Source organism: Sorex araneus, chromosome 3, assembly GCF_027595985.1.
Source record: "Sorex araneus isolate mSorAra2 chromosome 3, mSorAra2.pri, whole genome shotgun sequence".
NCBI classification, from domain to species: Eukaryota; Metazoa; Chordata; class Mammalia; order Eulipotyphla; family Soricidae; genus Sorex; species Sorex araneus.
The window spans coordinates 30779609-30923787 of NC_073304.1; the positions used below are offsets into that span (position 1 = coordinate 30779609).

The 144179-nt window shown below is 48.8% G+C and overlaps 2 protein-coding genes and 1 long non-coding RNA gene across 3 annotated transcripts in view; 1 reads left to right on the forward strand and 2 right to left on the reverse strand.

Moving 5' to 3' along the window:
• Positions 1–302: 302 nt before the first annotated feature.
• On the reverse strand, positions 303–96546 carry SUSD6 (sushi domain containing 6). Its single transcript, XM_055131452.1, has 6 exons — positions 96333–96546; positions 47758–47969; positions 9407–9604; positions 8125–8263; positions 5588–6015; positions 303–3897 (listed from the first exon to the last, which is right to left on the reverse strand). The coding sequence occupies exons 2-6, from the start codon at positions 47876–47878 to the stop codon at positions 3872–3874; spliced, it is 912 nt and encodes a 303-aa protein (XP_054987427.1). The 5' UTR covers positions 47879–47969; positions 96333–96546; the 3' UTR covers positions 303–3871.
• Positions 96547–137937: 41391 nt separating this feature from the next.
• Positions 137938–144179, reverse strand: part of LOC129403617 (uncharacterized) — a 6531-nt gene continuing 289 nt past the window's right edge. The window contains exons 2-3 of the long non-coding RNA XR_008629338.1: positions 139231–139317; positions 137938–138011 (exon numbers count right to left, since the gene is read on the reverse strand). This is a non-coding gene — a long non-coding RNA (uncharacterized LOC129403617). The remainder of the gene's footprint in view (positions 138012–139230; positions 139318–144179) is intronic.
• Positions 143340–144179, forward strand: part of CCDC177 (coiled-coil domain containing 177) — a 5357-nt gene continuing 4517 nt past the window's right edge. Inside the window, exon 1 of the mRNA XM_004612324.2 lies at positions 143340–143675. The gene's annotated coding sequence lies outside the window, so the exon portion shown is untranslated. The remainder of the gene's footprint in view (positions 143676–144179) is intronic.

A 144179-nucleotide genomic window follows, 5' to 3' on the forward strand; every position in this document is an offset into this window, starting at 1 on the left:
CACTGCAGTCGTAAGCATGCACCCCCCCCCGCCCCCAGCGAACACCATGATCCAGGCTCCCCTCTCCCCAGAACAAGGGTTTCACCCCTTCCTAGTTTGTTGTGACGTCATACCCTGGCCAGTGCTGGGGAGTCACTCTTGGCGACTTGATGCTTGAGGGGGCGGGGGGGGGGCCAGTAGGGGGCTGTGGGACCCAGGGTGGAGTAGGGTCTCCTGCCTGCAAACACGACTCGAGCCCACTGAGCTTTTCTCCCTGGCCCCTCTTCCACACCGGCTCATGAAGGGCTTCTGCAGAGACCTTATGGAACGATCACGGATCATTTACTGCCTTCGTAAGAATTTTTTTTTTATTATTTAGAAATGCAGTTATATACATAGAACAATTAAAATTAAATTAAACTTTGTACAAATATTAAAATACTATCTTCACACCCACTGCAATGTACAGGATACCAAAAAAAATACATATATAAAATAAAATAAAGCAAACCCAAACTGATCGAGTGACAATCCTGCACAGTCGAGGCCGCATGTGTCGTTTCCATTACTCGAGTACCATTCCGCCAAAGATTCCAAGGTGGCGGGGAAGCAGCCAGGGCAGGGTGGGGTGTGCTGCCACGCAAAACCTCGTCCATCGATCCCTCCTGCCTCCTTGGCAAACTAAGCGTTTTGCCGCCGCATCCCCTCCAGCAGCTGTGCTGCCTGGCGGGGGGTTGGGGGGTGACCTTGGCGTTTTCCCTTTACATTCTGACTTGATTTTCAACTGGACACGTAGAGCAAAGCCAAGCCCGCTGATATTCTCTGGGAAACCAGCTGTCTCTTGTCCGCCTGAACCTCTGTCCACCCCACCAGACAAAACCCTCTCTCAGCTCTCCCCCTCTGGCCCCCCCAACCTCCCCACACTGGGTACCAGCTACTCTGCCAAGGGCCGGGGGCCCCAGCAGGGCAGCTCTCAGCCTCAGCACCCTGGCATCGTCACATCTGCTGGAACCAAGCGGCAAGGCCTGTCCACGCAACCACCTCCCTTCCACGCCCGTCATTCTTTCTGAGGAGGAAATCAAAGGCAAGGATGGAGACGTGTTGGCAGCATTTTCCATTCTCTTGGTTAAGAACGTTCCCTGGGAATGGAAGCGGCATGGTTATGTGGGAAGCAAGTGGTCTGAGAGCTCAGCTGGGTGTGGTGGGAGGGCAAGCGCGGAGGGTTATCCGTCTGTGACTAACGAAGCAGGAAGAGTATACCTTTGTCTGTCTTGCCACGGGCTTTGCCACAGAATTTTAAAGCTGGGGCTGGGAGAGAGGGGGAGGGCGCGATGTATGGGAGAAGACATTAGTTTTCGGTCGGCTGCAAATGGAGTGTAAGTAGGATGTGAGCTGAAACGCCTTATAAAACAGAGGACGCTAAGTGCCAGCACTCGGTCCATTTCACGGTCCACACCCGGTGAAATGGGAATGTAACACACAACACTCGAGAGGGAGCAGAAGCGAGAGCCTAAACAAAGTAAGGCATTGAAAGGGACGGAGAGTCTAAGTGATTTTCACCACAGGCTGGCCCTTGGAAGTTGCTGGAACGGGAGTCCAAGTGGCCAGGACAGAACACGTCGCTGGGTCGGCTCCTGTGTGCAAATACCTTGCCAGTCCTCCGGTGCCGGCCAGGATGAGCTGATCGCGGGGCTGTGCAGTGAGCCTGGCCCCACCTGCCACTACACTGTTCCTCCACCAGGCCGGACCTCAAGGCGGCTGTGCAGCTCCTAATCCCTTGCCAGGGAAGCCGGAGCCCTAGAGACAGCAGCACACGGCCAGTGGCTGAGAAACTGCCTCAGAGCAAAGGGCTGTGCAGAGCCTGCCGAGCCGCCAACCATCACGGGAGGCTGGGGGGACCCGGGGGTGTGTGTGTGGTGGGGCAGGGACCTCATCAAAGCCAGTGAGGGGCGGGGTGCAGAGGCTCTGCCACTCTTCCCTTCCTACCAAGCAGGCGAGACTGGGCCTGTGCCCCAGGGGGCAGGGAACTGGTGGGAAGGAGGGATGGCTTCTGAAGGAAGATCTTTTTTTTTTAATATTTATTTCTTCCAGGGCCAAGCCTATGTGGCTGAGGGAGCCCAAAGCAAAAAGTGCAATCTCTTAAGGGGAAAAAAAAAATAAACAAATCAAACCCAAACCAAACGAACAACAAAATCCAGAGTAGTAAAGGGAAACAAAGGCAGGCGCTTCCCAAATGAAAAGTACTCTAGAATGGACCGGGACACGGGAGATCGATCGAGCGATCGGAAGCCGAAAGCCGCAGGGGGTCGGCGGTGGGACACGCTGGACTGCCTTCTCCCCGGCTTGTCCCACTTTCTCGGTTCAGAAAAACCAACCAGGGCCTCCGTGGTGGGGGACAGGAGCCCATGTCCGGGGGCCAGCGACTGCAGGGACGTCTCAGAAAACGGCCTCCCCGAGGTCAAGGGCAGGGCCCCCCTCTCGGCGGGGCCCCCACCGACCTGATCCATGTGGAAGTACACTGCTCTGGTCTTTGGGCACAGCACGTGAGGGCCCCCGGGGGCACTGGCCCTACTTACCCTGAGAGGAAGACCACGCGCGCGGCAGCAAGAGGCCTGGGACGGCGGGGAGTAAAGTGCGAGAGATTCGAGGCGAGGAGCTGGGGGGCAGGGAAGCTGCCCTCGCCGGGGGGCCCACACTCCAGCACACCCCGTGCTTGGGAGATCCTGGCTGGGCTGTGCCTCAGTCCCGGGGAGCTCTCTGCGGGGGCAGAAGCCTGGGGGGCGCCAAGCCTACTCCTCCACCCCCCTGGGTGCCTGCCGCTCAGGGGTGGGCAGGGAGACTCAGGAGTCACGGACTGGCAGCAGCGCCATGCACAGCGGGGCGGGACGAGCAGAGGTGGCGGCGGCGGCGGCAGCAGAAGCAGCAGCAGCTGGGCAAGCAGGCGCTTCCTGGGCACGGGGACTAAGGCACAGACTGTGGGGCGGGGGCCCTCGTGGGGTGGCTGGAGCTGCCTGCAGCTGTCTGGGGCCTTGGGGTGTGCCTCTCGGGTCCCCACCCTCCCCACCCAAGCCACCTGCCCTGACTGCCAGGGCACCCCAGGCATTCTGTGGCATCTCAGCAGCTCCCCCGCTCCACGGGCAGCCTTACGCAAAGACCCCCTCATGGTGCAGGGAAGCAGGAAATAACCCAGGCTGGAAGAAGTGAGGAAGACAGTCGTGGTCAGCATCGGCCGCGGGGCCACTTTTGTCCCCTCCCTCAGGAGTTTCTATTTGTCTCGGAAATTGAACTGAGCCAGGAGCGGGTGCCTGCGGGCTCTGATGGAACCCGTCACAGATGCCCCCCTTGGCCGAGGCAGGGCCCCAGGCCCCGTGCACGTGAGCCCCGGTGCCGGACACTCCTGGACCCCCTCCTGTCGCCTGGCAGGCACCAGACCTCCAGGGAACACGGCCCGACCGAGGGGGCAGGGGGCGGCGAGGCAGCCACAAGCCTGCGTGATGGGGACATGGGGCGGGGCTGGGGGGAAAGGCACAAGTAAACACAGCGGCTCTCAGGCCCGCGCGGGCTGGTGGGGGCCGCTGCTGAGAGCTGGCTGGAGGGGACCCGGAGGGCTCGGGGAGAGGGAGGCTTCAATCCAGCACATTCAAGCAGATCCCCGACACAGATGGGAAGGCTGGGCCAGGCAGAGAGCCAGCTCCTCCAGCTGTCCGGCGGGCAGATGGCGAGAATCTTCCTTGAGTTTCCAGCGAGGTGGGCCTGCAGGCCCTCTGCGATACACAGATAGACAGATACGGAGGCGGCAGCTCGGGTATCCAGAGAAGGTGGCCAGAGTACGGGGCGCTCAAACCCGCAGGGAGAGGGAGGAGGGGCGGAGCGGAGGGGCCCGCCACCGCCCTCATGCTTCTTTCAACAGCGGGATGTCTGCAGGGGAGAAAGGAGAGAGCAGGCCGTTAGGTCCAGGGGGGCACTGTCCGCCCCACCGTGGGCTTCGGCGAACAACGCCCTACTCTGACCGGTCTACCCAGCCTCGTGTTGCGCCTGTCTGCTAATGCCTTCCCCGACCCTCTCGGCTTCGGTCTCAGCTCAGTCCGAGAGCAGACACTTCCCAGTCCGGCCAACCCACACCAGCCTCTCGGCCCCGATGCGGTGGGTGCTCTGGCTCTCTTTCCAGGACTCCCACCACCCGACACAGCTGCGGGGGCTGCTGGGTCCTGGATACTCTCTCTCCTCCTCCGGACAGCCACCCTCCAGCTATGTCACACTGGGGATCACTTCTTGCTCTGGATCTGAGTCTCCCCAAGTGTCGGCGGGGGGAGCCGATGCGTGCAAGGTTCTGAATTCCACTGCCATGCCGGAGAGCTCGGGCACGGCCGGCAACACACTTGCTGGCCTGTTTCAGAGTTGGAAGCCCTGTTCTGACAGGGACCCTACAACTGGACATGCGTCAGTGTGTGGACAGTGCTCGACCACTGGCACCCCTCTGAAAACTGTTAACTGCTTAACACCTCCTTTCAGCTCTATTTCCCACCAAGAAAGAAGACAGCCTGTGGCGGGCAATCAGAAACTCCTTAAACACGATCTGAATCAAGGATTCAAACCTGAAGGTGTTCACTCTTCCTGGGCTTCCCAGGAGGCAATTCGCTGGAAGGTTCCTTTAAGGGGGGCAGGTTAACCGTGTTAAGCCCTCACTATTGAAAATGAAACACTGAGGTTCCGTTTGCAATCTGAACTACCCTGGCATTTCATATTGTTATTTTTGGTTTGGGGCAACACCTGACAATACTTAAATAATTAAAAAATTATTCCCACCCCGCTCCATGCTTATGGGGTGTGTGGGGTCACTCCCTGGCGATGTTCAGGGGACCGTGACAAAGGTGTGTGTGCTTTGGCTTTTGGGGCCAGATCCAGAGGTCCTCAGGGCTACTCCCCACTCAGTGCTTGGGGAGCACGTGGAGCCAGGGATTGACCCCTGGCCCCCCACACGCCAAGCCTGGAAACTGGCCCTAAAGACTTTTTCAAGTGAGCACGTCTGACCCAAGCTTCACCTCTCTGGGCTCTGGCACAGGTAGGAGCCAGGGGACATCAGATTCATTTGATGCTTTTTTTTTTTTTTTTTTTTGACACAAAGGACTACCAGTGCCCAGGGAGGCTGCATGGCCCCAGTTCTGGAGCCAGTCCCGGCTCTGCTGCTTACAGATGGGCCTGGTCTGTGAGGACATACACAACACCGACCTCGGGGGCCCTGAGACGGTGAGAGAAAACCAACCAGGCCAGGGACCAGCCTCCCCGAGTGCGCGGCAAGAGGAACAGCTCTCCCTTCCCTGTGACACGGTTCCGTGACCCCCTGGTCACTCCTGTCCCTGGCAGAACACAGGGACTGTGGTGAGAGGGCAAGCCCACCTGCTCTCTGAGAAGCCCAGCCCCGGAGACTAACGAGTGAGGAAGCCTCCCAGTAACACAGGCACTCGGCCCAGTCCTGAAGTCTGAATGGGGAATCTCCCTTACAGGCTAGCAGCCCCGGGACCCTCCCCCACCCAACACAGCCCTCAGTAGGGAGACCTTCCTCCCTCCCGGAGCTGCTAGTGATTCACGACCAGCCCAGACCACCTACCATCTGTGTAGTCCTCTGACGTGAGGGATAAAAGGCTTTGTATGTCGCTATTCTCTGAATCTGGGACTTCTTTGTGTGCCGGTCGGCTGTTCCCTGAGCCGGCCACCCAGGAAGAGGTGGCCGCCTGGTGCACCATCACAGTCTCTGAGCCCCGCGAGCCCCAGGCTTCACAGAGTCCGGACTGGCCCGGGGCCTCCTCCTCGCCGCCCGCCGAGGAACAGGCCCCCGGCTCCTGCGGGGGCTGCTCCCTGGGCACATGCCTCCCGCTGGGCCCAGACCCTTCCGACAGCACGATCTGCACGCGGGGGTCAGCAGGCGGCACGCAGTGGCCCGAGCTGCCGTACACGGCTTCCTCGTAGGATGGCAGTGCGACCTGGACTCCGTCCACCATGATTGAGACCTGGTCTCCGGACACTCCCTGGTCACGCCTGCGTCGGGGGGAGGAAAAACAGAGATGTGTTCAACAGAGACGAGCAAATAGCGTCGCATCAACAAGCTGCCGTTTCTGACCGCTTACTTGGGGCCAGGCAGAGCACCCAGAGCTTTGGACACTTGACCCCACTGACTCCTCCCTCACCTGAGCCTTGTCACATCCTGACTGACCAGAACTAGGGACAAGACTCAGAGAAGGTCTGGACGCACAGCTGCAGGAAGCGGAGGCTGGGCGTGAATGCAGCCCTGCCCGCTCCCAGAGATCCTGGAAGCCAACCACTGCCCTGTGGGAACAGGGAGCCTAAGCCTTCGGGCCTCTGCAGAAGAGAGGAACCAAGAGCCTTGGAGACAAAGTAGCAAGAGGACAATGGTTGCACACAGCAGTCAATGCGCTAGGACTGCTGATGGAACATTTTGGGGAGGTATACTCTAAGGTGCATGGAGTTCTAGAAAGCTGCTTCACAGGAAGGTGAAGGGGGCATGGAGCGACAGAACAGGTGGCTGGGCGTCTGCCTTGTGCGAGGTCGAACCAGATTCTATCCCTGGCACCCCAGATGGTCCCTCAGCACCTGCAGGAGCGATCCCTAAGTGCAGAGCCAGGACTAAGTCCTGAATATCACCGGGTGTGCCCCCACCCCAACCACCCCAGCCAAAGAAGGTGAGGAGCTGGAGAGATGGCCGAGTGGGTAGGGCTCTTGCCTTGCTCCTGCCCAACCTGGAGCCCTGCTAGGAGTGGTCCCTGTGCACACAGTCAGGAGTAAGCCCCGAGCACTGCCAGGCGTGGCCCTCAATCCAAAAACATTAAAATAAGAACACTCAAAGAAGGTGAAGGGAAAAGAAGCACTATAGTCTTGAAATTGGAAGGAGCAAAAAAAATTTTGTTAATTTTTACGTAGCTAGAAAGGGGAGAAAACTCTAATAAATAGCGTGGCTCTATGTGAAAACAGCTATTCGCTATTGATTTATTACTTTATTTTTACCATGCTCACACCTGATGGTGCTCCAGAGCTTGGTGCTCTGGGTTCACAGGTGGCAGAGCTCAGGGGACCGTATGTAAATAGTCATCTCCCTCCCCCAGCACTTTCAAATCCTTTTTATTCAACAAAGTATTTAACAGTCTAAAACATGCTGCTATTCCTTCTCCAAACAAAAAAGAAAAGGGATTTCACATATGATACGGTGTGACTAAGTGTGGCTGATATGGTGTGACTAAGTGTGGCCGGATCCTTATAAATGCCAAGGCAGGAGTGTGCTTCATTAGCTTTTTTGTGTCCATGAAAACAGAGATGATGAAGGGTCCTGGATGCATGTAGACTTTTATCCTCCAAGCTACTAAGACAACCTGGTCAGCTGTAGAAACCAGGAGAGACAGCCTGGAGAGAACATTCCGGGGATCCTCGCAGGGCCTCCCTCCTCCCCAAGTTCACCCACCAAGTCTGAGACGAACGGCTGTTGTTTTGTTCTAAAGTGATGATCTGTTATTGCTGCACTCGGCTGGAAAGAGGAAAGCGAACCCCGGCCGTCTCTGGTGTGGTGCAGAGAGCCCCGCGGCGGCCACGCCTGGCTGCACATGAGAGGCATCTGGGAAGCCTTGCCCCAAACGCCAACGCCAGGGTCCCACTTCAAAGCAAAGACACCAGAGTGTCTCGGGCTGAAGGGCCGAGTGCTGGTATTTAATGTTCCACAGATGTCAACTCAAAGCCGGGACGGGGAGCCAGGGGAAGAGGCAGCAGACCCCACACCTGAATCTGTGTTAGAACCACCTACCCACAGCCCCTCTCCAGTGGGTGGGAAATTCGGCCCAGGATTCCCAGGCGGTGTGGCAACTGCCACTGAAACGACACTCCGAGAACCACCAAGCAGGGGAAAGGACACAGGCCTGCAGTGGGGCAGAGTCAGAGTCGACTCGCAGCACTCTGTCACCACCGTGTGAGATTCCCTTGAGGGCTGTAATCTCTGAGCCCCGGCTCCCTGCAACTATTCAGATAAAGTAAACAAAGCAACAAGTGCCAGGAACGACCTGAAGCATGCCAAGTGCCGGGGGTGGGGGCGGGAACCGTTCCCTTGGGCCCTCGGAGAGGCCAGTCCCCCGTCACTGGACTCACCTGCTGTGATGAAAGGACTTCAGCTTGGGCTGCAGCAGCACGAAGAGCACCACGAGCAGGAGAATGAGCGCCACGGAGCTGGCGGTGGAAGCCACGATGGACAGTGTGGGGACCCCGAGAGACGTATGTGCATCTTTGGCTGCAGGACAAGTCAGCATCAGGAATGTTTTTGTGCCCAGACCCGTGAAACACGAACCCCACAGCAGGTTCTGCCCAAGGTCCCCTGCCTGCGGCCACACACCGTGGCCCTGACCCTTTCGGGAGTGAACATGCAGGAGTGACCGTGGTTGTTAGGCAGAGCCAAGAGCCATTTCCTGTTCTTGCTCCTGAACCAACAACCCCCACCCCCGCCTTGCTGAGGGCCGTACAAGACCATCTGGTGTTTATACTGGAGATCTTACCTTTTGAAATCCCTCCCGACCCTGTTCTTAGTAACAGGTTGGGAGACAACCATTTAAATGAACACACCATTCTTGCACCATCTTAAGTCCCACTCATGTGTTTCTCATGTGGCAGGGAAAAACAAATTGAGGGGGGTTGGGGGAGGCATGCCCAGTGGTGCTTAGGGCTTACTCCTGGCTCTGTGCTCAGGAATCACTCCTGACGGGCTTGGGGCACGTATGGGGTCCCGGGACTAAATCTGGGTTGGTCACATGCACGGCAAGTACCCTACCTGCTGTGCTGTAGCTCTAGCCCCCATGGCACCAAAATTTATAAGAACAGGACTAACCCCAGTTGCTTTGATGGGAAACCTCAGGCTAGTCCCCACACTCATCTGGGGTGTCACACATAAAGCTCTAGTGCGTGGCACAAAGACGGTTGTATGACACGTATGTTCCTGCAGGCAGCTGGATTTTCCTATCATATGCGACAGGAAGGAGGCATGAGGCGGAGACGCAGCTGCTGGCTGGCCTCTAGCTCCTTAACAGCGGGTTTCCACTCAAGGAGAAAGAACAGAGCTACTAGGGAAGGTGTTGGCATTGCTCTCCTGTGTTAGGAGAACAATGTCAAAGGTCAACAGCATCTGCCCACGCAGAGGGACGTTACACAACAGAACAGATGCCTAAGTGAAGCTTCCCAGCCCCTTGTGGCCCTGGACACGCATCAGGACCTTTGAATGTCATTCACAATGATGTGACATCCTGAAGAAAGGGAGGCTTCAGGGCAGTCACAGGGGCTCCAGTGACCCCGCCAGGGGGTGGGTGGGGGGAGTGGCCCCTTGAGTTCAAAGCGAGCGGAAACCCCACCCGCGCCCCGCCCCTTTCTCATCGGCCAGACTGACCCTCATTGAGTCGGCAGCTGATCTCCATGGCCGGTTTCCATTCACCATTCTTACAGGTCAGGTACTTGTAGTCGCCCTTCAACATGTAGCCTTCGGCACACAGGTACTCGATGACGCTGCCTGAGTTCAGGGGGTCTCGGCACGGCCGGGGGTGGCAGATGTACCCGCCATTCTCCGGCTCCGGGGGCAGGGAACACACTGCAGAGACAGAAAGCCGGGAGGGAGGTGAGGGTCTGCAGGAGGAGTCCTTTCAGCGACACACAGGACCGGGCGGGAGGCCTCAGCAGGAAACGAGGGACGAGCCAGGCCCCAGGAAAGGCTGCTGGCCAAACCTGGGGAACTCCGGCTGTCAGTGACAGAAAGGGAAGCGGGTGTCGAGAGCAGAAGTGTGGTGCTTGTGACACTTCCCCCTTCCCTTCCTGAGGAGCCCGAGGAGAGCTCCATCTATGACTGAGCAGTAGCTCTGACAAAGTCCTAACTAAACACAGGCGATCTCACACATAAGAGGGCCTTCATGAAACTGACGGAAGTACACCATGAACCAGAGAGAAAGGCACAAGGAGGCGCTCAGGGGCAATGTCAGCCGCCTTTCCCGAATCAATAACCAAAAGGACGACATCCATGACAACAACAAACCACCCGGGCCTCTGGATTTCTGCTGGGTTTCCTGAGGCTTCCTGAGACGCTGTGCATCCAGTGAGCCCTACAGCAGTGAGAGACCAGGGGAACTCCCGTGCTTCTCATTCAGGTACAACTGAATGAGAAGTTGTATCTAGCTTGTTTGTTCGTTCGAGGTCACACCCAGTGATGTTCAGGGGTTATTCCTGGCTCTTCATTCAGGGACCAGTCCTGGTGCTGCTCGGGGGGTCACATGGGGTGCTGGGGATCGAACCCAGGTCAGAAGCGTGCAAGGCAAGTGTCCTACCCGCAGTACAATCTCTCCTGCCCTGTGACTACCTAGTCTGACTTTCTCACCGAAAGGGCGGCAGCCCTGAGAGCAGTCAGGGCTTTTGATTCGAAACCCGCCCTCCTGTCCCAGTCGCCCCCACTTCTCCTCCGGCAGCGGGATGAGACAGAGTCTGAGCTCCCACGGCTTTTTCGCTTCCCCTAACAAACGAGGAATGCCTGGGAGTCTGACCAAAGTTCTGACTGCCACGGAGAGGGTGCTGTCCTGCGTGCGAGAGACCCACCTCGCTCTCAACGCAGACGTGCCTCACACCCAATACAAACACTGTCCCGATCAACCTCTGAAGTGCTATTAGTCAGAGGAGGGCCAGCTAGGGTGCTGGGTGGAGACCAGATCTAAGAAAGAGGTGATGGTCAGTGCCCTCCTGCTGGACTCGGTCTCTAAGTCTAATAAATGGGCGAGAAGATGGCATTTTCAAAGGGCCTTAATGAAACCAGGCTGGAGTAGGTCCCATTGTGATGCAAAGGCTGGGCCAGCTCTCCCGACGGGCTCCTCAGCACCCTCAAAGACACATCTTCTCCACACTGTGCTCAAAGTCAAGTGCTCAAAGACACGTTTTACAAGTGCTCAAAGACACATCTTCTCCACACTGCCTCCAAGCCCCCAGCAGGCTAAAGACTTGAACCGGGGGCCGGGGTGGGATGCACCACACACACACACTTCAAGCTCTTGCTTTGGTTTGCAAGAAACCTCCACAAGTGCTTCAGCCCTTACACTCTCTCTGTTCTGTTCAGGCGAACAAGCGTGCAACAACAGACCCCGTGGGCTCCGGGACCTGGTTCATCATTCCCTACGTGTAAACCATGCGGAAGCTGGGGCTGGAGCGATGGCACAGCGGGTAGCCTCCCTGAGAGTTCTGGGGATTTTTTTGGGCAGAAAGTCTGGGAAGCCATGCACAGAAGCAGCCTTTAGGTTCTCTCTTGAGTAATCCATCTCATCCTGCCCTTCTCCCCACCCCTTGCACGTGGTGTCTGCCTTGCATGTGGCCAACCCGGGTTCGATTTCCACCATCCCATAGGGTCCTGAGTACTACTGCCAGGAGTAATTCCTAAGTGCAGAGCCAGGAGTAACCCCTGTGCACCGTGCTGGGTGTGACCCCCACCCCAAAAAACAGACATTAAAAAAAAAAAAACCAGAAGCCCCTAAGGCAGGAACAAAGTAGGGACAAGGAGGCTGCACCTGCTCACGGGGACATAAATACAGCAAAAGATGGTCCTGGGGGAAAGCTGCTAATTCTAAACCCATTTCAGTTTGTCTGCGTATTTCTGCTCAGGAAGCCCATCTCTTCTTTGCCGAAGCACAGGACCAGGGAGGTGACCCAGCACCCACTTCATATGTGAGAAATGCTGAGGCCTGACAAAATCTGACACTACCCCAGATCCCGATGATGACGAGTGGATACACAGTGGAGAAGTGTTCACCTCTAAGAAATGAAATCTTGCCTTTCGCCACAGCGTGGTACAACTAGAAAATGTCAAGTAAACGAAGTCAGTCAGGAGAAGAAGGACAAGTGTTGGGTGATCTCATTTGCAGTATAAAAAGAAATAAGAGGAACAAGGACCAAGAGGATTGGTCCACAGTTTGAAGCTTGCCTCAAAAGCTGGGGGAGAAGGCAGTTGGGATAGAGAAAGGGTCATTATGACAAAGATGGTTGGAAATGATCACTCTGGATAAGAACTGTGAGCTGAAAGTAGGTAAAGGAACAAACATGATAACCTCTCAGTACCTGTATTACAAACCATAGTGCCAGGAGGGAGAGGAAGAGGGAGAGAGGGAGGGAGGGAGATAGAGATAGAGACAGAGAGAGAGAGAGAGGGGAGGAGAGAGAGAGAGAGAGAGAGAGAGAGAGAGAGAGAGAGAGAGAGAGAGAGAGAGAGAGAGAGAGAGCGCCATAGAGACAGGCTGGGTGTGGGGGGAGACTGGAGGGACACTGGGGTCAGTGGTGGTGGGAAATGCCCACTGGTGGAAAGCGGGTGTTGGAACACTGTCTGACTGGAAGCCCACCATGAACAGCTTTGTAACTGTGTTATCTCATGGTGATTCAATTTGAGAAAAGAAAGAGGAAGGAAGAGTGGCCAATGTAAAGAAACTCTTGGACTCTGACAGCAGAAGGGTGACACTAAGGGGCAGGGGGTCCAGGGAAGAGGCTATGACTTTATTTTTGAATTAAATACTGTATTACAACATTAAATTCCAAGTGGACCAAGTGGACACCACCAAAAATCAACAGATGTGTCATCTTATCACCTTATCGTGACTTAACACACTTTTTTTTTTTTTGCTTTTTGGGTCACACCCAGCAATGCACAGGGGTCACTCCTGGCTCATGCACTCAGGAATCACCCCTGGCAGTGCTCAGGGGACCATATGGGATGCTGGGATTTGAACCCGGGTCGGCCGCGTGCAAGGCAAACGCCCTACCCGCTGTGCTATCACTCCAGCCCCATTAACACACTTTTTAAATTAAGGAGTTTTTTGGGGCACACCCAGCTATGCTCAGAGATCACTCCTGAGAGGCTCAGTGGACCATGTGGGGTGCTGGGAATCGAACCTGGGCTGGCCCCATGCAAGGCAAGCACCCTACATGCTGTACTATGGCTGTCTCCTTAACACATATCATTCAAAACTTGCTTCCTTATGTATTCTAAGGATGTTCCCTTATGACTCAGCAGTTAAAAAATACACTCTCCAATGTTTTCCCTCTACTCTTTCACTGAAAGAGACTAACACTTTTACAGGGAAAAACAGCCCTGAGAAATAACGCTGCCTAACACTCAAGAGTGGTACACAGTGACAAGCTCTTCTCCCAACTCCTGGTCACCAAGTTCCTCCTCTCAGTGGCACTGCACTACCTTGCACTCTTCCAAAGACAGTCTACCCCCGTGTCAATGCTAACACATGTGAAAAAGTGTCAAGGTGGCCCGAGAGAGGGAGCCAAGGCGGGAGAGACTGCGTGCTATGCGGTGAGACTCTCCTCAAAGCAGGCCCTGACTACAACAGGTGCTTCTTTAGGGTGGGGGTAGGAGCTCTTAAGTGTTGCTTAGGCAGCCCAGGGGCGACTCGGAGGTTCCTGGCCGAGCAGGCGGGCGGTCCACTGTGAAAACCCAAGGATGCTATGCTGCCTGGGCCAGGGCGAGCCGGGAATCAGCCAGTCGTGCTGGTAGTGCTGAGGGGCCTGCAGGGCTAGCCCTGGGCATGCTGAAGCACCACGGGGAGCCAGGGATGCGACTGGGGCAGGTGCATGCAAGGCAAGTGCCTAACTTCTACCACCTCTCTATTCCCAGGGGCACTTAAAGCATCTTCAAGGGGGCGAGGCTGAGGTGCAGAGAAGCAGTCCAAGGGTTAAGAGACTCACCCCACCCAGTTCAATCTCCAGCATATTTGGTCCGGAGAACACCACCAGGAGCAGCCCCTGAGCTGTGTGGCCCCAAACCAAGCAAACACACCCATCTATATTCAAAGGAACAAAGGCGCCTTTGGAGGGTGTTTTCAAGGGGACCAGCGGTAGAGAGCCTCTGGGGCCTAGCTTCCTCTCCTGGGGTGTGGGGGCCCAGGCGGGCAGGTGGAGGCGTACTCGGGGATCACTTCTGGCGGTGCCTGAGGGGGATCCCATATGGGGAGCCAGGGATCAAATCTGGGTGGGCTGTGCTCAAGGCCAGTGCCCCACCTGCTGTACTATTTCTCAGGCCCCAGTCTGGCTTCTTCAACTGTGGTTTCCAAGTCCATGTGGAGTCACTTAAAAGAATGGGGGGGGGGGGGGGCGGAGGGTCATGAAAAACTTGCTTTTGAATTTCTAAAGAGGGGTCACAAATAGAAAAGTTTAAGAAGCCCTGCATTAAGAATATGTCAAAATATTCTATTTTAGGGCCGGAGAGTGTACAGGGGGCACCACATATACAGTCCCCCAAAGCCCTGTCCCAAGTAAGCCCCAAGAACCACTGGGTGTGGTTCCAAAACAAAACGAATCGAAACAAAATACAGAACAAGGGACCTGAGACTCGCCTGCCTTCCAGCGGGGGAGTCCTGGGTTTAATCCCCAGCACTGGGCCTCCCCATCCCCACACCACTGCAACAACCCTCCAGCAGAGATTTGGGAATAGCCCCTCCCCTGCCCCCCCACCAGTCGGGTGTGGCTCAGAAACAAGCAAAAAATATAGCAACCCCACCGCAGTGACATAAGCTGTACAAAAGCGCTTTTATCTCTAGCCAGGAAGGTCACACAAAGGAAACAAGCCGGAGAACACTGGTGTAACAGCAGTGAGACAGCTCCAGGTCCTAAGAAGGAAGTAAGGTCAGGAGAAGAGGGGAACGGAGAGGGGAGGGGACTGAGAGGGGGAGACAAAATGGAGAGGAGGAAAGGGAGGGGTTGAGGGGGAGGGGCAAAGGAAGAGGGGGGTGTGGAGAGAGGAGAGAGGAAAAGGGGTTCACTCTTAAAGACCAAGAACATTAGAATGAAGTACAGCCCTCCCGCCCAAGGGGCAGACTCTTGGCCAAGGGCAGGGACCCTCTTGGTGAGGCCTCAGATTAACAGGAAAGGGAAGAACGTCAGGAAAGTCTAATAAATTATTCAGGGTCTTCCTGAAGCCACTGTTCCGGGCAAGAGGCTGCCTGAATGTGCTGCAGGCTCTGACAACCCCAGGCCCGCAGAGGGAGTTTCAAGCTCTGTTCTCAGCCCCTAGAAGACAATGAACTCATCTGATTTGGCAAAGCTGCTTAATTTTTTAAATTTTTTTAGAAGACAAACAAAAGCCAGAAGATAGAAATTTCGCAGGAAAAAAAAAATTAACTCTCTGGCGTTTCCTTTCTCTGCTTTTCATTATCTCTCCCAGCCAATTAGGTGTGGGGGAGCACAGGAAGCAGAGAGGCCCTTCCGAAGGGGGAGGCGGGAGGCGGGCACACCCAGTTAGTGAAAGGTCAGGCACGCAGCTGGGGACAGAGTAAAAAGCCCCGGGATGCCGGCAGCTCCACCTTCAAGTCAGGACAGAGCTGGGACACTCCAGTGCAGACCCCATCCTGCCGTGGACACAGAGGGCAGCTGCTAGTACAGTGCTACGACTTGTGAGCCCTGATCTCTGGGAGGGGCTGAGTTTTAGTCCCCCAAGGCACAACTTCCGAGGCCTCATCTGACAGCTGCAAATCCCTCTGAAGCGGGCTGGGGGCTGGCCTCACAGCCTCCACAGTCCAGGGCCCTGGGTGACGGTTTGAACCGAGCCCAGGGTGTGCAATCCTGTTGGTGCAGATGCTACAGAGGCTGGGAGGTAGGGGTGGGGAGAAGGGCAGGACGGGATGAATTACTCAAGAGAGAACCTAAAGGCTGCTTCTGTGCATGGCTTCCCAGACTTTCTGCCCAAAAAAAAAAAAAAATCCCCAAAACTCTCAGGGAGGCTGCAGGGAGAGGGGAAGAGATGCTTTCTCATGCCACCCGCAACCTTCCTCTCCGCTAAGAGAACCTTCCCAGCAGTCAGACAGGAAGCCCATTGTCCAGGCAGGATCCCTTTTCTCATGAGAACTTCCCACGCACTGGAGGAGGGCCAGGCGGCAGCAGCTCAGGCCTTTCCCAGGGTGTGGCCCTGGAGGAGGGCTGGAGCTGAGAGTAGCCACCCTGGGCTTAGGCTCGCCCCTACGGTTCCTCTCTCCTCTCAGCGGCTCCCGGGGGCCACAGTCCCCAGGACCAAGCCAAGCCCAAACCAGCACCACTGTGCAGGTGACTCTGGCTTCTGAACCTGATGGGCTTGCTTTCGGGTCTGAGTAGCTCGCTCCCTTCACTGCCTGGGAGGGGACGCGCCAGCAAGCGAGCGGTCTCGGGGCCAACTATAAACATCTTCTCTACTGTGCCCTTCCCAGACATGAAAACTCCAGTCACTGGAAGAAGCCAACCAAGTTCTTAGTCATTCAGAAAGAAGAACTGCGGTTTCCCTCGGCTGCCTGGAAACCCTGACCTGAAAGCCCCAGTGGTCAGCGGGAACCCCACCCACCTTTCAAGATACATCCCAAGCCTGTCTGCTCCAGGAAAAGGGCCAGGGGCAGCTGTCAGAGGAAATGAGGTCAAGCTGGCTTGCTTAGTGAGGGGCCTAAAGTCTGACCCACCAAGTGGGTCTGGAGGGGTCTTCCTACTTTCTTCGTTGATGGAGGATTCAGAGGGTCGTGGTGCAGATGAATGACAATTATGCAGGTAAAGTACCTAGTCACAGTAGTTCTATAATTCCTCTGGGTTCTCATTGCATTGGCACCCTTCCCTCCCTCTCTTCAGTCACCCTTCTGTTGGCTCTGAGATTACTTTTTTTTTCTTTTTGGGTAACACCCAGCGATGCACAGGGGTCACTCCTGGCTCTGCACTCAGGAACTACCCCTGGCGGTGCTCAGGGAACCATATGGGATGCTGGGAATCGAACCTGGGTCGGCCGCGTGCAAGGCAAATGCCCTACCCACTGTGCTATCACTCCAGCCCCCTGAGGTTACTTTTTCACAGATCAGTCCTTCCCCAATCTCCACTCAAGTCAGCCATCCCATAACCCCCGATGCCCATTCACTCAAGCTGCTGGGCAAACATTTGTCCTGCTCACTTTTGTATTCTAGTTCTTGGCTTGCAACCTGGCAGACAGTAGGCACTTTGTTGAAAACTGACTACAAAAATTGGCCTGTATTCCAAGGCACTGTCTTGCTTTACATTGCAAAAAAAAAAAAGGGTCAGGGGCTGGAGCGTTAGTACAATGGGTTCGATCCCCAGCATCCCAGATGGTCCCCAGAGCACCGCCAGGAGTAATTCCTGAGTGCAGAGCCAGGATTAAGGCCTGAGCATTGCCATGTGTGGCCCCACACCCAAAATAAATAAAAATCAGTAAATGATATTGCGAAAGGTGACACGGTTTCTGATTTCAGCTGAGCCAAGAACAGGTATTCCTCCGTGTGTTCTCAAAACTGGTATCTAACCATGGCCCTCGCAGGAGAAGAGTCCGCTTTGCAACCCTGTCCCGTCTGACTTCCTGTGAGTCCTGCTCCTCCACAGTCACACCCACCTCCACGGTGTCTGAGAGGGCAAAGACCGCTGAGTCGAAGGTGCCTTGCATCATTCCTGGCACATGTCAGAAACCGATAAACTCTTCACATAGCAAACTACACCCTTACTCTGGTGTTTGGAATGGGGCATGGCAAATTACCTCACTGACAAGGAGGTCTGGCAAGTAAAGAAAATAAACTATTTCAGAAATGTCCAGGTATCTGCAGCGGGGCTCCGGTAGGTCACTAAGAGAGCAAGTACTAGGGACCATCTTGCCCAGGTTCAGAAGCATGCCAAGCCCTTCCCCGTCGCAGGACCGCACGAGCCATTCTTGGCTGACAAATGGCCTCCATATGTCCTGTTGCCCTTTCACTTCCTCTTGCTCCACTCAGAGCCCCAGGACACCAGACTGCCGGTGCCGCCTTCTGCCCCCGCTCCCCCACGTACTGTTATGTCTACTAAAACACGGGTGGGCAGGAGGATCCAGTTTACTACAACCTACTGCTCCAGTCCTGGGCTACTGAATCCCAAGGTGCCCTCTACCTAGGCCACTGGCCGACAGCACTTGGCAGCCGGGCTATTCCATGCTCCGTAATACATAGTGGCTAATGTTACAGGGATGTGGCTCAACTGGTGGAGCACATGTGTGAGCCCCAGAGTTGCGTTCCTGTGCCAGAGTCTCTAGCAACACCTGATGTGGAAACGGTGGTCCCAAGCATCACCACATGTCCTGTAGAAAATAAATAGGAGCCCAGAGGATGGCTTGTTGGCCTCAACTGCACGCCTGGTGGCTACGTCAAACCACAGCACCACGGGTAAGAAAGGAAGCGAAGCAGACAGCTCCGCAGTGTGGGGTGGTATTGTTTGCCTGCCTGCTGGCGTGGGTTTGGGGGGCCACACCTGGTGGTACTTAGAGCTTACTCCTGGCTCTTCTGCTCAGGGATCACTCTGAGCCAAGAGGGCTCAGGGAATCACATGGGGTACCAGGGATTGAACCACCTATACCAGATGGGATACAGGTCGGCCCCCTGCAAAGCCAACACCCTACCCACTGTACTATCACAGCCCCAGCTCTGCAGTTTGGAACTCCCAGTGCGAAAGAACTCAGAGGATTGTGCAGCTGAGGGCAAGGCCGTGAGGTAAATCCCTGGGGCTAGTTGGTGCAGCATGAATCTGAGGAGAGCCATACACAGACAGACAGACACAGACATACAGACACACACACGTTAGAAGGTTGAAAGAGTTAAGAAAAAGATGTTTAATTTTTTTCTTCTCAGCTACTGCTACATCTTGGCCTCATGTCCCCCACCCTATCCGCCAAGTAGGGTACACATGGGTTTTTTCACCCCGCTCTAGAATTCCCCAGTTCAAGCAGGACGCAGGCTGGTCCTCCGGAGGAGGCCCCGGTGCACTTCAGCAGGTAATAATTAACAGAGAAGTCTGACTTGGAAGTCTGAACCAGGATTAGACCCTTGGGTACAAAGATCAGGGCTCTAGCTCAATTCCAGTGAGACTGTCTAACGATAAGGCCTAATGCCAAGTCTAGTGCCATGCAAACAATAGACCTTCAAGAAACACGGAAATCAAATTAATGATCTCTATTGTCCAAAGGCTTTAAGTGAAAAAGAGAATTAACATGAATTACCAGGTACCACATAGACATGAAACATTGTCTTCGTCTTGCCACTATGAGGTAGGTGGCAAACTATACAGTTTGTCCAGATGAAAGAACCTGACTTCTGAAAATGTCTAGTACAGCCTGTGGTGACACAGCTAGTAAAGACACTGAGTTGCATTCAAGCGCTAGCTTGCCCTATTTTAGGGAAGTTCTTTGATTATAGATGTCACTGGAAAAATTTGCCCTAAAAACAAAACCAAAAAAAGGATAACACGGGGTGGGGGTTATATCTGAACAAAAGCTGCAGTAATTCCACTTTGGAGAAGAATGTGGACTGGTGAGTTTATTTGTGCCTGAGGATTCTGCTCCTATCTCAAGTGGGGCCACATTTTTTCCAAAGAAGTGGGGGAAAAGGCAAGACAGAAAGTTCCCTTCACTAATCTTTGAGCGCTACAAACAATGAGGCTATTTAAGGCTCAGAGACACCAATTCTGCAAGCAGGGGAAAGTTAGGAGGTAAGGAGGGAGAGAGGGAGGGGTGTGTGTGTGTGTGTAAGCAGGGGAAAGTTAGGGGGTAAGGAGGGAGAGAGGGAGAGGTGTGTGTGTGTGTGTGTGTGTGTGTAAGCAGGGGGAAAGTTAGGGGGTAAGGAGGGAGAGAGGGAGGGGGGTGTGTGTGTGTAAGCAGGGGAAAGTTAGGGGGTAAGGAGGGAGAGAGGGAGGGGTGTGTGTGTGTGTAAGCAGGGGAAAGTTAGGGGGTAAGGAGGGAGGTGTGTGTGTGTGTGTATTTTATTTTCAGCTAAGAAGTCAGGTCTTCCTGCCGCGAGATACAGAACGGGGCTGAGGTGACGGAATGACAGGGCTGACAACGCTGCCAGCTACCACCCTAGAGTGCTGCAGGCTCTTTTCTGGGGGCTCAGGGGGTTACAGCCACTCACCAAGGCATGCAAAGCCATGAAGAGCGCAAGAAAAGGGGCTGGCAGAGATATCGCACAGCGGGTAGGGCATTTGCCTTGAGTGGAGCCAACCTGGGTTCGATCCCCAGCACCACAGACGGTCCCCCAAGCCCTGTCTGGAACAGTCCATGAGCAGAGGAGAGCCTCTCACCTCCAGGAACCCTGTCTACAGGCATCTCTCAAGACCACCAACTTGAGGCTTGCTAGGGATATCTATTTATTAGTGAAACAAGATGGTTTTTGTTGAAAACTTACTTAGAAAGAAGGGATGGGAGAGAAAGAGAGGAAGTGGGTTCAAGCAAGAACAGGGAACTCTCCAGAGTGGAAATAAGCAAAGGAGAATGGATGCGAGCAAGGGAGCCCCGTGTTCTGAAGGTGCCGAAGAGCAAGCCTTTTGAGGGACATTTCAAACCACAGAGATCCTCTCAGAACCTGCTGGGAGGTCCAAACAAAGACACCAGGTCCTCAGGGTACTTCGCCACACACCTGGGACACACCATTACTTTGACTATGGCCTGTAAATGGACCAGCCTGGTTTGAATCCAGGGTCTGACACATGCAAAGCTAATATCTACCACCAAGCCACGTTCACGGCTCCTCACTCTCCCACTGATTATTAAACAATACAGATTCATGAGGATTGACCTGGACAGGTCAGGATGCCGGGAAGACACTCATGCATGCTTTGGTTTACCTCTGCTCCTGCTGTCTCCCGGCTGTTCTTGGTCTTCTGACCTTTGACTCTGAAAAGAGTTTTTGCTGATCAGAGCCTGACATTCCTGTTGTAGCCTTGCTCATTCTGTGGGTTACTAGATAACCATGTCCAAATATCACAAGTGTAAACAGAAAATGCCCTTTACTCTTTCTTGAAGACTGGATTTATTTCTTCTACTTTCTGGGTCTCCTTTTTCTTTTCTTTTCTTTTTTTGTGGTGGTGGTGGTGCGTTGTGTGTGGGGGGTGAGGTGGGGGGTGGGAGGATGTTGGGTCACTCCTACCTCTGCACTCAGGAATTACTCCTGGCAGTGCCCGGGGACTGAATGGGATGCCGGAAGTCTGATCTTGGTCTGCCTTGTGCAAGGCAAGCACTCAACCACCACTGTACTATTTCCCCAACCCTGGGATTCTCAAATTTTGTAATCCAGGGCAAAGGGCTTTTATCACTTGATCCTACCTATCCCCTTGCTTTGCTTCTCTATATACCACAAATGAGTGGGATCATCTGGTATTTGTCCTTCTCCCTCTGATTTATTTCACTTAAAATGATACCCTCTAGTTTCAGCCAAGTCGCAGCAAACTGCAAGATGCCATCTTTCCTTTGGCTGCACAGTATTCCTTTGGGTACATATACCACAACTTCTTTATCCATTCATCCGTCTTGGACATTTGAGCTGCTTCCATATCCTGGGTAGTGTACAACTTTGGGGGTATTATATGTGTATAATAGAAAGGAAGCTGTACTGTTTCTTCTTATTTTTCTCCTGTATAACCTCTGCCTTAAGAAAGTCATGTTTAAGGAAGTCATTTCAACATTGGGATGTCTGACTTCAGGAAAAGTAATGAACATAACTGGATACCTATGTTTCTTTCTTATTTGTGTAAAGAGGGAGCTTTCCTACAACCTAGAGCAAAGGACCATTATCAACTGTGCTCTCCAATATGTGTGTGTGTGTGTGTGTGTCTGTTTTCTGTATAGAAAGTCTCTGTCACTACATCAGTCTCGAGTTTGTCTTTAGTGGGGACGATGCAGTAATGCTAACAATCCATGAATAATCCATGATTCTGAAACAGCAATACCACATCCATGTGACCTGACACTAAAAAGAATCTAGCAAAACACTTGTTTCCTACCACTGTTTTATCTGATTTTAAGACAAAAATGGTTTTGAGATGCACCTGGCGATACTGAGGGGTTACTCCTGGCTCTGCATGCAAGAGTTACTCCTTGCAGTGCTTGGAGAGGGGGGGCATTTGGGATGCTGGGATTGAACATGGGTTTGCTTCGTTCGAGAAAAGTGCCCTACCCACTATACTACCACTCTGGCATCAGAGAAAAAAAAATGTTTTAATTACTTAAACACAAACTTAACCCTACTCTACATATTTTGTTTGTTTTGGGATGTACCTGGTGGTGCCCAGGGATTACTCCTGGCACCATATGGGATGCTGGAGATTGAACATGGGTTGACTACATGTAGACAAGTCTGCTACCTACTGTACTGTCTCTCCAGCCCCAGTAGCCTGTGTCAGAAAAGGAACAAACATTTCCAGGTTTAGCAGCAGATAGTAAAAAAAAAAAAAAAAAAGAAGAAGAAAAAAACAGGCTGGCTATCAGTTAAGGGGGGCTCTGAATAGAATACAAAGAAGGAGAACACTTGGCCTCCTCTTCCATAAACTGGAATTTTACGGATTCTCCCAGCCATAAAATGAAAAACTGGGTTATTCATGACAAAGCAAATGCTGCTCTCTAATCCTCATTCAGTTAAAAAAGCAAGCTACAAAAAGATCTGCCTGCTTACTCTGGAAACTATTTTCCAGTGGAACTCGGTGTGCTGATGTGGCGGAGGGACAAGGGGGGGGGGACGGGGGACACAGAGGGAAAGAGCCATGCACATTTTCCAGAGCACAGCAATCACACTTCGGAAGTCTGCCTGCATAAAAGACCCAAGAAAACAATGGAAGGACCGGGGCTGAGAAAAGGTACACAAAACGTGTGTTTGTGTGTGTGTGTGTGTGTGTGTGTGTGTGAGAGAGAGAGAGAGAGAGAGAGAATTTCTTTCACAGAGCGGTCTCATATGGCAGCAGATGGCCTGGCCCCGGGGGACTGGGTCTCCAGAGAGCAGCTGCTCCAGGTTCTGTTCTTACAGCCGGGGTCACAGGACCTTTCTGCACAAACCGAGAGCCAGAAATCAATGCATTCCATTGTGCCTGCATGTTCGAGTCCCCGTGTCCAGGCTCACACTCCCTGCCAGAAAAGGACAGACTGGGGGGGTGGGAAATAGTATCTCACAGTTTGTAAGATTGTACTTGCAAACTGCTGCAGAGACACAGTACTATACAGTGCAATTTTATTTAAATTACCTTGACTCAGGTTAAGAAACAATCGAGAAGTTAATTATTTGCAAGATAAAACAGAGCCAAGCCAGGAAAGGGGCTCAGGGGTAGCGTAGGGACCCCAGGAAAATCACCCTCTGGTGTTATGCTTCCTGTCCAATGCCTGGGGGAGTCTGGCTCCAGAACAGTATCTGGGAAGCTGCAGAACTGTTTCGTGTATTAGAAAAAAGGGGCTAAAAACCCATAAAATGATGTGTGTGTACACAGAGGAGTTTAAGTGTATGATTACATAATTAGGCACATTAAAGTATTTATACTGCTGAGACTAAAAGCCCCTACTCAAAGGCATTCCACCAAAGTTGAAAGGGGGAAAAGAAAATAGAAAATAAAGCATCTAATTGCAATCTTTCACAAAGCCAGACATCCCCAGCTGGTGCCACAGCTGAATTCTCATAATTAACATGTTGTAATGGCAAGTATGAGAGACACTTTATGCTTAACTCCGGGCCGTGTCCAGCCAGGCATGGGAGAAGCCTGCAAGGCTGCTATAATTAGAGGTTTATCTCTATTATCCTGGTACCCTATTGTGGGAGGCCAGTTATTTTTTTCTTTTAAATTCATTGCTTAAAGTACATACACAGAAAAATTCCTAACCCACGGGAAAAAAAACCCCAAGATTGGAGAATAGGAAAAAGTTCAGTCTAAAAGTGTTTGGGTTCTTGTTTGTCTTGTTTGTTTTGGGGCCATGCCTGACAGTGCTCAGGAGATCATATGGAGCGCTGGGGATCAAACGCAGACCAGCCACATGCAAGGCAAGTGCCCTGCCCACTGGACTAGCTCTCCAGGCCATTATTTTTTCTTTTGATTACTTTTCTCTGACCTCCCCAAACGTTACCAGTTACAAAAAGCTAGCGATGCACCCAGAGGCCCTGGCAGCAGCTTGCTCCCGCAATCCAGAACTGCCGCCGTGCCCCAGCCGGGTTCTACCATTTTGGGATGGTAGAATCCTCACCAAAATAATCTTAATCTGCTGGAAATCTGGGTGTGAGGGTTTTGTGACTGAAATCTTTAAGCTCTCTGGGGGTCGGGATGGGCTACCTCCCCCCACCTCCCTGCACCTCCAGAAGCCCTGGAAGTAACATTCACAACCAAAAATCGCCATCCAGTTGCAGCCATAATGCACGAGAGAGAGAGAGTGAGTGAGAGAGAGAGAGAGAGAGCGCAAGAAGAAAGATGCTAGAGTATTTAATAGACACTAATGATTTCCCATTTCTTGTACATGTACTGAATTTCAAAATATTTTTCTCAATGACGGCAACTTCAGAAGAACTATCCTTCTTAAAATTGCGATCAGAAATGTAATTTTTTATTTTCAGCCCATCCTTACAAAATGAAGGTCAAGAAATTCCAGTTACTGGGGCTAGAGCAATAGCACATGTGGGTAGGGCATTTGCCAACCCAGGTTCGAATCCCAGCATCCCATATGGTCCCATGAGCACCACCAGGGGTGATTCCTGAGGGCAGAATCAGGAGTAACGCCTGTGTATCGCCAGGTGTGACCCAAAAAGAAAAAAAAAAAATTCCATTTACTGAGGCCTGAGAGGAGAGATTGTACAGGAATAAATGTGCTGGCCTTGTATGCAGCTAACCCTGGTCTGATCCTGGCAATGCACGGTCCCCTCAGTCCCACGAGAAGTGGCCCCCAATAGAGCCAGGAGGGAGAAGCCCCTGGGCACCTCTAGCTATGATCAACCTTCCTCCAACAAGAAGAGGAAGGGGGGAAAAAAAGAGGCAGAAAAAAAAAAAAAAGATATTCAAGTTACTGCTACAGTTCCTGGTCACACAGACGGAGCCAGCAATGTGACCCCAGAGTGCACTGCAGGCTGGTGGCAGCCACACATCACAACCACCTGAGATTTCTTCTCATCTACCACACAAAAGTCCAAGGTGCTTCGAGTGCTGATTCACACTTTGCCAGAGACAGGTTGCTCCTAAGACAAACGCTTAGAATCTGACCACTCAGCCTTGCTTCAGAACTACCTCACAAAGCAGCGAATGTGCATTCTCCTTCCAAGCCCAAAGGCCCACAATTATCTGGCGAACCCAGAGAGAAATAGTCTTAGCTGAGTCCAGAAACAAATAAGGAACACGTCCAGAACCAAGGATCCCTGGCACCCGGCACCAGACACCCACCTGCATTTTGTAAAGAAGTCAGGCCTGCAGCCAGAGCGCAGGTATCTGCACTGTTCGGAAAGTCAAACCAGTCGGCACCTGCCACTGGCCTGTTACTCGGGATGACAAGTCATTCTGGGTTTCCCCAGCCTCTAAGCCGTGTGGATGGAAAAGGCTCGTCACACACACACTTAGGATCAAGCTCTCTCGGAGGTCTTTGGCCAGCCCTTACTGGAATGGAATCATGTTAGATTCGCTCAGATGGGCAGTGTCGACCGGAGTTACGTCGATTTGTACCCGAGGCCCTTCTGCAAAGCTAGACAAAACCACAAACCTCTGAAACTAAAGAAGGAACTGATTGTGAGCTCAGGCCTGCTGCTCTCCCCAGACCGGCCCCTGGGCCTTCCCACACAGGCTCAGCTTCCCAAGGGCAGAGCCACTGCAAAGGGAGCCCCGCTCCGGGCACCATTCTATCACTCAACTAGAACAATGTTGATCACTCAGAACAGTTTTAGAAGCTGAGCTAGCAGTATTCCGGATCAGAGTTATCTGAGGCCTCAGAGCTTTCCAGAAATAGGGAAGAAAGCTTTGCTACCTAAAGGCAGTAACATCAATCAAAAGCTAACGGCTCCAAGCTCCAAGCTTCGGTGCTCTCTCTTGCACCTCTCCTGCAGCCTTCACACCACATCCTTCTGTGATCAGACAAGGTGAGTGATGAAACATCTGCCGGGCCTACGCTACCTCCGACATCACAAAGAGAAACTGCTCCCTTCTCAAGCCTGCAAATCCCACCTTTCCACTCTCCTTATGTCTTGGTACTGTGCCAGGGAGCTTGGGATGGGTCAGCTGAGAGTGGCAGACCGGCTGAAACACAGCAGCTGCTATTAAAACTGCCACCAGGGCTGGAGAGAGAGAATACAGGGGTTACAGCATTTGCCATGTACATGGCTGACCCTGATTTGATGGATATGGTGCCCCACGCTCCACCAGGAGTAACCCCTGGGCACTGCTGTGCTCAAACCTCCCATAACTCTCCCCGCACCCTCCCAAAAAGGAACTGTCACTCATTTTCTGCTTTAAGAGAACTGAGTATCACTGTATCATTGTCATCCCGTTGCTCATCGATTTGCTCGAGCAGGTACCAGTAACGTCTCCATTGCGAGACTTATTGTTACTATTTTTGGCACCTTGAATTCGCCACGGGTAGCTTGCCAGGCCCTGCCGTGTGGGCGGGATACTCTCGGTAGCTTGCCGGGCTCTCCGAGAGGGACGGAGGTATTGAATCTGGGTCAGCCGCATGCAAGGCAAATGCCCTACCCACTGTGCTACCGCTCAGGGGAGATGCCATGATCACGAACAGAACTGAGCACCTTCCTTAATCATTGACTCTTCCCTCCTCCAGAAAATTGATGGCACTTGTAACAGGCATAACCTGTTTATGTCTGTTTGTTTTCACTGACAAAATATCAACAAGTTTATCTTAAGAGAATCTACTATGAGTTGGAGACACAGTAGACAGGCTAAGACACTTGCCTTGCATGCAGTTGTGGTGGCGATAGTGGTTCAAATTCTGGTGCTGCTCAAGCTCTCCCCGCACAGCCACGGCATGGCTCCTGTCCACAGAGCCAGGAGGACCAGCCTGGAGCCAGGCGTCTCCCCCACCCAGCCCCCAGGAAGTAAAAGAGAGAGAGAATCTATAAAGAGCACTTGTTGACAGGTTCTCCTTAATTTTATTTACGATCCAAAGATCTCTTTGTGTCCCTGCTAAAGGGGTACAGCGCAAGGCAGGATCACTGGGCACCGACAGGAGTTTGGTAAACAGCCATCTCTTACTGATGATCTGGCGAGGACGGTCTCTCTGGGCTCCACGCAATACTCCTTGGCCATTCACATTCGAAAATACCCTACCAGAGGAGGTCTGGAGCATCCCACACATTGGGCCCCCCAGGGGCCACCTGGGGAGCTCATCTCCAGAGAGCAGGGCCTGCAGCTGCTCGATGGCACCAGTTGCTGTCAGGCTGCAGGAGACCACGGCCACAGGCGCCACGGCCCTACGTGCACAGACAGAGCAGCCTTCTTCTCTTCACTCCCCACACGTACAGCACGACTTTCTCCCAAGAATATGGATGAACGTGGGCTCCCTCCTATTACTGACCTCAAGGCACATGTCCTACTTACTCTGGTGAGCTAATCTCCCCACCCAGTCCCACGCTTTCCCTAAAGATACGCTCCTTTAAGAATTTTCTAACGGACTGCCAGTATCTTTCAACAAGTCTGTTTCTGCTGAGCATGCAAGACTCCACAACTTGGCTTGTCCCATTTCTCCAACGTCAAATCCCACTGGCCTTCCTCAGCCCTAATCATGGCCTCAGAACCAGCCTGCTGGCCCCTGACTCCTGTGACTTCCCCGTTCCTTAACCCTTCACTTCCTCCATTAACTCAAACCCAACTCCTAACGCACAGCCAGAATCGACACTCCTCCTGCATACAGTAACATGTTTTTCCCCACTCCTCCATCCCTGCAAGCAGCTGCGTGAGCTCAAGTGGGAAAGCCACCTTTTTGACAGGGAACGCCACATTTGTGACAGGAGCCTCACTTGAGTCACTGGACTCAGGCTTTGGAACCTGCCTCTGAAAGGCGAACACTCCTCACAACGTGGACTGACTAGGGGCCTAAAAAAGATCCCGGTTCTCGCTTCCCAGCGAGTCTCTCCTCCCTCCTACACTCTCCCCTCCTGGATCCAGTCCTGGCAAACTCAGACTTCTGCCTGGAGACAGAGAGCATTTCAGCTTGCATCAAAGCATGAAGGGAAGGATTTCACAATACCCACACCCCTCCTTCAGGCTCCAGAGCCCTTCCAGGGCACTCTGTTTAAACAAGAGATGTATATTTTTGGGAAACGATGAAGCAACTTCCCATAAGAGAAAAGTAAAAATTCCCCCAAGTACAGAAAGGCTTCTTGGAAAACAAAGCTGCTTCCCTGCCAGGGAAGAAAAGATTTAATATCCCGACTCTTCACTCTTGGCAAAGCAGGCGGGGACGAGGAGACCAGAGCGGCAGGGGGAAGGAACGTGTGACCGAACAGTCAGATCAGAACTCTGTATTCTGCAGAGCTGGAGTTCCAACCTCACGCTTCATTTCGCACTGCCCCAGTGCTTCTAGGCACCCTGCAGCCTCCTTCTCTTACGTGCCCTAAGCCAGTGGCTTTTCACCCCATCTTGCGCCTGCAAACCAGCACCAGTTCATATTCTGGTCTGAGAACTGGTAGCTGGAGAACATTGGCTTAAACAACAGATGTGATCCTAAAAAAGCCAAGCCGAGAATGTGCTCATATTTCACATATACCAGCAACAGATACAACACATACATTGTGCTATTTAAAAAGAAGTGCACAACGCAACTCCATTAGTGAATGTAAAAAAAAAAAAAAAAACCTTATGCAAAACTGACACCAAAAAATTGGTGGTGGTGGTGATTCTGTATTCATATATTTGGTCTGACTAGAGGAATTCTTTTTCTAAGATACTCCAGAATTCTGAGTTTCAGAGGAGAGACTATGCAGACAAACTAGGGTAGGAAGAAAATTTCTATCATTTAGCTTCATCTGCAAGACTTCTTTTCACGACTTTTTCATTTTTTAAAATAAAACTACTAATCAAATAATGACAACATCAGCTGTATTCTCAAAATGAAATAAAAAATGTACTATACATAAAAGGACACCCCTCCTACCCATGCCCACCAGGTTTGATGCTTTCACAGCGAATACCAATGGCACTGATCGGTGTTCAATCTCACTTCTCTGGCGTGAGCCTCTTCTCCCGCATGAGAGGATCTGTCTCCCCTTGCCAGTTGACACAAATTAGGATGAAGATCTGCAACAGATCTGCAACAACAAATCCTAGTTTTGCTCACACCTGTGACAGGAGCGTCTTCCTTTTTCATCCCCCAGTTTCTGGGCCGCACTCGGGGATGATCAGGGGCCACTCCAGACTTTGCACTCAAGAAACTATTCCTGGAGGTGCTCTGGGGGCCCTCTGTAGTGCCAGGAATTAAACCTGGGCCAGCTGCGTGCAAGGCAAGTACCCTACTTGCTGAACTATAACTCTGGTGCCCAGAGCTTCTTCCCTTACTGCTGTTTTACTCTTCTCGCCCCACCTCTCTGCCTTCTGGTGACCGTTCTCAAGATCTAATAAAAAGGATAGAGACCAGCTGCCAAAGAAAGGGAACTCTTGCTTGGGCTGGAGCAACGGCAGCACAGGGGAGGGCGCTTGTCTTACACTTAGACAATCCTAGCACTCCATGTGGCACCCTGAGCCCTGCCAGGGGTGACCCCGAAGAGGGAGGGCAGCAGGAGGGGAAGGAGGGACGTAGGAAGAGAAGGAGGAAAAAACAGGGAAGAATAGGAAGAGGGTGGGAGGGAGGGAGAGAGGGAGGGAAGGAGGGAGGGAAGGAGGGAGAAAGGGAGAGAGAGAGAGAGAGAGAGAGAGAGAAAACTAGGCTGTCACACGATATGCAGAATGTCCCTGTGGTCTCACTGCCATCTGCCCCCCTCCCCGGCTCTCTGTCCCAGCTCTCTCACTGTACCCCTCAGTGTACCATTTCACAAGCAGGGGTCCTTTTCCTCAGCACCTATTTGAGTTCCTGATAATATCATTCTTTCCAGGGGGGAAATAAATTAATCTACTTAATTTGCCTCTCTTAACAGACTCCTCTGGTTCTTATAATTTTTTTTTTTAGGCCGCAGGAGGGGAGGGCAGGAGAGTATGACTAAATGGGAAAAACAGCCCCATCCGCCAGGCAGAATTCTTAGTCCAAGTCAGACCTTACTGCTGGAAGCACTGACGTGTAAATGTAATTCATGCCCACTATTAAAATGCGTCAATTAAAACTAAATGTCAATTTATTGTTTTTCAAAGTGAGCAATAAATGGATTGGTGGTGGGGAAATGAACCACTAGGTTTTTCCATCTGTTGGTTCGGTGTATTCCTTCTGTAGGGAAGGTATGAAGACAATTTGTTACGGTGTCCACATCAATCCTTAAAGGAAAAAAAAAAAAACCCAGATATTCTCTTCTTTGGAGCTACTAGAGAACTTGCTGTAACACCACAGAGGCCAACCCTGTAAATATACTTTATGAGGGAGGATCCTGTGGCCAAAGGGTGGAGACAGCAGCTGTCCCTGAAAACCACAAGTAGAACAAAGACTAGTAGAAATGAATGCTGAGTCTTCACTTTTCATTTTTGTAGGCCACACCAGTGAGTGCTCAGGGCTGACTCTTGACTCTGCCCAGAGCTCACTGCTGGCAGGCTCAGGGGACCATATGGGGTCAGCAGCGTGCAAGCCAAAAGCCCTACCTGCTGCACCAGTCACTCCGGCACAGCCCTCCCTTTGGAAAGGCTGAGGCATTGGGGAGAGTAAACGCCTCCTCTGAGAATTCATACTTGAGTTTCATGGGGGTTGAGAATAAACACACTTTCCAACGAATGAAGAACAACATCTGAGACGGAAAGGGCTGCATAAGCAAGGCCGGAAAAACTATTAGAAGGACAGATGTGGAATATTCCATTCAGGATATATATATATATATATATATATATATATATATATATATATATGTTTGGCTGGGCTTTTTTTTTTTTTGAGGGGGGCGGGAGATGTAGCTACACTTGATGGTACTCAAAAGTTTACTACTGAGCTTCAGGGAACCAAAAGCAGTGATGGGATCAAACCAGAACAGCAGTGTGCAAGGTAAGCAACTTAACCCCTGTACTATCTCTTCAGTCTCTATATACATGGTTTTTAGAAGCTACAAAATTTGGAAAAGTGACTTTTAATGGCTCAAAAGTTCCAGCAAACGAAACATACAGAAATGCATTTGAAAACTTCTAGAAGGAAATATAAATGCCCGTTTTATATAAACTATAAACGCCAGAAGGTAGTTTAAGGGCTACTGTACATGCTTCACATGTTGGAGGCCTTGGTTCAGCCCCCAGCACCGCCTGGTCCCGAGCACTGGGGGGAGTAACTCATACATACCAAATCAGGAGTAGCTCCCAGCACCACCCCCGAAACTCTTAGAAACAAACAAAACACCCATCTTTCATAAGTTACCCAGGAAAGAATTCAAGAAAAATAAAACTTCCTTCAGAAAGATAAATCTTGATGAACGTGATACCGGAAAATAGCAGTGCTTATTACTGTTCTTATTTGCAGGAGCAAATTTACTAATCTACATCTCACAGGATCAGTATTTACCAGTGTCGGCTTGGAAGAGAGAACACAGCAGGTAGGGCAGTTGCCTTGCACACAGCTTTCCTGGGTTTGATCCCCAGTCCCCCAAATGGTCCCCACCTCATCCCAAGCCCTGCCAGGAGTGATCACTGAGCACAGAGCTGGGAGTAAGCCCTGAACACAGTCAGATGTGACTCATGTTTCCCAAAACGGTTGACATTCAACTGCCCTTGTCCACCCCCAGCACCAAAGAAGGCAGGAGGTGGCAGTAGCCTCAGATCTAACTTTGTTTCTGGTTGTTCCATTAAAGAAGATCATTCCCAGGGAACACAGTGATGATTATTTTTTCTTCCTGACAAGGGGAGTGAGCCAAATGAATTTGCGGACTCTGACTTCAAGGAACTCAGGCGCAACAGCCCCATCACCTGTCTTCATCAAGGTACTGCCAGAACGAACTACCTGCGACCAATCACCATTCGCAGTGTGTAATCGCTCCTCTCATTCCTCTCCAGTTTCTCCTAAACACTAAATAAATGTGCAGGACAGGGGCCTCTAGTGGGCCCTGGGGTCTAGTGGTTCCTTGCAAAACGGAGGGACCAGCCTTCTCTAGTCAAGAGTGCTTCTCAAATTGTGGGTGATGCTTACCTCCCGCAGATGCTGGCCAACAGCTTCAGTCCCAAAAGAAAACAACTGAAACCGCTCCCCTTGTTCTCATTCCTTGTTACGTTGTTCTCTTTGGGAAGGAGAACAAACTTTCAAAGAATGCAGGTTTGGGGGCTGTCCCCAGGCTGACTGAATGGGTCTTTGTGGGCCCACGGTATATAAATCTCATTTTAAAAGCTTGGGAAAGGTGGGGCAGCATCACCCCCCCACCACCACCAGGCTGCCTTCCGAGTCGGGAGAAGGAACCAAACCTCAACACATCTTCCGCCTCTCCCCAGAGCCGCAGGCCAATGGCAAATACTGACCAGAGAGTCCCTTCCCAGTTCTCCCTGGGCTGGGACTCAGCCCCGTGTAAAACTGACACTTCACCCCAAGGGTCGGCTCCTCTGGAAGGCTTCCTGGATGATGTCAGGATTGATTATCTTCTAAGAGCATTCAGAATCGAACTGCTCTAAGAGAACAAAGATGTCCTCTGTCTTGTTTTATAAACCCCAAGAAAACTATGAGGACCCCAGCATCTGGCAGAGGGCCCAGTGCATACATAAGGGCTTAACAGGTAAGTAGCTGAAATAAAGTGAAACACAATGACAGGGGAAGTCAGGAGTTCACACACACACACATACACACACACACACACACACACACACACACACACACACACACACACACACAGCTGGAGAGACAGTTGCAGTTGGCTGCCCTGGGCTGAAGACCTGGCATCCCATACAGTCTTGCACGGCTACGAGTATCTCCTGAGTGCAGAGCTAGAAGTCATCCCCAAGCATCACGGAGTGTAGCCAAAACAAACAAACAAAAAACAAAAGCAACACACAAACAGCCTCAGTTTCTGAAAGCACTGTCCAAGTGTCATTAAAATCTCCTTCAATAGGCACTTCCAGTAAAGGAAAAAGAATACAATACCCAGTTGCTTCAGACTGAAACCACGCAGTGTGTGTGTGTGTGTGTGTGTGTTGGGGGGGGGGAGCTGTGAGGATTTCCAATTATTGCTAAGAGAAGGATATTCAGAAGGGAGGAAATTAATAAAATCATCAAAAGTCTGGTGATTTCACTTGAAAGTGAATTTTATCAAACTTAATCTCTCCCTGTTTCAGTGAACACCTTAGGCTAGTCTGTGCTAAGCTGCCTGACAGCAGCCCAGGCAGGATGAGAAGGGGTAAGTAACAATTAACCGGACAGGGAAATCTTCTGTTGGCCCCTCCAGACAGGTTGGAGACAGGGCCAGACATAGGTTCCGAGGCAGGAAGTGCTAAGGCAGAACTTGCTAATTCTCTCCAAGCCAGGAGATCTTGTGCCTGCCAGTACAAACAGCAGGAAATAAAAGATGAAAACAGGGTCATATTCAATCTGAAGAACAGCAGACTCCTCCTCTACGTCAGTGAAAACATTCTGTAACTCACAGTTACCCTAAACAAAGTGGGCAGAAGAGGAAAAGAACTGAAGAGCTCTCACACAGATTCACTCGGGTCTTTTCAAAACCATCTTCCGGCGAAGCCTGTAGCTGGCCCAGAGACATCAGGAGCTGAATTCAGTATGAGAAAACAGAAAACCTGCTTGCTGGCCAGCAGTGGTTGGAAATGCGGTGAACGGTCCCCTTATTGTGTCCCAAAGGAGCTGAGGCCAGAAACTTTCATCAGAAGCCTCTGTTTGCAGTTATGCAGAAATCGGGCTCCGGGGGATCCGCCCTGAATGAATTTATTGATCACTGTGGTGCCCGCCAGCCTGTAACCCACCCTCCAGTCAAGTGTGCTTTCCTGGTCTCTCTCTCCATAAAACTTCTTGAGCCATGAAGAAGAGATGGTTACTTTGAGGACATGAGTCCGCCATCTTCAAACCTGTCAGCTGATGGTGCTTTCTCACGTGTGTGCATGCTCTCATTCTTCTCTCTCTCTCTCTCTCTCTCTCTCTCTCTCACACACACACACACACACACACACACATACGCACGCACACACGCACGCACACACGCATGCATGCACGCAGAAGCAAGAGGTGCCAACACCTGCCTTTTAACCTTTTCCATCTTCTCAAATTAGGTCGGAGAGTCTAATTTTGCAGGATCCTATTTCTGCACTCACTGTCTCCCCACTGTTGAGTTATAAAATTTGCTCTGGAAAGGTGCTGGATGGGCTTATTCACACCAAAACATATGGCCCCCACTCTAGCAACTTGAACCCTTAGTAGGAAATTCTCAGCCTTCACATTAGAGCTCCCAGACCACAAGCTCTGGATCTCGTGACGGGGCCATGGCCATCTCTGGTTCACGAACCCCCTAGAGGAGTCTTCCAGACGCTCAAGTATGAGGCTCAGCAGAGCACAAAACCAAAACAGACTCCGCCTGTTAGTTCTCTCCACAAGTACGTGTCCCTTAACTAGCGCTCCTGAATGCCTTCTAAACTTTCAAGCCAAGGAGCCCACACAGATGTCACTGAGGGGAAGGGGATCTGCCCAACTCAGGACATCCTTCTTCTGAGTCCCGGGCTCAAGACCTAGTGCAAAGAGGTACACACAGTGAGGATGGCACTATCTGGGAACTAGTCCCGAGTCTGGGCTCCTCAACTGAAAGCTGCTCTCGAGAACCCGAGCCACGTCCCTGCTGGAAGTGCCGACAAAGATCACCTTTGAGGGGCCTCACCTAATAACAGAAACAAAACACAATCTCCTTGACCGGCTTCTCGACTGGAACCCGGCCTTCACAAGGGGACAAAGGTGGGCCAATGGACTCTCCCTGACAGCAGGGTGGATGTGAGGCCTGCCTGCCCGGATGCCACCCTTAGCCCTGCAATGCAGGCCGCAGCGACTTGCCCTGCACACCGGAAGTTCCTGACGCTCACACTTTGTTACTCCACTATGATGCTTGTGCCATGCAAAAGTACCTGCTAAAGAACCACAGTGGAGGAGTGAGTGGCTTTCCCCTGGTGTGTGCCAGGAGGCGGGCACGGTGGTACAGAATCTGTCCCCTCAGCACACCAGCTCTGAAACGCAACAAAGAACCCAGAGAGCTCCCTCTCTGCTTCTCTGTGCTCCAAACCTCCGACTGGCCTTCTGCTTCTCTCGCTAACTAACACCAAGTCCTCAACCCCAGCAGAAACTGCGGCTTCTCACAGAAAAATGCACGTCAGACGAACACCCAAGAATAGTAGAAATAAGTACCAGGAGGTTGTCACCATGGCTTGGAGGCTGTTCTCTCATCCTGGGCAACTCAGAGAAGGGAACAGCAAGTAAAATGTGGCTGTTGGTCATGTGGGGGAAAGATGATGCGGGCCAAATATAGACTAGAGACTGAACGCAATGGCCACTCAACACCTTTATTGCAAACCACAACACCTAATCAGAGAGAGAGAACAAAAGGGAATACCCTGCCATAGTGGCAGTGTGGGGTGGGGGGAGACGGGACTGGGAAGGGGGGGTGGGAAATTGGGTTTACTGGTGGTGGAGAATGGGCACTGGTGAAGGGATGGGTTATCAAACTTTGTAAGGGAGAAACATGAGCACAAAAATGTATAAATCTGTAACTGTACCCTCACGTTGACTCACTAATTAAAAATAAACTATAAAAAAATAAAAAAAAAATAAAAAAAAAATAAATAAAAATAAAAATTCATTTTCAAAAAAAAAAAAAAATGCACGTCAGATTTCTAGGTCTCCAAATCCTGATCTGTCCAAGGTGGCTATGATCTGTGGGGGGTAATTCTCTTGACGCCCCATCTCTTTCTCTTGGCACCTTCTTCAGTGTCAGGAATGCGGGGACATGACCCTAGGAAATCCAAGCTTTAGATTTAGACTCCACAGATTTATACTTCAAACTCAAGATCTGGAGGCCTGGTGGAAACTCTGGTTTCATCTTGTATACAAAGGGGGGGCCACTGAATGCCAGTCTCCTGCTCAGGGATGAAGTGAGTTCTGATCAAGTGCTTGAACAAATGAGAAGAGACGCTGACTTTTGACTTTTTTTTTTTAAGGAGACACTTTATAGCAATTCTATCCACCGAAATACTTCTGTTGCTTACCCACTACTTTGACATGTGTCATCTCACAGAATCAGATTACTCACCATCTTCCTCCCCCACCCCCACCCCATCCCTGTTCCCTATTTTTGGACCACAGCCAGCTGTGCTTGGAAATCACTCATGGCAATGTTCAGGGAACTCTAACTGGTGCCAGGGACCAAACCCGGGCTGATGGTGAGCAAGGCAAGAACCCTGCCTGCTTAATTCCTGTGAGGCCACCGTAAGCCACGACTGGAGGCAGAATTTCTGAATGTCACGGAGAGGCACCACCGAGTTTCCAAGTGGCCTAACCAAGCACTAAGTGCAAGAGCCAGAGCTCTGGGCCCCTCTGCTGAAAGCCACTCTAGAGAAAGCCGAGCCAACCCCTGCTGGAAGTGCACCCAGCCCACACACCAACCCCAGCTCCCACCCCAACAGCTCCAAACCCCCCTCACAACTGCCCCCCCACACACACCAGGACCCAAGGCGGCAAAGCCAAGTCCTAGAATACAGTCACAGACCTGAACGCCAATAGCTCCTTCACGCCCTCCCTTCCCCAAATGAAGAGGAAGGCGCCTCCACCGCCCACCCTCGTCAGTCTCCCCATGCCATCTGTGGGAAGTGGGGGGGCCCGGGGTGGCACAGGACGTGGCAGGCTGGCTGTGACAAGGGAAGGCTGAGGCAAGGATGAAGGGCAGGAAGAGAGGGTTCTGGGAGCCTGTCCTCAGCGACCCTCTCCTCAAGCCTCACGGGCGGGGATCACCTGTTCCCAAGAGCCCCCCTGCCATTCTTCTCCCACAACACCCTCCCGCCAGCACCTCCAAGTCCTTATTTAGATTCCCTCAAGCCTTATTCCAATAACTGGGGGCTTCAGCCGTGCCCCCTCCTCCCGCGCTGACAACCCAGCAAAGAAAGGCACTTCAGCAGCCCCTCGTCCCTGAGTCTAGGGGCTCCCCAGCTAACAGTGCTTGGGAAGATGTTCAGCTCGAGCTGCTGAAGTCTCAGCTAACGGGAGGCTTCAGACTTTTCTGTTTGCATCTCTATATTTTTTTAAAACTGAATCACCATGAGATATATAATTGCAAAGCTGTTTCATGATTGATCTTCCATTATACAATGTGGTTTTGTTTGCTTTTTGGGTCACACCCAGCGATGCTCAGGGGTTACTCCTGGCTCTGCACTCAGGAATTACTCCTGGTAGTGCTGGGGGGACCATATGGAATGCCGAGATTGAACCTGGGTCTGCCCCGTGCAAAGCTAACGCCCTCCCCGCAGGCCTCAACTTTTCTTTTTGAACCCTACTCCCACCTCCATTTGCAAACATATATGGCACCAGGGTAAGATGGCAAGCCAATGTGGCAGACTCAGTATCCCAGAGTCCTCAAGTTTCAACAGAAGTGACAAGATGCACAGCAAAGGCAGGAAGTACCCAGAGTGAGAGAGAAGACGCATGGCTTCCTCTCCTTCCCGAGGCTGCCCTCTGTGTGATGAGCAGTAACATCATGTGGCACCACATGTACCACAGTAACAACCATGGTGGCACCACAATCCTGCATGTCATTATTCCAGCGTCACTTACATGAGAACTGCTTAGAAGCATACAACCTGTAAGACTCCCAACAGCCAACCAGTTGTCTGGCCAACTAGAATTCTTTTATGTATTTATTTATTTGCAAGGATTCGATACCACAGTGGGTAGGGCGTTTGCCTTTGCACGCAGCCGACCCAGGTTCAATTCCTTTGTCCCTCTCGGAGGGCCCAGCAAACTACCGAGAGTATCCTGCCCACACAGCAAGCTACCCCATGGTGTATTCGATATGCCAAAAACAGTAACAACAAGTCTCACAATGGAGATGTTACTGGTGCCCGCTGGAGCAAATCTATTTATTGGGGAAGGGGGCTGGTTGTGCCACACCCGGCAGTGCCCAGGGTTTACTCCTCACTCTGTGCTCAGGGATCACTCCTGGCGGAGCTCTGGGGACCGTATGGGATGCCAGGGATCAAACCCTAGTGGACAGCATGCAAGGCCATGTGCCCTGCCTGCTGTACGATGACTCCGGCCTGAAACAGACTTCATTCTCCACCTGCCTGTGCCATCTGATCTCCAGTGCTTGCGAGCTTCTACTTGCTGTAGACTTCTCTGCCTCTGAGAAGCCTTCCAGAATCAGCCCCCCTGAATCAGAAGCCTTTGCAAAGGGAATTCCAGTAGAGAGTTATGGCTTCCTGAGGCACTGCATGTTTTCATAACACAATTAATGTATTTCAGTTCCTGGCACAGACTTGGCATTCGGCTGGAATCACACACACACTTACACAATAAATCAGAGTTCCAGGCCAGCGGCTCTGCCTTTCTCTTGGCCTAGAGCACTGCCCGTGGCTGCAGTTGCCCTCCTCTCTCAGGCGTGCCTTGAGGATCAAAGTAAGTGCGGTGATCCCTACCAGGATCCAGGATCCTATACCTGGTCTCAGAAACCCTGGAAGGCTCTGCACAAGCACATCTCTGGCTGCCCTCTGCGCCCAACTAATGTCAACATATACTCGCTAAATAAGTTAGTGCCACTCATGGAAACATTAAACCCAATCTCTCCTTAGAGCAAGCCTATAGGATTGTGCGTCATGATCTGCAGAACAAAGGGTTCAGCTTCTCCTCTGCTGCAATTCCCAAAGTCTTAATGAGTTAACCAATCTTTTCACATCAAAGACAAGACTTTTAGGAATCGAAATCCTGCTCACAGGAAAACTTTTCTGACAGCCTCCAAAGAGAAAAGGATTAACACTGGAAGCTCCTGCCAACTGCATCCAAGAAATAACACACAAAGACTCTTCCTTCAGTCAGTATTAAATCCATGGCCAGGGGATGGACTGTACCCTACAGAGGCGGCGTCTATGAAATGGGCTCTTGAAGGATTAAAGGAAGTACAAGGGGCAGGACTCCAGTCACTGAAATAGGAAGTTGAGAAAAGGCTTGACAGAGGAGTCCTCTTGGCGTTACCTGAAAAGACAGAGATAGAGGGCATGGTGGCGACAAAGCTAGTGGGTAAGCAACAGAAATCAAATCCATCTGGGCGCCCTGCCCCAGCTCAGCTCTCACTCACTATGGTTTTCACATGCATTTTCCCGTATCACTGTCAATCAGGTCATTCTTCCCCTCGTCATCACCTAAGGGAATACTCGAGTGTTCCAAGATCAGGGCTGGAGCGATAGCACAGCAGGTAGGGCGTTTGCCTTGCACATGGCTGACCCAGGTTCGGTTCCCAGCATCCCATTATGGTCCCCTGAGCACCACCAGGGGTAATTCCTGAGTGCAGAGCCAGGAGTGACCCCTGAGCATTGCCAGGTGTGACCCAAAAAGCAAAAACAAAAGAGTGTTCCAAGATCCTCATTAGGTTGGGTTTTGGTACGACACTGCCAAAAACTTTTAACCATCTGTTCAGTTTGTTCCCCCGCAAAAAAAAGGCCTACCAGGGGCTGCAGCAATAGCAGAGCGAGCAAGGCAGGTTTGCCTTGCACACAGCCGACCCGGGTTCAATCTCTGGCATCCCACATATGGTCCCTGAGGCCACCAGGAGGGATTCCTAGTGCAGAGCCAAGAGTAACCCTGAGCATCGCCAGCTGTGGCCCCGATCCCCAAAACAAACAAGCACCACCAGCTGTCTCCTCTGAAGCAGGAAGACACTTTTACATAATTCTCAATTCCCTTTAACACTGGGGCTGGGGGCGAGCACGTGCTCTGTATGCCAGAGCCCTGGGTTCCATCCCCAGCACTGCATGGTATTTCTGAGCATTGAGCCTGGTGCTCAGCCTGGCTGCAGCCCCTGAGCACCATCAGACATAGTTGGTGCCAAAACCAAAACCCACAAACTGTAGAGCAGCAGGGGAGCTCCCCGGGACTGAGGCCTACAGAACTGACCATATCCCTACACAGCCCTGCCGGAAGTGACACTATCCCCCCACCCATCAAGAAGCTTCTTTCCCAGGATGTGCTTCTCTGGGCTGCCTGGGACGACGGGCTGGCCTGCTTGGAGCAAAGCATAAAAAAGGACTTTATCACTGCCCCAAGGAAAGTCAGTGCAAATACTCAAGAACATCAAGAACAAAAACTGACAGACACGTGTATAGGAGATCTCGAAGATTTGAGGCTGAAGTCCACTGCAGGGGGGTATAAAGCAGGGAACCACATAGTCCAGAAGTCAGCTCATGGGCACTGATCAGCAACTGTGAGCAATCAGAAATTATCAGGCACTTCAGTGAGGATGCACTGGTTCAAGACACTCCTGGGCGGGCCCTTTACAGTTGGTCTTTCAATAAGATCAAGGGCTGGAGAAACAGTATAGAGGGTGGGACCCACTGTGAGTTGCCTTGCACATGGCCCACCTGGGCCTCACCCTCAGCAGCCCCCACGGCCTCCTGAGTCCTGCTAGGAGGAATTTTTGGGAGAAGAGGCAGGAATAGGCCCTGAGCACTGCTTAGTGTGGACCCTGAAATAAAAAATTGTTTTTTCAAAGAAGATCAAGTGGGGCTGAAGAGAGTTCAGCAAGTAGGGTGCTTGTCTTGCATCCAGGTAACCTGCATTCAACCCCTGGCATCCCCTGAGGTCCCCTATACCCTCAAAGAGTGATTTCTGAGTGCAGAGCCAGGAGTAACCACTCTGAGCATGGCCAGGTGTGGTCCAAAAACCAAAACCAAACCAAAACCCACCAAAAAGGAGAGATCAACTGAGGAAATAAAACATCCAAAGCATTCCCACACCTCACTGCCAAGACCAGTGCTCAGCACACACTGACAGGTAGTTCCTTGTGCCCCTCTGTTCTTCCCTGGTATGTGACAATCCCAGCGCCTTCTCTTATGCACCTAAACGAAAGTGCCAGTGTCAACAAGGCTGAACTCAGGACTAAAAGCTAGTGACAACAAACACTGGCCACTTCTACTTCCTCTTCCCAGAGGACATGTTTGCTCTGTATTTCATCCAGTGTCTCTTGCTACTCATAAAATGTAGACTATGGATTTTTTAAAAATACCTATTTGCAGACTGGAGCGATAGCACAGCGGGTAGGGCGTTTGCCTTGCACGGGTTCGATTCCTTCGTCCCTCTCGGAGAGCCCAGCAGGCTACCGAGAGCATCCTGCCCGCGTGGCAGAGCCTGGCAAGCTACCTGTGGCATATTCGATATGCCAAAGACAGTAACAACAAGTCTCACAATGGAGACGTTACTGGTGGCCACTTAAGCAAATCGATGAACAATGGGAAGATAGTGCTACAGTGCTACCTATTTGCATTTGGTCATACTGCTGAAACACATTTCCCCTTTTGGTCTGAGACATCTGAAACACTTTCGTAAATTTACTTTTGATGGAAGAGGGGCCTCCCCATAGTGGCTCAGGAAACTCCGGGCCCCTCTCAGAAATTCTTGGTCAACCACGGTGATGGGAAAATGCAAGGGCCTGAGAAATGGTACTTGGAGACCTCCAGTGCTACACACAGTGAAGCTTGGGGCCAGGTGGTGCTGGGGACAGAATCAGAGTCTGCCACATGCAAAGCAAGCCCTTCAGTCCCTATATATACTATTCTCTCTGGCTCCAATTTGCAAATTAAAAAAAAAAAAGGAAGTGCTGCAAATGAAATACCTTGAAGAGAATCTGTTTATTTCCCTGCATTACATCTCCAATTTTTAAATTGTTCAATAGTTGTACGTTGAAAGATATGCAACCAGGGCAAAGCTAAGAAGTCAAAGAAGTTAAACAAGAGCAAAACTACCTCTGGGGAACCCAAATGAATAAGCAGGAAAAGGTGCTTGAAGGAAAACACACTATATATTTAAAAAAAAAAAAAAGCTTAGAATAGGAGGAAAAAGAATTGCCATGGTGCTAAAGAAAAGAAGGTAAGAGATTTAAAGAAGTGGCTGTAGGACAGGACAGCAAGTAAGATGCTGGCTTTAAAGGCACAAAACACATATGGTCCCTCACGCCCCGCCAGGAGTGATCCATGAGCACAGAGCCAGGAGTAAGCTCAGAGGATTGGTGGGTGTGGCTCAGAAACAAACAACAAGGAAAAGGAAAGGAAAAGAAAAAGGAAACAAAGAAGTAACGTCTCTTAAACAATATACCTTTGGCATTCCCAGTTTTTATCTTGTTGGACAACCCCCAGCTCAGTGCCCAGGGGTTGTTCCCAAGTGCTCCTGGCACCATGCAGTGCTGGGAACTGAAACCAGGCCTCCTACAGGCAAAGCCTGTGCTCCAATCTGTCCAGCTATCTCGCTGGCCCTTTAAACTGTCAACGTTCCAAAAATGACTCCAAAATCTCCTAACATATTAGCAGCTTTGAGGAACCCCAGCTCTGAAATGCCAACAGACAGCTTCAGTGAAGGGAATGGTTTCCTGTGAGATTACCTCCGCTCCACTACTGCAGAGGGCTATTACTGCTCTTTTCTACTCGTCTTCCTAAGTGGGATACCAACATGTGCTATTGGAGAATTAGGCACTTCATCAATATCTCATGAACTCAAGACTCTAATTCAGGGGCAACAGTACATCAGGTAGGACATTTGCTTTGCACGCAGCCTGACCCGGGTTTGATCGCTGAGCACAGAACTAGGAATAAGCCCTGAGCACTGCCAGGTACACCTCCCACTAACAAAACAAGACAAAACAAAACAAAAAAGAATCTAATTCATTTCAATATGCATGATCTGAATCTGACAGACCAGAGTACAATCCAATGCCAGTCTCTCTATTTTGCTTCAGCCTCGGCAGTACCACAACCACCTACTTTCTTGTTTACTCTGTACCACTAGGAGGTCATCATTAAATGCCACTGTCCTTTTGGGCCCAATAATCACACCACAGGCTAAAGTCACTCCTGACCCAGTCACAGTGCAGGTAAGCAGCTCAAGTCCCCCAGAAAAGAGGCAACTGACTGGCTCTGCAGACACTCATGAGTGATACAGGGGAAAGGAATTCCAGAGATGGGGGTGATGGGAAAAGATCGTCTGCAAACCTACCTAGAGTAACTAAGGACTCCTGAGTCTTTGTTTTTATTAGCACCCTGTGATCCCCTTGTGTAGAAAAAGTCGGGTGGGCAGAAAGGACAATATCCAAGGTTGGGGCAGGGCAGTGAGCAACTTTGCTCAGCAGATTGAATCTACATTTTGTGAAAGCTTTAACCTGGTTAAGACCTACTTAAGTGTCCGGTTTGATAAACTTTGATTTCTTTGGTTCAAAAGTTTCAGAGGAAGGCTCGTACTATATGCTTGCAATGTTCTAAATATGACACAATTACCCCACAGGAGGTAATTTCTCAATGCCTTTTCATGACACGAGGGTTTGACAAGCCCTATAATGACCCATCCAACCTCCTACCACAATCCCCAAGTCTTTTTATAGTCGCAGGTAATTACACCACAGAGAGATGACATCACTTCGTCAGCAGGGTTTGCAGCTGACAGGAAGATGCTCTGCGGATGTTTTGGGAACTACATCCTCATTCAGCAGACAATTTGCTGTGGTCCCTATTGTTCCTTTCCAAGAATAGAACTGCCTTGGCAAACCTTGTGCCTACACTGGGAACTCAACAACCAAGAGCTATTGTCGATGAAAACAAGAAACAACCGAAGGAAAACATGGCAACCCAGAGATTACTCAGGAATCTTTCATCCAGGATAGCAAACACAGATGGGAGTTTTTCTTCCTCTGAAGGTTGATCTGAGAGTTCTAGTTGAGTGACACGAGAAAAATGCCTCCGTGAAGCCCGTCACTCGGCCTAGGTAGCACAGCTTCAGTAGACATGAACAATGAACTGCAGTGGAGACTGGACACAAATCCCAACCGGCCTCGCCACTTACAACTACATGTCTCTGAGCAAATTAAACATCTTTCTCAGCCTCCGTTTGTCATTTGTAAAATAAGAAGCCATTGACATACCTCCTAGCTCACAGGTAAGGGTATGGACAAGGTGGTGCGAGCCTGGCCCATCAACAATGATGCTCTCAATGCAGGTCTCCTGCCCATCTGCTCCTCCCAGCTCAGGGCTGTAATCTGATGCCAGGTCCCTTCAGAGCTGATGAAGTGGTCCAGGCCACCCACCAGCATCTGCTCTAGTAGAATGTTAAGGTTAGAGCTATAACCACCTGCCTAGTTTCTCAACATTTTCTACCATCGATATTAATTACCTGGCCTTCTATCTCACTGAAATGCATCTGACTGCTTTCCCTACTGCTTTCAAGTTGCTTTCGGTGCTAGTGGGATACTTAGCATGGTGTAAAGTACTATGGCAATATTTTAAGACTTTTAATAAGTAAAAATTACTGCATTTTTTCCAATAAACATATTCAGAAGCTTTGTATATGAGTCAGCAAGTCAGTTCAGCTGAGACTGCCAAACTATGTAATTATCAGACTATATAAGCTTTCTGGAAGGCAAAAGAAATTCCTCAAAAACCAATGTTCCCTCAATTAATGAAGTGTGATATCTCCTCCCAGTCCCTTATTCCCAAACCCAGAAAGCGTGACTCTTCAGTTTTTGTTTTTGAGGGTAGACTATACCTAGCATTGCTAAAGGGTTACTTAAGGGCTGGCAATTGGGGAATCACTTCTGGTACTGCTTAGGGGACCAAGCTGGGCCAGGGGACAAACCCAGGTCTCTCACATGCAAAGTTTGCACAAAGTCTGAGCTATAACCCTGTCTCAGCTTTTGTTTCTGATTCTGGTTTATGGAACCACACCTGGCAGTGCTATTCCCGTTGCAGTGCTCAGGGGTTGTTCCTGGTGGTGCTTGGGGGACCATGTGGTACACCTCAGGCTCTGGCATGCAAAACATCAACTCCAGCCCTTGGAGTCATCTCTCTGGCCCTCAGTTTTGTTTTTTCAAAGACGGCAAGGTGTATCATCCACGTAAAATCTATCCAACATGACTCAAAGGTAGGTCACATACCAACTCTGTTGTTATTATTTGGGCATTGCAACACTCATTTTATATGTCAAGTGCCTACCAATCATTTTTATTAGTCTACACAACACTGGCCTAACATTCTTAAGGATCTTGTTTCTGTTTTACAGGAGACACAATGAGGTCAAGTGCTTTACCTGAGGTCGCATGGCGAGTGTCTGAGATCACAGGGAAAGGGAAGGAAGGGGCTGACTGCAATCCTAACTCCTCTGAAGTCAAGAGAAATGCAAGCTGGGTGGGACGAGCATAGTTTAAATTCTGATATCCCCATTGCAAGCTGTGACCTGGTGTGAAGACTATGAGATGCTTCTTTTTGCCACTCCTAAAAAGAAAATATTTAATGAGTTTTCCCATTTCTGCTGAAGGAATGACCAAGAAAGGGGGGAGCAGGAGAAGAGTGCTGGCCCCACTGCCTCTTTAACACCGTCTCCAACTCCAAATTCCGAGCTGTAGGAAAGCTGCAAAAATAGCCCCGAAAGGAAGCTGAACCCCAAACACAACATAAGTCTACCGCAAACTCCTCTTCCTATCTGTAGACCTGGTTTTCTTCTAAACGCGACTGATCATGACCAAGACAAAAGGTGGCTGACCATGTTCCTTACGAGCAGCGCAGTGATGCAACAGATGAAGTGCCCTCGGAAGTGGCCTACTTAGAGCATCCAGTGAAAGCCTCCAGTCGTGAATGTGCACAGACACACAAACTAGACTGGGCTGGCAGAGCCCATGCAGTCCCCTGAGCACAAAGCCACAAATAAGTCCTAAGCACCGGCAAGTGTGGCCCCAAAACAATAACAAACACAATGCTGTGCATCTGACCAGCTCTTCATCTATAAACGCCCCTCAGCTGAGTGTCCAGGGCAATAATGAGAGAAGGCAACTATGTATAGGAAGAAGGGATACTCCGTCTGGAAGTGCACGTACCCCAACTCTGGGGCGCAGAGGGGCTCTGGTGCTTTAGAGCGCTGTACCCACAGGCTGCCTGTGCCCTCCACTGGGTCACAATTTTTCCCTGTAATTTCTCTCTCATCGCCTGGCCCCTTTCCTCCACCTCTTTGCCACTCTTGCTCTCTTCTCTATACAACATGCTCCCCTTAGAATTAATATCCTCCCTCAAAAAAAAAAAAAAAAAAGAGGTTATTTTACTTAAAAAAAAATGCGCCATAGGAGGGAAAATGCAGGAGGAAAAAAAAAAAAGCACAGCGCTTTTTTTCAAGCTCAGAAGTTCTGAGTCTCAGGTTCTCGGGCTGGTGTGACAAGACTACTCACGGCACGCACGGCCACGCAGCAGTACTCTGGGTGAAGGCCCAAGAGTGCTGCCTCCTTCCTCATAAACCACTCGTGGGTGAGGAGAATACTGTCAGCAACCCGCTGCACTGGATGGAAGCGACGGTGAAGCCCCGTCCCCTGCCCCTGACGCACACACATTTAATGGGGACCAGAACAGAGTTGGGGAATGGGGATGACAGAAGAGGGAGAATTCTCTGCACACATAGGAGGGAAATTTAAAAAAAAAAAAAAAACACCAAGTCACTGCTCCCATCCTGGTCTGAGTCCACACTACAGTCACACATTTTCCACATTGGAGAATAATAATGATGCCTCTATCCACAGGACCTGGAACCATCAGTCCCTGATAATTGACTGCAGACTGTGGACGGAAAGTTGGAATGGTGTGGGCAGCTGGAAAATGGGGTGGGGAATGGCAGGAGGAAGGGGCGGAACCCTTAAGAGGAGAGTCGGGGGAGAGGTAGCACGGCTTAATGGGACTCAAGCACCGGGCTTCTGACGCCGACACCATTTGCTCTGCCACTCCATCTGCTAGGTTGCGTGCTGGGGCAATTTCTCCGGAGTACCAGACGCCGGTCGTGGCAGAGCACCAGCACTGGGGTAGGTCCTGGCCCTGTGGCTAGTGGTCTCAAGCCTCTAGGCAAGCACGCAGCCTCTAGAGTTGTTGCTCTTCCCAGCCCTTCTCCCTCACTGCAATGACAGTTATTCCACTCATGCGCAGACTAAGCCCCCACTCGCTCAGGGGCAGGATGGCAAACTTATCTACAGAGAGCAAATGTTCCAAAGCCTAATATCTCAGGCCTTGGGGACTATACATTCTGTTTTACAACCACTCGACTCTGCCGTGACAGCACAAAAGCAATAGCAGATGTATACATGTGTGTAGTATGTTTACACACACATATATATAAACACCAACAAATGCTGCTACACTCCATTAAAACTTTATTTTTTTTTTATTATACTGGAACATGTTTTGTATAATTCTTTTGATCTTTCCCAAACATTAAAAAAACCTAAAACAGCCCGAGTTTGCAGTCAATGTAAAAATCTAGACATTCGGTAGGGACCAGGCTGTGGACCACATTATTAGTTAACTTCTGCTCGAGAAGACAGTGCTGACCAGGACAGCCTGCTGCTCTTTCTGGTTCTCCTCCACCGCTTTTAGAAGCCTCATCTGGCTCTGCAGTGGCCCTGCTTCAATTTCTTTCTTGTTGTTCTTGTTCTGTTTTATTTTCCTTTGAAATCTCATAGAATCATGATGTCCTCACTCTGGGGTTCCAACCACTAGCGGCTGTGCCAAGGAGCCAAGGAAATCGTAGGCGTACGGGAAAGGCCCAGCCCCCACCCTCCACTCGCCTTGCAACTGCAGCGAGCACTGTGGGATAATCCCACGTCTCTGTCCGGGAGGAACCACGACCTTCTCTTCCTTAGCCCACACCAGGCAGAGGCCCGCACTCACCTGACGCGTGTCCAGCTCCAAGGAGGGTGCTGAGGATCGCCAGTGGGAAGAACAATCCATATCCCATACAAGACACTGCAGACGTTGAGGTGCTCTTTGGTGCTATCCTGCCATGGCACATCTTTTATCCGTCCAGGTTATTTTAAAAAGAAAAAAAAAAAATCTAAAAACCCGGTAGTAAGAATTCTGAAGTCAGCCAGGGGTAGATTCACCTATTTAAAAAAAAAAAAAAAAAAGCATGTAAGTGAACATTTCAGCCATCAAATCAGTTAGAACTTATGTATGGAAGCCATAATCACATCCAGAGTCAAAAAGTTTTAGCGATGGAACTGCTAGAAGGGTCACTGTAAGTGGCTTTTCAGCTCCTACTTGGAGACAGGCCACGCAGGGCCTGCGGCAGGCCTCCCTGTCAGCAACAGGGAGCCTGATCTTAAGGACAGGACGAGGAGAGGCCCTGCTCACCTAGGACTGGGTCTGAGGCCGCCCCAGCTCTGTGAGCCTGCTCTGGAGGCCCCAGCAGAGGGGAAGAGAGGCAGCTGTTGACACAGAGCTGCTACACCCAAGTCAGGCTTTGTCTCTGCCACTTGGACGCTAAGCAAGTTCAACTAACTGAGAGAAAAAAAGGCGGGTGGGGTGGGGGGTAGAAATAGAGAACATGTGTCTTAAAGGGAGAAGCACACCAACCCCACCGCCTCCAGAAGGAATGCAGGCCGCAGCCAGGGCCGCCGGCTAGGACTGCTCTAAAGTGCCAGAAGCTGGATGAGCCCCCGAGGACCTGGCTCAGATTCCACAGTCATGAATCTCAAAAGGGCCTCGTTAATCAAGGCTTCCCACAAACACCTGTGATCCCAGATGCCCCCCTCTTGATGGCTGCCCTTGACAGTGAAAGGGGGTTGGGGGGGGACGACGACAATATGCACAGCCCCCACACATATACACACTGCTTTCAAAGACTTCAGAAGAACTATCTTAATCAGTATCTTTTTTATTTTTTATTTTTTTGGTTTTGGGGCTATACCTGGTAGTGCTCAGGGCTTACTCCTGTCTCTGTATTCTGTATGGCTTAGGGGACCATATGGAGTACCAGGGATTGAACCCAGGTCAGATGCGTGCAAGGCAAGCACCCTACTCTGTTGTTCCTTCTCGCTCTCTCTCCCCATCCCCCCATCAGTATCTTTAAAAAAAAAAAAATAGGTCAAGACTTTTAGGGAGGGGCTGGAGTGACAGCACAGCAAGTAGGGCGTTTGCCTTACACGAGGCCAACCAGGGTTCGATTCCCAGCATCCCATATGGTCCCCCAAACACTGCCAGGAGTAATTCCTGAGTGCAGAGCCAGGAGTGACCGCTGTGCATCTCTGGGCGTGACCCCCCCAAAAAAAAAAAAAGACTTTAAGGGAATTTTTCCCTACATGTCTTCAGGGAAGCAGCTGGCATAATGTTATTAATTTAGTTCATTTTTATTTCATTTATTCTAGTTTATAACAGATATTCCTCAAAATAAGATTATAATTCTTTTTTAATTCCTCCAAGCCTCCTTTCCTAACAAATCTGGGGCGACAAGGGAATCAGGAATCTACCACCTACAAGCCCTTATTTATCTGGTCTGCTTCTGAGGTTCTGCCAGGGAGAGTAACTAAATAGGACTTTTCATCCATTTCTGAAATCTTGAGTTAGGCTGATGCTCTAAAGAGGGTTACTCATAAACAGAACTGAGTTGTCTCCATCCAAAGAAAAGATGGCTATGAGGGTCTTCAATGAGTGTTGTCAGGGATTCAAAACAACGTTAGAAAACACAGAGAATTTTGAAAGAAAAAAAAAAGATAGGACACTGGGTCCTCACTCACTACTCCCAAATAGTCGCCTCTGTACCAAGAATCGTTCTGATCACCATTCTGCCAGGACTCCTTGGAGTCTTAAAGCTGTGGAACAGGAACGGTTGGTTCAGGGACAAGTCTAGGGGTGGAGTCTGAAAGTCACCCCAAACAGTAATCAAACTCTGTGTGTAAGTAAATACACGGACGTATACGCCTTGATGTGGCTAAGGAAGGTAAAGTCAGAATGTCAGATTCCAGATATACTTCTCCTATTATAATCTTTAACCCTCGGTTCGCCTTCGTTTCCTCAATGGTAGAAAGAGGACATTGACCACATAGTCTCCGGAGAGCTGATGTAAGGTTTAGGGTCAGATAGACAGAGCACTTGGCACAGAGCTGGACACTCTAAGACGTCTGCAAATTCGAGCAAGGCAATTATTAGGAAGACCTGAGCCGCAGAGGTCTTGCATACTGGCCATCAGAATCCACGTCGTCACTTGAGAAAGGCCAGAGCAAGGTCTGAAGAAGTTCAAGGATATGCCCAGAGCTACCAGGCACACCAGCCATGGGCCCTGTGGCGCTGCTGTTGGATACAGCCATTGGGACAACTCTCCGATAGCATTATCCCCTCAAGGCAACAACCGCCCAGGGACCAAAGAATGACACCTGCTCAGGCACATCATCGCACAAGCAGACATATTTCCGCGGTGGATGGACAAAGTCAGATTGGGGTGGTGCAGAGGGGTAGCAGAAGGGGAGCACTCAGGAAAGGTGACCCAAGTGAAGGGACGCTAGGCTGACTGCTAAAGGCAGTGTCTAGTTTTGCTGTGTGGTGTTTGCTTGTTGACAGAAGGAAAAAGAGGCCCCAGATTTAAGAGGGATTAGAGCAAAGGGAACATAAGGACTCCTGGAAGAGATTAAAGCAGGGGCAGGCTAAGGAGTTTAAACTTTACCTTAAAAAAACCAAAACAAAACAAAACAAAACTATGTGGTGCTTCTTTTTATAATAGACATAATATGGAAACAGCCCAAGTGTCCAAAAACAGACGGCTGGGTAAAGAAACTATGGTAGAGATACAGAGTGAAAGACTACTCAGTTGTAAGACAAGACCCAATTCGCTGCTGCACGGATGGATTTGCAGAGTGCCAGGTTGAGTGAAGATGGTCAGAAGGAGAGGGCAGACACAGAATGCTCTTTCTCATATGAGGGATAGAAAGAAACAGGAAGGGCAGAACAAACACCCAAAGGCACATGCCTTGCCCGCAGCCAACCCTAGTTTGATCCTTGGCACTAACTACCTGGTCACCTGAGCACATTCCAGGTGCAGTCCTGGAGTCCCCCAAAACACTGTCAGGGTGACCCAAGTAATCCCTGGTGCCAGGGGATGAAGAGGTTGATTGGATGGTGATGGATAGAAGCTAGACTTGGCGGTAATTCTAATGGAACAAACACAAATCAAACTAAAATGGTACCTAAAGCTGAAATTTATGTACAGTTGTAACCAATAGTCAATAATAAAAGTTAAAAGCAAGAGGAAAACTCATTTTTCAGTATGTATATTCCTTTTTATTCTCTTTGCATGTTCTATCTTGTATATGCACACCTAACCAGATTTTTAAAAAATAAAATTAATGTAGCAACTGACTGACATTAAAATAAACCTGCTCGCTCTCTCTACCAGAAAGTCACTTTCAGGGCTAAGTACAAGAGTATTCTCTGGAAGATTTCTTTCTGACATTTTTAAGCTATATCCATCCTCGATAAAATTAACCCCTCCCCCACACACCCCAAACACAGTCCCCTGCTATGATTATACTTCTAAAAGAGACTATACTACATCTATTTGTTTATCTGTCTCCCCTAACTGGACTCAAAGTTTCTTGAAGGTAGGAACTATGGATGACTCAACCCGGAATTTTCAATAGCCTGAGCTGGGCCTGGCACCTGGCAGCAAATGTTTGCTAAACCTCTGACTCCTGTGGGACAGGCCAGTATAGAATGGGGAGGAAGATGTACATATAAATGCTCTTGTTCTGTTTAAAGAAATAGGTGGCTTGTGCTAGAGAGATAATATAGCAAATAGGGTGCTTGCCTTACACATACCCGACCTAGGTACAATCCCTGGCACCCCCTTATAGTGCCTCCAAGCCAGGCCAGGAGTGATCCCCGAGTGCAGAGCGGGGTGTAAATGCTATGCATAGCTAGGGAAGGCAAAAAAAAATATCTGACTCCTCTCCTACTGCTTAACACAGCTACCTGAGTCAAAGAACCATTCCACCATAAAGCCGAAGAGCTAGATCAAGTACACACAGACTGAGGGCTTGAAATGAAGCTCAGCACAGACACCAGATGAGTGTAGGATAGTCAATAAATGGTTTACAGGCAAAACTGGGCTTCAGAAATCAAAGAGAAGAGCAAACCCCACAGCCACCTGGTTATCATCTTATCACCACCCAGAATGGGGGGGCCCAGCCTCAGTGGAGAGTCATATTGTTGTACCCCTAATAATTTTTACAAAGGATCTGCTTTGAGTAAAATAAAAAATCTGTCCTTGCTTCATGGCTTTTGATCAAGTGAAAACATATTAAGACTAAGTGTTCATTTCCCCTACAGAAACATATAGCCGAAAACCCAATTTAAAAAAAAAAAAAAGCCAACAAAACTCTTTCACTTCAGCATACACATACTGAAATGTTAGTTATCATTTTCCCTGATTTAAAAAAAAAAATGTATGATGAAACAGAGACAGGGTAGAATGATGGTTTGTCAGTGCGAGGAGAAGGATACAAAGTTAATGTTTGATCCCTATGGAGTTACAGGTTTAGATTAAAAGCTATAAAGATGCAGGTGGTCAAGCCAGGTTCAATCCCAGGCATCCCAAAAGATTCCAGCCCCCAGCACTTGCAGGAGTAATTCCTGAGTGCAGAGCTGAGATGTAACCATCCCTGAGCACTACCAGTAATATCCGTCCCCCGACTATTGCACAACACTCCCAAAAAAAGAGCTGCAAAGATGATGGCTGCAAAATATAGTGAAGGTTATTTAAACCCACTGCTCTATGTACTTTGGTAATATGAGAGAATGGTACAGCTACATACCCAAAGCACAGACTCAACAACACTGAAAACATGAGATCCAAACTACAACTACCAAACTTTAAAATGTGCCTGTCAAGGGGGCAGGCAGGTGGGGGACAGGAAGGAAATGGGGACACTGGTGGAAATATGATGACACTAGCGATGGGATTGATGCTAGAATATCATCAGCCTAAAACTCATCAATAACTTTGTAAATCATAGTTCTCTAAACAGAAAAAAAATTGTTCTTAAATGTTTGGGGTTGAAGAGATAGTACAGTGGGTAGGGCACTTGCCTTACACACGGCCAACCCAAGTTCGATTCCTGGCACCCCAAACAGTCTCCTGAGCACCACCACGAGTAAGCCCTGAGCTCAGCCCAGTGTGGCCCTAAAGCCAAACAATAAAGGAAGTGTTTAGGAGAGTTGACCTTATTTTGTGTATATAACCACAATTTTAAAAATTGGAAAATTTTTGATTAAAGAGGCCACATTTTCAAAGTTAGCACTCATACTCCTTAGGTATACACCATGTAAACCTAAGAAGAGGAGATGCGAGGATTTGAAACTGCGTTAGCCAGACCTCTGCCACCAACTACCTTGGGGGTACTGAGGGCTCACCAGTTTGTACAACAAAGATTCTAAGGTCTCTCTGCTTCAGAATTCTCAAGTGTTCAAGCTTCTCATTCCTTAAGTAACTCATCTCTTTGGAGTGAGCAGGAATTATGGGAAATCTCCCTTTACCCTTCCATTTTTCTCAGGATTGGCGCTGCTGCACCAACTGCATCTGGCAATTTGAGTCTCCAAGAGCTAATTGCTCAAGGGCAGGGTCTGACCTTTATTTACCTCTGTAAGCCCAGATCATCAAAAGCTGGGTGAACTTAGCCTTCTACCAAATTCCTCCCCAGCTAGGAGTTTCTCTTCTACTTTCCAATAAACTCTTCTATTTCTAAAAAAGAAAAAGAAAAAATCAAAACCGCTGGGTGACTATACTCTGCTGAGTGTGATGTCATGAATAGCTATTTCCAAAAAGAACGCTGCCCTTACATAATTCATGGTTTTGATCATGGGGAAGTCACTTACCTCATCTCTGCTTCCCCCTCCAATCTGTGAAATGGGGCTGTTGCTTCATGGGGGGAGGGGAACACCTGGCTTAGGAATCACTCCTGAAGGGCTTGGGGGACCACATGGCATGACAGGGATCGAACTGGGTCAGTCCCATGCAGAGCAAATGGCAGCAGAACTTCCTTTCTTTCTTTTTTTTTTTTTTAAATTTTATTGAATCACCATGTGGAGGGTTACATAGTTCTCAGGATTATGTCGGTTATACAATTCTCAAACACCCTTCCCTTCACCAGTGCCCATCTTCCATCACCAACCCCCCCAGTATACCTGCCGCCCCCTCCCACCTCCCCAGTCCCCACCCTTGTAAGTGATGTTTCACTTCGTTTACGCCTTATCTCGATTACATTCCATGTTTCAACACATAACTCACTACCGTTGTTGGGGTTTCCCCCCAAAAAGAAAAGCAGTCCTATTGCCAAGGAGGCATTTGATAGTTCTCCACTGCTAAGAATATAGAGATATTAAGTCCCGCTGTTTGTTACCTAACTTTTCTTTTTCCCCCTTGCCCCGCGCCACCGAGTTCACGCCTGTTTAGTAATCGCCACGCTGCCTGACAAGGGAAAAAAAAAACCGAAAAGGATGGTTATTTCCCGTCATCAGCAGGCGTGGGGCTCTGGCTTAGTTGATAGACTAGTAGAGTGTCTGCGAGCAGTTTCTGGAACCAAAAGTCTCGCGCTGGTATCGGCTCCGGCTCGAGATTCCACCAGCGTGATGCGCGCGCCTGCGGGAGGCCCCGGGGGGCGGGGGCGGTGACCCCCGCCCACCGCAATAGATACTTAAACCCACCTCCCCCTCGTGTGCTTCCCTTTGGATCCTGCTGCGGAGCCAGCACGATGGAAGAGCCCAAGGAAGTGCCCTTGGACTCCAAGCTGCCCACTGAACTAATTCCGGCATGGGACCAGAGACCTCACGGCGCTGAAACAGTGGGAACCGGGCATCCCCCAATTCTTTTAACCTCTCTCTCTCTCAACTCCTTCTGAACACAGCGCAGGGTCCGCGGTTTTCCTGAGCGCAAAATGGAGACACCGAGCCTCTCTCTAGGTTTCTCCATCTTATGAGCACCATATAAGGGTAAAAGTTTGTAGTGATGTTATTTCTGGTTGTACTTTCCCTGGTCTTTATACAGAAGAACTTTCTTAGAAGCTGCCCATAAGTGATGAGGACGAGCAGGGCAGGCTGCTGGTAGTAAGGGCAATATGAGGCCAAAGTCCACATGGCCTGCCTGCTTTCCGATGCCACAAGTGCCTCTGTCTAAGATCCTACCACGATTCAAGGTGTCCTGGGAATCACCTTCAGAAATGGCCACAGGCAAGCAGTTGTAGTAGGTGAGCCGGCCGGGAAAAGCCAAGGACCCCAATGGAGACATCCCAAAGGCTCAGATCTCCTCCTGCAACCGCTGCATCAGCTTGCCCTGGGGCTTACCCGAACTGAACATTAACAGCTTGCTGGAAGGGTGGTTACTACGCCTGGCTCCCAGTCTGCAAAGGGGATAGTGGTGGCTAAAATCTGTTGGACAAAGAAAGTTTGTTCCTTTTTTTTTTTTTTTGGCTTGGTGGGGAGCCACACCCAGCCAAGTTGCTCAAGGCTTACTCCTGACTCTAGCTTCCAGAGGGTGTTTGGGGGAACCACAGGGGTAATCAGGGTCCACAGCATGCAAGGCAAGTGCCCCTGCAAGTTAGTTTCTTTGGTTAACCATCTTCAGCACCCAATCCTGCCAAATGATGAGGGAGGACAGTTCACAGGACCGTGAGCTGGGTCAGACGGCTACAAGGGTTTGCTCGGCACAGGTAGCAACTCTGGATTCACCCACCACCCCCCGGGAAGTGTGAACTGAATTAAAGTTAACTGCCATCTCAAAATGGAGCAAGTTAGGATTTTTGGAAGTCCAAAGTTCCCCAAAGGGGTTAATAACAAAGTAACAAGGAGGTTCTTCCCTCCCTTCCCTTCCCCCTTTCCAAATTTCATTGCCTCCTTTCTTCGCTCCCACTCACCCTAAAATAACTGGGCCACCCTGACCAAAACCTCTTAACACTTATTAGATCTTAATGTTTCTCGCTCTTCCCCCAAAAGTCCTCATTATACTTCTCACTTTGTAGATAAATAACCTCTGTATCGACCCCCTTCTTTTGTGCCACTAACATGTGAATGTGCATATGGAGGAATAAAGTCTATCTATCAGACTGTGAGATTCTTCAAAGTGGAACGTCACTTTATGCATTTCTTTTTAAATTTCCAGCTCCAAACCTCTAAAGACATAATTATCAAATTCTTACTAAAATTTATCTCCTACAAATCACAGAAATAAGACTTAGTTTTCCTCAAAAGTTTTCGTACGTCGGGGCTAGGTGTCAGAGCTGCCTTGAATCACTTTGCTATCTCTTACCCCTTACATCCTTGTCTTGCTCCCCTTGAACTTCGTGACTGCCAGCTCTGGTTGTCAGACTTTCCCCATAGTCCGAAACTCAGGTTTCAGACAATAGGATCATCCGCAGACACACTACCTACTGCCCCCTTCTGCCTGCTTTTTAAAAATTTTTTTTTTATTCGATTCACCGTGAGATACAGTTACAAGCTTTCATGTTCGAGTTACAATCATACAATGTTCAAACACTCATCCCTCCACCAGTGCACATTTCCCACCACCAATCTTTTTTTTGCTTTTGCTTTTTGGGTCACACCTGGTGATGCACAGAGGTTACTCCTGGCTCTGCACTCAGGAATTAACTCCTGGCGGTCTCAGGGGACCATATGAGATGCTGGGAATCGAGCCCGGGTCGGCTGGGTGTAAGGCAAACACTCTACCCGCTGTGCTATCGCTCCAGCCCCCCACCCCCCCCACCAATCTTGAACCTTCTCCAGAATTAGAACCTAACAGCACGATAACCACAAAATAGACCTGCATGTGAGAGACAACCTAGCACCAAGAAACAACAGTGGTTAGTTCCCAGTCAAGTCAGTCTTTCTTCCCGGTGGTCAGGGTGGGCCTGGATGATCCCCGAATGCCCTCTGAGTTCTGAGGAATGTGGAATGTCTTCTGGGGAATAGGAGGAGCCCAGAAGCATTTCCCCCGAAAAAACCGAAAACATAAATCAACAGAAGTTCTGCCTGGAAGGAAGAAATGTTAAATCCATCCTCTTTGTTCTGCATAAGCAATCCTCCTCCTCCCTTAAATCTTCCTAGAGCCATCCTGGCATTGAACTCCCTCTGTGTCCGGCAAACCCAAGAGACTCCATTTTCCATTTAGAATTTAATCAAACCATCAGCACTTTTGTATAGGCATTAGTACACAGTGTTCCTAAAGTACTTTCCAAAAATAACAAATGTCTAAACAAACAAACAAAAAACCCCAGCCTCCACATACACAAGAATCACAGTAGTCCTAAAAGGAACCAGAGAATGAAAGTCTGAAAGAGAACAGAAGTCAAGACAGAATGAAGACAGGACAGAAAAACAAGGGAAAGAAAGCAGAGTGCTGGAAAATGAAACCGTGGCTCAGGCCAGACCTTCCCAACCCGGAAGGCTGGAAACCACTGACTCTCCAGCAACAGCTTCACAATGTTTGAGAGGCTGAGCTACAAGAACTCCAGCTCATCTCCCTATGCCTGTTTCCTCATCAGGGACGTCAATCAGTTCAACAAAATCTCTCTCAAGGAGATCAGAATCATTGGAGATTCAGGCAGAAGAGGCCAGAAACTCTGGTCTGTTTAGAAATTATTAGGTGATCGAGGACAAGCTATTTCCAAGTCTCCATCTACAAACTGGACAAACCAGGGGTTTTCAGTCTCCTGTGTGTGGACCAATTATTAGTCCATGGGCATGGAAGGGGTAAAAAAAACACTGCAAAAAAAAAAAAGCCATCCCATTTTTTTGCTCTCTGGTAGAATATAAATGTGAAGGACGAGGATGGTACGTGAACATGGACACTACTGCTAGCTACAGGTTTTGCTAAGAGGCCCCTTTCCTCTCACAGGCTGTGTCTGAGCCCCCACAGGATTCCCAAGTGCTTGGTTTTCAGCTGGACTGGACACCTTGAGAACAGGCTCAAACTCAAAGTTAGCTTACACAAAAGAACAGTCAACGGAGTAGCAAACAAGTGAGCTCAAAGGTCCTGTGCCAGGAAGTTCTAAGAGTACTTTTTAGGGGTTGGAGAGACAGTACAGAAGGTACTATCACGCTTGCCTTGCACTTGCCTTTCACAGGGCCCACCCCAAGTTTGATCTCCAGCATCCCATATGGTCTCCTGGTCACAGCCAGGAATGACCCGAGTACAGAGTCAGAAGTTAGTCTTGAGCACAGTCAGGTGTGGGCCAAAAATCAATTAACATCATCATAGAGGGAAATATGTATATATGCCTCTCAGAGAGCCTGGCAAGCTACCAAGAGTATCTTGCCTGGCAAACTCCCTGTGACATATTCGATATGCCAAAAACAGTAACAATAACAGGTCTCATTCCCCTGATCCTGAAAGAGCCTCCAATTGTTAGGAAAGACGAGTAAGGAAAGGCTGCTAAAATCTCAGGGTTGGAACAAATGGAGACATTATTGGTGCCCACTCAAGCAAATCAATGAACGGATGACAGTGATACAGTGATCTTCCCTTATTAAATAACTCAAGAAATATTTTGTTCAGAAGTATCTAGGTCTTTTAGCCTGAATATGTATAGAGAAGGTTGAGAGCACATAGACACATTTATATGCATATTTATAATCATTTGCATATAATTTCTATATACCATACATAGTGCATAAACACATATATCACTAATGTACACAATCAAAATCATTATCTCATTAAGTACAAATACCCCACATTGAATAGACTCTAAGGAAGTCATTCCTCCTGCAAAGGGCTTCCGAATGTCCCTTCACCCCCATCCAAATATAAGACAGAATTTAGTTGCCTCTCTCTGAAAAATACTCCCTAATTTAAAATGTAAGGAAGCTCTTCATGAACTCACAACATGACTGCCTGGATCAAATAGGACAACCAATCATATCTTTCACAGAGTCCGCTCAGACAAGCAAATTTAAGTGCATGCTATAATACTGCAGGTAGTAAATTCCTGCAAAGACCACCAACTCTGCCTCTCTTTTGTGTACCCCAGTTGAGTTTTTCACTGAAGAGGAAAAGAAAAAAAAAAGATAGAAACCAAGGCATAAGCAGACATAAAACAGAAGTGGGAATCAAAGAAATTCTTGAAATTGTGGCCAGGTAACAAGGCCAATGCTTGCAGAAATAGCTAGTATTGGTTCGTTGATCACAGAGACAGATCTTACCTAGTTTATTAGACCCCTCTGCTGGGTTTCCATCCGAGCTGATTAAAGTAGGCTTTAATATCTATTTGACAACTAAGATTTGCTAAATATTACTTCTTAGGGTGCTGTGTTGCAGGGACTACACTGCAATCCAACAAATATTTACTGGCTGTCTTAGCACAAAGCTCTAAGTGCAGGGCTCTGCAGATCAGAGAAAAAGTGGGGCATAGTTCTTAGTCCAAAGAAATTCACAACAGGTCTGGAGAAATAGTACCTGGTAAGAACAGTACCTAGTAAGCAGGTAAGGCTCTTGCCAAGAAAGGAAAGAAAACAGATTCATTCACAATCTACATGAGGAACTATGTATTTATCTATATAGTACACTGTGCTTTGTTCCTAAAGTCCAATAAAAAATTTGGGACTTTAGTCCCTCACTCTGAGACTGCAGAGATCAGGAACAGAAACTTCTAATTAGGGGAAACATGAAAACAAGCTTTGAACAAAATACATCAAGCACATGTATTTTGCCCGACCCTGAGCTCTCAGGATGGTTTGCATACATAGTACTAATTATAAAGGAAAATAAAAGTATAATTCACCAGAAATATGGCAGAGTGAGGGGGGATGGTGATAATTTTATCCATCTGGTAATAATAAATATGTATCTATCAACATACTTCACTCAGTGGGCTGTTTCTGAGCTAGGTTTTGGTTTTTACAAATATTCAAAAAAGTGCAGGAAACACCTCCTCTGGGGTCAAAAATAGCCCACTGATGGGGTTATGTTTACTTTTTACCGGCTTCGTGGAGTACTTTCCAAAGGCCCCAGAGTAGGATGGGATAAACAGGTCTGTGTCACTTCCTGGTTCTCAAGCCTTTTGCTACATTCCCAGTCAGTCTGGGAAGCCTGCCTATTTAAAAATAAACATTAGAAATTCACCCAAAACCTAAACCCTAACCCACCCTTTCCTCTATTTCATTCAACTTCAATAAAATTGAAAAGGGGGGTGAGTAAAAAAGAAGGGGTGCACCAAAAAACCCCACAACAACAATAACAAAAAAGAAACCCAAGACAAAAATGATCACAAAGAATGATCTGGGTAAATTTATAAATACATACTCACTGGGTTCAAGGTCAAGAGATTTTGATTCTACACATGATTTGCCTCTCACTTTAAGATATTTGACCCTGAACAAATCAGACACTTCATCTCAGTAGAATGACTGCTTTAGATTTCTCTTAATCCCAAATGTAGTTATCTAAATTTTCTGGACCTCAGTTTCCTTATTAATACTTATATAAAATTGCACTAGAAAAAGCTATCACACAGATATTTTAAGTATTAATGGGGAAATGCATATGTATACAAGATATGTAATATGTAATATACAAGAGAACAAAGCGCCCAGCACTAGATGAGTTGTCAAGTTTGATGTTCACTGAATTTATCATTATTATTTATCCATTATTTTTGTCATTATCATCAGAAAATTAGTTGAGCTGGAAAAGCACTATTGGACATTTTAAATCATTTCTCTCCACCCCCTTTTTTATTTTTTTTTTAATTTTTTTGCTTTTTGAGTCATACCCAGCGATGCACAGGGATTACTCCTGGCTCATGCACTCAGGAATCACTCCTGGCCGTGCTCAGGGGACCACGGCCTGAGATATGGGATGCTGGGAATCGAACTCGGGTTGGCCGAGTGCAAGGCAAACGCCCTACCTGCTGTGCTATATCACTCTAGCCCCCACCCCCTTTTTTAAAGGGACTAGACAGAAAAAAAAAGAAGATAAAACTTGACAAAACATTATATGTGCAAGCATACCCTCAGTCGCAAATGTTTGAAACACTAGGATAAAATTAGGGAATTCATCAGAGAGTGTAAGGAGACATATTATTCTCCCTTACCTATGTAAATGAAAAATTTTTTCTTATTCTTCCTATTAAATCTGTATTGAGTAAGCCAGAGGAGAGACTGGTCAAAGGCATGTGGGAAAGCCTGAGTTTGATCCCCAGCACATAAATCCTCCATGTAATCCACTTGGTGCAACAACCTGAACTCCCTCCCCACCCTGTAAAAGCTGGGTGTGACCCCCAAACGAAAATCTATTAAAAAATCCATACCATACCACAACTTACTTTACTCCCATAAATGCCTTCCTGGACCATCATAATCTGACTTCATCCACCTCATCTTTAATAACAGAACTTCCTGAGTAGCTTCTTAGAACCTTACAAACTAGCATTAGTGATCGATCCACCATCTGGACTACTAAGCAACCCTTTTCCTGTCTGCAAAAGATTCTCTCCTTAATGTAATTAAGGATGGCCAAGAATCAGAGACTCTACTGGTAATATCCTATAACTAACAACTCCCCAAGACTTCAATTTCACATCACAAGGTAGGGGAAAAAAAAGGCCAACAAGCTCAAAATCTGGGGCAGGAGAGTATACACAGGGTTTAAAGTCCTTGTCTTGCACGTAGCCAAACACCTTGCAGAGGCCAGCATCTAGCAGTGCTCAGGAATGCTCCTGGCTCTGCACTCAGGGATAACTTCCAGTTCTATCACCCGCACCACATATCAGAGGTCAGTGCCAGGAGTGACCCCTGAGCTCAGAGCCAAGTGGTAGCCCTGAGGACTGCAGAGCATGGTTCATAATTCCAAAAATCAATAAAAGCTCAACAATATAAATGAGTTGAGGAGGCAAAAGCTAGTCATTTGCAGAGGCCAAAATGGCTAGACTTGAGGGCACAGCAGTGAGACGGAGTTCGAAATCTTACAGAGTGATTCTCCTAGCTCTCTGGCTAAATACTCATCTTGCAGGTATGAGAGGAAACTAGCAAAGCCGGGGCAGAAGCAACAGAAATATGTAGTGGTATAACACCCAGATTACAGAGAATCAAAAATAACTCAAGTCCTTACCAGCCAAAATGGAAAAAAAAAAAAGTTTATTTATTTATTTTTTTAAATATACAGACACTGGATAAAAGCTTCTGAAGGGTCTCAGTCGAACCTTCTAAGTCCTAGACTAAAGGCGGTTTTAAACATGTCCAAACATAACTAAAAAGCAAGCCTCGAAAAAATCAAACTAATTCCAAATGATTGATTTGCTTCTGAGAACAAAGCTCAAAGTATTTAAAGAAATATAGAAAGTTCCACATAGAACATGGAACTACAGAGAGGCAGTAGAGAGGGTAAGGCAAGTGAGCACCTGTACTATCATTAATTTGCACTTGTCATTAACGTTTTCTGCTGTGGCATCTAACTCTATTAATCCCCTCTTGTATGTCTTGTGTTTTTACCTCTAGAAAGCCAATTCATCTTCCATTTCTATTATTATGCTCATTCCTACTTTGCTCTTGAGCACATGGAAAATATTTATAATAGAGATTCTTTTTTCGTGGGCTTTTATTTTTTTAGTTGTTTGCTTTGGGCCCACATCTAGCAGTGCTCAGGGATACTCCTGGCTCTGCACTCAGGGATAACTTCCAGTGGCACCTGGGGGACCATGTGCACTGCCAGAGATGGAACCCTGGTCCACAGTGTGCTATAACTCCTGGTCCTTCCAGGTAGTCACTTTTCCACTTGATAGTGGAATGTTAAAAAGCAAGGAGAGTAGTTTACTAGTAATTCGGCAATCACACCCACAAACTGCCCCTGGCGCCAAATAATCTCATTAGCGACCACGATCCAGAGACTCAGAAATAAAGCTCCTGAAAGAGAGTGACACAGAACGACACACCACAGAGATGCATCCAGACCATGAGCCATGCTGTCCTACACTGGGCAACGCGGAGGGGGGAAGGGGAGTTTCCCTCACAGCCCCAACAAAACCCAGCAGCCGAAAAGCTCCAGCACTCAATCGCCGCCACGCTCAGTCGCTCCCCACAAGCTCTCATGCACCTCACCCATGAGTGAATCTGCTGTTTAACCGTATTTTAAATTTGAGAATTCCTGGAGTACACAGCTGCATTTGCGGCCACGCAACCTCTCCTACTGCACACCACTGATATACCAGGAGTAGCACACCACATTTGGTGGGGTTTACAGCAGAAAGCAACCAATTTTATGGGGAAATAAATAAATAAACATATATATGTACACACATACATATAAGCACACAAGGCTCAACCTTTAACAAACATGTTAGTAATCTTTTATACATACAAGGGCTTAATGGCTCCAGGATGAAATACAACAATCTCACAAGCTTTCTTCTAAGGAAACTTTACTGGACTATTTTTAACAGGTTATTCATAATAAGCAATACAAAATTAATTTTTTCAGTTCTGCTTTGGGGGCACGGTTTGGGATTTGGGGTGGAAACACTCAAAATATGGTGGTGGAAGGTGCAACGGTGGTGGGATTGGCGTTCGAATATTAAATGTAATGAATTGTGAACAACTTTATAAAAATAAAGTTTTTTTTTAAAGTTTTAAAGTTTTTAAAGTTTTAAAAAAAACAAAAAGCAAAGAGAGGGCCTTGCTGTTCAAAGCATGGATCACTGAATAAGCAACATTGGCATCGTCTGGGAGCTAAATCCCAACACTTGCCTTGCATGTGGCTGACCCCCACTCAAACACCAGCACCTCAAGGTCCCCTTCCCCACTCACCCCAGCAAAAAAGTACCCCCAGCACTGCCATATGTGGCCCCTCCAAGAACAGAAACAAAAAAAGGAAACCACTAAAACATCTCAATCTTTTTCTCTTACCTACCAAGCCAGACACTGTATTTTCACTGTAAGTTCACTGGTGAACTATGCACATTCAAGCCTAAGAAACCCCAGTTTAGAGCAGTAGAAATGTTCTTCAGCCTTTTTACAACCCTGCCACCAGAACAATGGTTTAGCATATGTGCTGCCCTTACAGCCACTGCTTAGCCACTTTTTAACATGGTAAAGATGACTTTTTAAGACTGTCCACATACTTCCTTAATTTTATCTCTTGCATCTCCTCGCATGGGGCTTTGAACATCTGTTGTGCACCCACACGCATTTCTAAACCTTCAAATCCGAGCCAGAGAGAGAGTACTGCATTTAGGACACTTGCCTTGCACAAGGCCAACTTGGGTTCGATCTCCAGCACCCCATACAGCCCCCTGAACCCCACCAGAAGTGATCCCTGAGAGCAGTCAGGAGTAACCCGAATATCAATGGATGTGGTGGTCCGCTAGGGCAGAACCATATAGCCCCCAGCCCCCAACCCAAGCCCCTCTTAAAACAAAAAAGCCCCCAAACCCTGAGTCACCAAGAGTAATGAAAGATTAGGAAACTTTCTCCCTATATTTTTCTATGATTTACAAGGCCCGAAAGAGACAAAGCGTCATTGAAGCACAAGTAAAAATTAACACTTTGTATGAGGTCAAAGACTTTTCAGGAGGAAAGTTAGAAAAGGGGGTGGTGAATCCAAAGGTACAGACTCTAAAAAGAAGAAACTGGTTTATTTGCATCTGAACAGGAATTGGGCCCAACGATATATTCAAAGTTTCATTTCTAAAGTTCTTCCCCCGCCCCCCCCAGTTGCACATTGCACAGCCGGTAGGGCCTTTGCCTTGCACACGGCCGACCCGGGTTCGATTCCCAGCATCCCATATGGTCCCCTGAACACCACCAGGAGTAACTCCTGAGTGCAGAGCCAGGAGTAACCCCTGTGCATTGCCGGGTGTGACCCAGAAAGCAAAAAAATTAAATTAGATTAAATTAAAGGGTTTTTTTTTCACTCCTGCTATCTTATATTGCATACATAATCTTGAAAGAAAGGGCAACACACAAAGTAAACAAAAGCAAGGCAAGGGTTTCCTAGCAGAATGTGTGTATGGGGGGAGGTGGGAGGGGGAGGAGGGCAGCAGCAAGACCTTACTGAGGAGTGAGGAATGGCCTAGCAGAGCACTGAACAAAGGGCAGAGTGGAGGGCCACACCGGGACTTACAATCCTCCGTGCAATGAGGGAGAACAGAGCAGCTGACCCCTCATTCCCTCCTCTCACCCCAGCTGCCACACAAGAGCAGATGGCCAGGCCTCAGGCAGCTGGTGGAGCCAGCAGAGAGCAGGTGACTGCAGGCCCCTCCTCCAGGGCAAGAGATGGGAAGGGAAGGACAAAGTCCAGGCCCATTTGTGTGTGTGTGTGTGTGTGTTCATCTCAATGCCAAGGCATTGGGATGAACTCATAGCATTATGGTTCAGCGAGATGCACTTTGACCTCCAAGGTAACTCACTGCACCATCTAATTTTCATATTTAAGTATCAGAAAGAACGGCTTGGTGAGGTAGGGGTGGGGAAGGCCCGCACTGTTCCCAGAGTACACTAAGACATGCTGACCCACAAGGTCATTTGATCGGTCAGCATTTTCTGGGTCCAGGCAGCTCACCAACAACTGCAAAGACACAGTAGTGACCGAGACAATCTCTGCCCTCAAGAAGCTCAGGACAGTGTCAGGAAAAAAAGGAAAGAGAAAATAGTTCCCGGGGGTGTAGTACTGAATGCAGAGTAAGAAAGTAGCAGGGAGAAGCCCACTCCAACCGGAATGGGGCAAGTTGCAGTCGAAGCAGACATGGGATTCCCAGAAGCTGTGAGACAGACAGAGCAGAAAGTTGAGTAAAAAGAAGAGGGGGCATTCCAAGGAATACAGGGAGGCTGAAAAAAAAAACAAAAAACAAAAAACAAAAAAACCTGGAAACTGCCAGTTGTCAGAACAAGCCTCTGCAGGACCCGGTCACCTTCATCAGGAGCAGACTCGTGGGTTTGCTCCGGAATCCTAATGCACTGCCGATCAGGGCTGGCTTTGCATGCAGGAGGCCCTGGGGTTGATCCTAACGCTGCATGGTCCCTTAGCACCACTGGGAGTGGCAGAAACCAACAAAAATTAGTAAATGAAATTTTAAAAATAAAACTTGTCACCTTAGAAAGTTCAGTCAAATCATTTTAAGGGGGGGGGGAATGAGGGGAGATAAGGATTAAGAGGGATCTATGCTGGACTCACAGACAACAGCCCTCTCTGAGTCCGACCCCGGCGCTGCTCTCCACTGTCCTCTGACAGCCCAAGGCAAGGCTCGTGTCCAGGCCTCGCTACCTCAGGAAGCCCAGCACTAGGCTCCAAGAACTGTGGCCCCATGGGGGCAGTTAAGGAGAAAACAGGAGTGGACACCGTGCTTCTTCCATCAAGGGGGCATTAGGCACACACCCGGCAACACTCAAGAGAAGCGGTGGTCGGAGGTGAGGGTGGGAGCCCAAACAGACGCCCCTGGAAACAATAAAGGGCCTGCAGAGCTGACTGGACTCATCAGCCACTTCAGAAACCCGAGGTGAGCCAGAGTTTCTGCTGAATCTGGCAGGCCCCTTAGCAAGACCCCGCCCCTTTCACCAGGAAGCCCACCCAGCCCCTCCTCTGCCAATCACGATAACGCAGCGGTGGGAAACAGTCATGTCAGGTAAGTTGAAGGTCTTCCCATAGAGCTAACCTTGGGGAATCGGCCAGCAGTCAGAGGCCAAGCCACTGAAGGGTCAGGGCCAGCTGCCCCTACTGTCCCTCCCTCAAGCTCTCCCTTCAATAGCATTTGCTCAGTGACGGTCCCACCTGCCCGAGTCCCCCCTCCTCTCCCCCCACCAAACTACTATCAACTCTGGATCAGTGTAGGCAGAATGGAAGAGAGCACTTAAGAGGTGTTTGAGTACAACCCTCAATAAAATCTAGGTAGAAAGCAGCTATTTAACTGCAAGGCAAAATCCCGCCTCTTTTCATAATAAAGCAGCTAAGGGATACCCGAGTTAAACCCATTTACCAATCTCATCTAGATACATGGCAAACTTCAGCTCCAAGGTTTGAAGTGTCTGTAATAAGGGGGAAAAATCTACTGCTCAGAAATATTTCCTGTCCAAAGCACCCTCAGATGCCCCACCTGACCCCACAGTCAGGTGAAATCACATAGGCTAGACCTGGCTAACACCAGCCATGACCAGAATCCTAGACTTGGACATCCAGGGCAACAAGTGGCCTGCCGGAAAAACAGACTTAATACTCAGAGGCTGAAAAACAATGTCTGATCTAGAACAAAGGGCCGTACTGGGCACTGTGTGTGTCATAAATTCCTTCATGAGGAGCCTGTAGGTGGAGGATTGTAGGATAACATAGCCTCAGGTAGTTTAGGTTTATTTAGGTTACTCCCATCACAGTGCTCCCTTTCCTCCGAGTTTATATGTAACTTCTTTCTTTGTGCTCTGTTGACTTGTAAATATTGTTTTTCTTTTTTCCTTTAGTCCTTTGCATAGTTTATTCAGAGCACTGTCCTTTTGTATGGGCACAGGAAGACAGTAGTAAAAGCTATGCTTTTGTAACCTGGGAGTCATTTGACTCTACGTGCTATTTTCCTCCTGGGCATCTTTCTCTTGACCTAAGGCTCAGCTGCCCTTACTTCCTAGCACCCCCAAAAGGCAAGGTCCCGACGAGGGACGGGATGGACCCAGGACAAGCAGTGAGTTATGTGCTACCGTGGCATTGAGATGGGCCTGGCCAAAGTGCCTAATGCTTAACTATAAGTTAAGAGCTTGATCATGGACAAATGCTGTCATGATCTGAAAAGTAATAACTAGATTTGGGCCCTGCTAGGGTTAGGAATGATCAATCTGGCCTGAGTGCTATAGTCTGAGTCTGTGGCAAGATGTTCCCAGGAGAGCTGCCCTACAAGCCTCAATGTATCTCTTACTGTGTCCATACAAAAATAACTAGTATTAAGATGTTGATGGAGTTTTTGAACTGAGGAAAGGAGAAAAACACCTTAAGAGGTATTTTGCCTGCGGGTAGTCAGGAAGGGCTTTGGAATACCTCTAGGTGGTGTTTCCTTTGAACCTACTACACCCTCAGGAAGAGTTTTTTTAGGTTGATTTTCCTGGGTATAGCTTGGGCCCAGAGAGACAAGTAAGCGGGGGAGAGACTAGTGAAGGGAGAGGAGAATCCAGAGAGCTGGGACCGAGGAATGAGGAGCTAGGGAGGAAGAGTGCTGGGGGAGAGAGAGGAGAGAGAAGAAATGGGGAGCTTGAGAGACTGGCACAGGCGCATGGAGAGAATGGAATAAACAGCAACTGATCAATCAACTGGCTTGGCCTGTTTCTTCTTTCGTCTGCCCCATGGCTGGCCTGGGCCGCCCTGGCTGGGCGAGCAGCCGGGACTGACCCCTCGAACCCTAGGCGGCCAACGGGGAGCACTGCTGGGGCTCCCCCTCCCGCCACAGAAGTTTTTTTCACAGAGGATGGGAGGGTGGTGATGGTGATGATGATGGAAACGGTGATGGGATGCATTTGGAGGGAAGGTGGGATAGAGCGGCTAGAATCCCTTCCGACAGCAGTCCTGACTACCTGCCCTCCTGCCTGTAAGGAGAACAACATTCTGATTTCCAACCCTGCTTGAGAGTGTTTGTTTTCTCTCCCTTAGAAACACAGGAATGCTTCCCTAGGGACAAAGCAGCTGTGACTACAGGAGAGGGGGCTGCAGGAGTCCTAGAGGAACCATCCACGGCCGTATAAAGCATTATCTAAAGAAAAAATCCCAGAAGCAAACCCATCCCAAATAGAAAATAGAGTCTTGTTCAAAGTGCTTCTCTAACACGTATCCTTTAGGCAACTGAAACAGTCTCATGTAAAATACCGAGTTTCTTCCTTACTCCCTCCAAAGGAAACCCAGACTCCTGACCTGCTACTGAGTATCTACACCACCAAAGGAAACCCAGACTCCTGACCTGCTACTGAGTATCTACACCACCAAAGGAAACCCAGACTCCTGACCTGCTACTGAGTATCTACCACCACCACCACCACCAACACCAGGATAAACCAAAATGCTGCAAACATTTGAACAAATGTCAATTGTTAAGCTTTTAGGCAAACTGAGTCTAAAATACTGACCTCCTCAGAATAGCATGGGAAGAGAAGGTAAATCTCAGACAGGCAACCTGGCTTCTGCACTGATTTTCCAAGAGGAATAGCATTTTTCAAAGGTTCAGGAAATCTGGGAAAGTGCCAACTGGCTCATCCAACCCCTCAACAGTAATGAGACTACCATCCTGAAACCCATTTGCCAAAAATGAAAGACCTGAAGATGTGTTTCAGAAAGTTAGTGAGACAAAACTCAAGAGGCTGGAGCAATAATACAGCATACTGACAGGGTGTTTGCTTTGCACACAATCGACCCTGGTTTGATCCTCGGCATGCCATATGGACACCCAAGCACTACCAGACGTAATTCCTTAAAGCAGAACCAGGAATTCATGAATGCACAGTTTTAAGCATCGCCCTGTGTGGCCCAAAATTCAGAGGACAAAAAGAAAAAAAAAATTCAAGTTGGTTTAATTTCCACACAAGCTCAATTAAATGGCTTTGCTTTTGCGAACCATACTTCCCACCTAGAGTTCCAGTAAATTTAGATATGCCGCATAGATTTAAACTTATTTACAGGGAATTTAACTGGCTAAAACTGGTCCCAGCCCATAGATATAACTGAACTGTTTAACAGTCCTTGGAAGATCTGAGTAATGGAAGGGGAATGGGAGGGGAAATCAGAACGATGCTCAAAATTCTGAGTGTGAAGAGGAGGCACTGCTTTAAAATTAAGATTCTATTTTTGAGCCAGAGAGAAGGCTCAACATGCTCAGCACATGCTTTGCATGCAGAGGCCCAGGTTTGATCTCCAGCACAGCCTGGTTCCCCAAGCACTGTCAGAAGGGCACAGAGTCAGAAGGAACTCCTGAGCGCCACAGGATGTGGCCAGAAACAAAGGAGGAAAACTGTAACATAAGCCTATAAGCCCCACCAATGACAAGACTAAATTTAAAAAGGTATTTATTTGCAGCGCATATATTCAAAACCCAAAACTTCACAAAGGAATCAATACAAATAAATCAATTACTTATGACTATTATCATAAAGTGTCTATTCCCGTAAGCCATTCACTTTCTTCTCTCGTGGCCCCTTTTATATACACCTTTAGGAAGAATCTTCACACCAGCATCAGGCCTCACCATGATGCTACACATTTTACACATGAACACACTTTTCACATGCACCAAAGTCTCAAGAAAATCTTAGAACAGGGGCCAGAGTGATAGCACAGCGGGTATGACATTTGCCTTGCACGCGGCCGACCTGGGTTCAATCCCCGGCAACCCATATGGTCCCCCAAGCACTGCCAGGAGTAATTCCTGATCGCAGAGCCAGGAGTAACCCTTGGGCAATGCTGGGTGTGACCCACCCGCCCCCCAAAAAAAGAAAATCTTAGAACAATACAAAACTCCTGGGGGACAAGCCTTATTTTTTTTTCCAGTTACATTTTCTCTCTGGTCCTGGATTTCTAAATTCATCAAGAGCTTTGCGTCTTCCAGACTCTAGTCTCTGCTCTGCTCCAGTTCACTACAAACCCTTGCAAACACACACCCAAATATACTCATCTCCAGTAGTTTGTCTTGTTCACCTTGGCCCACCCCATCTACTGTGAGGAGTCCTCAGTAGACTGCTTGTAGAATGCACAGAAGGCGCAGGCCCCAGCCCCCTGAGCCTTCCCACAGAACTGGGAGGCTGCTTGCCCAGCCAGCAATCAAGGCACACAATAAGGAAGAAGTGCCTATTTCAGTACTCTATGTGGGTGCAATAAAATGCTAAATCATGAGTTATGAATAATTGGAAAATAAGGAAGAACAAGCAGTAGCTACTTGAGAGGTATGTACAAAATAAGGAAAGGGCTGTGGGGGAGAAGACAGAAAAGGATCTCAAGCGAGATACTCAAAGAGGAATGAGTAAAAGGAGATGTGATGTGACCTTAAAAGCCTTGAAGAGCTGTGCCTAAGGGGAAGGGAGAGTGGAATTTCTTGGGTTTGAGGTGTGAAATACACATAAGAACTTGAAAGTGGGAGTAGAGGTCAGTTAATGAGGAGGGGGGAATAGAAGAGGAAGAGAAACCGAAGACGAAAAGAGTTGGGGGAAAAAACTGATTTCTGGGAAAGGATTATTCTTACAATTTCCCCTAGCGTCTTTTATATATCAAACTGGCTATTCCACAAAGTATTCAACCAAATATAGTAAGGCAGTTTACAGTCATTTAAATAAATAAAAACAAAGAAAATTCTGCTTCTGAACAGTAGTAGGCAATGGGAGGCTAATGAATGTAAATAGGACGCATAACCTCTTTGACTCAACAAACAGCTACTAATGATGACTGTGTGGGGGGCAGCAGAATACTGGGTCCTTACCCTCAAGGGCCACTGCCCCCACCCTGAGAAGGGAAGGGAATTCCATCTCAGGCTCCCAACGGGCTGCATTCTCTTACTACATCTCACTGGAGCTAAAAACATCGTTTATGGAAGAACCTGGCAATAAAGACCAAAAGCAGCCTGGGGAGGCCAGACAGGATGATAAAGCCTGGCCCAAATGTGGTGTCCGACACCTAGAGAATAAACACCTGACTGGATGGATAGGAAGGATCTGAAGAGGGAAGTCTTGACACACAAGTCAGGGAGCAGGGAGACTCAGATTTCAGTGCCCGTTATCTTCAGGCAACACCTTGGCTCTCTGAACACCAAACGCTCAGGTCCATCAGCTGGCCAAGTCTGCCTGTTTCTGGGAATGGGGGTTACCCATTCCATCCTTCCCATCTGCCCATGTTTTTTATGCTAGTCATGATTTCCTGTAATTCCCATTTGCAAGGGAGTGAAGGGGATCGATGAGAAGACTGTACGAGTTGACAATTCCTTTGCCCATCATAGTGCTTAAATACATCTCAATTGTCCTACTAAAGTTATACTGGCAGCAGCAATAACGAGAAGAGAAAGGGGGAAGGAAGTACTACATTTAAAAGGCTTTAGGCCATGTTCTTTGCAAAAAGTAGTCCGTCTGGGCAGAGCCTCCCCACATGCAGTTACTGAAGGAGGAGTCAGACTAAGTCCCTAGAGAAAAGAGGGCCTAGATCTGTCATGACCTGGTTATATGAAAAATGAACAGAAACCTGGCAGAGTAGAATCATGATGAACCGGGGGTGGGGGAAGAGCTGCTTATAAAATAAGCAGCCTTACTGGAAACCAGTCAGCCTTACTGGAAGCCAGCCTTCAGGACTTTGCTCTGAAGAAGCAGGGGTACTTGGGGGCAAGGGAGCTGCCAAGGATTTGTTCCAGAGCAGGGTAGGTGGTCTTACCCTGTGTGAAGCTCACGGTCATAGCAGGGTCAGCCTGGCTCCTGGTGATGTGGCCCTTACATCAGTCCCCTGACACACTGCCAGCCACAGAGTGAAACTCGACCATTTTAGAACACACAGACACACCAAAATTACAACTGGAACAGTGATCGCTGAAACGGATTCATTCATGACTTCCTCTCCTGGTCCAGGTTAGTAACTTGCACTCCCTCAATCTTTCTTTATAAAACAAATACTGGGGCTGGAGCGATAGCACAGAGGGTAGGGCATTTGCCTTGCACTCAGCCAACCTGGGTTCGATTCCCAGCTTCCCATACGGTCCCCCGAGCACTGACAGGAGTAATTCCTGACTGCAAAGCCAGGAGTAACCCCTGTGTATCACCAGGTGTGACACAAAAAGCAAAAAAATAAAATAAAATAAACAAAAAACAAGTATTAACTTCTGATTTCTCAATTTTCCTAAAGGTGGAAATGAATTTGAGATGCACCTTTTTCAAAAGAAATGCAAATTTTGTTCTCTTTCCCACCCATTAAATAAGGGAGAGAAAAGCACCACGACTGAATAAAAAACAAACAGTTGTTGGTTTTAAGCAACTTGAATTCTCTGACATTTCTAAATAAGTACTTCCCTCCCACCTGTGACAGATTTTGACTGAGAACAGGCACACCAAACCCTTCCACGCGGAAGACTCAGAGAACTGACGCTTGGGGATGGCCCAGGCTGGAGCAGAGAGCATCTGTCGTGAAAAGGCAAGTTTCCAAAGCTGCTTCCTGTGCACAGCAGTCAATCACAAGGCCTGTGGGCAGGGTCATGCAGGTTGGAAAGGTCTGTTTCATCACCTTACTAGATTCAGTTCCGTAGCTAGGAGGTCATATTCCCAGAAACACGAAACCTCAGGACAGTAACAATAATCTGCAGCAGAGTTAACTGGTATGTAACTGGCTGTTCATTGTGCTTGAACCTAAACATTCTCTATCTAACAGCACTGTCGTACTGTCGTCCCATCCCGTCCCGCTGTTCATCGGTCTGCTCATCGGTCTGCTCAAGTGGGCAACAGTAACGTCTCCATTATGAGACTTATTGTTACTGCTTTGGGCATATGGAATAGGCCACGCGTAGCTTGCCAGGCTCTGCCGTGTGGGCAGGATACTCTTGGTAGCTTGCCGGGCTCTCTGAGAGGGACAGAGGAATCTAACACAGGCAAGGTAAACACCCTACCTGCTGTGCTATCACTCCAGTCTTCTCTATCTAATATCTGATTCAATTCTCCCGACTACTTTACAAGGTAAGCACTATTTCCTTCTCCAGTTCTGGGCAAGGCACAGAAAAGTTAACTAAACTAACTTGCCCAGGGCATGCCCTGTTCCCAGGGCCTGAGCTCAGGGGCACAGTGCCTGCCTTGCAGGCTGTGTTCTAGCCCCCAGCACTGCAAGGCAATCTCAGTGGCTGTGCGGTTTGGGATCCCCTTGCCAAGAAAGTGTGTGATCTCTGCTGCACCATGACCAAGTAAGTACAGACTACAGCTCAAGTAGGCGACTAATGCAACAGCAACGAAAGGACAGGGTAAGATGTATGAATACATAAATTGAATTACTCGCCTGGAGTCACCGAGACAGCAGCTCAAAAATTAAGGAGTCGGGTCCCAAAGCACACAATCTTGGTAGAGATTCACATCTATTCTGTTAGATACCAACACTCATTCAATTTTATTTCTTCTTTACTAGGGGCAAGCATAATATTCCACTGGCCACCACAGCTGAAAACTCTCTGGGGCCAACACCCTCCTAATTAAGGTCTCTCCACTGCTAGGTAAGTATGTACAGTTCAACTGCTATGTGTTATTGCTTTTCTGGTTTTTGTTTGTGGTTTGGGATCCTATCAGCAGCGCTCGGAGTCTACTTTACTCCCAACTCGGTGGTTAGTAAGGAGCCATGCCTTGCTCGCAAATCAAACCCAGGCCTCCCACATCACAGCCTGCATTCTAGCCTCTCTCTGAGCTATCTCCCCAGCCCCACTAGTACATTTTAAGTATTGAAATTACCCTATGTGGGCCAAACAGAAAGCCCAAAGGGTTGGAGTGCATGCCTGGTATGTGGGAGACCAGGTTTGACCCCTGACATAGCAGAAGCAATCCCTGAGCATCGCCCAGCATGGCTCCCAACACCCCCGCCCCAAGTAATAATAATAAAAAATTATCCTGGGTGTATTATGTCACAGCAGCCAAAATCATTGTTTCTTGCAGTCTCTACTTCATGGGGGCAAAGGGGGTTGTACCTGATTCCCCAGATCTGCACTACAACGCCCGCAGAGAGAAGTGTCTTAATGTGTAGTTGCTGAGAGGCTACTCAGAAGGAAACTGAGTCATAAGGAGAAGGACGGGTCAAGGGATTCTAAATCATACTTTGAGAAACACTGACTGCTTTGGGGCATTCTAAGGAACTTCTGACGTCAAAGCAAGGCCTGAGAACTACTGTGTTAGACACTGATGGCTTATACCCCAGAACTGCTGCGAGAAAAAAATCACCTGCAGTTCTAGGTATGTTTTTAAAAGCTGTTGATAGAATGAAGGGGAGTAAAGCAGTAATTCAGAACGCTCTCTGCAGACATACATCTAGTGACAGGGCTGCCTTCTCTGTGATCTGCTTGTGTTTGCCCCCATCCTTCATATCCGAAATACCCTGGCTACAGGGAACCTCCAAAGCTGAGCTTGATCTCTCTGAAAAAAAAATCACTGCCAAAAGGGGGAATCACTGCATAATGATGATCAAATGTGGACATCCCAACAGAAACCTAAACATAAAAAAGACAGAGAGACGGGTTTTATTTTTTTCTTCAATGTGTGTTCTTTACAAGTTCCAACAAAAAGCACGTTATCTGGGGTTTCATACTCATTTGCAAACTGAATAAAGATGCACTAGCTTTAAGGTTTTGCTTCTCTGTTTTGTATTCAGTCTGTGTCGTATCTATCCACATACGTGAGTTCACCTTGTCCTTCCTCCTACGCTTAAATTTGCTCTTCTAATTAACCTAGAAAAATGGCTCCAAGCTCAGCCACAGTTTGGGTGATTTAATTTGATTGTGCAGAAAAGCTGGAGCTTTCCTGGACACCAGTCTGACCTTTCCCTGCTCCTTTCCGGCCTGAGGGCAAGTCCTGGCTGTGCACCTCCCCCCCCCCCCAGTCGGGGCTCTGTTTTCCCTGACTTACAATGGCCTGTTAAACAGAGGCCACACAGTAGGTGGCCAAGAGTTTTGGCCGCCTGGCTCTAATATTTATCAGTTGTGCCATCCAACGCCATTGTCTGTCTTTCTATTTTTCTCTCTTTCCTTCAATTCTCACAACTGTAAAATGGGTGTGAGATGAGCAACCTGCTTCAAGAATGCTGAGACTAAGAAATACAGAGCTTGTATTGAAAGATCTACATATTTGAGTCGATCTAAGTTCATGACTACACTCAGTCCTGACAACCAATTAAGCCAAACAAGACTGAAAGCTTCCAGACCCTCTCTGCTCTAAGCAAAGGGAACACACTGCAACCAAATAAATATGCAACACCGCCCCTGCCCCCAAGCAGAAAGCATAAGGAAAATAAACTCATCTGACTGCAGAAATTGCTCACGCATCAGCCTGCCCGACTAGCGCAGCACAGAGACCCGTCTCAACCATCTCTCCATACCACCCACCACACACACAGATGTCCATCGGTGCTGACTGCAGGTCTGGCCCTTCTGGAAACCCAGCGACCCCCACCTCAGGGAAGGAGCTGGGGAACAAACCACCATCATCCTTCCCGGGCATCCTGAACAGAGACCAGAGGGCTGAAGAACCATCTGCAGAGGGAGCAGCCAGAGGTCACTTGGAGGAAAGTGGCAATGCTGTCCCTGCACAACCTCTGAGGCAGCAGGGAACCGGGATAATGTAACGGGCATTACTCAGCCCCTCCTGCTGGGCCAAATGGGGATCCATAAATGCGGTGTTTCAAAGGCCATAATGCTGCCTTTGCTAACTGAAAGGGGAGTTGCCTTTCAGTAAAGTACAGGCCAGTCTATAAATACCAGGGATTAAAAGGCTTCCTGTGGGGCCCAACTGCCACCTGCCAAAATACAGATGTTATCTGGTCCTCCAGCTCCAAATCTGCCCCCTAGAGCTTCCTGCAGGGAAGGGGTCCCGTTAGCTGGCAGCACAATTCCCTCCAAGTGACAACCCAACCTTTTCCTCCTCCTTCTGTCGTTTTTGGTTTATTTTTTGCAAAAAGCAGTTTTCCTTTGCACATGCCCACCTGCACTGCCCTCTTCTCTCCAGGCATTTGCTCTGTCTCCCTCATCTCCGCACCTTCCACCCTAACTTCTTAACCCACACATATTTCATCTGCCATGGAAAAAACATGCTGGCATCACGCCAACCTTGGTTCTAGTCCTAGAAGAGGTCCTAGAAGAGCTTTCTGATCCTGTAAAGTGAAAATAAGCCCTGCTAGGGACAGAATAAATTACCTAGTTCTAGCAAGCAACTTCAAATTACTCTAAAGAGATGATGTGGATGGGTGAGAGTGAACACAGATCGACCTGGTTCGATCCCTGACACAACATATAGTGTGACCCTCAGTGGGCACCCCAGCCAACTCTGATTCCACAGAGTAATTCCCTTTGCATAGAGCCAGGAGGCAGCCCTGGCCGCCACCTGGTTGTGGCCCAAACACTAAATAAAACAAAAAAGAGAATATTGGAAGAGTGGTTAGTGACCTGATTCTGCCTCTCCATTCATCATGACACACGTGGGGCGGGAGCACTGGCTCCACGGGCTGAGCGCATGCGCTGCAGGCAGCAGGCCCAGGCCTGACCATCAGCACCGCATGGTCCCCTGAGCGCTGCTATGAGGAACTGAGCGCAGAGGCAGGAGCAGCCCCGGACCACTGGCAGGAATTCAATCCCTGGCACGGCCGCCCACACCAAGCACAGCAGTGGCAGCTCTGCTCCCTGATGATTCACAAAACAAGCAGTTCTCAGCCGCACTCAAGTTTGGGGACGTGTGCTCACCCCAACGGAAGGGGTGCCGCCCCCAGGGAACACCACCACCAAAAGACGTCTGACACCCCTGAGGAGGTGTCGCCCCTCACAAGCACATGTCTGAGCGCCACAGTGACCCTCAGGGAGCACCGCCTAGTCAAGAGAAGGCCGGGACAGGCAGATTCACAAGCCCCTGTGTGGGGGTCCCCCCTGCGGGCATCATCCTGTCCCGCAGGGAGGACCCTTCGTGGGGCTAAGGAGGGGACGTAACCCAATGAACAGACGCAGAGCCAGAAGGAGGAGGAGAGAGAGAGAAGAAGAGTTTATTCACAGCAGTTACAATACTTAAACCTCTTGGTGGGAGGGGGTGGTATGCATGCTTGGATCCCCACAGGAACAATAGTAAAATGTTGATCAGGCATAGCCGTTAGCTAGTGAGACAAGTGGTGAAATGATAAGATCACAGGAATCCCAAGCAGCCTCCGCTTGACTAGACGATAAGAGCCAAGCTCTGTAAGATGGCTCCCTACACCCCTGAACGAGGGTGATCCTCACTGTGTCAGCACCACACTCTGACAGGCATCTCCCAGTGATCACCACTCCTGAGAAAGGGAACACGACTGTCGGGGGTGAGAACAACCCCACTCACTGCAACAGTCACACTGGGAGGAGGGGGTGGTGGGGGGGATGGAAACAAACATAAAGACAAAGGGAAAAAAGATTCATTAGGGAAATGAAAGTTGGCAGAGAGGGTGGAAGACAGAGGTGGCAACTCTGTCTCCCACAAGCAAAGGACAAGGGTCCTCGGTGAGGTTAAGGACAGCATTTCCACATGGAAATAAAACCCCAAAGTGGTGCCAGGAATGTAGCTCAGTGGCAGAGAGCCTGCCTGTCATGTGTGAGGTCCTGGGTTAGAGCCCTCACACCACCACTCAGAAAGGGGGGGGGATTACCATTATTCAGTTTTCATTTACACGTTTAAAAAAAAAATGGGGGTGGGGCCACTCCCAGCGAGACTCTGGCTATGTGGGTCTGAAGATGCCATGCTCGGCCCAACAGTGCAGTGTCTGCTGCCTGAGCCCACCAGGATCACCACAGTGCTCAGGGGACCAGACAGCGCCTGTGATCAAACTCAGCACCGGCAGACGAAGCATGCACTCCAGTACTCTGAGCTATCTTCCTGGCTGCAGTACAAAATTTTTAATTTTGAGAGCAAAAATATCTGCCAGTTTTTACTAGAAGCACCACACCGGTTCATCTCAGAAGGCCCCGGCATGACTTCCCCCCTGGCCGGGGACAGTTTACAATCTGGCTCCCCAAAGGTGGCATGCTAGACGCTGGCTCAAACACAGCATGCCATTCTCCCGGGTACCCCAAAGCCACTCCGACATGTTCGTGATTGGGTGTGACATAAACCCAGAGCCTGGATCTGTCACTGCATATCCTCCATAATTTCCAGACACTGCCTTAAAATCAGAACTATCTAAACCCCTAGAGCTGGGGCTGGAGAGATAGTACAGCGGGAAAAGTGCTTACCTTGCACAGAGCCTGGGTTTGACCCCCAGTATCCCATGAGCCCCTCCCCCCACCAAGACCCTGAAGTGTTTCCTGAGCACAGAGCCAGGAGTAAGCCCTATGCACTGATGGGTATGTCCTTCCCCGTCCCCCCAAAATTAAACCAATAGATAGAGTCAACATTACTGTAAGCATGGAACCCAAACCACAATAATTTAACTTAAAAATATAACTGTCAGGAAGACAGTGTGGGAGGGAAACGGGGACATTGGTGAAAGGGTGTGGACACTGGTGGTGGGTCTGGAATTGGAACACTGTATGCCTGAAACTTTACTGTCAACAATTTGGTAAATCACAGTGGTTTACCAAAAAGGAAAGGAAAAATTAAAGGCTTTCTTCAAAAACCAAAAAAAAAAAAAAAAAGTACAGAAATATGATAAACAGCCTGAATAACTTGGGCTTTAGAGGGGAGTATGATGGGGAGCTTTTTCACTAAAAAAAGGTATTTGACAATAGCTAACATTGTAGGGTCCTCTTAGGATCTTCCCTTCACTAAGGTAATAGGAAATATTTTGCTGCACTGAGCTGGAGGACTCTGGGCTGCCACGAACAGGAAGAGGAAATGAGGTGCCAGGCAAAGTAGCTGGGCTGAAACCAAGCACTGGAGAGCTGACTTTCGTAAGCAAGTCTCAGACTCGTTAAACCCGGTGGGGAACTAAAAAATGGCAACTCCACAGCAAGGATCTGTTCCAAGGAAAATGGACTAGATGGGAGCCAAAGCGATATAGTGCAGCGGGGTAGGGAGTCTCCCTCTGCATGCTGCCAAACGGGGTTCGACGCCCCGCATCCTAGATGGTCACACTGAGCCCCACAAGAAGTGACTCCTGAGTGCAGAGCCAGAAGAAACCCCTGAGTGTTGCTAGGTGTGGCCCAAAAACCAAAACCAAAAAACAAGGTTTGCCAGTAATGACTTACAAATTGGAAAAGGGGTGTAAACTGAAAAAAAATCAAAGAATAAAAAAAAAAAAAACCTGTATTTAGCAGTCTTTCAGTTCCGCTGAGCAAACTTACATTGGTTAAAACTTAACACTGTGTTGCAACATTTTTGTCACAAACAGCAAAGATGTCAGGATTCCCGTGAAGAAGGGAGTAAGGGAAATGTGATCACGACTGAGAGAAAACTGAGAATCACAAGGTTAAGAAGGGGAAGAAGCAAGAATAAGTAAATTATACAACAAAAGGGGACTAATCTGCCAAGGCCCCAGGTCAGAATCTGCAGAAGAGATTCTCTCCTTCTCTGGAAACACTGGGTATAAATCATCCAATGTTTTTCCCTCTCGAAATAAGCCCAGGCGATAGCTCAAAGGGCAGGAATGCATGCTTTATAAGCCGGACGCCCAAGTCTGGCCCCCAGGACCACATGGTTGCCCAAGCACCCCACTAGGGATCAACCTCCAAGCACTATGCGGGGTGTAGCCCTAAAAACAAAAACAATGGGGCTAGGGGCTGGGGGGGGGGTGTGGAATACACTGAACAGGAGCAGCCCACAGCCAAGCTCAAGATGTATTTGCCACAAAGCCTGACTTCAACTTAACCACTCAGTCCTAGAGTCAGAGCGCACTAAGGAGCACGCAGGAAGTCACGGACGAAATCACAGCGGTGTGGAGAGACTCCCCAGAGAAGCTCCGCAGGGACTCAGAGAGGGAAGAGGGTGAGGAGCAGACACGTGGCTGGATGGCTCTGGTATGTACTGCAGGAGCGGGGCAGTTGAACAGAGAAAAAGCAGACCAGAATATTCTGGAAACTAACGATTTCAGAGGGCGGGAGCCACGTGTGGGCAGTGGTAAGGAGTCTGCCATCTGCCGAGCCAGAAGGCTATAAGGAGAAAAGGAAGGGCGCAGACCCCTCCCTGTCCAACGTCTGAATTGGAGCCATCTGCCTTAGAGAGTGGAGGCAGGACACGGCCCTAAACTGCCACACACACAGCTGACCCCTGAAAATCCCTCCGTCCAGACCGGCAGAGTGTTCCACAGCAGAGCCCTGGCCAGTACTTTGTGACCATCCACCCACGAACCTCTGTGGTTTTCTGCATGAGCTGACACAGCCAAATCCAGAAATACAAGGGAGACAGTGCAGACACCGGCCCCACTTCCGCTGGTAACTCAGCTTCGGGCCCTAAGGTAAGTCGCCACCTTGCTCTGTGACTGCAAAGTGAGCCTGGCGCCCACCATCTCCTTTAACACAGCTATTTAGTGAGCATGTACCACACATGAGATACCAAACTGAGCTTTACGTGTCTCCCCCAAGCCCCCTATGTGCCGTAGTCACTGGTGCAAACCCCTACTTCCAGTTGAGAAGCTGGAACTTAAAAAAGATGCCTAGGGGCTGGAGCGATAGCACAGCGGGTAGGGCGTTTGCCTTGCACGCGGCCGACCCGGGTTCGAATCCCAGCATCCCATATGGTCCCCTGAGCACGGCCAGGGGTGATTCCTGAGTGCAGAGCCAGGAGTAACCCCTGTGCATCGCCAGGTGTGACCCAAAAAGCAAAAAAAAAAAAAAAAAAAAAAAGATGCCTAAAGCCACAGAGCCAGACAGAAAAAAACTAACACTACAAAAGGGTGATACTAATTAACGTTGCTTCTTCCCCAAATAAACTGCAATCCGAGTCTCTCGACTCAAAGGTTCTGTATCTAGTGTTTTAAAGATCTAATTTGGTTTATTTTTCATGATAGAATGAGGGGATATTTTCCAAATACTTGGATAAATTACTTGTTTTACATGCCAATAGTGAAAATTTAAAAAAAAAAGACAGTTTGAAAAAGTTTCCTCCTACTTTTCGTCTTCCTATTCGTTAGGAAATTTGAAACTGGATTTTATTAGCTCTCTAATACAAACTGCAGTAAAGCAGAGTATTCTTCACTGTTCCCTTCTCCTTCACAGCGCTCTCTGATGGTAGGACTGAATAAGCTGAAGTCAGGCTTTGTGGCAAAGCAGTAGGAAACCGGCAGTAGGAAATTCACCCTACCCCAAAGCCCATTCATATCTAATACAACCCTTCCAGTGATAACATGAACTGCCATTACAAATGAACATGAGGTGAAGATCAGAGCAGAGCAGTGAAAAGGGTTCGAGGCCACAGCGCTAGTACGCAGCCACGCTGAGAATGAAGACGGGTCAACGTGACACCCAGCACACCAGGCTTCACTGCCGCCTCTTGGGACAACCGACCGTCCTTATTCACTGCAGCAAGGGGAAGAACTGTGCCTGGCCCACAGCCAGTCTTATTCCTCCACCCTTCCAAGGGATGGGGAAACCAGTGCTGCCCCAGCACCCCCTGCCAGCGACATTAGCCCTGCGCTGCCTCTTCAAGCCTAGAGCTGGCATGGGTGGGGGGCCCTTCACATCCCTTTCGCACTGGCCACAATAGCTCCTCCAGCAGGGAGAGGGGAAGCCTCACCTCCAGGAGATACTGGGCTGCTTCAGCAGTGCCCTGCAGTAGTAAGGCGGACAGAGCCCCCTTCCAAAACGGTGCAGTGCCTCATTGGACCCACCCTTCCCTAAAGTCAGAAAAAGCTTGCAGAAAGGCAGAACCAAGACTGCAATAATGTCTGAGGCCAAATAAACATGCAAAGGCCACTCAAAACCCTAGTCAGCCTTCAGAACACAAGAACTCAGACCTTCCGCTCTGACCTACTCCATACTGGACTCTCTGATAATCCTAAAACTGCAAGGATGTCTACGTATCCTGTGGCTCCGCCTTTCCAATAAATAATTTAACTTCCCCTCTGACTGTATGGGAAAGCCTTTTCCTCAGTCAGGAGATAAGAGCTGCCCTTTCCAGTTATGTCCTTTCACTTATTTGTCCAGCAGTATACACAAAACAAGGCTGGCGGGATGGTTAAGGGGTAAGTCGCTTGCATGTTGCTGAACTGAGTTTGATCCCAGGCATCATGGATTATCCCTGAGCACAGAGCCAGGAGTAAGTTGTGCACAGCCATGCTCTCCCAAACACAAAAGTGAACGAAACAAAAAATATAAACAAAACATATTGACCTTGGGTACCTGTGCTGAGATTTGGGAGCAGGACCAGAAGGAAGACATAGGAACAGGTAGTTTTCAAGGGTAAGTTAAAATGTATCAAGTCATGATGGAGAGATATTTGTCTGGAGACATAGCACAGTCAGGAAGGCACTTGCTCACCCAAGTTCAATACCTGGCACCACTGTGTAAGTTCCCCTGAGCATCACCAGGAGTGAGAGCAAGCCCCTAGCACTGCTGAGTTTGAGTGTGTACCCTCCCCACCATGCAAAAAAGAGTATCAAGTGTCTTAATTCCAGGAGGGCAAGGGAGGTAGCTCAAAGGGCTCAAATGCAAGCTCAGCATGTAGAAGGCCCAGGCTCAGAGGATCCTCAAACATTGCGCTGGAAGTAGTCCCTGACACTGTCTGGGTGTAGCAGTGTCACTGTAGACTGTTGTCCCGTTGTTCATCAATTTGCTCGAGCGGGCACCAGTAACATCTCCATTGTGAGACTTGTTGCTACTGTTTTGGGCATATAAAATACACCATGGGTAGCTTGCCAGGCTCTGCCAACTGTCTGGGTGTAGCCCCCCAAAAACAAAGTCAGGTATACTAGGAAAATAGATAATCACAAACCAACATTTGTATTTACAACTGAGTTCTAGAGAAGAGGGAAGGAAAATTCCCTGTGAAGTTCATGCCATGGTTCCTAGCCATGGTTCCTACTTTTCTTCTCTCAATTTCTTATTGTTGAATCCACACCTCCTTTTTTCTCTAAATTAAAAAAAAAATGTTTTAAAATCCCAGAGGGGAGGGCCCAAGTGATAGTATATGGGCAGGGCACTTGTCTTGCACATGGTTTGATCTCTGGCATCCCATAAGTCCCCTGAGCACCACCAGGAGTGACTCGAGGGCAGAGCCAGGAGTAACCCCTGAGTATAGCCCCCGACCCTCGCCGCCCAAAAAAGAAGTCCACAAGGGTTGGAGAGATGGAAGTCAGTGAGTCAGGCACTGCTGTGCAAGTGGCTGACCTGAGTTCAATCCCCACGACTGGCAAGAGTAATCCCTGAATGCAAAGGGGAGAGTAAGCCCCGAGTGCTACAGCCCCTGGGTGTGACCCAAAACCCAAAATAAATAAATACGTTCCACATCACAACTAATTGTGTGCACGCACCCCAGTGAGAATGACAACTAGACTGTGTGCACAGCTAAGGCGCTCAGCCCCTAGGAGCACTTATGCAAGTGCCATAAATGGGAGAACCCCTGGAGAACAACAGAGCCAAGTGTGCAAGGGAACATAAGGGTGGGTGCCATCCCTGTCACTGCAATGACAACATCATTGAAAAGAAGGGGAGAAAAATGTTATTCCAGGCATTTTTCAAAATCACTGTAGCACTATAGCACTGTCATCCAATTGTTCATCGATTTGCTCAAGCGGGCACCAGTAACGTCTCCATCGTGAGACTTGTTGTGTGAGGATCTGGCCTAGGACAGACCACAGGAATCTATTTAGCTTTTTTTTTTTTTTTTTTTTTGCTTTTTGGGTTACACCCAGCGATGCTCAGGGGTTACTCCTGGTTTTGCACTCAGGAATTAATCCTGGCGGTGCTTGGGGGACCATATGGGATGCCGGGGATCGAACCCGGGTCGGCCACGTGCAAGGCAAACGCCCTACCCACTGTGCTATCACTCCGGCCCCTATTTAGCTTTCTTAAGACTCTTTTTACAGGAGCCCGCATTCTAGAATAACTTGTCTATCTGTACCGGAGCAAGGAATTTGGATAGGGGCACCCTGGGTCGCAAAAAGGGTGGTGGTCAGACCAGATAACCAGACCCGTATCACACGACCCCTATCACAAGACCCAGGACTGCCCCCAGAACCGGGACATTCCTGAAGATTGGTTCGAATATTGATTTCTAAAACCACAGGCTAAGGAGTGATGTCCTTTTAAATGGATTGGTTAAGAAAGTTTGCAATATTACAAATCTATTGGCTATGAAATGTGCGGGCTCTGCTGTAACGGCCGGGGAAGGCCTATATAAGATCTCCTTTGGAGAAGCTCGGGGTCTTTTGCCCAACCTGCTGGACCTGCGTGTCCGAGTAGGCGGCTGGACCCTAGCTAGCCAGTCTTACAATAAACCCTGCTTGCTGTTTGCAGTCTCTGGAGTCTCTTTGTCATTATAGGGAGATCTCGATCCGCGCCCAAACAGTTGTTACTGTCTTGGGCATATCGAATACGCCATGGGGAGCTTGCCAGGCTCTGCCATGCTGGCAGGATACTCTCGGTAGCTGCTGGGCTCTTCGAGAGGGACGGAGGAATCGAACCTGGGTCGGCCGCGTGCAAGGCACACATCCTACCTGCTGTGCTATCGCTCCAGTCAAAATCACTGGTTAAAATTTTACAAACAAAACCCAAAACTAGGAATCCTCTCTCTCTCTCTCTCCACACCAAACTCCTCGACCCAACTCTGTAGAAATAGGGTATCTTAGTGAGGAGGCCATGAGGAATTATCTGAATAAACCTTTCACTCCCTCCTCCCTCCCTTCCAGGTGATGGCTGGGATGAAGCACGGAAGCCACTGAACATGCTGCAAACTCCAAATCGACGTATGTGACAGGTTCCTCTCCTACTATTATCAAGTGACCAAATTCATGAGAGACATGGCTATTCCCAGCAGCCTGCTAACTCCCAGATTTACTTGTGGGAGCCCATCTCCCCACCACCCCCCAGCCTGATGTCACTGCCCATGCAGGTTATCAACTCACAAATCATTATCACTGTAAGATACATGTAAAGGGACATGTAAAAGAGAAAAAAAGGGATGGACTAATAACCTTGTGCAAAACCAGAGCCTGTTTTTCCTGCCAAACTGCTATGGATCAAGCAAAATTCCCTCGAGACTGAAATGAGGAGGCAGATGGCCTTCCCGTGGCAGAGTTTCTACCTGGAGGTGGACGGGAATCAAGGATTGATAAAGGCGTGCCCCATCCTACATACCATTTGTTAATTCTCTAGAAATGTTTGTGCGTGCCAATTGAAAAAGTAGCACCCACTGAATACAAAACTGCTTGTTGCATTTCCGGGATGGGTAAAGCTGGCCTACATGACCTCACATCAGGTCATTTGTTTCCTTCCTGGGTGGCTAGAGGCACAGAAATGTGTATTCAAGCTGCATTTGGATGGGGCACTTGATCTCACATAAAATAAATCTGGGGAAATCAGAATTGCATTTATGAAGAATTTTGATGGGCTAGTTGGAGCAGACCTGCGAGCTAAGGAAGGAAACATTCCAGTGCTCCCAAGCCCTCAGCCATTTGCTGTTCTGCTAGATTACTACCAGCAGCTGCTACTACCTGGGTATGGGGGACCACAGAAAGGAGGAAGAAATGGGTGAGAAAACACAGGCCATTTGTCTGGGGTCAGGTGATGGTTTTGAATAACAAAGAAGCACCTACAGAGGGGATAATAAAGAAGGTCTAGACAAGCAACTGCACCTACTTTAAAAAACAGTTCATTTCCCTCTGTAATTTCACTGCTAAACCCAAAGCTTCACAGAAGGGACACTTGCTTGTCCTTAAAAATTTGAACCACACATATTCCCTCTCCTGGGACAGGTCCAGAGAAGTGAAGGAAACACACCAAGAAAGAAAAAGTCAAGAGCCCTGGTCTCTTCCCCTGACCTTTAATTACCACTCAAGAGAAATGAACTCCCACTCTTTCCTTTCCATAAAGTAGTTGGGCCAGGGGCAGTGCTACGGGCTGAGTGCATGCTTTGCATGTTGAAGGCCCGGGTCCCAACTTGGGGACAACATGGTGCATTCCCCACCCATCCCCATCCCTGCCAGGAATGACTTCATAAGCACAAAGCCAGGAGTAGCTCCCAAGCACAGCTTGGGTAAGACACAACACACACACACACACACACACACACACACACACACACCATTAAAAATAAAGTGAATGGATGGCATGAGGTAGTCCCAAAGTTCCACCCTTCCAACTCTAGCATTTCATTATGTGTGTGCCTCTGGTCATACAGGTGGTTCTCTGTACTAGGAGTTTAGTAACATTTGGATACCAAGTCAAGAATTCCAACTGCCAGGGGCAGGGGGAGAGAGCTGGAGGGCATGAACTCACACATAGGTGCATGTGTCTCGCAATTTTCTGGACTGATGGATCCTTGGAAATGACCCCAGGAAAAGGAACCTAATAAAGATCAACAGAAGATAACTCAAATTCTTGGGTTTTTGGTTTTGGTTGTTGGGCAACACCCAGCACTGTTCAGGAACTACTCCCAGCTTGGTGTTCAGGGGCCCAGGTGATGCCAGGGAATTGAACCAAGGCTCCCACATGCAAAACATGCATTCAGTCCTTTGAGCCACCTTCCCGGCCTTTTAGTTCCTAATTTTTGTCTGGCTTATTTGGTTAGGGTAAATGTCCTACATTTCGATTTCTCTAAGGTGGAACCACCTTGACCCTCTGATAAAATGAGGAGATTTACACATACACACTTTCAAGAGCGTTCTAGGAGCAGAGAAAAATCAGACCAGCTACTGAATGCTAGTAATTGCAATTAGGACAAGGGCAAAAGGAGGAAACGCATTATTTCGGTAAGATGGCTAGTATGATGTAAAACCACCCAGTGGAAGATCCTGTAGAGGAAATGACACTCCCTGCAGTACCATCTGTTCCTCTTTGTGTCTGCCATGATCTGTATTTTTAATCTCGGGTGCAAATAAGGCTCACCAGTAAGAACCCACTGAACGCCATTCTAAAAGGCAGTTTCTCTCACAACCCTACAAATCAACCCCGCTCAGAGGCCCTCTGACCACTCCTCTGGTAGAATCTCCAGAGAGCATAGTAGATGTCTTCAAGCAGGTGCACAGAACCTAGCTTGGAAATTTTCACAAGCAAAACAAAAAGCAAGCTTCTGAGAACTATAAATTATATTTGATAAGGAGGGCTCTGTGGGGTTCCTGGTAAAGTTCTCTCCATAAAACTCAAGGACTCAATTTAGATCTGAGGGCTTCATGTTGAAACCTTTTTTTCTTTTCTTTTTTCTTTAAGCAACAGTACACATGTACTGAATTTAACCACTGCTGCATCTGTCAACTCATTACCATTTAAAGGTCTGGGGGGGGGGGGAGAGAACATTTGATAAGGTGCTTGATTTACAAGTGGCTGACCCATGTTAGATTCCAGCATCCCACCAGGAGTGAGCGCTGAGCACAGAGACAGGAGTAAGCCCTGAGCACCACTTGGGTGGCCTGAAAACCAGTAAAAAAATAGATGATGTCTTGTATTTAGAGTCCAAGGAGTTCAGAGTTTAAGGCAAATGCAGCCAAGCCTGGTTCAATCCCTGGCACCACATGGTCCCCCAAGCATGGCTAAGTATAACCCTGGAGACCGCCAAAACATCACAAACTGTGACCCTAAGGCCCCAAGGAGCACTAGGTATGGTCCTAGAGACACCCCCGCCCCCAGCACCGAACCCTTGACCCAGTTAGCTGAGAATCATTGGGAGTGACCCTGTTTGGGGGAGTTCCCCTCTCCCTGCCCCTGTAAAATCAAACATAACAATGAATAGGACAAAATTAAATCACCTCTGATGAAAATTAATCTTAAGAAAATTTATAAGGGCCAAAGTGACAGTACAGCAGGTAAGGTACTTGCCTTGCACGCGGCCAACCAAGGTGCTAAATCCAGCATCCCATATGGTCCCCCAAACTGCCAGGAGTGATTCCTGAGTGCAGAGCCAGGATTAACCTCTGATCATTACTGGGTGTGGCCCAACAATGGTGCCTGCCCTCACCCCTTCAAGAAAAAGATTATAAGTAATATAGTACAAGCACTTGTCTTGCATGTACTGACCAGGGGTTGGTTTGAATTCCTCGAGCCACATATGGTCTCCCAGCACGACAGGGGTCACTCCAGAGAAGAGAGTCAGGAGTAGCCCTTGAATACCACTGGGAGTGACCCAAAGTACACTCCCTCTCAAATTAATAATCTTAACATATGAGGATATTTTAAACAAAGCTGGTCTATAATTGACAGAGTATTTTAAATTCATTAAAATACTGTCATCACTGGAAATATTTTGGTATAATGCTAGAAAATAAATACAAAATTGAATGTATAAGGAATACCAACAGAAAAAATAAGGTATAAAACACTCCTGTTTGATTTAGGATGGAAGAAATGTGATCATCCCCATCTGTCTTCTAAGTTTGCTTTAAACTGTCCAATGTATAGCCTACCACTAACAAAAGACTTTTAAGATAGGGATGTAACTCAGCATGAGTTCATGCTTCCCATATATGAGGCTCTGGGTTTCATTCTCAGCACCAAAATAAAAATTAAAAAAAGTAAAAAAGCTTTTAATCATTCCCTCAAGTCAATATGATTGGACTACAACTTTTTTTTTTTTTCTTTTTGGGTCACACCTGGCAATGCACAGGGTTCACTCCTGGCTCTGCACTCAGGAATCACCCCTGGCGGTACTCAGAGGACCATATGGGATGCTGGGAATCGAACCCGGGTTGGCTGCGTGCAAGGCAAACGCCCTACCTGTTGTGCTATCACTCCAGCCCCGATTGGACTACAATTTAAAATGTAGAATAGGGCCAGAGAAATAGTTAAGGCACTTGCGTGAGGTATATTCCCCAAATCCATCCCCACAAAAAAGAAAAAAATTTCTAAATTAAAAAAATAAGTAAATCACCTGGTTTACCTTGTTCACATCCTTATTTATCTATTTTGATTTTGGGGGTCACATCCAGTGATGCTTAGGCATTACTCCTGGTGTGCTTGGGGAAACATAAATGGTACTAGGGATCAGACTGGGGTTGGCTGAATGCCAGGCAAGTGCCTTGTCCCTGGACCATCTCTCCAACCTCTCAGGCTCTCTATTTTAAACTTCTACCCAGCTGGTTAATTGGCAGCAACCAGGAACAGCCCAAAGAAGGAAGAATGGGACAAACAAACACTCCTATCCCCATTCCAAGAAGCCAGTTTAATCTTAACAGAAGCTAAAGCCCTGTCTAAACAAAATTTCTGCAAGGAGAATCAACACACAGGGCAAGGCCACACACTAATTGTCAACGTCTGTGGGTAAAGGCAAGTCACTGCTAGCATTAAGTTGGATATAGAAATATTAGCTATCGCCCCTAAGAATGAACTGAAAGGCTAGGAAAGAATTCCCTTTCTTTCCTCTCTCCTGAGAGTTCTGTGTCCTATCTCCTAATACAGGAGGAAGAAATATGGAACCAATTCATTACCACAGAAGATCCTATTCTGAGTAACAAAGCTGTCAGTCACAATTTCTGCCTTCTGCAAATCCACTTGGACTCTTATTACCGTCATCAGGAAGCCCATGCTAGCTTTCCCATCATCAGGCACTGAGGCCCTGACACTCCTCTCCCCTCTAAAGTAACGCCACAAGAAGGGTATGGGGGAGAGAGAGGGTACACACCACCGGGGAGGCTCCCTGGAGCTACCTACACAGGCCGCAGTGGGATCTACATCTGTTTCTGCTGGAGAAAAATATTTCTGGAGTGCTGCGGGATTTCTTGGTATGCAGCCTTCAGGTTTCAAGAGTGGCTCTTTCTCCTTCAGAAATGGAAGCCAGAGAGACAGAGACTACATTACTGGCAACACCATAGTCTGTGAAATCTGTTTCCATTTTCACTAGTTTTACATCTTCTGTACCCATGCAAGTACTCAGAGATGCAACTGGCTACCAGCCCTGAAGGGACCAGCTCAACTTTCTCAGCTCAACTGACCCAGTTTTACATCACGGCAAGACCCACCAGGAGAGTGGAGATGTCCACACTCAGGTGAGCAGGAGAATGCACACTGACAACACTGACGGGTTGCTTTGGTTTTTGCTTTATTTTTGGCTCTTGGGTCACACCTGGCAGTGCTCAAGGCTTACTTCTGGCTTTGTGCTCAGGGCTCACTGGCTCACTCCTCACAGGACTCAGGGTACCATATGCAGTGCTGTGGACTGAATCTGAGTCAGCTGCATATGCAAGTGCCCTATCCGCTCTACTATCTCTTACCACCCACACTATCAGTTTTTAGGTCAAAGGTTTTAGACGGAAAGAAAACAACCTTGTCACAAATACACAAGAAAGAAATATCCACAGTACCTGACAGGCATCCAGCTAATACCCAAGACTTAAGGCTTCCAAGAGGTACCTTTACTTTTTCAGGTATTTTTACACAGAGACTCTTACAAGCGTACAGATATTTATGTTCAAGAACAGGCGCCTGGTTGTTAGCAGCTTCAAATATTTATCAAAACACTCACTCCACCCTGCCCCCAACCTCTAGCAGCATCCTGTGCTCTCCCTAATATAGGAAGAAACCATATCGCACTCTTTATGGCATTACTCCTTACTTCCAGTTTCCAGTCATGAAACAACATAAGGGTGTGTGTGTGTGTGTGTGTGTGTGTGTGTGTGTTGCACATGCACCCAAGAGAGAGATGTTGGGTGCTGGGATTTAAATCCAGGATTTCATGTAAGCAAGGTAAGTGCTCTTCTGCTGAGCTACATCCCCAGCCCACAACTATTTTATGTGTGTGTGTGTGTGTGTGTGTGTGTGTGTTTGTGTATACATATATATATATATGGGCTGGAGCAATAGCACAGCGGGTAGGGCGTTTGCCTTGCACACGACCAACCCAGGTTCGATTCCTTCGTCCCTCTTGGGGAGTCCGGCAAGCGACAAAGCCCGACCACATGGCAGAGCCTGGCAAGCTACCCGTGGCATACTCGATATGCCAAAAACAGTAACAAGTTGGGGCTGGAGCGATAGCACAGCGGGTAGGGTGTTTGCCTTGCATTCGGCCGATCCAGGTTCGATTCCCAGCTTCTCCTATGGTCCCCTGAGCACCACCAGGGGTAATTCCTGAGTGCATGAACCAGGAGTAACCTCTGTGCATCGCCAGGTGTGACCCAAAAAGCCAAAAAAAAAAAAAAATGTAACAAGTCTCACAATGGCGATGTTACTGGTGCCTGCTAGAGCAAATCGATGAACAACGGGACAGTGCAGTGCTACCCTTTACAAACCCATACAGCTATCTTCTGATTAGTCAAAACAATAGGTCAGACACTTTGCAAAGTAATGTCTGCCTATCAAAGTTGATGACCATTAAAATTCCAGCACTACATCATCTGAAGGGCATTCCCTGAGGAGACTGATGATGCCACTTGCATGTACATGTACTAGTTCATGACAGCCAGTTTAACCTCCTTTCCCTTATGCTCATACTTCCTGGAGTGGTGTAGGGTTTTTATTTCCTTTTCCTAGCACCACCCCGAAGTTTCAAAACAAGATGAAGAGTAGACTCCTTTTGGAAGTTGTACTCACAGCACATCCATCAAGTCCTTTGCCAGCTTTGTCTGCGGATCAGAAGGCACCCCTTTACTCTGGACCGAGGCCTTCACGTGTTCTAGGGTACCTAAGAGTTCAACCCCGAGAGTGCTAGTGTTCCCTTAAAGGTTTTCACAAAAATCTGCATCTTGGTAGTAGTTCCGCCACAAGGGCAGATGGGAAAGGAAAGTCCAGTTCTATTAATTTGCATTTTATTTTAGTTTTGAGGCCACACCCAGAAGTGCTTGGGAATCACTCCTGGTGCAGCTCAGGGTTTCCATGCGGTGCTGAGGAGCCTCAAGCCTCCTGACGGAAAGCATGGATGTGCTCCAGCCGGCTGCACTCTCTCCAGCCAGACTAATAACTCTAAAGGCCATTTCACTGAATGAGATCTCACTATGCAATGGTATGTGGTTCGCCCTTATACCGAAGGCATCTTAAGGAGAAACCAAAAATCGATTATATAATAGGCACTTGTCCCAATACTTCTCTTAACCCAAGCTCTAATCCTTAACACTCAAGCCTGCATAGGATTGTTTTCAAAGTTATATATATACATACATATATATATATATATATATATATATATATATATACACAACACGAAACAAAGAAACAGCTTTCTCCTATAGCTTGAGGCTGAAGGACTGTCTCCTAAGCAAGATTTCTTCCCTCCTGTCCAGACAGAGAGAAGAGGGCAAATGAACCTGCACATCAACTTCAACAAGATTGCATGTCGACGCAGAAGCTCAGTGAAAAGCTTCGTGTGTAACAATTACACAATCCGCCCCAGCAGACCGACCGATACTCTGATGCGTGAGTGGGCATTATAGTCCTGCTGCTGCCTCTGGGTAAACTGTTCCTTGATGAATGGAAAACTACAGGAGAGACAAGCAGAGGTGCTCCCTGGCCTCGCCTCTCCACTGACAGAAAACTCAGCTGAAGATTCTCCCCTTGCTTTGATCAGAAATAAGATTTCAAGACCACTTTACAAGATACAGTAATTCTCCTAGTCCAACAGCAGTCACTATCTGATTGCCAAAGAGCGAAGGCCATGGAAAACAGCACAAGGGGCCAGAGAGAGGCCTGGGAACTTACTCAGTGCTCAGACCATGTGGTGCTAGGGGTCAAACCTCGGGTCCCACACACAAAGCCTGTGCTTCAGTCCTGAGTCGTCTCCCAGTCCAAAAAGTTCTTCCTTTGAAGCAGCCAGGTGTGTATCGCCTTTGGAGGGTGTGTATGTGTTTAACTGTAGGAATTGCTGCCCCAACAACTGCAGAGAAGGAAATCCCCCACTGACAGATGCCTTCTTATAGGAGAGACCAGGGTATAGAGCCCTGCCAGGAGTACCTGCATCTGCCAGTGTGCATCTGGAATGTGTCACTCTACCTTTCCTCCTCTTCTTTTTATCAGTCCAGATTTGGGGCTTTGAGAAAACAGGCCTCAGCAAGTCCAGCTGAACTTTGCCTTTTGACAGAAGGTTGGTTCTCAGGGCCTAAACAACCTATAGCACAAGGCAGAAGTTGAGCAGGTGCCACCTGGAACACCCAGAGATCTTTTCCCATCTGGCTGGAGGTGAGGATTTGTTTCTCATACCAAAAAGAGTCACTCTGGGGGGACTGGGAGTTCATTCTATCAGGACTTGTAACTTATAACTGCCCCAGGTTTAACTCACTGGGTAGAGGGTACCTGAAACAGCAAATAGCCACCACTCAAAATTAGCAACACAGGGGTCAGGGGATAGCTGAGACGGTGGAGCAGATGTCAAGCTTGTGCTAAGGCCCTGCATTCCATGATACCTGGCACCTCTTGGCCCTTCTAAGCACTGCTGAGTGTGGCCCCCCTATATTAAAAAGTAAAACAAAATTAGCGCATATTCCCAAATAAACAAAGGCCTGGGATGCAGTTCAGCCATAGAGCACGTGCCTCTCACATGCCCCAGGCCCTGGATTCCTCATTAATTAAAGACAATAGATGAGGGGGGGTTGTAATGTCTGGGTTTCTCTTATTCCTCTGCAATATTCCCAATACCACACACTGCCTGTTATCAGAGTATTTGTGAGCACTAAATGGAAAAGAACAAGTGCAAGAAAGAATGTTGTGCAAAAAGGCCTAAACAGTGCACTTTGGAGAAAGATGTTCAAGATGTTAATGACTGAGGAAATAGTCTGAAGAAATTCCTTTCAGATGATTCCAGTTTCAGTTTCACCAAACAAAAAGAGCAATCTACAAACAGTATAATCTTGTAGTTAAGAGCGTAGATTCTGAGGCTGGAGAGACAGTACAGTGAATAGAATACTTGCCTTATACACAGCTGACGCTGGTTCAATCACCCAGCACCACATATAGTCCCCCAGAGCCCTGAAATAGAGCCAGGAGCGAGAGAGCGAAAGAGCGAGAACTATGTGCGTATTTCCAGGCAGAATGTAGCTCAGTGATAGAGCTCTTGGTCCTGCATGTGTGAGGCCCTGGGTTCCATCCACAGCAACTCCACTCCTTCAAAAAATTATTCTGTAAGGACTCCACCATTAGCTGTCTCCGTGACCTAAAATAAGCTGCCTGGCTTTGGTTTCAAATGGGAAAACAGAAATAACACTGACTTCAAATGTTTATTAAATGAGATCAAAGAAGTAAAGTTCTTAGTACAAAGTTTGGTAAACAGTTAAGTCCTCAATAACTTAGCCCGGTTATTATTCTTTTGGTGTGTAGTCCATACCCAGTAGTTCTCAGGGGCTCCCCCTAACTCTCAGCTGGGGATGGAAGGTCGGATGCCTCCTGGTGCCAGCAAGAGACAATGCAGTGCACTGGAGATCAAACCCGGGTTCCTGCAGGTGAAGCCTGAGGAGTCCTAGCCCCTGCCCAACTCCTACTATTAATGCTGAATTAAATCTCTCCTTTACCGGGTGCAGAAGTAGAGGAGATTTTGCTCATGAAAATGTTCGTTCCTGGCTAAACAAGAAGTCTAGCTCCAACTGCCAAGACCCCCCCCCCCCCGCCCGCCGCCCACCCCTCCCCAGATTGCAGAACTCAATGGCCAGACATGTCTCTACAAGCCTCCACTAGATGGTGACAATGTGGGTGCCGGAATCCCCACAACCAGAAGGTGTGCGCAGCCCCCTTCCATTCCCGCATGAACGAATCCCGGACGATCTGAGGGGCCTGGACCAACTAGCCCCCACCAAGTTTTTTCCATGTTAAAGAGCCGACGTGCCAGCTCCGGGGACCTCCACTGTGGGGTGTCAGCTGCGCCGAGCAGCCTTCCCCGCACGCTGGTGCGGGGCCCACCCAGCCCCCGCCAGCTCGCGCAACAAAGCCGGGCGTGCGAGAACTCGGAGGGGCCACCCTCCTGAACACCGGGGCTGCTCGCATCAGCGCACCCCTCCGTGCCTCCTTTCCCCATCCCCCCGGGACTCCAAAGGCCCCCCCCACCCCCCCCAAACACCTCCCCTCCCTCATGCCGGCACCGGGTGGGGGTACGGGTTAACTTTGACTTCCGTTTCAGCACAGCCCTGAATGGACACCTCGGAGGGTGCTCTGAACAGCAAGAGTAAAAAAAAAAAAGAAAGAAGAAAAAAAGAAAGTACATTAACAAACAGGAAGTGATTTCGGGGAGTCTCAGCCCGGATGGGAAGAAAAGTTTCTCTCTTTTATTTATTTATTTATTTATTTATTTTTGCTTTGGCGATGCCAGTGCGTTCGGGCTGCAAGGAGAGCGCGCAGGAGGCTCGCGCACACGGGGGTGGGGGGACTCTCGCACACGGAGGGGGCCCGCGCACTCGGGGGGCCTCCCCCGGCGGAGAGGCTCAGGAAACCCGCCGGCGCGGAGCCCGTCCCGCCCGACGCAGGCTCGGCGGGGGCTCCGGGTGGGCTGCAGAGAGGAAGTGGCCAAGAAGGGAGCCGCAGAAGTCGTGGGAGGGGGGCTCCCCGCTACCCCCTCGGATCCCGCGGACCCGCCAGGTCGGGTCTCCCCGCCCGGAACCCCCGCGCACGGCCCTCCTTGGCGAGGCCCGGGCCGCGGCCCTGGCACACACACACGCGCGCACACAAACACACTCACGCACACACACACGCCGCGTCTGGGGGTCCGGGGGGTCAGTCTCCCCGAAGCACGCGCGCGGCGGGGTCCCCCCCGGCGCGTCCCTGACAGCAACCGCGCGGGTGACACCGGCTCCGGCCCCCGCGCCGCCCCTCAGCCGCCGGCCGCGCTTGACAACTCACCCGGGCTTCGGGCCGGCGAGCTCCGGGAGGGGACGGTCCGCTGCCGCGGCCCGCTGGCGTCCAAGGCGAGGCCCCGCGTGCCCTGGTCTGGCCGGCGCTGCGGGACGAGGCGGTCGCCGGCTCGGGGGAATGGAACGCAGCGACAGCAGCAAGAGCGGCGGCGGCGGCGCCAGCGTCACTGGCCCAGCTGCACGGCGCGGCGGGGGAGGCCGCCCGACGGGGGAGGGGAAGGGGCGGGCAGGGGGCGTGGCCAGGCGCGCACGCAACAAGCGCGGGCGCCCCGCCCTCTCGACACCGCCCTCGACGAGGCCCCAGCCTGAGGGCGGCCGCCAGCGCGCCTGCGCCGCCGCTCGGCCCTCCCCCGTATTCCCCCCACCCCCGCCACCCTCACGCCCCGCGGGAGACTGGACTTAGGGGGCGGGGCTATCTTAAAGAGACAGTGACGCCAACTGCCACTAGTGGCGTGGAATTCCCTAACTCCTACCCTCCTCTCGCTACCCTTTGCAACGCGGTCTCCAGTTTGTTGACGGTTATTATTTGGCGGCGGGGGGGGGGGTGTTGTTAGTTTGTTTTAAATATTGCTTGGATTATTAAAGCACCATTATTTGTGGATCTCTGGCTTTTCCTCGGGGTCACAAGGCACGTCTCTTGTATGGTGTTGCCTTATTAAGGGAGGCAGCTCATTTGTTTCCTAGGAAGTAGTACTTCTCAAAAGGGGGTTGCTGAGCCTACCAGCCTCAGTCTGCCCCCCCCCCTGGTTGGGGGACGGGAGGGTATGTGTCAAAGTACGAGTTCCTCAAGCCCTTCCGAGTCAGTAAAGCTAGACTGGGACTTCAGGGAGTCTCAATTAATGTGCTAACGTGATACATCGGCACCCTGAAAGCCTGAAAGACAGATCCCAGGGTTGAGAGAACAAGTGCAGGGCTGGAAGGCCAGAGTGCCCCCACCCTCACACCCCTAGCGAGCATTCCTGTCCCGAGTCTGCCTTCCGTGCGCCTTTCCAGCTGTCTCTTCACCCGCTGCTACGTCATTATGACTGGGCTCGCCGCGGCCCGTAGAAATGAGCTTGCACTTGTGGCTTACAGGACTTAAACAGCTCCTTGATCGCGATATTGGAGAATCTGTACTCCACTATTGTGGCTTTTGCACCGTGTCAGGTGCTCAGTAACCATTGCGGGTTTCCTATTTGAGAATCCGGGTCAGAGTCCGCTGTAGGACCCAAGCAGGCGCCTCCTCCTCCAAATGCCCTTTGGACAGGGATACACCCCTTCAGGGCTTCTCACTGAGCTTCGCTCTGGTAGGTTCTCTGAGCAAGTGCTGTGAATAACAGGGCGTTAGGTGAATGAAACCAAGCTGGCAGAGAACCCCCATCCACCCCTGCACGAAGGCTGTACCCACCCCTAAAACACACACACACACACACACACACACACACACACACACACACACACACTTACTTTCATCTCTAAGAGAATCCTCTTTTGAGCCCTTGGGATCTATGGATCTATGGCTCTAACTACCTCTCCCATTAAGCCTGTCCTTGCTCTGCCTTCTTTCTTACCTGCCTACTGAGACCCCCACCCCCAGTTCACTGCAGACCACAAATGTCTCCCTGGTTCAATGCACACCCCCATCCTCCACTGGGGCTGCGTGGCCCAGACCTGAGATCTTCCCTGGGTGTGCCTGGCTCTGCTGATGTGGGGTGTAGAGTGCCCCGGGCCCACCCAACCCAGGAATGTGGCAAGGGAAAGCAAGGAAAGCACCGTGGAGAATTCCAGAAGATTTTAGAGAGAAGAAGACGATAGAATATCCACAAAGGCACTTTGGTATAATGGAAGACAGGCTAGGACCATCATCAGAACCCCCCAGCAATCTAAGGTGGGCTTCTGCAGCCCCTGGAAAGCCAAGCAATTGACAGACACAGGGTGACAGGTTGAGAAAGAGCTTTACTGGCAATAAGCCGGCAGCAAGAAGATGGGGAACTCATATTTCTAAAGTAGTCACATTGTCTGCATGGTCACAGGGAGCTGCTTTTATGGAAAAGAGACCAGGGAAGCCCATTTTCAGAATGGGCTGGTTGCAGCCTGGGGGGTGCCTGAGTGATCAATAGATGATTTCCTGAGTTCCCAGAGGCACAGTAAACACAGGTTTTCAAGGAAGGGTTCAAACTACTGTCCTTATCTGGGTTTTCTGCAGGACAGGATAAGGGCAGCTGGCCCCGTGCAGAGGTGCCTGGATTCAGCAGCTAGACCCTTAGGGTTGGTTAGATGACCACTAACCTGTCTGGTGAGCTGTAAGATGTGCCCACTCCTGCATGAAGATTGTCATTACCTGAAAGCCCTCTCTGGGACCCCCGAGAGTCACTTAACCAAATCAAACTCACCAGGCATGGTGGGCTTGACAAACTGGCCTAACCCCCACATCTAACCCTGTTTCTTGAAGCCTCACCGCCCTTACCACCTCTGTAATGCAAGTTCCCTGGAACTTTTCCTTCTGCAGCAGGCTGGATGAATCTCTTAAGCAGTCATATTCTTCTGCCTTGAATTACCAGGATCAAGGATGTGTCTTTTCCCCCTGGGCACATGCTGCTTCCCAGCTTCCTCTGTCCCTGACTCTTCCCCTCCTGCCACTTTACATTGTGCTGGCCTCCTCTACAGAACTGAACAAAAGCCCCCAGTATAGTCTGTACATGGGCCTAGCCTGGCCCACCTGAAAAATGAGTCTTCCCCAGCCTAGATGCAATGTGGTTTGGTTATTCAAGAGGTCACTTCCAAGATGATAGTTAAGAACAATTTAGACTTAGAGACTATTAACCATCAGGTATTTTTTTAATACACAGATAAGGGAATGTTAACAAGTATTTTTAGGGGCTGGAGAGATAGAACAGGGTTAAGTTGCTTTGCCTTGCATGTGGCTAATTCCAATTTGAATCCATGGCACCACATATGATATCCAGAACACTGCCAGGGGTCATTCATGAGCATAGTGATTCCTGAGCACTGCTGGGTATGGCTCAAAAACAGAAAAAAAAATATTTCTTTTTAAGTTTAGCATCTTGACTGAGATACCACACAACTCCCATACCATACACTTCACAGTTTGGATGTATCATTGCATATCCATAGTGTACAATTCAGTGGGGTTTTTTCATCTGTTTATAGAGTTGTACAACCATCACCACAAAACTGTCATTAGTATGTGTAACATCTAGAATGACAACTATTTATTGAGCATCTGTTGTGTACCAAGTACTGGTAGAGATCTTATACATGTAACCAGTAATTTTGACAATACTCAAAGTACCATTAATATTATTTTATATGTGGGGAAACAGGCTCAGAGAGATTTTTGTGACATCAAAGCCATCTCTGTTGCAAAACTAGAAGTCATACTTGTTTGTTCCCAAAGTCAACCTTCTCCAGAGAAACTATACGCCCCATCTCCTATAACCTAGTAAAAATAGCGAAGAATTCCCATCTGTTCTTATCTGTCTCTTGATGGTTGTAAAGTGCTTTCTTGCACACCAGTTTATGTTTAGCTCATACCATTCCACAGGATGACACATTCTTACCTCCAGGTTCACCTCTAAGAAAGTTGGAGACTATGTGGTGTGCTGATTCAATATCCAGCACCCTGCATGGTCTTCTGAGCCCCTCCAGAAGAGATTCCTTAGCCCCAATAGGTATGGTCCCTCAATTTTTTTTTTCAAAGTCCGGAGCAGTAGTACAGTGAGTAGGGTGCTGGCCTTGCATGCAACTGACCCAGGTTCAATCGCTGGCACCCCATAGTGCCGCTAGCAGTAATTTCTGAGTGCAGAGCCAGGAGTAATACCTGAGCACCGATAGGTGTGGTGCACGCGCACGCACGCACGAGCGCGCACACACACACACACACACACACACACACACACCTAGACACACACACACACACACACAAACAAGAAGAAGAAAGTTGAAGCACCAGACTACTGGTTTATCTGACCTACAGCAGGAACTGGCATATGGGGTTCATCACTGGAATTCAAGATTTTAAATCCTGTGAAAGTCAACAACAAGCCTGCCTGACCTCAGGGGAGGAGGAGGTTATCAGCCTTATCACTGGAGACCGTGGGAGTCCAAGCTAGGGGAGCAACGGAGCTGAGAGGTGCCCCCTCTCAGTAGGAGCCTGCACTTGGGTGTTTGAATACCTGAACTGGCAGATGGAAAGGGCTTTTGTCAAGGTCAGAGGTCAGAGTAGGATTGCCCAAAACACTGCACCCCAGCATCCTGCCCCTCCTTGCTCTGGGGGCACCTACATAATAAGCTCCTGGAATTTCCCTGTTGGGAACAGGGTGGGGTGGTGAGATAGAGATCCAGCCCCTTCTGCTTTTCTGAAACACTAACAAGTCTTTGATAACTTTTTCTTTATTTTATTTTATGCATCATGTTTTTATGGTTTACAATAGATGTAAGGACAGGATTGCTTGCATAAATTCAGGACCACAACCAGTATCCTAGAGTCCCCTAGCCCATCCTATTCTCCCCACCCCTACCCCTGTAAGCTTCCTACTGAAGACCAGTTTCTGCTGCCTTTGGATAGTTATTCCCTTACTATGTTTCTTCATATCCTGCATATGAGAGATCATTCGGTGTCTGTCCGCTTCCTTTTGACTGATCTCACTCATCATGATACGCTCCAAATATACAGCAACAAATTGCATGATTTTATCTTGACTTTTGGCCAACTAGTATTCCATTGTGAATATGTACCATAATTTCTTTATTCAGTCATCTGTTCTTAGACACTTAGGTTGTTTCCAGATTTTGGCTATTGTGAAATAGTGTTGCAATGAACATAGGAGTGCAGATGTCTTTTCTGGATAGCTTCTTTCAGGTTCTTGGGGTAGATGCCAGAAAGTGGAGTTGTTGAGTCAGATGGAAGTTGATTTTCCAGTTTATTCGAGAAGTGTCCATATTGTTTTCCAGGATGGCTAAACTCTTCAACATTCCCACCAGCAGTGAGTGAGGGTCTCTTTTTTTCCCCACAATGACACCAATACCAGTTGTTTTTGTTATTTGTGATGTGTGCCAGTGCCATTAGTATGAAATAACTTCTCCTTGGTGTTTTGATTTGCATTTATCTGATGATTGGTGATGCAGAGCAGTTTTTCAAATATCACTTGGCCATCTGTATGTCTTCTTTAAGGAAGTTTCTCTTCATCTCCCTGCCCCATCTTATGGTGGGGTTAAATGATTTTTTCTTGTATAGTTCTATCAGTGCTTTACATATCTTGGACATTAACCCCTTACCACATTAGTGAAATTAGTGGTGGACAAATATCCTTTCCGAGTCTGGGGTGTCTTTTATTCTGGTCCTTTTGTTTTGTTTTTTGTTTTGGAGCCATACCTAGTGATGCTCAGAAGTTACTCCTGGCTCTACATTCAGGAATTACTCCTGGAAGTGCTCAGGGGACCATATCAAATGCCGGGGATCAAACCTGGGTCAGCTCTGTACAAGGCAAGCACCCTACTCACTGTATTATCTTTTCAGCCCCACAGTCACTTTTTTTTTGGTAGAACAGAAGTTTTTATATTGATGTAGTTCCATTTGCTTATTTTGGCTTGACCATTGACGATGTCTCTAGAGTCAATGTCATGAAGAACTCTACCAATATTTTCCTCAATATGATCTATGGATTCAAGTCTAATGTCAAGGTCTTTTAATTAATTTTTGTTGGCTTTTGTGCTTCATGACATCTCCAAGCCTGCTATGGACCAAGTAAGCTAGGCAAAAGTTTTGGCCCCACTTATGATGAAGGACAAGTCAAGATAGAAAAGGTAAGTTTCATGGTGGTACCTTCAAGTGGTGACTGTCCGGAGTCCCCTCCAAGGGCCAGAGGTCTGATTATCCTCTCCCACCACTGCCTGTTGCCCCACAGCTGAGCGATGGCTGGACAGCAGTCAGCAAGGAATGAGGAAGATGCTGGGGGCAGACTATGGCCTGAGAACCTTCCAGACATCCCCATCTATGAAGCCTGCCCCCAGTCTTTTTTTTTCTTTTTCTTTTTGGATCACTCCCAGCATTGCACAGGGGTTACTCCTGGCTCATGCACTCAGGAATTACTCCTGGCAGTGCACAGGGCACCATAAGGGATACTGGGAATGGAACCTGTGTCAACCGCGTGCAAGGCAAACGCCCTACCCACTGTGCTATCGCTCCAGCCCCACTGCCTCCAGTCTTAACTCTGCACTGCTTAGTGACTTTCTTTATTATTATTTGGCAGGGAGAGGTTAGGCCATACCTGGCGGTGCTCAGAGAAAACTCCTGGCTCTTTGCTCCTGGGTCACTCCAGCAATGCCTGGAATCATCCTGGGATTGACTATAAGCAAGGTCATTCTGCCTAACCCCCTTTACTATCTCTCCGATGCTCTAGGGATTTTCTTAGGGCTGCGCTGTATTTTCAGGCTATTTTCCATTTCCAGGTGGGAAGGCAAGGCTGTGTGACTGGCTTTGAATCCTCGGAGCTGCAGGAGGCTGAGGAATGGGGCAACCCCCTTCTTCATGCTGTCTGGGAGTCAGCTGAGGCAGCTCAGTGGAGTCCCCTCAGGAGGCCACACTGTCTGCCAAAGTACTACATGGATGGACTATATAGGCATGATCTTAGTCCTGGAAGGACTCTAAAATCAGTACAACCTTCAGACCAAAGGAAACCGGGGCAGAGAGTAGTGAAAGATAAAGCATTATTAAGTTGCAGTGGAATTTGCACTGCACAAGGCAAGTAGAATCTGTAAAAGAGAGCCAGGGTTCATTCACCTGCAGTGGCTGTTTACTGGAACCTGTTAACATTATTTCTCAAGAACCAACTGCAGCGGGAGGAGAGATAGTATAAATGGTCCCCTGAGCACACAAACTGTGACCCCTGATCAGAGAGCCAGGAATAAGCACTGAGCACCATTGGGTGTAGCCCCAAACAAACACAAAGGAACCAATTGTAAACTGTGCCAGAGATCTGTGAGCTTGTTGTTAAACACAGCCTTAATGGAAAATTAAGATATAATATAGCATAATACAAGTAGTACAGGAGTTAAGGTGCTCGACTTGCATGTGGCTGATTTTGGTTTGATCCCCTGAACCACACATGGTCCCCTGAGCATCACCATAGTGACCTCTGAGCACAGAGCCAGGAGCAAGCCCTGACCACTGTTGGGGGTGACCCCCAAAACAAAAAAATATATATATATATATTTTTTTGGGGGGTTACACCCGGCATTGCACAGAGGTTACTCCTGGCTCATGCACTCAGGAATTACTCCTGGCAGTGCTCAGGAGACCATATGGGATGCTGGGAACCAAACTCCGGTCGGCCGCTTGCAAGACAAATGCCCTACCTGCTGTGCCATCGCTCCAGCCCCCAAAAATTAATTTTTAATTAAGTTGTACATAGTAAAATAAAATATAAAATTTAAACTAGTGAATCCCCCAAACTTATCCTTTTTGAATAACATTACTACCGTCTACTCAATGCTCTCAAGTTTATTTACATCTGTTATTAATGTATGGAAATACTGTACAATATAATGGTGCTTAGCATCTGTTCCCAGCCTCGTGTTCAATAACATTGGTAGTTTGAAGTCGTGTGTCTGCAAAAGCCACCATGTAGTCATCACAGATGGCTGAGTGCTAGAGAAGCCACCAGCAAGGCCGGGAGGGCAAGTGAGGGCAGGAAGCAGGTGGCACTGTTAAGAGATCGCTAACCCCCAGATGTCCCTTACTTAACAGGGAAAGCGAATGAAAAATATTTAATGCCCAAAGTGTGTCCAGTTCCATCTGTTCCTCTAAAAGACACTAAAAGGATTTCTTTCTTAAAATTTCCCCCTCTGAGAGCTAGCATGCCGGTTAAGGTGCTTTGCCTCGCATCCTGTTGACCCCGGTTAAATCTTCCGCACAACCCATGGTCCTCTGAACACTGCCAGGGGTCATGCCTAAGCACAGAGCCAGGAGCAGCCTCTGAGCCCTTCCAGGTGTGACCCAATCCTACCCTCCCCAAAAAAAAAGATAGACTTTAAAAATTAATTTTAAAATACTAATCTCCTCCAGTAAGTAGCGAGATTGCAAGTGTGAGGGTGGGGGCGCAGATTGACAGTACAATGGGGAGAGTGTTTGTCAGCATGTGGCTGACCTGGGTTTGATGCCCAGCACCATATATAGACCCCAGAACCTGCCAGGAGTGATCCCTGAGTACAGAGCCAGGAGTAAGCCCTGAACATCACCAGGTGTGGCCCAAAAAACAAACAGATAGAGAGAGAGAGAGAGAGAGAGAGAGAGAGAGAGAGACAGAGAGAGAGAGAGAGAGAGAGAACAAAATGTGAAGTGTGAATACGTGGTATTTAGGAATATCCCTACTTCATATGGTGTGATAACAGATTTTGAAGAGGTGTAAAATTGTACCCCCAGACATATACATGTAACAACATGTAATGTTGTAAACCAACACTATCTTAAATGATACATAAATATATACATAAAAAAAGACTTTATTTCTCCCTGTAGAGTTGGATCTGCAGTTTCAGAGGAGGTGCAGCAACCTGAGAGGAAGTCAGCCTGGAAAGGGCTCTCCCCGCACACCCTTGCTCCTCTGTGGGTGCCTGCCCTCTGGTGGTGTCAGTGGCTGCAGTCTCTCTGCTTTCGCCACGGAGCAAAGCCACCGAGCTCCAAGCACAGAACACAGGACAGATCACAGAACACGGGCTTCAATCCGGGGAGTCTCAACCATTCCTTCAAAACCCGTGCCTTCTCTGGATATCTAATGATTTGGAATATTCCCTTACCACCCTGAAGTGAAAATCAGACAACATAACTTGCCTCCATGTGTAAATTCGAGTAGTGAATCGATGCATACGTATGTTGACCAAGAGACATCTACAAAACACGCAGAGCACCACTGTCCACAATAGGCAAAGGCCCCGGAAAACAACCCCAAAATCCACCTACACTAAAATGGATAGATATATTGTGGTATGTCCATACAATGAAATAGTTCATGGCGATGAAAATGAACAAACTTCTAATTCACGCTACCACCTGGATGAGTCTCACAAATATGAGTTTGAAGGAACCCAGACACAATTTTATATACATGTGTGTGTGTGTGTGTGTGTGTGTGTGTGTGTGTGTGTGTGTGTGTGTGTGTGTGGTCCCATGAGCCTGCAAGGAGTGAGTCCTGAGTGACGAGCCAGGAATAACCCCTGAGCACTACTGGGTGGCCCAACATCCCCTCTTCAAAAAAAAATTAAGAAACTTCTGTACCTCAAAGGAAATGATGACCAGGATACAAATACAACCTTTGGAATGAGAGAAATTGTTTACCAACACTCATCTGATAAGGAATTAATATCAAATATACATGAGGCACTGGTAGAACTTTACAAGAAAAAAAATTATCCAACAAAAAAATGGGGAGAGGAGATGACCATAACTTCCTCAAAGAAAAAATACAAATGGCCAAAAGGCTCATGAAAAAAATCCTTTGTGAGCATTCATCATGGAAATGCAAAGAAATGCAAATAAAAACAACAACAAGATATCATCTCACACAACAGAGACTTGCACACATCAAAAAGAACAAGAACAACCAGTGTTGGTGCAGATGTGGGGAAAAAGGAATTCTTGTTCATTGCTGGTGGGAGTGCTGACTGATCCATCCTGTATGGAAAATATATGACATTACTAAAAAAAAAACCTAGCAATTGAGTTTCCATTTTACCCAGCAATTCCACTTTTTATAATATACCCCAAGGGCACAAAAACAGACCAGAGAAAAGAGAAAATCTTGAAACAACCCAAGCATCCAAGAATAGATGACTGGAAAAAGAACCTAGTGTGTATATATACACAATGGAATGTTACTCAGTCATAAATAAAGATAAAGTCATGAAATTTGCTGCTACATGGAGGGACATAAAGAGAGTATCATGCTGGGTGAAGTTAGTCAGAAGGAGAGAGACAGACACAGAATGATCTCACTCAGATGGGGGACATAAAGAAACATAATAGTGGAATAACAAATAGCACTTAGCACTGTCGTCCTGTTGTTCATCTCCATTGTGAGACTTGTTGTTGCTGTTATTGGCATATCGAATATGCCACGGGTAGCTTGCCAGGCTCTGCCATGCGGGCGGGATACTCTCAGTAGCTTGCTAGGCTCTCTGAGAGGCACAGAGGAATCAAACCCCGGTCAGCCACATGCAAGGCAAACGCCCTACCCGCTGTGCTATCGCTCCAATCCCAAAACAATGGAAACATAGAACATGGGAACTGGCACTCAATAGGAAACATGCCACTTGAGGGGGCTGGGGATAGGACATCGAAGGGGCAACGTGTATGGTGGAGGGAAGCATTCAATCAGGAGAAGGTGGTAAATTTTTTTGTATGAAACCCTACCAGCAACAGTTCAATAAATCACATTGCAAAGGGGGAGGCACCTTGGTGGAGGGAAATGGACACTGGTGAAGGGATTGGTGCTAAACTATTGTATGCCTGAAACCCAATCATGAATAACTCTGTAATTTTATGGTGACTAAATATTTTTTGTTAATGCATCCCCACAGGGCTACATGCTCCCTGTGGAAGGGACAAAACTGCCTTTAGCTAAGACCCACTACTCTGGAGTCCAGAACTCTTAAACTCTGAGTTTACATGTCTGTGGGATTTGCTAGAATCCAGAAAGTCTATAAGGAATGAGGCAGAACAGACCGGGCAATTTCTGGGGCTCACTGAACAAAATAGAAATTAGGGGTGATTTTTAATTTAATTTTCTTTTTTGGGCCATACCTGGCAGTGCTCTGGGATTACTCCTGGCTCTGCACTAAGGAATTATTCCTGGCAGAGCATGGGGGACCATATGAGTTGCCAGGGATCAAACCTGGATCAGTGTGTGCCAAGGTAAGCATCCTACCTGCGTTCTATCACTCTGGCCCCAAATTAAGGTGTTTTAGTTTAAAAGGCAGGAAAAGGGTTGCAGATGTGACTCAAGTGGCAATTATATACCTTGCAGCTGTGTGGCCCTAAGTTTGAGCCCTGCACTGTCTAGGCCCAAGCACTCTACCTGCCACAGAGGCAGGTACATTCCCTCTTACTCTCTCTCCTTTTGGGTGTTATGTTTTGCAGTAAAGGTACTAGGCAGTCATCATGTTTGGTCCATAGTCTACTTTCAGCATGTATCTCCCTCCCGAGCGAGCCCTCCAACCATCATTTACTTAGTGGTCCCTTCTCTATCCCAGCTGCCTTTTCCCCCAGCATGTGAGGCCCACTTCCAAGCCAGGGAGCGATCCTCCTGGCCCTTATCTCTATCATCCTTGGGTGTTAGTTTATTTCCACAAACTCTGTTACTTTATATTCCACAAATAAGTCCAGTCATTCTATGTGTGTCCCTCTCTCTCTGACTCATTTCACTTAGCATTATACTCTCCATGTTCATCGACTTATATGCAAATTTCATAATTTCATCTTTTCTAACAGCTGTATAATATTCCATTGTGTAGATATACCAAAGTTTCTTTAACCAGTCATCTGTTCTAGGGCACTTGGGTTTTTTCCAAATTCTGGCTATTGTAAATTGTGCCACAATAAACATACATGTGTCAATGTCATTTCTACTGTACTCTTTTGCATTTCCGGGATATATTCCCAGAAGTGGCATTGCTGTGTCAAATGGGAGCTCAATTTCTAGTTTTTTTGAGAAATGTCCACATTGTCTTCCAGAAAGGCTGACCCAGTCAGCATTCCCACCAGCAGTAAAGGAGAGTCCCTTTCTCCCCACATCCATACCAACACCGTTTGCTTTTGTTCTTTTGGATGTGTGCCAGTCTCTGTGGTGTAAGATATCTTATTGTTGTTTTGATCTGCATATCACTGATGATTAGTAATGAAGAACATTTTTTCATGTATCTTTTGGCCATTCAGATTTCTTCTTTGAGAAAGTTCCTGTTCATTTCATTGCCCCATTTTCTGATGGGATTGGATGTTTTCTTCTCATAGAGTTCAACCAGTGCCTTGTATATCGTTGATATTAACTCCTTATCAGAAGGGTATTGAGTGAATAGCATTTTACATTCTGTAAACTGTCTTTATATTATGGTTGCTATTTCTTTTGAGGTGCAGAAGCTTCTTAGTTTAAGATAGTCCCATTTGTTTATCTGTTTCCACTTGCTTGGTCAGTGGTATTTCATCTTTTTTTTTTTCCTTTTTGGGTCACACCGGGCAATGCACAGAGGTTACTCCTGGCTCCTGGCAGTGCTCAGGGACCATATGGAATGTTGGGAATAGAACCCGGGCCAGCTGCATGCAATGCAAACTATTGCTCCAGCCCTGGCATTTCATCTTTGAAGATATCTTTAGCTTTAGTGTTGTGGAGGATTTTGCCAACCTTTACTTCAGTATACATTATGGATTCTGATCTGATGTTGAGGTCTTTAACCCATTTTGATCTGACTTTTGTGCATGGTGTTAGGTAGAGGTCTAAGCCCATTGCTTTGTTCTGGTTTTGCATTTTGCAGCTGTCCAGTTTTGCCAGCACCATTTGTTAAAGAGGCTTTCCTTGCTCCACTTTATATTTCTTGCTTCCTTATCAAAGATTAGATGATCATATATATGAGGGTGTGTGTAAGGATATTCAACCCTATTCCATTGGTCTGTGGCTCTTTGTTCCAGTGCCATGCTGTTTTAATTATTACCACTTTGTAGTACAGTTTGAGGTTGGGGAAGATGATGCCTCCCATATTTTTTTCCCCAAGAATTGCTTTAGCTATTTGTGGAGACTTGTTGTTCCATATGAATTTCAGCAGTGTTTGATCAATTTCTTTGAAGAATGTCGTGGGTATTCTTATAGGGATCGCAATGAATTTGTATAATGCTTTGGGGAGTATTGCCATTTTGACAATGTTAATTCTCTCAATCCATGAGCAGGGGGTGTGTTTCCATTTTATCATGTCTTCTTTTATTTCTTTTTTTTTTTTTTTTTTTTTTTTTTGCTTTTTGGGTCACACCCGGCGATGCACAGGGGTTGCTCCTGGCTCTGCACTCAGGAATTACCCCTGGCGGTGCTCAGGGGACCATATGGGATGCTGGGAATCGAACCTGGGGAGTCGGCTGCGTGCAAGGCAAACGCCCTACCCGCTGTGCTATTGCTCCAGCCCCTTCTTTTATTTCTTGAAGTAGAGAAAGCATTTGACAAGATCCGGCACCAGTTTATGATGGAAACTTTCAGCAAAAGAGGAATTGAAGGAACTTTCCTCAATATAGTCAAATCCATCTACCACAAGCCCATGGCAAGCATTATCCTCAATGGGGAAAAACTAAAAGCCTCCCCACTAATATCAGGGACAAGACAAGGATGCCCACTCTCACCACTTCTATTCAATATAGTACTGGAAGTTCTTGCCATAGCAGTTAGGCCAGAAAAAGATATTAAGGGGGCTGGAGCAATAGCACAGCGGGTAGGGCATTTGCCTTGCACGCTGCTGACCCAGGTTCAATTCCCAGCATCCCATATGGTCCCCCGAGCATCGCCAGGGTGATTCCTGAGTGCAGAGCCAGGAATAACCCCTGTGCAATGCCGGGTGTGACCCCCTCAAAAAAAAGATATTAAGGGCATCCAGATAGGAAAGAAGCAAATCAAGCTCTCGCTATTTGAAGATGACATAATACTATACTTGGAGAACCCTAAAGCCTCTACCAAGAAGCTCCTAGAAATAATAGACTTGTATAGTAAAGTCACAGGCTATAAAATCAATACCCAAAAGTTCAAAGCTTTCCTATAGGCAAATAATGAGAGAGAAGAAAGTGATATGAAAAAAAAAATCCCATTCACAATCATGCCTCAGAAAATCAAGTACCTCGGAATCAGCTTACTTAAGGAGGTAAAGGACCAAGTATTCTGTAGAGTGACTAGTAGAAAAAAGGGGGCAGGAAAAAGTACTCCAAAAGGTACTAGATTATAATGGTGTTGCATTTAGACATATTTTCTTATAATTTATAATATAAATAATAATGCTGCATGAGTAAGAACAAACACAAACTATAAAATGTATTTTGGAATAGTATTCATACAAATAATATAATAATGCTTTATTAATGTGTTAATTAATGCCAAGAATTTTTGTTTTACTTTCTGAAGATTCATTTATGGGATAATTGAAATTTATGACTTTAGCAACTTTATTCTCAATGAATGTAATTGAGTGATGTTAGTTGCTCTGGCAAATGCAAAATAGTAGATAATTCTCCATGATTTTTCATTTGGCAAAGTTTTCTGCTGATGCAACTGTTACTGTGGCTGTTAAGAATGTTTTATGGACTGACAAAATTGGAATACATTTATGACAAATTATTTCAAAACATAAATTCTACCGCATTTAGAGCTGACAATTCTCATGGAAATTTTTTTCTAATTTGATTTCATTCTTCATACAAATCAATTTCAATCAAGTCTCAATTTGATTTTAAATGTAAGCTTAGGGACCCAGGAATGGCTCAGTGGCAAAGAGCCTATCTTGGGTTTGAACCCCAGAGGAAGAAAGGGAAGGAGGGAGGGAGAGAGGTTGAGAGGGAGGGAGGAAGGGTGGCAGGGGAGGGAGAGAGGGAAGCAGGGGAGGGGAGTGAAGAGGGGGGGAGGAAGGAAGGAAGAAAGGAGGGAGGGAGGAAGGAGGGTTGAGGAAGGGAGGGATGGGGAAAGGAGAGAGGGAGGGAGAGGAGAAAGAGGCAGGGAGAGAAGGGAGGGATGGGGAAGGAAGGAAGGAAGGAAGGAAGGAAGGAAGGAAGGAAGGAAGGAAGGAAGGAAGGAAGGAAGGAAGGAAGGAAGGAAGGAAGGAAGGAAGGGAGGGAGGGAGGGAGGGAGGGAGGGAGGGAGGGAGGGAGGAAGAGAGGAGGGAGGGAGGGAGGAAGGAAAGAAGGAGCTCAAGGGACTAGAGTACATCTTGGCATGCAGGTGATCCAGGTTCTGAAACTGGAACCACATGGTATCCTGAGCACTGCCAGGAGCAACCCCTCACCACAGAACAGAGAATAGGCCCTGAGCATCACCAGATGTGATCTCAAAACCAAGTAAGTAAGTAAACAAGTGAATTAAATAAACAACTACAATAAGCCTGTCATGCTTGTTCCTGATTGGTTTAACTGAAGCTGCATGTGAAAATGGTGTTCTTTTCCATGGAAATCCATGACCTTTAAATCTTCTCTTTCCAAGCCTGTGCATATTTATTTTACAGCTCTGCAGGAGTGGCTTTCAAAAGCAGAGAGTCTAAACTTTGTGAAGAATTCTAATAATTCCCTGATAAGCAATATCTCAATGCCTCTATCTCTCCTTCTATTTTGCAATCGTTTTATGGCAAAGTTGACCGCCTGCAGGCCAACAAATCCTGTCTGGGAGCTTGGATATCTAGAGTTCTCGGTTCAGATGTTGCAAGGACACACAGTGACCCGTCACTGTGGATCCTGGTGCTGCCCTAACTTTTATTTCTCTGCAATGAGGGGAGCGAAGCCGGGGCCTCACACAGGCAAGCCGAGTGCTCTGGGGCTGTGCTACCATCCCTGGCTCCAGAGCTCCTTTCTCCTGAAGCTTCTGCCGCTCTCACTGCCTCCAGACTGGCTCAGAGCTGAGCCCACCGCACCCGGAGCCCCGCGGTATTCAGACCGGCTCTGAAGTGAGCATGCGCAGGGTCCCAGGCCCATTGTTCTAGGTTCCTGGTGCCCGCCCTGCTGGGCCCTGTGCTTCTGGTGAGTTAACTCACGCCTGCTCCACGGAGCCACTGGGATTTTACTAGGAAAAAAAAAAAATCCCCTGTTTCGCAATGATTGTTTCTGGATAAAGACAAAAGAACATTAAACCAGGGCAAGGTCCCTCTGCACAGAGACACACGGGAGGGGTCCCAGGGAGCTGGGCCAGCCCGAGCAACGATGCTCTAAGCAGGAGCAGAGACAGGATTTGGGTGAGAGCTAGCCCGGGGCTTCTTAGAAGACACGAGAGTTGCTACAGTATCCTGGGCCATGCATGGCACTGATTATTTCCTCACACTTTTTTCTTTCTTTTTGGGTCACACCCGGTGATGCTCAGAGGTTACTCCTGGCTCTGCACTCAGGAATTACTCCTGGCAGTGCTTGGGGGACCATATGGGATGCTGGGGATCGAACCCAGTTTGGCTGTGTGCAAGGCAAACGCCCTACTCGCTGTGCTACCGTTTCCAGCCCCGATTTCCTCACACTTTATTTAAATATGGGCGGGAGCGATAGCACAGCGGGTAGGGCGTTTGCCTTGCACGCAACCCGGGTTCGATTCCTCTGTCCCTCTCCGAGAGCCCGGCAAGCTACTGTGAGTATCCCGCCCATACAGCATACAGCAGAGCCTGGCAAGCTACCCTTGGCGTATTCAAATATGCCAAAACAGTAACAAGTTTCACAATGGAGACGTTACTGGTGCCCGCTCGAGCAAATCGATGAACAACAGGACAACAGTGCTACAGTGCTATTTAAACACTGTGATTTACAGATTTGTTCATGATGATTTGGTACTGGCATTTAATATTCCAACCCCACTCCCACCATCAGGGTCCCCTTCCCCCCACCGTTGTCTTCATGTTCTCAACACCCCCCCCTCAAGTCTACCCCCAGAGCATGCTCACAATAATTTATTTTGTATTGCTTAATACTAATAAATAGCTAATGGAATGATTTTTTTTTAAAATTCCCTTAGAAGAAAATTAGTGAAAAATGTTGTATCTTGTCAGAAGGACACGAAGTCCTTGTCTGAGAGATTACTAAAATGTTGTTACCAGTTAAGCCTTCTCTGTTAATGTTTTTTGTTACATCTCATCCAATCTGGTGTGCTACCACTGGATTGCTAAGTGTTGTAAAATTTGGAGAAAATCCAGAATTTTTAACCAGACAGTCCAGCTGGTCTTAAACTTTTAACTGGGCTGTGTCTGAGAAATTTTTGCGACTAGTTAACCTCCTTCGAGATTTATTGGAGTCTCTGAAACAAGGCCAGTGGAGGAGATTACACAGCAGCGGAGTTGGTTCTTGGGTGGCACTGATTTAAATAGCACCAGAAGCCTTCCCTGATTTTCTCCATGGGGCCCGGCTACTCTGCCTCCTTGGGGACAGGGGTCTGTGGGAGAAAGCGTGTGGATTGCTGGGGTTGACCATTATGGAGTGAGGTTTTCCAAGAAGTCTTGCTTGGGCAAGCTTGTTTGCTGAACTGAAGAGCCGGTATTCAACCTGCAGGGGCTGCCGAGCCTGAGAGCAAGTGTCTCCGCGCAACGAACAGCCCTGAATCTGAGTCCAGGCAATGTTTTTAAACATTTCTTATTACATTCTTTTTTTTTTTTCTTTTCGGGTCACACCCGGTGATGCTCAGGGTTTACTCCTGGCTCTGCACTCAGAAATTACTCTTGGTGGTGCTTGGGGGACCATATGGGATGGTGGGGATTGAAACCAGGTCGGCCGTGTGCAAGGCAAACGCCCTCCCCGCTGTGCTATCACTCCGGCCCTTCTGATTACATTCTGCCTGGCTGCATCCATCAACTTTCTCATTAGCTAAAGCAAGCAAGCACTATATCAGTACAGAAGCCAGATGTTAAGTGGTTAGCTTTGATTGGTTAATCGAAGTATCAGTTTCCTCTTTCTGGCAGCTGGAGAGGGCAGTGTATGGTATCCATGCAGGTTGTGTGCAAGGTATCTCGCTCTTGGAGTGCCTCACCCTGCTTCCCAGCCATCTGTCAGCAGCTCCCTGCTTTTTTGCTAAGGTTGGGTCCCTTCATACACCGTAGTGAGAGAGAGGGAGCCTCCAGCTTCAAGCTTCCTCGGCCTCGCTGCACTACTCTCTCTGCTGTGGCGCTAGGCATCACCCCACCCTTCCTCTTCTTCCTTCCAGGTCCTGCCCCCCTGAAAATCTGGCCGCAAGCAGCCCCCGCCACCCCCCACTCCCACCCTCCTGTTCTTCCTTGATGGAAAGAAATTTTTCCAGAGGAAAACTTCAGGCCAAATAAATGAATGTCAGAGAAAGATGGAAACTCTTCAAAGCCAGGACTGAACAGGAAACACATGGCATGGGAGGGGTGGGCCGCAGGGTGCAGCTATCTGCGGAAGCCCCCGGGGACAGGCAAGCCCTCCAGGCTCTCTGTAGCTGGGCGGCACCCCCAGCTTCTGAAATGACCACCCAGGAACAGGCCCACCCGCTTTGGGCTGAGATGAACAATGAGAGCAGAAAACATCTGCATGGCTCATGGATCTTTTTGGCCCTAAGCTTGCACTGACAGAGACGGGACCGTGTCTTCTAAGGATGACTCTGTGTGCTCACAGCCAGTCTGCCAGGGGGGCCCAGATCCTCTTCACACCCTAATCTCTCTCCTCCCTCCCTCTCTCTCTCTCTCTCTCTCTCTCTCTCTCTCTCTCTCTCTCTCTCTCTCTCTCTCTCTCTCTCTCAATTGGCCTCAGCAGGTGGAAGATAGAGCCAAGATGGAACTGGAGAGGTAGTACAGTGGGTAGGGTGCTTGCTTTTATGTAGCGACCCAGGTTCGATTCCTGGCTCACAATATGATCCCCTGAGAACCACCAGGAGCGATCTTAGATCCAGAAGTGAGCCCTGAAACTGCCTGGTGCAACCCCTGAACAAAAATACAGCTGCTGAGTGCACCTTCCCATAGCAGAGGTGCCAGGGTTGGCCAGCTCTCTCCTCTCCTGGATGACCACAACTTTTCCATGTTCCTGTGGATTTTGTGTGGCACTGTTGTGGAAGCTCTTAGGCATTTTACCCAGCCCTTGGTTCAGCGACTGTTCCTTTCACGGAGACCTTACTGCCTTGACTCACACACAGACTGTTAAAGCACCACATGAACATTCCGGTAGTACAAAGAGTCAGGAGGAAATGGGAACGTCTCCTGGAAGCCTCAAGCAGCCTCTGCCAGCTGTACCTCCCCAGCTGCACCTACTCAGAGAAGCCAAGCTGTGTGTTGCCTACTTACTCTTCCCTTATTTTCATTCTCTCCGGGTCCTGCAGTTATGGTGGTGGTGGTTGTGATGACTGAGGATGGCGCGCACACGCGCGCACACACACACACACACACACACACTCACGCAAATACATACATACATGCACAAGCACTCACGCACGCACGTGTGCACACACACAAATGCACGCACATGAGCAAAAGCACACACACACACACACATGCACACACACGCACACACGCACATGCCTGCACCTGGCTGTGGTGCTTGCACATTGCACCATGATGCTCCTGGAGGATCACACACGCCAGGTGCAGTGCTCAGTGCTCGCACACTCAGCCGAGGTGCTCACCACCCAGATCTGCTTCCCTTGGCGGTGGTGCATGCTTATGGGCATTCGTGGAGCTCCTAGTGGAGACATGGTCATGGTTGTAGAAGTGGCCACAGTGGCTTCGGGGCTCACATATGCGCCTGCCAGGGTGTCTCTGTCTCTGTCTCTGTGTCTCTCTCCCTCTCTCTCTCTCTCTCTCTCTCTCTCTCTCTCTCTCTCTCTCTCTCTCTCTCTCTCTCTCTCTCTCTCTCTCCCTCTCTGCACACACACACACACACACACACACACACACACACTCTTTTGTGTTCATGGGCCACAGCTGGTGGTGCTCAGGGGCTACTCAGGCAAGTTGCTCGGAGTCACGCCTACTATAGTCAGGAGCAGGCGGAGCTGGGGGTGGAAAGCAAGCCTCCTGCATGCGATGCCAGTGCTCCAGTCCTTTGAGCCCTCGCCCAGGCTCCATATCTTTTCAATTGCAGGAGGTGAGCCTCATTTTGTGGTACACACACACCTGGGGCGGGGCCGGAGGATGCATTCAGAAGTCACCTGTGGTACCAGAAAGCACAGGTATCAGAGCTGCCAGAAGCATGCTCTGGGACATGGGGATTTGAACTCATGACCAAACATTTACAAGGCAGGTGTTCCCAGTCAGTGTGTACTCCCCTGGGCCCCACATGGAACATTTTATCTGGGCACATTTCTCTCCTAATAAAATTAGTAGAGGTTCTGCATCAACCAGGATGGTAAGCAAGGGAATTAGTGGTAAGCAAGGGAATTAGCAATTCCTGCCCTATTTTGTCAAACCTGCATGATATTTTAAATTGTTGTGAATTTTATTTATTAAATGGGGGAAGGTGGGCTGGAGCGATAGTATGGCATGTAGGGCCTTTGCCCTCCACGCACTGACTCAGATTTGATTCCCAGCATCCCATATGGTCCCCCAAGCACTTTGGAAGCTGGAATTTCTTGAATTTTATAAAAGCAATTTAGAGTTTATACTGCATACTAAGTGCCACAGCTATGGAGTGTAGCACTATGAAGATCACACTATAGTTTTTTTTTTTCTGTATCGAAAAGTTTGAACAGTCACATTAAGTGTGATCACTAAAGCTATAAATAACCTATCAGTTTGAGTCAGATTTTCCCACCTAACCATTCCCCACCTGAAACATAGGGAGAAACTCAGTTTCTTTCTAATATGTAGACACGGTACAGGATTCAAAAATGTCAAAAAGTAGTAAAGCCAGTTTTTCACCACTTGTATCACTTGTATCAATTGTCATCCCGTTGATCTTCGATTTGCTCGAGCGGGTGCCAGTAACGTCTCCATTTGTCCCTGTCACGTGCTGGTGCAGCCCAATATTATCTGCTTGCTCCAGGCACACAAAGAGCCTCAAATTGTTCATTCAGGGGTTTGATGAAGAAATCTGACCATCTAGTTGGTGGGCGTGGAATCCAGTCGGTAACAGCTCTAGTCCAGCAGTCGTCTCTGAATCGCATTACATGACCGGCCCATCTGATTTTTGATGCCTTGGCAAACGAGACAGCGTCCCTGATTCTTGACCGTCGATAGAGGTCATAACTCCGGATTCCTTCTCTCACTTGAGTGAGACGTGATACTCCTAGCATAGCTCTTTCAATTCCTCTTTGGGATACCCTAATAGCATTCTCATCCTGTTTGCGTAGGGCCCAGGTCTCTGAGGCATACGTTAGTGCAAGAAGAACAGTGGAATTGAAAAGGTGTGCCCAGAGTCGGAGGTTCTTCGTTCTCTTAACCACTTCTTCGACACTCTTGAAGGCATTCCATGCTGTTCTCTTCCTCCTGCATAGTTCTGGCACCAAGTCATTCCTCATGTTGATTTCTCGACCCAGGTACACATAGCTGCTGCATTTGGAGATGTTCGTTCCATTGAGAGCAAATGGAGCTTCAGGGACCAGTTCATTTTTCACGAACATCATCTTGTTGAGATTCAGCTGCAATCCGACCTTTCCACACTCGTGGTCGAAGTTGGCCAGCATTTATGCCACTTGGCTAATGTTTGGTGTTATGAGAATGATGTAATCAGTGAAGCGGAGGTGGTGTAGTTGCTGATCATCTATCTTCACTCCCATTCCTTCCCATTCCAGTTGTCGCATGATGTTCTCAAGGGCGGCACTGAAGAGTTTCGGTTAAATGGTATCACCCTGCCGCACCCCTCTCTTTACATCAATGATCACTTCCTTGTAGAATGGTGAGATCCTGGTGGTGAATCCACAATACAGCTCTCGAAGGATTTTGATATACTGAGTTTGAACGCCCTGTTTGGCCAGGGCTTCGATGACTGCCTCACTCAACAGAATCAAAGGCCTTTTTTAAGTCGATGAATGTTAGATAGAACGGCATCTTGAACTCTCGAGAAACTTCATTGAGTTTTCACCACTACTTCCCAGAAATGACTGCAGTGGCTTTCTTTCTTTTTTATTTTTTAAAAAAAGTTTTATTGAAGCACCATGATTTATAGTTATTTATAATACAGTTGTTTTAGGCATTTCATGTTCCAACATCACCAATGTGACCTTCCCTCTACCAATGCCTCCAGTTTCCTCCCCAAATGCCAACCTGCCCCCTTAGACCATAACAAATTTACTTTCTATTACTTCCTCCACCAACACTTAAAGTAATGCCAAAGAGAATGATGAGAAAATAAATCAACAAAAGCCAATTTGTGATTGCTATATGATATTCACCTATGTAAGTAAGGAAACTAAAACCACTTAATACAATATAATAAAATTCCTATTCTCATTTAGATAAGTTTCAACTCTTGAGGGGCCGGAACAATAGTACAGTGGGTAGGGCGTTTGCCTTGCACGTGCCTATATGGTCCCCTGAGCACTGCCTGGAGTAATTGCTCTTGCATGAGCCAGGAGTAACCCCTACGCATCTCTGGGTGTGACCCAAAAAAGAAAAAAAAAAGTTTCAACTCTTGAATCTAAAGTATATTGCATTAAATTATATTTTATTTTGGAATTTACATGAAATAGGTAAGCCTTACATATGTAATTTTTTCCCTCCTACACTTTATTTAAACACTGGTTTACAAAGTTATTCGTGATGATCTGTTACAGGCCTTCATTAAGCCAATCCCACCGCCACTGTCATCTTCCCTCCACCATTGTCCACTTTTCCAATTGCTCCACAAACCTGTCCCCATAGCAGGCCCACAATAATTTATTTAATATTGCTTGTTACCAATTAATTGCTAGTGGAATAATATAAAAATATTTCCTTAGAAGAAAATCAGTGTAAATTGTTGTATTTCACCATGGAGACATTAAATCCTTGTATGAGGAGTTATTAAGATGCTGTCACAGGTTAAGACTTCTGTGTTAATGTTTTTGTTAGCTGAGATCGGTTGCTTTCTAAATTACATCCCATCCAATCTGGCGTGGATTTGGATTGATGTATATTGGTATAGATAACACTGGATTATCAGTGTTGTAGAGTTTGGATAAGTCACTCCAGGAAATCCAGATTTTTTTTTTTTAATTTTTGGGTCACACCCAGCAATGCTCAGGGCTTATTCCTGGCTTTGCACTCAGGAATTACTCCTGGCGGTGCTTGGGGGACCATATGGGATGCCGGGGATCGAACCCAGGTCGGCCGCATGCAAGGCAAACGCCCTACCCGCTGTGCTATCGCTCCGGCCCCCAAAATCCAGAATTTTTAACTGTATGGAGTTAAAATTTTGACTGGGTGGTGGCTTTGGGGTGTGGATGTGATTACCACGGCTTCTGGAAATACAGGGAGGTGGGGGATTGGCTCATCCCAGCTCCAAGAAAATATGGAGATTTCAGTCACAGGGACCCATTGCAATAGGTTAATTTCTCTCTGAGACTCGGTCCTGAGACCATGGAGTCTAGCCAGAGGCATGGCTGGGTTCTGTTTGGTCAGGTGCTGGTCTGCCCCTGTCTGGAGTGTTCCAGATGTCTCAGCCACAAACAGGTGTCTAAGGTATTTAGCGGCTAGTTGACCTCTTTCAAGATTTAGTTATGAGTTTCTGGCTCAAGGCTGGTAGGTGAGCTTACACAGCGGTGGAGGCGGTTCATGGGTATGATGCGGCAGTGGCTTTCTTCTACGCCCTTCCCGAGCACTCTCTGAACTCAGAAGTCACCTGATGTTAGCAGTCGTTGCCCCCTGGATAATGGGATTTTCCAGCAGTTGTGTGTGCTTTAACTCTTTCGTGATTGTAATTTGTGCTGACTGTTGACGCTCAAGGGGCCTCCACTTCGCCCTTGGTGATGGAGCCCACACGCTTGTCCCAGTTCAGACTCTGAGGCAGCCAATCCCTTCCCCTCTGGGCTCAGGGTCAGGGCAAAGGTGAGCTCCGTTATAAGCACACGCTGTGCTCTGGCTGTGCTCTCACCTCTTCCCTGAGGGTCTCTGTGTGAGGTGGAGTAACTGGGCGACATGTCTGGGAAACTCAGCCACAAAACCTTCCCCACCTTCTTAGCCATTTGCACTTCTGTTCTTCCTCCTTGGTCGCTAGCAAAGCACTTTAAGGGATATTTCTCTGCTTCCAAACTGCTGGCCCCAGAAGCTTCTAGGCAGATCTGGGGGGGGGGGGGGTGTCTTGCCTTTGCAGGGGGTAAGGCAGAAAAAAAAATCATGTCACTTATGATTAGAGTCAGAACTAGCTACCGGATTTGCAGGGCCCAATACAAAATGAAGGTACTGAGGCCCCTGCTTTTAAATGATTAAGAATTTCAAGGAGGGAGAGAGAGAGAGAGAGAGAGACAGACAGACAGACAGACAGACAGACAGACAGACAGACAGACAGACAGAGACAGGGGTTAAGGCACATGACTTGCATGCGTCAACCCTGGTTCCATCCCTGTACCACTCCGTCCTCCAGCATCTCTGGTGCAGCCCTCCCTGAGCACTGCCGGGGTGGTCTGGGTAATCCCTGACACTGCAGGGGCCTCAGCCACGCTGCATCCTCAGGTGCCTGCACCAATCACCTGCCCAGTTAGCCGAGGAGCACTGGGAGGGTCCCTGGCTTCTGAGCTCCTTGCCGCTGGCCTCTCTCCCTGCCGCCTGAGTAAGCAGCCGCCAGCCTCCCTTCCTCTCCAGTCCATGCTGCAGTGAGCTGGCAGGACTCAGGGCTCAGGGCTCAGCCTGGGGCAGCCACTGCAGGCTCCCCTGCTCTCTTAGTTGTCCCGGAGTTCTCACACTGGTGTTTGTCCACCACGGCGCGGCAGCCTGACTGTGCCTGGGCACAACATGCCCACTCTCAGGCACTCGGACCCCTCTGCATTTTAAGAACCTTTTGTTTTTCTTTTTTTCCTTCTTTTTCTCCCTCCCTCCCTCCCTCCCTCCCTCCCTCCTTCCTTCCTTCCTTCCTTCCTTCCTTCCTTCCTTCCTTCCTTCCTTCCTTCCTTCCTTCCTTCCTTCCTTCCTTCCTTCTTTTTCTCTCTTTCTCTCTTTCTCTCTCTTTCTTTCTTTCTTTCTTTCTTTCTTTCTTTCTTTCTTTCTTTCTTTCTTACTTTCTTTCTTTCTTACTTTCTTTCTTGCATTTTGAGAATCTTCTAGAGAGAATACAAATATCTGGCTAATTCTTTCTCTCTTTATGTCTCTCTCTCTCTGTCTCTGTATCCCTGAAGGAAATTCTGTGGGGTTTTGGGGAGTGGGGGAGTGGGGAGAGAGGACAATAACCCCCAGTGCTCAGGAGCTGCTTCTGTCTGTGCTGGCAAGGGGGTGGGTACCATGGGGTGCCGGGGATGGAGCCTGGGGCTCCCTCATAAAGAGCACTTAGCCCTTTGAGCTGTCTCTCTGGCCCCTGATGGTCATACCTTCTTGGGGGGTGGGGTGGGGCGTGTCACCCCTAGGACTGCCCAGGTCTATTCCCATCTCTGTGCTCGGAGGGCACTTCCAGCAGTGCTCAGGGGACCACATTGTACTGAGGATGCATGACTTGCATGAGCCAACCCTGGTTCCATCCCTGTACCACTCCATCCTCCAGTATCTCTAGTGCAGCCTGTTGAACTGTTTTGAACTGTTTCTCTCACCCCCTCCAAGACATTTTTTTTGGGTGAAGCAAGATAGTGTTCATTGAATTTTATCTAGAAAGATCTGAGGGGAGAGAAAGAGAGAAGTTCATGTTTGAGAAAGAACCTGAGCTTCTCTAGAGGGAAATAGATACGGCAGGAAATATAATGACAGGAAGATGTGTTGAGGGGAGAACACAGGCTTGAAGGGCAAGCCGACATTTTTATGGTGGCGCGGGGGGGGGGGGGCACACCTGGCAGTGCTCAGGGGCTACTCCTGGCTCGGCATTAGGGAATTACTCCTGTGCTCTGGGGGAATCATACGGGATCCTGGGAATCAGACCTGGGTCAGCCACAAATAACGCCTAAGTTGCTCCCGCCCCAGCAAGCCAAAACATTTTAAAAACTAAAGGTCTCAGGGGGTTGGAGTGGTAGTACAGTGGGTAGGGCATTTACCTTGCATGAAGCCAACATGGGTTCGATTCCCAGCGTCCCATAGGATCCCCTGAGCGCCACGAGGAGTAATTCCTGAGCACGGAGCCAAGAGTAAACCCCGCCCCGCCCCCAGCATCACCAGGTGTGGCCCTCCCAAATAAAACAAAACAAAACAAACAAAAAAATAGTAAAAGCTTAGAATACATCAAACTAAAGGCCTTACCTCTCACAAGTCAGCCAACTTACTTTCAGTTAGGTCTTCTCCGAGAGGTGTCCAAGGGAAATCCCCCAGCTCCGGTGCCCCTGTCCCAGGATAATGACCCTTAATGACATCTTTGCAGATATAACATGAGTTTGAGTCTATCTGGTTTTTTTTTTACTACTTGGTGGGGAATTTGGGGTCACACCCAGTGGTGCTCAGGGCTTACTCCTGGCTCTGTGCTCAGAAGTCACTTCTGGTGGGGCTCAAGGGACCATATGGGGTATTAGGGATGGAACCCAGGCCGGTCACATGCAAAGAAAGCCTCCCTATCCACTGTACTATCATGCCGACCCTCTATCTGGCTTTTAATCCTATTTTCATAAACTAGCTGGGATTATAGGGGTTATCAGCATAACCAGAGTTCACTTCTGCTAAATGCTTCATTGATAGGGAGCAAAAATCTTTAACATTTTTCATGTAATTTAACTTCTCTCCTCTCTTCCCCTTGTTCTTGTATGAAGAGGCATCACACACATTTGATTGTGGTGCCTGCCTGTTTGGGTTGGGGCCCCAGGGATCTGAAACCTGCTGGGATCGGAAGGAACCGGGTCCAGGGGGTAGTCAGGGATTAAACTCGAGACCTCCTGCTTGGCGGGGGCGGGCACTCCACTGAGCCGTCCTAGGCCCCAGCAGACATCTTCAAAAGCTGATATCCGTAGTTAAATTACCTGTCCTTTACAAGAAGTATTCTATGTCTGGGCTGGAGCAATAGCACAGGGGGCAAGGGCATTTGCCTTGCATGTGGCCGACCAGGGTTCGGTTCTTCCATCACTCTCGGAGAGCCCGGCAAGCTACCGAGAGCATCCCACCCGCACGGCAGAACTTGGCAAGCTATCTGTGGCGTATTCGATATGCCAAAAACAGTACCAAGAAGTCTCACAATGGAGACATTATTGGTGCCCGCTCGAGCAAATTGATGAACAACGGGACAGTGCTATAGTGCTATGCCTATTAAAACAACGCAGACTCTCTAACAGTAGGAATTGTCTCTAAGATCTGTTAGTTGGAAAGTGCAAGATGTACTTAAGGTACTCCATCCACAAAGGGTACTAGGCCCCTGCCTTTGATTGCCAGCCTTGCCCTGACCCGCCAGCCTGGTCAAGGAAAGGAAACAAAAGCAGTCAGGCTGCTCCTTTTCCTTTTGTGGCTCCCGGACCATCTGTTGACTGACCTCAGCGGGGCTGATGCGGCTGACGTCAGGTTTGTTTCTTGCCCTGGGCTGGGCTTCCTCCCGTTGCCTGGCAACAGAGGACCTGCATGCCCTCCCCAGTCCCCTGGGCTGCCCAGGGTCGGCCTCCCACTGCCAAAGCAGGAAGGAAGCCTGGGGGCAGGGGGTGGGGGGCAGGGGTGTTTCAGAGTTGCTCTGGAAGGGAGAAACTAAGGGGAACAATGGCAGAGGGGGAAAGAGAGATGGTCTCGTGGGCTGTGTGCAAGACCAAGTTTGCCGCCCTGTGTGATTCCCAAAACGCTGGCTAGAAGGTGCCCAAGACGCTCCATGCTTGGGAGTTTGTTCCCTAGAGGTCCTGTGGACTCATCCTATTTGGGGGTGGGGGCAAGTGGTGCCGGGTACCAAGCCGGGCTCCTGGGAGCACAGCATATGCTCCGGCCAGCTGAGCCGTCTCCGTGGCCCTATCTGTCCCCTTGCGTGGCATGCAGGCAAGGGCTCCTGCAGAGACACACGGCCCATCTGATTATTTTCTGGCAACTTCCCTGGAGAACCTGCTAGTTCCTGCAGCAGGCGAAGAAGTGGGCAACAGGGACTGGGCTAGGAGGGGTGGGAGTGAGACCCATGTGGAACCCGGTGACAGGGATCTCCGGGTGAGGTACACGCACGGGAGGTACCACCCCAAGTTTATGGGGGGGGGAAAGGGTGAGCCAGTGATGGGAGGAAGGAGGCATTCCCCTCCTTCACCCTTGGCTTGAGTCATTTTCAACTTCTACCTCAGCCTCACCATCTCATCCTCAAGGAGCCCCCAGGGAAGCTAGATCCCTTTCTTCTTCCTCATGCCCACCCCCACCCCCGGGGATGCAGAGCCCACTTGCTGCGAAGCCCACCCGACTCTTCCTGCTGCTCACCCACAAGTTCCCTCTGCTCTGAGCACTGTGGCCTGGCTCTCCCCAGAGTGTCCAGGCCTCGGCCGGTGCCCGCACACAGAGGCCTTGTAGCATGTGGGTGTCCATGAATGAACAGACGAAGGGACCATCAGACTGACAGAGCTGCGAGGGCACAGCGCAGAGGGTCCCTCGGCCCCCTCTCCTGCCCTGGCCCCGGCCGCAAGCTGCTGACCTCTGGCGCCTCTGGCTGCCGAGGAAGGCCGGTGCTTCCCCAGGATCCATGCCGTCATTGTTCCAGCTGCCCGATGAATAGCTGCTATTCTTCCCCCCACCCGGCTGAGGTCATTTCCCTGGAATCTGCAGAAAGTTCAAGAAGGAAACCAGGCATCTTCACGCACCTACCATGAGCCAAGGCAGGGACTTAATGCTGGGATTCTCACAGCAGCTCGACAAAGCACATGGAACCTGGGCTGGAGCGATAGCACAGCAGGTAGGGCATTTGCCTTGCACATGGCTGACCCGGGTTCGATTCCCAGCATCCCATATGGTCCCCTGAGCACTGCTAGGAGTAATTCCTGAGTGCAAAGCCAGGAGTTACCCCTGTGCATCACCAAGTGTGACCCAAAAAGCCAAAAAAAAAAAAGCACATGGAACCTCTGTCTTGACAGAGAACACCACTGAGGTTCTGAGATGTTAAGTGATTTAGAATATTCATTAACAAATGCTTTAAAAACACATTTTAAAAAAATAGGCATTAGGGCTGGAGCGATAGCACAGCGGGTGGGGCGTTTGCCTTGCTTGCAGCCAACCCGAGTTCGATTCCCAGCATCCCATATGGTCCCCTGAGCACCACCAGGAGTAATTCCTGAGTGCAGAGCCAGGAATGACCCCTGTGTATCACCGGGTGTGACCCCCCCAAAAAAAGGTATAAAATTTAAATGAAAAAAAAAACAAGAAAGCTGAAATTTAGACAAGGGTATGTGGTCTGAAAGCCCAGGCCTAGCTTCAGTGGGAAGAGGGTGTCCCAGCCAGAGCCCAGGGCTGCCGACGCATCTCTTAAAGACCAGAGCCAAAGAAGAAAAGAGGGAAGACCAGACCAAAGAAGAAAAGAGGGAAGAGTATGAAGAGAGAAGTGAGAATTTATTGAGAATCTATGTCAGGCTCAAGCTGGGGACAAAATATCATAAAAGATAAACCTCTTTGGCCAGAGCGATAGCACAGCAGGTAAGGCATTTGTCTGGCACGTGGCTGAGCCAGGTTTGATACCTGGCACTGCATATAGTCGCCTGAGCCCACAGGAGTGATTCCCGAGCACAGGGCCAGGAGTAAGTACTAAGCGCTGCTGGGTGTGGCCCAAAGGAACAAGTAGAGAAGATTCTTATCTGAGGGTGCAGCTTTGGATGCAGGAGGCCCAGGCTCCTTCCCTGGCCCCATATGGTCCCTGGAGCACGGTCAGGAGTGACACCCCTGAACACAGAGCCACGTACAGCTCCTGAGCACCTCCACGTGTGCCCCCATCAGAAATCACAAAATGCAAACCTTCTCAGGAGTTCACCGTGGGGAGGGGGAAACTGAGTAAGAAAATCTGAGACGTGGGCTCAAGCAGGGCTGACCTGCTTTTTGATTCTGAGATCATATGTAATAGCATGCTTAAAAACATATGTCTATCGTGGGGCTGGAGAGATAGTCCAGTGTGAGATGCTTTTCCTTGCATGTAGCTGACCCTGGCTCAATTCCCAGCCCCGCATATGGTACTTCGAGCCCCACCAGGATCCCTGTGCAGAGTCGGGTATGGAGTCAGCCTGGAGCACAGTGCCAGGTACAACTCCTAAAACAACCCCACCTCCCACCCCCCCAGCTGAGAGATACCTGGCTCAGAGTAAAGGACCAATCAAGGAAGGTTTCACTGAGCATCTCTCCTTGAGTTTCTGAGACAAGTAGTGAGGCAAAATATCCTGGAATGTGAGAATGTGTATTGCGGGCAAACACATACAGAGACAGAGATACACGAAATAGCGTGGCCTGCTGACAGAACTGGAGGCACAAGCCAACAATACCCAAACAAGTAATTTTTTTTTTGTAAGTGCCCTTGTGAATTTCTAAAAAAAAAAAATTATTAGAGAATCATTGTGGTGTAGTTACAAACTTATAAACTTTTGTGTTTGCATTTTACTCATACAGTGATCGTTTACCCACCCCTCCACCAGTGCCCATTCACCTCCACTAATGATCCCAGTATCCCTCTCAACACCCGCACCTCATCCTCCACCACCCCACCCTGCCTCTGCGGCAGGGCATTGCCTTTTGCTCTCTCTCCTTTTGGGTGTTGTAGTTTGCAATAGAGGCTTTGAGCGGCCGTCATGTTTGGTCTATAGTCTACTTTGAGTTCGCATCTTCCAACCTTAATGAAGACTCCTTGTGAATTTGTCCCTCAGAAGCACTTGGCACTTCTGGGTCTTAGGGATTTCATTTGCTGGTTTCAGATCTGAGCTCTCTCTCTCTCTCTCTCTCTCTCTCTCTCTCTCTCTCTCTCTCTCTCTCTCTCTCTCTCGCTCTCGCTCTCTCATCCTCTCTCTCTCTCTCTCTCTCTCACACACACACACACACACACACACACACACACACACACACACACACATAAACACGAGGTCTAAGCTCTTCCCCTGAGTCATGTACCCCCCTCTTTTTCAGTGGGGACCCCCATCACTTGGTTACCCGGAGAGCCATGATGCCAGGGTTGAACCCGGGGCCTCATGCGTACTGGGCATGTCCCTAGCCCCCTGAGCTCTCTCCCTACCTCAGGCCGCCCGCGGCAGAGGATTAGCACCCGAAGCTGAAGCAGAGCAGCGGAGCAGGGGCGCCATCTAGAGGCGAGGTGTGGAGCGAATGCCCTTCTCCAAGTTCACATTGGAGAAGCAAAATAATTTTGCTTCTACCCAGCTTCATGAAAGGGCTATGCAGTAAAGGAAAACCTCTGGTCTCCAGGAACAAAGACAAAATAAGGAGAGGGCAGTGATTCCCAAGGGGGCAGGGGAATTGAAATCAAAATACAGGACTTACAAGCACAAAGGAAATCATCACCCCCCCCAGCCCCCACCAGTCTCCCGCCCAAAGTCTTTGCTTTGCTTATTATTTCGTCCACATTTGGCCACAGACAACGCTGGTGACGGGTTACTGAGAGCCTGCTACGGCCCGTGCTGTGGCACTGTGTGCTGGGTGAGCATACCTCCCCTCTCGGACCCGCAGCACCAGCCTCACAAAGGCGTTGCCCCAGCCGGAGGGAGCATGACCCCTCAAAGGGCAGGCTTTGCATGCAGGAGGCCCAGACTGGATTCCGGGCACTGCACAGTCCCCTTAGCATTGTGGGGAGTGACCCCTCGGAAACTGTCAGGTGTTGCTCTTGAGCGCCCCCAAACAAAGAAACAAAGAAAACCAGGGATGGGCCCGAGAGATAGTACAGGTGGTAAGGGGCTTGCCTGGCACACAGTCCACCCTGGTTTGATTCCAGGCACCACATACGGTGCCCCAAACCCCACCAGAAAGGCCCCTGAACACTGAGCCAGGAGTAAGCCCTGGGTACAGCTGGGTGTGGCCTCCAAACAAAACCAAACAAAACTAAATGTGGGGAGAGGGAGCTAGGCTGCCCACTCTAGCAAGAACAAACGGCAATTCGGAGGGTTAAGCAACAGCCCCCGCATCAGACAGTCACCCTGTAATGTTTGGACTCGGGGCTCATGCTCTCAACAGGGGGCTAGGCCCTGGCGGGCATGGCCTTCAACAGGCTCTAAAGGAGCTAATTTTTATCTCGTGGGGTTGGGAAGTGGGGGATGCAGGGATTTGAACCCAGGTCAACACATGCAAGGCAAGAGCCTTCCTTACCCGCTGTACTTTTCTCTCTGGTCCCTGGCACTCATCCTGTTGCCCCAAACTTGCCTTTTCCTCCCCTTCTCCATTTTGGCCAAAGGCACCACCCTCCTCACTGCCCGCATCCACTTAGCACACCCATGGGTGCTCAGGGGTCATGTGGGGACAGAACCAGGTCTCCTGAGCCATCTCTCTGGCCCAGATGCCAGCATTTCTCCTGGCCCCTAATTCCTTGCCTGCTTTATTGATTTTTTTCTCATTAGTATCTTTTTTTTTCTTTTTGAGTCACACCCGGCAATGCACAGGGGTTACTCCTGGCTCTGCACTCAGGAATTACTCCTGGCGGGGTTCGGGGACCATATGGGATGCTGGGAATTGAACCTGGGTCGGCCACGTGCAAGGCAAACGCCCTGCCCGCTGTGCTATCTCTGGCCCCTCATTAGTATCTTATAGGAGGGGCTCCCCAGTGGTGCTTGGGGCTCTGAGACCACAGTAGGAGCCCGGCAAACTATCGAGAGTATCTCACCCACACGGCAGAGCCTGGCAAGCTACCCAGCCTGGCAAGCTACCCGTGGTGTATTTGATATGCCAAAAACAGTAACAAGTCTCACAATGAAGATGTTATTGGTGCCCGCTCGAGCAAATTGATGAGCAACGGGATGACAGTGACAGTGACAGTGATAATACATATATAAGTAAATTAAATACATGTATATATAGAGAGAAGTCAACAGTAGTTAACCTGGGTTCACTAGAAAAAACTTAAACAACCCAATGTGACTGGTAACCTTCCTTCCTCTCCTTTTCTGGATAGCAATCAGGGCCTCAGATAAGCAAGGCATGTTCTTGCTGAGTCACACATCCACTTTTGATGCCTTTCTTCGAGATGAATGAGGTTGGACCCACACACACAGACAGCAGAGCCCCAGGGGGCCCAAGGAAAGCACAGGAGAGACAGGATCTGCCGACGCCACAGCCTTGCACTTGCGGGCTCAGCCCTGAGACACATCTGTGCTGTGAAAGCTACTCGCTCTGTCCTGCGTGCTCTGGGCTCCAGCAGCCCTAGCAAACTCCAGCCAGCAGGAACAGAGCTCAGATCAGAGGGGCTGAAGAACCGCCCCAGGGCCAGAGTAAGTCGTGCTAGTAATGGACATACTAGCAACTAACTAGCAATGACTAATTGATAAGTGCAATGATGAGTAAAGCACTGATCACATTCTGCCTTGTGATTACTTTTTTTGGGTATATGTGGGGGGTGCTCCCCAGCAGTGCTCAGAGGGGCTGGTGACCACTCCCAGCCAGGCAGACCTGATACTTCGATGCTCTGGGCCACAAGGGCTACGGTCCACAGTGCTGGGGTTCAGCTCGTGGTCTGTATACACAAGGCACACACCCTCCACAGCTCAGCTACTGCCTACCCTCAGTAATCAATTTTTTTTTAACTTTTCTTTTTCTTTTTGGGTCACACCTGGCAATGCACAGAGGTCACTCCTGGCTCTGCACTCAGGAGTTAAACCTGTCGGTGCTCAGGGGACCATATGGGATGCTGGGAATCGAACCCGGGTCGGCTGCGTGCAAGGCAAATGCCCTACCCGCTGTGCTATCGCTCCAGCCCCCTCAGTAATCAATTTTTAAATGTTACTAAGCTACTCTTGTAACTGATTTCACTTTTTAATTTGGGGCCACACCTGGTTGTGCTCAGCACTTACTCCTGGCTCTGTGCCCCGAGATCACTCCCGGTGGGACTCCGGGGACCCCATAGGAATGCCAGGGATGGAACTGGAATCATACTTGTACAAGGCAAGTGCCCTACCCATTCTCTCTCCAATCCCAGATTTTATTTCTTTTCTATTATTTACTTTTTTTTTTCTTTTTGGGTCACACCCGGGAATGCTCAGGGGTTACTCCTGGCTCTGCACTCAGGAATTACCCCTGGCGGTGCTCGAGGGACCATACTGGATGCTGGGAATCGAACCCGGGTTGGCCGCGTGCAAGGCAAATGCCCCATCTACTGTGCTGTCGCTCCAGCCCCTTATTTACTTTCTTGAATGTTTGGGTCTTGTTACTCCTAGTGTTACACGGGCCCAGGATCCTGCCTACCTTCCCCTGTAGAGTTTTCCTGGCCTTCCCGATTCAGCTCTGTTCTTTTCATGTTTCCGGCGTATTTTTATTGTTTTTCTTGTGAGGCTTATTGACACATGTAAATAGGCAAAAAAGGAATCGAATGGCAGATTTCTGAACACCAAGAGCAAATGCAAAAAAGAGGCTACCATCTGCAGAAATGGAATATGATTCTTCTAGAAATCTTTATGTGTAGGTGTCAGAATGACTGGTTGGAGGCGTTAGGGGGACGATGGGATGATGGTACACAATGTCTGAAGTTAAGATTGTTTGTTAGGGGCTGGAGCGATAGCACAGCGGGTAGGGTGTTTGCCTTGCACGAGGCCGACCTGGGTTCGAATCCCAGCATCCCATATGGTCCCCTGAGCACCACCAGGAGTAATTCCTAAGTGAAGAGCCAGGAATAACCCTTGTGCATCGCCAGCTGTGACCCAGAAAGATTGTTTGTTCAATGATAAAGGAGTGTGTGTGTGTGTGTGTGAGAGAGAGAGAGAGAGAGAGAGAGAGAGAGAGACAGAGACAGAGACAGAGAGAGACAGAGAAAGTCAGACAGAGAGAAATTGAAGGGAAAGAGCTGGTGGAGAACAAGAGCCATAATTTCAAATTTCAGGGTGGCCCCTTTGGAAACAAGAAGGAGCCCACGTCAGGAGGATCACACCATGGTTTGGAAGCCGGCCCCACGTGCTGGGGGAAAGGCAGTTGGAATGGAAAAGGAACCACTAAGTGAATGATGACTGGAGGGATCACCAGGATGGGAGATGTGTGCTGAAAGTAGATCCAGGATCAAACAATTTGACCTCTTAGTACCTCTGTTGCAAATCATAATGCCCAAAATGAGAGAGAGAGAGTAAGAAAGATTGTACCTGCCATAGAGGTAGGGAGTGGGGCAGGGTGGGAATGATGGGTGGGACACTGGGAACAATGATGGTGGAAAATGTGCACTGGGGGAGGGATGGGTGCTCGAGCATTGTATGACTGAAACGCAGTGATGCAAGTTTGTAACTGTATCTCACGGTGATCCAATAAAACTTAAAAAAATAAATAATTAAATTAAATAAATGAAAAAAGAAGGGGCCCAAGTCTCACGCAGGCCGGTGGCTTCGTGCCAGAGGCAGAGAGGCTTGTGAGAGCACCAGAGCCTGGCACCGAGCCTGTCTCAGGCGCGACACCCTTCAGAGCACCCTTCTTCCAACCCACCAACACTTCAGAGACGAAATGCCCCTGGAGCTCCCTGCGCAGCTCGGGACACGCTCAGGAATGAGGCAGGCGTGCGGTTTCTCACAGAGGGCGATGGAGGGCAGAGGTGCGGCCTTCCGAAGAGAAGGAGAGCCGGTCCATCCAAACAAACCACAGGAGGCCCCTGGGTTTCCTCGCCCGACATGTCCCCAAGGTCCACGGTAGCATGTCCTCTCCTGTCCCAGGGGGGCAGCTCTCACCTCTGGGCATCACCCACCGGCACGCTCATCCTAACGCCTCGCTGTTTCACAAGGGCCGTTTCTGGGGTACAGTTACAGGGAAGCCGCAGTGCTGAGTCAGCATTCCCTCTCCCTGCTGCCTTCTGTGGGGTGGGGGCAGGGAGCATATGAGCCAGACAGATGGCAGGGACGGCGCAGCCCGAAGCTTACACACCGCCACCTCCACACTGAGCTAGAACCGAGCTCGTGGGCTCTGGGGGTATATTTTCTACTGTGTCTTTCCTTCCTTTGTTTCTGTGTTTTCTAATTTTTCTGTCCCAAGGAACACATACTACTTCAGTAAAGCATGAAATAAAACTTCAATAAAGCTTAGGGGGGCCAGCCCCAGCGATGCTCAGGGGCTATTCCTGCATGGTCCTTGGGATGGGCGGTCCCTGTAGTGCCAGGGACCAAACCTAGGGCTGTAAAACTTCCCTGACAGCCAAGGAAATAGAAAAGGCTCCCGCCCACAGGGCATGCATTCCAGCCCTTTCGGCCTTCTTCCCCACCACAACATTTTATTTTTTAGGTTGTGTTTTTTTTTGTTTTTTGTTTTTGCTTTTTGGGTCACACCTGGCGATGCACAGGGACTACTCCTGGCTCTGCACTCAGGAATTATTCCTAGAGGTGCTCGGGGGACCATATGGGATGCTGGGAATCGAACCTGGGTTTGCCGCATGCAAGGCAAACACCCTACCCGCTGTGCTATCGCTCCAGCTCCTTTTTTTTTTTTTTTTTTTTAGCAAAATGTCACCTTTTACCTGAAAGTCTACCCTAGCCAGCAGAGAGGAACAAGGCGTTTATTTGTTAGTTTTCTTGGGGGGTGAGAGTTTGGACCTCACCCCACAGTGCTCAGGCTCTGTGCTCTGTGCTCAGGAGTGACTCTGGTGGTGCTCTGTGGACCCTAAGTGGTGTTGGGGATTCAGACTGGGGTCAGCAGGATGCAAGGCAAGTACTTAACCCCTATAGCATCTCTCCAGTCCCCAGACGAGTCATTCAACTAGAGGAAGCTTCCCTGGGCTGAGCACGCACTGTGCAAGAAGGAGTCCGGGGTTGGAGTTCTGGCACCCTGTGCTCCCTGGAGCATACTGGGGGCATCCTGAGACTCCAGAGTCACTCCTGAGCACTGGTGAAGGAAGGAAGCTTAGTAGAAAGAGGCTCCAATGCGCGTTGAAAGTAGACTATGGACCAAACATAATGGTGGCTTAGTATCTGTATTGCAAACCGTAACACCCAAAAGAAGAGAGAAAGAGATATTGTGTCTGCCACAGAGGCAGGGGGTGGGGAGGGATGGGGGTGGTGGGAGGGATACTGGGAACATTGGTGGTGGAGAATGGGCACTGGTGGAGGGATGGGTACTTGAACATTATATAACTGAAATGTAATCACGCAAGTTTGTAAGTCTGTAACTGTGATTCACGGTGATTCATTAAAAAAATAATAAAAATTAAAAAAGGAAAAAATATATGTTATGTTCAATTTGTATGTAAATTGGCTTTTGTGGCTATTCCATGGCTTTACAAAAGAAAATAATTAACCTTCTAAATACATATTAAACATCAATATGGGTATTCCTGATATGTTTTTCACAATTGTGGGTATTATTTTGGGATGCTGTGTGCCATATAATTGATAAAATACTGTTAGTTAATGGTAAAAAAAAAAAGAGGCTCAAGCCATGAAAGGATAATAAATATAAAGAAGAGTAAATATGGAGTACACAAATATATGTCACTGTATCACTGTATTACTGTCAACCCATTGTTCATCGATTATGCTCGAGCGGGCACTAGTAACGTCTCCATTCATCCCTATCACGTGCTAATGTAGCCTGATGGCGTATTGAGGGCTCTTTCAGGATCAGGGGAATGACGACCGTCGTTGTTACTGTTTTTGGCATATTGAGTATGCCACGGGTAGCTTGCCAGGCTCTGCCGTATAAATACATATAAAGTTTATATATTATATTATATATAAGTAAATGCATTAATATTAATAGAGCAAAATATAACTAGAACTCCCAAAGCTTCCTTAGGCTGAGGGAGAGAACTCAGGACAGCTTGGAAAAGGGCCAGCCAGCCTTTGGGAGTGGGGTTCAGCTCTCACTGGAGATTTGCTCCCAGCCCATTGGGTGGGGAAGTTTGTCTGGGCAGAGCTGCACCCTAGTTAACTGCCAGAAGAGCTAGAGGCAACTTCCAAGGGTGCAGGCGAACTGAGTCTGGGAGAGAGACTGAGGTACACTCCAGGCACACGGCTCTGAGCATGCGGAGTCCTCCTCAGGAAGCTTCAGGACTGTGGTCTCCAGAAAGCCCTGCACCACTCACGCAGAAGACAAAACCCAAGGCTTGCACCCCGGGCAGGAGCAAAGTCCCTCCCTGGGTGTCCCTCCAGCTCCCTCTACTGGCCGACCCTAGCATGGTGCTAAAAAAGTAGAAAAGCTTATTGTCCCATTTCCTGGTTCTGGAAAGTGAATTATGTCATTAGAAAAGGGATTGGCAAGGGTTTTTTTAAAGCCTGGGAGTAAAGACTATGAAATTTGAAAGTCACACAGTCTCTTTCAAAAGTGCTCAATTGTACTATTTAGTTCATAGATAATACTAAAGACATATGCAAAATTGGCCAGGCTGTGTTCCTATAAAACACAATCCCTTCATTTACAGCAAGGGATTGTAGCTCAGCCGTAGTGCACTTGCCTTGCATGTGTGAGGCTCTGGGTTTGGTTCCAGCATTACAAAACAAACAACAAAATGCTTTATAAAAAACCAGTGGATTTTCCCTCTGATCATAGTTAAACAACGCTTGATTTTTAACTTTTTTTTTGAGGGGGGTGGGACTGGGTGAGGCAGCCTCACCCAGTGGTGCCCAGGGCTTACTCATGGCTCTGTGCTCAGGAATCACTCCTGGTAGAGCTCAGGGCACCACATGTAGTGTTGGAAACAAACCCAGGTCAGCCATGTGCAATGCAGGCACCTCACCCACTGTACTCTTTCTCCAGCCCCCTGATTTATAACTTTTGAATGAGTTATCTGTGCTCTCTAAGTTGGATTAAATTCAGAAGAAAATAAATGAACTAATCTCAGAAGAGAGGCCAAGCCACTGAAACTCCTAGGTACGCTAGTTTTAAGACTGAAAACTCTGGGGCCATCTCGAACTAGGGGTGGACAGCACACCCCCCATGCTGTCTGAAGCCCCAACAGCCACACCCACACCCCACGGCCACCAGCCGACAGACAACCTAGCTTCACCACTAATCTCAAGACGCCAAGCCAAAGAATTGTCCCAGTTCTATAGCTCCTAGAGCATGCGGCCACATGCCCCCAAATTTCATCATACTGACAGCCCAGAAGAAGCACAGAAAAATGAAATTAAAAAGTAGCCTAACAGTCCACTAAGCTCAATAAACAACAACACAGAAGCCACTAGTAACAAACAGCTCAGTAAATTCTCAATGACTTTAATAACATCATTGTGAGATACAACAATTGTCACAAATTTTCTCTTACTAAACTGTCACTGTCACTGTCATCCTGTTGCTCATCAATTTGTTCAAGCGGGCACCAGTAACATCTCTCATTGAGAGACTTATTGTTACTGTTTTTGGCATATCCAATACTTACTGAACTAATTTTTGATAATTCTATCTACTACTTATAACAAGGCAATACAAAATAAATAAATGAGGTACATAAATACATATCACTGTATCACTGTCATCCCATTTTTCATCGATTATGCTCGAGCAGGAGCAAGTAACATCTCCATTTGTTCCTGTCGTGTGCTAGTGTAGCCCGATGGCATACTGGGGGCTCTTTCAGGATCAGGGGAATGAGGACCATTGTTCTCATGAGGGGGATTTATTGGGGGTGGGTGGGAAACAGGTGACAATGGTGGAGAGAAGGTCACACTGGTGGTAGAATTGGTGTTAGAACATTAAATGCCTGAACAACTGTATTGTGAACAATTTTGTAAACCACAGTGTTTAAATAAAGTTATTTAAAAATGAAGAAGAAAAATGAGGGCAAGAGCTGATGTGGGGTGTAGAAACAAAAAAAGGGTTTTAAGTAGAATCAATCATGTCTACACTGGAGTTTGGAGGTGGGGTAGTTTGTTCAGATTAAGTGAGTACTATGGACTGTGAACATTTGACCCCCCACTTGTATGGTAATGCTCTATACCCCCAGGGCCAGGGACCCAAATCAAGATGGCCCAGGTTGGATCCCTGCCACCACACTGCCCCCAAGCTTCACCAGATGAGACCCTCTCCCCCATTCAAACAAAAACTACACCCCCTATCCCTTTGAAGTGATAGAACTTGGTTTTGAGGCCACACCCAGAGGGTCCTAGGGCTTATTCCTGGCTCTGCACTCAGGGATCACGCCTGGCAAGGCTCAAGGGACCATACGGGGTACTAGAGATTGAACCCAGGTGGGCCACCTCCAAGGCAAGAGCTCTGCTCTCTGTAGTGTCTCTCCTGCTCCCACGAATTGATAGCACTGGGAAACGAGTCCTGTGAAATACAATGAGGCGTGGGGAGTGAGGCCCTGGTGTGGCGACTGTGAGTTGGGACTCTTCTGGGGTTTGTTTGTTTTATTTGGGTGGGGGTCACACCCAGCGGTGCTCAGGGGTTACTCCTGGCTGTGCACTCAGGAATTACTTCTGGTGGTGGTTGGGGAACCATATGGGATGCCGGGGATCAAACCCTGATTGGCCACATGCAAGGCAAGCATCCTACCTCGTGTACTATTGCTCTGGCCCCAAGATGAGACTCCTTTCACAGTGCTCTTTGCCATGTGGGGAAACAAGAAGACAAGCAGTGTGCACCAGTTCTGCAACGTCCTGATTGTGGACTTCCTGGCCTCCGGGAAGGTAAACGCACTTGCTGTGAACCCCTGCACTGGGCCGTGCTTGTTAGGCCAGTGAGCTGTCGGAGGAAAGGATCGAACAGAGGACGGAGTAAGGGGCCTGTCACAGCTAATTATCAACCCATGTTGGGTCTTCTTCCATTGAGGAAGCCGAGACCTTGCTAAGAAGCTTGCCTCAAATCACACCGCCTGGAGGGCTGGGGAGATGGTTCAGAAGGCTGAGTGTACGCTCTGCAGGTGAGAGACCTGGGTTCGACTCCTGGACCTGCATGGTGCCCCAAGCACAGAGCTGGGGGGAGTCCAGGAGAGTCCAGGAGCACCCAGAGTACCTCAACATCATAACAATTGTAAAGTTCAGGGCTGAAGAGATAGCACAGTAGGGAAGGCATGTGCCTCCAGTGCAGCCGACCGCGGTTCAGTCCTCGGCACCTTGAACCCTGCTGGCAGTGGTCCCTGAGCACAGAGCCCAGGAGTCAGCCCTAAGCACAGCCAACTGTAACTCAAAATCAATCAATCAATCAATCAATAGATAAATATGGGCCAGAGAGATATAGTACACCGGGTAAGAGGTTCATCTTGCATTGAAGAAGACCCAGGTACAATCCCTGGCATCCCATATGGTCCCCTGAGCCCTGTAAGAAGTGATCCATGAGCACAGACCTGGGAGTAAACCTTGAATACCACCAGGTATGGCCCTAAAACCTGATAATAATAATAATAATAATAATAATAATAATAATAATAATAATAATAAATCATAGTTTGGCTGATCTGACATTTGAATCATTAGACTCTCACTCTTCAATTATTGCTTTTTAAATTCTTATTTTGGAGAAGCCATGGACCAGTGGTGTTCAGAGGTTACTCCTGGTTCAGTGCTCAAGGAATTATACAGTGTCAGGGATCAAACCGAGGCCTCCCACACACACAAACAATATCAAAACATTTCTCCAGCCCTTCAAAATATCTTAGTCCCAGTCTGGGTCTTTGTCAGAATTCACTCTCCCCTTCCCTTTGTGGTCACCTTCATTGTGGCCACGTCTGGGGCTTGAGCCCCTGCCATGGCACCCAGCACACAACAGCAATGCCAGGCGGCCTCCTGCCAGACTCCAGCCCTGAGTCTTGCCCTGGGCCCAAACTCACCTGACACTCCAGCCCACGTCCCTTGCCACCACGTCCCCTCACGAACTCACAAGCGCAGCCTGTTGCCCCCACAGCGGCTCCCTGGACTGGTGTGATAATCACGTGGACTGGAGCAGAGAGGGACTCCTGAGGGGCTCAGCCCCGCACCTGTGAGAAGCGAGAGCTCTCTACTCTTTGGAGAACTGGTTATGCAGGTGCGTAGGCTCCATCAGTGCCCTAAGGAGGGGCCCCTTTCTTCCAATGCCCACACCTTCCGTGACCTTCCCAGAGAAAGAACTGTGCCTTAGCTAAGGATTCACGTTGGGGAGGTTTCGCTTAGAAACATGCACACATCACAGCAGTTGTCCTGAGCACTTCTGGCGGCAGCGCTAAGGCAGAGCTCTCCAAACAAATGCAACTACGTACAGCTGCTTGTCCCATACCATCATGTATGTGCTTTGGAGAAGGTCTTTCCAGTTTGAACAACGGCCCTGGGAGGTAGCTGACACGATTCCAATTACATGACAAAGATAACTTTTTTTTTAAATCACTGTCACTGTATCACTGTCATCCCGTTGCTCATTGATTTGCTCGAGCGGGCACCAGTAACGTCTCCATTGTGAGACTTGTTGTTACTGTTTTTGGCATATCGAATACACCACGGGGAGCTTACCAGGCTCTGCTGTGCAGGCAAGATACTCTCGGGAGCTTGCCGGGCTCTCCGAGAGGGGTGGAGGAATTGAACCCAGGTCGGCCGCATGCAAGGCAAACGCCCTACCTGCTGTGCTATGGCTACAGCCGCTAGAACAGCCTATTGGAAAGTCAAAGAGGAAGTTCAAGAATGCTACTTATATGGCAGAACTGACTCATCTTTCAGTTCAGCATCTGATGGGCCTCTGTGAGTAGAGGGTGAAGCTTCGGGTCAGAGAAGTTGACTTGCTTAGTCACTCAACTCCAGTGTATACACACACACACACATACACACACACACACAAACACACACACATACCCTCCAGATGCTCAGCCTGGGAGTGGGGAGGGGAAATACAAGTCCTGGGGCCCCTTGTGAGGACCAGCGAGAGTCGGGTCCCAGTCCCAGCCTCCCCTGTGACTGCCCTCTGACCATTGGCTCATGTTCTGTGGAGGACAGGCCATGGATTCCTGCAGGTCTGGTGAAGGCTTATATTCTGAATCACTTCTCAGGGTTGTTTGGAAGGCAAAGAATCCCTGGAAGATAATGCCCTCCTTCGGATTAGATGGGCAATGTGTTTTCTGGCCAGAAGAACAATTCAGATAGGCATCCCTCTGGAGCAAAGGTTTGCAGGTATCCCTCTTTAGAAGGTTAGCACTTATAGTCTGGAGAGATAGTAGTGGCTTGGGTGCTTACCTTGCAGACAGCCGATTTGGGTTCCATCCCTGGTACAACATATGGTTCCTTGACCACAGGAGTGATCCCTGAGCACAGCAGGTGTGGCTCCAAAACAACAAAGCAAAAACAAGTAAAAGGTTAGCATCTGCCTAAGTTAGGGTCACTCCGCGATGACTCAAACCCACTCTAGGTGTAGTTTCTGTCCAGGCCCACTGCTCCATTGCACCACGAGACGTGGAGGGCACAAGGAGCCAAAGAAAACCAAGAAAACCGCAGGAAGGCTGCCTGCTGCTCCCTGAGGAACGAAGCCCCCGGTTCCTGTCCCAGGAATATCATCACTTCTGCAGGCTCCCCGACACCATGGTAAGCTAAAGCGTTGGTATGAAGCAGGATCAAGTCTCAAACCCTTCGCAGTCTTTTTTATGCCCTTATGCCAAGGGCCAGAGCCAGTAATTCTCGTTCTTCTCCTCCCCGATCCCATCCGTCTATCACTTGGTACCTTCCCCCAGGACGGTGCGGAAGCTGTTTTTTCTGGGCTCACCGCCAGAGACTACGGGGAGGCTGTTCTAGGTGAAACCTCCCTGGGCCTCCTGGCTTCCCTCCTTCAAAAGGGCCCGACGCTGCACTCCTACAGTCTCCTGTCCTTATCTCTTTTTAAAAATTAAAAAATTTTATTTTCATAAAATTGTTCGCAATAGTTGATTGCATTCCGTATTTCAACACCAATCTCACCACCATTACACCTTCCCACCACCATTATTTTAAAGTTTCCCACCACCACTCAAGCCTGCCCCACTGGCAGATGCTAAATAATTTATTTTGTATTGCTTGTTATGAAAAGTGTAAGACGTCTGTAAGGGTCTATCTCACAGTGCTTCAACAAAAAAGCAATAAATAAATAAATAAATAAATAAATAAATAAATAAATAAATGGTGTGAGATGTTGCACAGCCACTTTTTTAGCTGCACACTCCTGGGATTCTAAAAATGTAAATAATTGGGGTCCGGAGCCATCTCTGCAGTGAGCTGCTTGGTTCAGAGATTCATTTGTGTCTCTGGATCATGGCAGTTAATGCGTTTAAACGGCCGCTCTCCACCCAGATGTGACCCGAGAGGCTGCACACGAATGGCTCCTCCCTTCATAATCCCGGAGGCCAACTAACTACTTTCAGCACCCAGCGGCTTCTTGCAGAAATGCCTCTACACTGTGAACTAAGCTATGGCCCCATGCTGCCCAGGAGGGGAAAGGTTTTTCTCTCTTGGCCTTTCCTTTCCCCGGTGGCATGGTGTGGCGACCGCCATCATATAAGGCCCACTAAACAGAGGTACAAGCTTGCAGTGATGTGACTTCTGGAAGAAAATTCTTTGGACTTAATTACTAAAATACCAGAAATCCAGACCTCATATGCTCTTCATTCTCAGCAATGAAAAACAAATTGTCAAATGATGCCTTTTGGGCAGGTCTGATTGTTGGGGGAAAATTCCAAACAATAATAGTGAGTTTTCTGTTGAAATATTGAATGTAATCAAAAGTAAAGAGGGAGTAAAGTGAAAATTATCAGCCACACAGGCGGGGGTATGGGGGTGGGATGGGGGGTATACTGGGGTTCTTGGTGGTGGAACATGTGCACTGGTGAAGGGATGGGTGTTTGATCATTGTGTGACTGAGACTTATGCCTGAAAGCTTTGTAACTTTTCACATGGTGATTCAATAAAAAATAAAAATTTTTAAAAATGCGCTTAAACGGCTCTCCTGTCCTTATCGATGCCCTCTGGGAACTCCTTTTCGCTTTGCAGCCCCAGCCAATGCCCTATACACCTCCACCTGCCCTGGCCAGGAGCTCTTGGAACTTCGCCCTGAACTTTGGCTCCAACGCAAACTCCTGACAACATCCTCAACCACCACTGAGCAGCTCCTTCACAAACTCCAGTGGCCCCCAAAAGAACACAGCCTTTCCCCAGCCACACAAGCCAGACCTCCCCCTGGGGGTCTACTCTCTTAGCCTGTGGCAGCCCTGCTACCTCACTGTGCCACAAAGCCAGCTTTCCCCCTAGCTGCTCCTCATAAGCAACCATTCTCTAGGCCTCTCCGCAGCAGGAACTGAGGTGCTCAGCTGCCACCAGCCACATCCTCCTCCTGTTGTTCTCACTCAGGTCTCCATCCATCCTGCCTCTCACAGCGATGCTCAGGGGCTATTTCCAGCCCCGAGATCAGGAGATCATGCGGTGCCCAGGATGGAAGCTGCTCTTCTTGCATGCAAAGCATGTGCCCCAGAGATGGGAAGTTGGACATCTCTCCCACCCTCCACCCTGCCTTGGGCTAACTGGACAATCTGTCTCCTCTCGACCTTCCTGATGTTCTCAGCCCACAGTTTCCAGAGTTATATTCATAAAATCAACACCAGATCATGTCATTTTCCTGCCTTCAGCCCTTCCCTTACTCAGTACCTACTTGACAAGGTCAAAGATATTGATAGAGTTCGCCCTGCTCTTTAAGGTCAGTCACACACACACACACACACACACACACACACACACACACACTCTGCAAGTCTATATCCCTCACATATTCTTCCCTCTGTCTCCTACAGCCATGACTGCTCTGTCTGAGGGGCAGAGGTGGGAAGGTGTCCCAAAGGAGCACTCACTGAGAGCACTAGCTGGTTTTATTTATCTGTTACCAAGAAGTCTTAAAATGTTGTATTAAACACTAGATACACACCTTATCTCTGTCTCAGACCTATCTGGATGTTCTCAGACTTTCTTAAGGACTGAAATCAGGGGCTGGAGCAATAGTACAGTGGATTAGGACTTGCATGTGGTCAGTCCTATGGTCCCCTGAGCACTTCCAGGAATAACTCCTGAGTAGAGAGGCAGGAGTAAAATCAGAAGGTGTGGCCCAAAAATTTTTTAAAAAAGAACAAAATCACAATTTCCATCAGGAGACCTATTTCTTTTTTTTTTTTCTTTTTGGGTCACACCCAGCGATGCTCAGGGGTTACTCCTGGCTTTGCACTCAGGAACTACTCCTGGCGGTGCTTGGGGGACCATATGGGATGCCGGGGATCGAACCCGGGTCGGCCGCGTGCAAGGCAAACGCCCTACCCGCTGTGCTATCGCTCCGGCCCCAGGAGACCTATTTCTACCCAAGGGCTGGAGCAATAGTGCAGCAGGTAGGGCGCTTGCCTTTGCACATGGCCAACCCGGGTTCGATTCCTCTGCCCACTTTGGAGAGCCCGGCAAACTACCGAGAGTATCCCGCCCGCATGGCAGAGCCTGGCAAGCTACCCATTGCATATTCAATATGCCAAAAACAGTAATAACAAGTCTCACAATGGAGACATTACTGGTGCCTGCTCGAGCAAATCGATGAGTAATGGGAAGACAATGACAGTAACAGTGGCAATTCACTGTCTAGTTTGTTTGCTTCATAGGGTCCCCTTAAGAAACAAAGCGAGCTGGAGTCAGTTCTTCATTCTTTCTAGATAAGGTACTTAACTTATGTGTGTGTGCAGTATACATAGTATATATGTATATATTAGTACATACACATTAATATATTAGTGACTATTTTCATTTAAAAAATTCTCTGTGGCTTAGATATTTAGCTATTTAGAATCAACAACAGTGAGAGCATGAGATCCAAACATTAATGACCAGACTTTAAAGTGTGCCTGTCAAGGTTCCAGGCTGGGGATGGGAGAGAACCCAGGAACTCTGGTGGGGGGAAATTGACACTAGTGATGGGATCGGTGCTGGAACACTGTATGTCTAAAACTCAACTCTCAGGGGCTGTAGCGATAGTAAAGCGGGGAGAGCATTCACTTTGCATTTGGCCAACCCGGGTTCGATCCCCTGTATGGTCTCCATAGCACCATCAGGAGCAATTCCTGAGCGCAGAGCCAAGAGTAGAGCCAAGAGCATAGCCAAGAGGGGCCCAGAAACCAAAAAAAAATTAAAAATTAGAACCATAAAGTTCAGCTATCAATAACTTTGTAAATCACGACCTGATCATAAAGCAAGATAAATATGTAAGTATTATGACGTGAAAAAGTCTCTTCGTCCTTTGAGCAAACCAACCGACACCCCAGCGTGTCCACCAGGGGGCGCCGCGAGCACCAAAGGACCTGCGGTACCTTGGCGGCAGGGGAGGCGGCGATGGATGCAACCGCCACCGAACGCCGCCGGCTGTTTTGAGAATCTGCGAGAAGGAAGGGAGCCGAGCCGCGTTATTTTTGGGAGACCTTATCTCACTCCCCCTCCCGCGTTTAGGTAGCGTCTGGTGGGGGGTGTGCAGGCCCCATGGAAGGGCGCTGGCGGCGACTGCGGTGGTGGCGGCGGCTGCTGCAGGCGGCAGAAATCCGACCCCGCCGGCGCGCGGACTGAAGAGGCGCAAAGGAGAGCGGCAGCCGCTAACAAAAGCCCTCGGCGGCGCGGGGGCCCGAGCACCGGACACGCGCGCGGTAAGTGACCCGGCCCGAGGGGGTGGGGGGACACCCAGCCGCGGCCCACACTGGCCAGGCCAGGCTCGCCCTGGGTGTGCGTGCGTGCGCGCGCGCGCGCCACTGCAAGGTATCCGGAGCAGGTGTCCGAGCACCGCCTCGGGTGGATGGTGCCTTGGGCAGGGCACATTCAGATTCGGAGGAAATCGGGAGGACCCAGGCGTCTTCTCCATCCTCTGCGAAAGCTGTGGGGAGGAAGGAAGGAGGTGGGGGGAGGCGGGCACCGTTCCTAGGAAGCCCTGCCCAAGAGGCAGGAGCAAGAATCATCACCCTTCCCGAACAGGCCTTTTGGGAATGAAGCGTTTCGCTCAGCCCAGGGTTTGGGGGGAGAGGGGGCAGCGTGGGTCTCCTTTAGCCAGGGGAACACCAATCACCAACTTCTTTCCTGAGCAACGGGGACCTCGCAGCAGCAATTCACTTTGGGGATGCATAGGCCTCTCCCCTTTTTGTTCCTGCAAAGCTGCA

What these genes read in the sequence shown, in the direction of transcription:
- SUSD6 (XM_055131452.1), bottom strand. Translation starts at nt 47,878, where the DNA reads ATGTGCCATGGCAGGATAGCACCAAAGAGCACCTCAACGTCTGCAGTG. An exon ending in CAGCTGCCGACTCAATGAGG is followed by an intron (nt 8,264 to 9,406) that starts GTCAGTCTGGCC and finishes CTTGTCCTGCAG; the next exon opens with CCAAAGATGCACATACGTCT. An exon ending in GTCAGAGGACTACACAGATG is followed by an intron (nt 3,898 to 5,587) that starts GTAGGTGGTCTG and finishes TCTCCCCTGCAG; the next exon opens with ACATCCCGCTGTTGAAAGAA.